Genomic DNA, 144,179 nt, shown 5'->3' with positions numbered 1-144,179 from the left:
GCAAGATCAAGAAATACCTTCTTTATTGTCAGCCAAGTTTTGGGAGGGACTGTTTGGCATTCCTATACTTGATTAACCTTAGGAGTAAATCAAATTTCAGGGTCATGTGGGGAGAAAAAAAAACTTGGTCAAGTTAAGTTTACAGGTATGTTATTCTGATTGGTCATGGGGGCAAATGGTTTGGCTGATTATTTATGAGACATAGAATGGGACTTTGGTGGGTTTGTGTCTGGTTTTTGTAAGGGCCTATTTAACCAGAAGGATTCCATCTTGGGTTAAACAGTGATTTTGTTGTTTATGCAGAAAAACTTAAACTGACCCTGCCCGGGAAACCAGTTCCAGGTAACAAAGCCCAAATACAAGGGTGGGTCAGGAGGTGGAGGTATCCAATCAGTAGGGGTGCATACTGTCTCCTTAGCTACCAAAGAGTATGGGCCCCGCCTTTTGGGCACCAATTCTGACCAAGGTGATAGGCTAGTTCAAATAACTACTAGGGTAGGGGTGCCTGGGTGGTTCCATGGGCTAAGCCTCTGCCTTCAGCTCAGGTTGTGATCCCAGAGTCCTGGGATCGAGCCCCACATAAGGCTCTCTGCTCAGCGGGGGTCCTGCTCCTCTCCTCTCTCTCTGCCTGCCTCTCTGCCTACTTGTGATCTCTGTCAAATAAATAAAATCTTTTAAAAAAAATAACTACTAGGGTAAATCGTAATTCAACTGGCCACCCATGTGTGACCTAGCATGACTGCAACTTTCTCTGTGTGTTACAATCTCTCATTGGCCACCGGTGTGTGGCCAGGCCCAACCATATGGCTCTTGCCCTTTAAAAGTTAGTGGGTAAGGCGTGGCGGGGTTAGAGTGGGGGGTGGGTCACACTCTTTGTAAGAGGTAGGCTGCTCAATGAGTTTGATTCTTGATGCTTGGTGGGAAGTAAAGCTTTGCTTGACCTTCGCTTTGTATCAGTCTCGCTCTTTTAATCATGGACCCATTATTGGGGGACCTTTCAGTTTTGTCATAGGTAAACAAGGGGCGTGTGGTGAGTCTTATCTGAGTAACATGGAAAAAGGTGGTTCTTTGCGATTTAACAAAAGACCACAAAAGAAATTGAAATAGACAAGTTCATTATTCAAGGTCTTGGCGCCATGTGGGTAGGTCTAAGGAAGGCTGTAGGCAGAGAGAGGGAGGCATCACCTGGGACACATGCCTTATTGTATTCTTTGAATAAAATGCTCTGGGGCTCCCAGAGTAAGGCTGGATCCCTCTATTCAAACCAAAAAGAGCTGGGGTGGGGTGGGGGGGGTGGTGGTGGGGTGGGGGTGGGGGTGGGGGTGGTGGTGGTGGAGGGAGGTGGTTTTTAAATACCCCAAAGATACGGGAGCAAAGACTTATGGGAAATGTAGTTTTCACTCTGGTGTTGGGACTTTACCGCTGCTTTTGCTCGCGCTCCCTTTCACTCGGCGTCTGTAAGCTGTCTTTCCCCAGGGTACATCTTTGAGTGGGTGGCGCTTTCAGGGCCACGGAGTCTTTGCACTCCCTGGGGATAAGTGCGACAGGATAGGGGAGTAGCGGGTGAGTCCCGAGTCCCGGAGGGTTGGCGGACCCCCTAGCAGGGGTCCGAACGTCTCAGGGGCGGCGGGGGTGAGGGAGTGGGCCGTAGAAGGGACCGCGCAGCGGGACCTCTGGCACTTGAGCCCGCGCAGGGCGGGTGGGGGCGGCCTGGCCTAGAGGAGGAAGGGACGGGCGCGGGGACGCGGGGGCGCGGGTCCTGGCTGGTGGCACAGTCCCTGCGCAGTTCCGCGGCTGCCGGGATGGGGCCGCACTGGGCGGAGCTCGGTTCAAGTTACTGAGCAACTCTGGAAATGACATTCAGTTTTGAGTTGTGCAGAATGAGAATATTTTAATACCTGACCTGCGGTTTTTAATTTAATACCAACCTCTGGTGGTTCTGCGCTGTTAACGTATATGTTATATATAATTAGGTTTTTGTCGTCACGAGATCTTATTTCCATAGTTGAGGTAAGTTAGCTGTTTCCATGTTAAGAAAATGGGAAAACTGAGGCTCAAAGATGAAGTGATTTATCCAAGATCACACAGCCAGCAGCAGAGGGAATCTAGTTTTCCACCTGTTTTTCGGCCCATCCTGCCTAAAACCCATCATTGTTATTCATAGCATTGAGCACTGATACTGCCTTTACAGGTTCCAGGAAAATAATTGATACAGGAATTATATGGGGACTGGATAATTTCTTGGCCCTTGTGTTTATGGGATTTTTATTTTTCTTCTGAGCTCTTGAGTGTGGGAGCACAGTTTCTGGGCCAGGTCTGCCCTATCTAGCTTTTGTCTTTGGAGGCCTTCACTTAAGTTTGTAGATGGCCGAGCCCCTGATTTTGGGGGAAAGTATGCCCTGCGAGTCAGATTGGGAGCCCTGTTTGAAAGTTCCAATCATATTTAATTTGTCCCCATGGCTCAGATGCCAGCTCTTTTAGAGCAAAACAGCTCTTGAGGTAAAAAAAAAAAAAAGAGTAGTCCCTTGGAACCTCAGCTGGAAGATCACCCCTTGAACTGAGTGAGACCTCTCACCAGAGTGTCACACAGACAGAAGAGGCCCAGGAAAGACTATATCCCAAAACCGCCAGGACAGAAGTAATTCTTGGTCCTCTGACAGAATGAGCAATGCTTGGGTGATGTCGCCTTAACCAGAAATCACTGTAGGCTGTCCACTGATCAGCTTTAAGAACTGAGAAAAGGCTGCCAGCATGAGCAAAGTGTAGGCAGCACAGCTGAGGGTACCTCACAGTAGACTTGGTGAGGACACAGTTCAGGAAAAGGAATCACCAGCCACAGAAGGAGAAACTGCCCTCCTTGTTCGCTCCCATCAGCCACACTCCCTTCACTCTGGGCTCACTCTACAACCTAGAGGTGTGCATCACTGCTCCTTCTAGTCTGGCAGTAAAAAATCAAATAACTAATGTGTAAAGACTTTGAAGATTTTAAAATTTTGCCTTTATTTAAGAGGTGCAAAAGAAAGTGGACCAAAAGGTAAATGACTTGTTTAGAGTCACATGATTTATTAGTGGCATGCCCAAAGAATTCCTTGTTGTGCCCCCTTAACAATGACATCACCTGAAATTTTTTATTAAAAGATCTTTTTGAGAAACCATAACCAAGTTAGAGTAAACAGAGTACCCCATCCCTTTTCAGGGGATGCTGATGAGGATTTTCTAACTCAAAGAGCAAACAGTGTTACTAGGCATGCAGAGAAATAAAAGCAATGTCTTCCCTGTATTCTTTGTTTAATTAGTTCTCAGTGATTTTTACCTTGGTTTTTTGTATTATTTTGTTTTTTCCTTTTTTAGTCATTAGAGGGGAAGATAAATTCTTCTTAATAGGAATTTAGTCAGGAATGTTTACATTCATTTAATGAAAATGAATGCAAAATGAATGAATTTTGCAATTCAAAAACCGCATTCTAAGTTCTCTATGACCAGAGTTAGCATAGACACTAGGTGCTCCTCCACAAGCTCTGTCCTGCCCCTAGGGTTAGAGGGCCTGGCCCACAGGGGCTTTGTATGTAGCTTTGGTGTGAAGCTCACTAGGCAGATAAGTCCAAGAGCTGCACCTCGTTGCACAGGACCTCATTTTCTTTCCTTCTTTTCCAGCTGTACATTTACAGTTCTCTTTAGTTTTCCAAGAGCAACAGGAAATGAACAAATCACAGGTGAGTTTATTCCTGCCCTGTTTTACAGTGGATTTTGTGAGGTTTGTAAGGGAACTGAAATTAAAATAGAAAAACAGAAATGGATAAAAATCAACATCAGAGACACTATAGACTGTCAGGTCAAGAGCTGAGCAAAGGCAGCGTATAGATAAATGCTGGTCAAAGTCCCAGAGTTAACAAAGTTGAACTGCAAGTTTGCCTCGGATCTTTCTGACAGCAAAGGAGAACCAGAGAAAGAGTCTTTTAGGGCACTAAAACACTGGCATTGCTGTAACACATTATCAGAGACTGATGGCTTAAACAACAAACAGTTATTTCTTATAGTTCTGGAGTCTGGGAACTCCAAGATCAAAATGCCAACATATATGGTTCTTTGTGAGGACCCTTGTCCAGTTTGCACCTGGATCTCTTCTCATTGACATGGTGGGGAGAAAGAGTAGGCAGCAAGCTCTCTTGTGTCTTTTCTTCTCAAGGCACTAATCTCAGGGCTCTATACTAATGACCTAATTACCTCCCAAAGTTCCCATCGTCAAATATCATCATACTAGGGATTAGGTCTTCAACATATGAATTTTGGTGTGGGGATCCTAGTGTTGGTTCATAACAGAGTTCGAGGACACAGTTTTCTAATGGTCTTGCATGGTTTAGTGGTATAGAATATCTGGAAGAAGGCCGAATGGCCCACGTGTCCTTTAAATGGCTCTGCATAAATATTTCCCTCACCTAGACTGTGGCATTATACGTGCGACTGTTAATTAACCCTGCTTACTTAACCCCAGCACTTGGTATTGTCAGACTTTAGACTTTAAACTAACTTCTGAGAAAAACTCATCATTTTAATTTGCATTGCTGAGATAACTGAGCTAATATATCATATATTTATTGGGTTTTCATTGCTTTTGTGAATGACTTTATTTTTAATCTTTTTATATTAATTTTTAAGAATACTTCTTATATTTTGGACAGTAATTCTCTTTTATATTTATTGTGAACATTTTCTCCAAGTCTATCCCTTGACCTTTACCTCTACAGTGTCTTTGGCCTTATTAGAGTTTTATATTTTTATGTAGAACAATCTTTGAATCTTTTCTTTCTCTCTCTCTCTTTTTTTTTTTTTTAACATTTATTTATTTACAGACAGAGATCACAAGTAGGCAGAGAGGTATGTGGGGGTGGGGGCAACCAGCCTCCCCACCAAGCAGAGAGCCCAATGTGGAGCTTGATCCCAGGACCCTGGGATCAGGACCCAAGCTGAAGGCAGAGGCTTTATCCCACTGAGCCACCCAGGAGCCCCATGGATCTTTTCCATTTTCTTTTTTCTTTTTCAGTTTTAAAATTCTTCCCTAACTTAAGATAATTTGATATTTAAAATTTTGTTTAATTAATATTAATACTATTAAAAATATTTAAGTCTTGAATCAATATGGAAATCATTATTGTAGATAATATGAGGAGGGAATCTAGTTTTACCTTTTAACACAATAAAAACCAATTCTTTACTAATGTTTTTCTCAATGAATTATAATGCTACAACTATCAGTATATTACCATGTCTGCACACATCTATTCCTGGGCATTCTAATTCATTCCATTAGTTCTTAATTCATTCCTCTTTAGATTCATCTTGTCCTTTCTCACCTTTTTTCCAGCCTTACTGCACAAAACCAGGCATCCTTACCTTGTGCCTGATTTTCAGAGATTACTCAGGAAGTGTTAGCAAACACTGGGGTAGTCTCTATGGGTTTTGGTACACACCAATTACCCCATTAAGTAAATTTCTTTCTACACCTTAAGTTGTAAAGGTTCATTACACCTAATGGTTTTTCTATATCCCTTAAGGATAGATTTGATTACTAATTTGATTTCTTAGATGGTATATAGTTTTTTTCAGGTTTTCTGAACTTCTTGGTTCAATTAGAGACAAATTTATTTTTAAAATTCTACATTTTTTTAAGTTTTCCAATTTCTTTGCATAAGTATGTTTAAAAGACTTGACTTTAGTGGGGGTGCCTGGATGGCTTAGTTGTTGAATGTCTGTCTTCAGCTCAGGTCATGATCCCAGGGTCTTGGGATTGAGCCCACATTGGGCTCCCTGCTCAGCAGGAATCCTGCTTCTCCCTCTCCCACTCCCCCTGCTTGTGTTCCCTCTCCCACTCTCTCTCTCTCTCTCTCTATCAAATAAACAAAGTATTTTTAAAAAATCTTTAGTGAATGCAAATTTTTTATTCCAATTATTATCAGCTATTAAATTGCACTTTAATGTAGAAGCTGCTGATTAGAAATGGAAAAACTATGGTCTGGCTTGTTATATATCTAAAAGCCTAAAATTATAGCACGTGGATATAGGATTGATATTTTCAGATGGTGATCGCATTCTCAAAATGCTTTGCAAGAGGTGATACATAGAGTTCCCATAGTGATGCCAACCATTAATGTATACCAACTATCATGGTTTTGTTATTTTTTTTATCTGTGTGCATGTACTGAGTAATGTATTCACATTGGAAAAATCAGTATAATACGAACATATAAATAGAAGTGAATTCTGACTTCCATGTCTATCTTTCACTGCAACCTCCTCTTGTAATTATAGGGAACAAATTTTGTGTATGTGTATTTTCTCCTTTTTTTAATGCAGAGACAGGTAAATATGATTTTATAGCTATCTATCTGAGTAGATGTAAGCATGTATATAAACTATATACACATAAATATGCATTTCTACCTTTTTCTTACATGTATTTGTATGTATATATGTATAAATATATACACATGTGTAATCATGCTTATATATGTATGTGTGTGTATGTATGTATTTATTTTTAATCCTTTTTTCCCAAAAAATAAAAGCATACTATGTAGTAACCTATTCTTCACCTTGATTTTTGCATTTAAGAATATATACTGGAGATATTTTGAAATTGGTACATAGTAAAATTTATGTAGTTTATTTTTTTTAAAGATTTTTATTTATTCATTTGACAGACAGAGATCACAAGTAGGCAGTGAGGCAGACAGAGAGAGATGGGGAAGCAGGCTCCCCGCTGAGCAGAGAGCCCAAAGTGGGACTCGATCCCAGGACCCCGATCATGACCCAAGCTGAAGGCAGAGGCTCAACCCACTGAGCCACTCAGGCGCCCCTATGTACTTTATTTTAAAACTTTTTTTTAAATAGAGATAGAATTCATATATCGTAAAATTCACCTTTTTAAAGTGTTCTGTTCAGTGATGCCTGGCTGGCTCTGTCTGTAGAAGATGGAGCATGCAGCTCTTGACCTCAGGATTGTGAGTTTGAGCCCCACAGTAGGTGTAGAGATTACTTGAAAATAAAACTGAAAGAAAGAGAGAGAGAGAGAAAGAGAGAGAAAGGAAGAAAAGAAAGAGAAAAAGCAAAGAAAAGGGGAAAGAAAGGGAAGGAAGGAGGAAAGAAAGGAAAGGAAAGGAAGGAAAGAAGGAAGAGAAAGAAAGAAAGGGAGAAAGAGAGGAAGGAAGGGAGGAAGGAAAATCAAGAGTTCAATTCAGTGTTTCTCAATATTTTTGCATGGTGGTGCAACCATCACCAGTATCTATTTTCAGAACATTTTCTTTTTTTTTTAAAAAAAGATTTTATTTATTCATTTGACAGACAGAGATCACAAGTAGGCAGAGAGGCAGGCAGAGAGAGGAAGGGAAGCAGGCTCCCTGCTGAGCCTGACTCGGGGCTCTATCCCAGGACCCTGAGATCATGACCTGAGTCAAAGGCAGAGGCTTTAACCTACTGAGCCATCCAGGTGCCCCAAAACCATTTTCATCAACCCAAAACAAAACACCGCATGTATTAGTAGTTACTCTCCTATTTTGCTTCAACTCCAGGCAACCACTGATTGACTTTTTGTAAAGATTTGCCCATCTTGGATATTTCATATAAGTGGAATCATAAAATCTGAGGTCTTTGTGTCTGGTGTTTTTGACTTAGCATAATGTTTTCAGTGTTTGCCCTTACTGTAGCTTGTATTAGTACTTCTTCTCCTCCTCCTCCTCCCCCTCCTCCTCCTCCTCCCGCTCCTCCTCCTCCTCCTCCTCCCCCCCCCTCCTCCTCCTCCTTCTTCTTCTTTTTTAAATGGCTCTACTATGTTATACAGATATGTCACATTTGGTTTATCCATTATTATGTACAACACCTGGCTCACCCATCCCCCCACCTCCCTCCCCTCTAAAACCCTCAGTTTGTTTCTCGGAGTCCACAGTCTCTCATGGTTTGTCTCCCCCTCTGATTTCCCCCATTTCACTTTTCCTTTCTTTCTATTAATGCCCTCCATGTTATTCCAATGAATCTTGGAATACTGCATCAAAAACTAATGATGTATTTTATGGTGACTAACATAACACAATAAAAAACAAACAAAAAAAAGAAAATCGCCAGACAAAAAAATTGACAAGGCAATAAACAACAACAACCACCACAACAAAATCCATTATTATGGGTATCTGTGTTTTCCCCACCTTTTGTCTATTATGAATAAAGCTGCTTTGAACATTTAGACAAGCTATTGCATGAACATACGATTTTACTGCTGTGGGTTTGTACTTCGGAGTGGGAGTGGAGTTGCTGAGTCATATGGTGACTTCATATTTGACTTTTGCAGTCAAATGCTCTACCACTGAGCTATACCCCCCATATTTAACTTTTGGAGGGACTACCAAACTGTTCATTAGATGGGCTGCATAATTCTGCATTGTACCAGCAATATATAGGCATTCCAATTTCTCTATGTCCTCAACTAACTTGTTATTGTTCATCTTCTTTATTACAGCCATTCTGGGCTTGGAGTGGAATATCATTGTGGTTTTGATTTGATTTTCCTGAATGATTAAAATTGTTGCATATCTTTACATGTACCTGTTGGCCATTAGTGTATCTTCTTGTGAGGAATGTCTATTCAAATTCTTTGCCCATGGTTTATTTTTTATCACTGAGTTATGAGAGTTCTTTATATAAACTGGATACAGACTATCATCAGATACAATATTTTTTCCCATTTTATGGATTGATTGTCTTTTCCCCTTCTTGGTAATGTTTTTGTTTTTGTTTTTTAAGATTTTTACTTGCCCATTTGAGAGCTCAAGAGAGAGAACACAAGCAATGGGGAGGGACAGAGGGAAAAGCAGACTCTCCGCCAAGCAGGCAGTGTGCCATGGGGCTTGATCCCAGGACCCTAAGATCATGACCTAAGCTGAAGACAGGCACTTAACTGATGGAGCCACCCAGGTGCCTCTTGATAATGTTTTTTGAGGCACAAAAATTATAATTTTATTATGATTTTAATTTTTCAATTTAATTTAAAGATAAATTTTCCAATTTATCTTTTCTTTAGTTGCTGATGCTTTAAGTGTTATACCTATGAAACTATTGCCTAGTCCAAAATCTTGAGGAGTCAACCCTGTGTTTTCTTTAAAGTAACAATTTCTGTCTTAAAGTCTCTTTTACTTGATACTAATATAGGCCTTTCTAGCTGTCTTTTGATGACATGTCAAGCAGAACACTAGGCACAAGCTACCAATGCTGGGGAAGACTGACCATGTTGAAAGTAGCAAACACCATCACTAGATCAGCCTGCAGGAATAGAAGTTTAAATACTTTTGCCTACTGCATCTTCATATGAATCACCAAGGAAAACACAACAGAGTCAAGCACTGGATGGAACAGTGCTTTTTATATACTTAGAGAAGAGATAGAGCAAGATTAGTTCTAATAATATGCCATTGGTCCCCCAAAGCTAGTTGGTGCTCCAGCAGCTGACGCAGGGCTGTTGGCCTATGCACACTCCTCTTATGCTACAGCAGGAATCCAACCCCCACTATTGTGGAGTCCAGAATACTGAAAATTGAGGTCATACTGGAGGAGCATTTATTACATGCTTAATCAGAAAGAAGGAACACTTAAATAAAAGATATTACCTTAGGGTGAATGGCTTATACAGGCTGTGTGGTCTCTTTATCTCTTTGAAGTGAAGTGTTCCAGGCCCAAGGCTCATTCTTATGTAGGTGAGTGGGGGTTGAAAGACTGCACACATGAGAATGTCTTTCTCATCAGTTTGTGTGGGTGTATCTTTGTTTATCCTTTTATTTTTTGTTTATGTCCTTGGATCTCAAGTGAATATCTGTCAGACATTGTTTACTAGGATCACATTTTTGTTTTGCTTTTATCCAGTATGATATCCACTATCTATGCCTTTTAATTAGACTGTTTATTCAATTTATATTTACTGTAATGGCTGATAGAGTAGGATTTAGTCCTGCCATTTCCTTATTTGTGTTCTAGATATATTTTTTTTTAAAGATTTTAGTTATTTATTTGACAGAGATCACAAGTAGGCAGAGAGGTAGGTGGGTGTGGGAAGCAGGCTCCCCGCCAAGCAGAGAGCCTGATGTGGGGCTCGATCCCAGAACCCTGGGATCATGACCTGAGCCTAAGGCAGAGGCTTAACCCACTGAGCCACCCAGGTGCCCTGTTCTAGATCTTTTTTGTTTCTCTGTTCCTCCATTACTGCCTTTTCTGTTCAGTAGGTATTTTTTAATGTACCATTTTATTCCCTTGTCATTTCTTTTGTTATATTTAGTTATTTTCTTGATGGTTGCCCTGGGTCTACAATTAACATCTTAATTTTTAACAGTCAAGTTTGGAATCAACTTAATTTCAATAGCATATAAAAACTTTACTCCTATATAGTTCTATTTGTTCCCTTACCCTTCCTTTGTGATTTTATTGTCATACAGATTATATCATCACGTATTGTGTGCCATCAATACTTTTATATTTTTTTCTGTACTGTCTTTCAAATTGGGTAGGAGAAAAAAAGAATTACAGACAAAAAATACATTTATACTATCTTTTACTTAGATAGGATTACCTTTGCCAGTGCTCTTTGTTTCTTTGTGAGGATTTGTGGTACTGTCTAATGTCCTTTTATTTTAGCCTGAACAACTCCCTTTAGTATTTTTTTGTGAGATGAATGTGGTAGCAATGAATTCTCTCCATTTTTGTTCATCTGTAGATGTTTTAATTTCTCCTCCATTTTTGAAGGATAGTTTGGGCTGACAGTTTTTTCAGCACTTTAAATATGTTCTCCCTACTGCCTTCTTGCCTCTGTGGTCTCTAATGCAAAATGACCTGTTAATCTTACTGAAAATCCATTACACACAATGAGTTGCTTTGTTCTTGTTTCTTCCAAGGCCCTGTCTTTGACCATTAGCAGTTTATGATATGTGTAGTTAATTGATTTTGGGGGGGGTTATTTGTAGTTTGTTCAGTTTTGTGGATGTGGATCTTACATCAAGTTTGGGAAGACTTTGGCCGTTGTTTCCTCAGCTGCTCCTTCCTCTTTTCTCTTTCTGGGTCTCCCATTATGCATATGTTCATACACTTGATGTTCCACAGATCTCTAAGGCTCTGTTCAACTCTTCATTTTTTTCTTTCTGTTCTTCAGACTAGATAAATTCACTTGACCTGTCTGTCTCCCATGAGTTTGTTGGTTATTTATTCTGCCACCTCAAATCTGTTCTTGTGCCCCTTTAATGAATTTCTAACTTCCAGTTACTGTATTTTTTAAATTCTTGAGTATCTTTATGGGTTTTTTTAAAATAATTTTTTATCTCTTTGTTAGTATTGTCTACATAGAAGGACATTGTTCTCATACTTTCCTGTAGTTCTTTAGATGTGGTTACCTGTAGTTGTTTGAACGAATTTAAAATAGCTGATTTATGGGCCGCCTGGGTGGCTCAGTGGGTTGAGGCCTCTGCCTTCGGCTCAGGTCGTGGTCCCAGGGTCCTGGGATCGAGCCCCATATCAGGCTCTCTGCTCAGCAGGGAGCCTGCTTCCTCCCCCCTCTCTCTCTCTCTGCCTGCCTCTCCACCTGCTTGTGATCTCTGCCTGTTAAATGAATAAATAAAATCTTTAAAAACAAAGTAAAATAAAATAGCTGATTTAGAAGTCTTTGTCTAGCGAGTCCAGTATCTGAATGTCCTTAGGGACAGTTTGTATCAAATGGGTTTTTTTTTTTTTAAAGATTTTATTTATTTATTTATCTGACAGAGAGAAATCACAAGTAGATGGAGAGGCAGGCAGAGAGAGAGAGAGGGAAGCAGGCTCCCTGCTGAGCAGAGAGCCCGATGCGGGACTCGATCCCAGGAACCTGAGATCATGACCTGAGCCGAAGGCAGCGGCTTAACCCACTGAGCCACCCAGGCGCCCCTCAATTGGGTTTTTATCCCCCTTTTGTATCAGACATTATTTCTTGTTTCTTTGTTTGTCTTGTAATTTTTTAAAAGATTTTATTCATTTTATTTGTCAGAGAGAGAGAGAGAGAGAGAAAGCACAAACAGGGGGAGCAGCAGGCAGAAGGAGAAGCAGGCTCTCCACTGAGCAGGGATCCTGATGTGGGACTCGATCCCAGTACTCTGGGATCTCCGGAAGGCAGATGCTTAACTGACTGAGCCACTCTGGCGTCCCTGTCTTGTAATTTTTGTAGAAAACCAGACATTTTAAGTAATATTCTTTGGCGGCTTTCAGAGTCTTTTCTCCCTAGTGTTCATTGTTATTGCTGTCATTATTATGTTGTTTAGTAAGTTTTCTAAACTGATTATGTAAAGTCTGTATTCTTTATCATGTGTAGCCACTGAAATCTCTACTCAGTAGGTTAGTCAGCTAATGATTTACCAGATTTTCTTAAATGCCTGGGGTTAATAAGTCTCCTTGTCTGTGCCCAGGGGCTCTCTGTGCATTTTGGTACCCACCTTCAATACTCAGACATGGTGTGGACAACTCTGCCATAGTCTTTGCTTCCTATATGCACATAGCTTCAAGGTCAGTTGAGGATAAGAACTTAGAATCTTCTTAGATCTTTCCTGAGCATGTGCACTCTCCTGGACATGCATATGGCTTTCTAGATTCCCAGGAATATGTTGAAGCTTTCAGAGCTCCTGTGGGCATCTAATTACTTGCTTTTCCTTTTTCAGCTTTTAAATTAGCCTCTTACTTTCTCTAACTGTTATTTACCACTGCAGGCAGCTGTAAAGTTAATAATTTTTCTTTAATTCTTTTCCAAGCATGTTGCCTGAGGAAAAGGCTGTTTGTACTGTAGAAGCTCCAAGTTAGCTTCAAGACAGTAGAGTCTTCCAGGAAACCATCAGACATGTAAATAATGACATTTCTTTGGGATTGAGGGTATGAAAGAGCTCCATCCCTTGTTTGCTCTTTCTGGTGGCCGTCTGGTTGCTGCTTTTCACTGAAATTACAAGCTGCTCATTTTCAAGCATCCTGTGGAGCTGGATTGTAAAGGATAGGAATGAAGCATGTAAAAATGCCACAAATCTCCCTTCAGCAGTGTTTCATGAAACTAACCGTGTTTATTGAGTAAATGCTCCCTGGATTTCTGTAAGCATTTGATTAGTTTCAAACTTCTAAAAAAGTTGATTCTTAAAATTTTCGCTGGTTTTCCTAATCATTTTATGGAGGAATTTTTGGAAATCTTTACTTTGCTTCTTATTACTTTTGCTCCTCATTGTGTATAGCTGCCTGGTTTCTGTTGTATGCATTTGTCCTTCATTATTTAACCAATCCTCCCTTGAAGGACACTTGTTTACAGTCTTTTGCTGTTACTAACAATGTTTCATTGAATAACCTTATGTAAACCTAATTTCATTTATATCAATCTAAAGGAAAATTTTTCCAGAATTAGAATAACTGAGTCATAGGTCAAAACTTTCTTATTTTTCATAGGTACTACAAAACTGCCCCAAAAAGTGATATATCATTTTGCACTTTTGCTGGAAATTAGTTTGTATCCCTTAGTTCTTTAACTATTAATTGAGTGTTGCTTTTTGCCAGACAGTATTTTATGTGTTCAGGATACTGTCAGTGGTATGCTGGTAAATGTTTAACAATTAGTTCTCTTAGGAGAATACTACCCTCTGCTTTGTAGTGTTTTCTGATTTCTGGAGTATTAATGTACCACCATAGCCAGTTTTAGGCTACCAACCTGACAATACTGAGCATGGATTTCAGGAGAGATATACACATGAACCCTTTTAAGCTGGTATGAGCTAATTCCAGCAACCACTGGACCTAGCGGTGAATAATGTTGACTCAAAATAACCCTGTATGGGGCACCTGGGTGGATAGTCAGTTAAGTGTATGCCTTTGGCTCAGGTCATGATCCCAGGATGCTGGGATCGAGCCTGGTATCAGGCTTTTTGCTCAGCAGGGAGTCTGCTTCTCCCTCTGCCTCTCCCTGTCATGCTCATGCTCTCTCTCAAATAAATAAATAAGATCTCTAAAAAAAAAGTAAAAATAACCCTGTTTTCCTAGAGGAAAGGGCAAAAGGCAATAAACATCATAAGTAAGTAAATTATATAGTATTAGTAGAAAATAAATAGTGGAAATATCAAGTAGGATAAGGTACATGGGAAATTGCAGTGTTGTTAAATATGATAGTCTGGCTGGAATTAACAAGGAGGTAACATTTAAATAATAACAATAAGTTAGGGGCACCTGGGTGGCTCAGAGGGTTAAGCCTCTGCCTTCAGCTCGGGTCATGATCTCAGGGTCCTGGGATCAAGCCCCATATCGGGCTCTTTGCTCAGCGCAACACCTGCTTCCCCCCCTCTCTCTGCCTGCCTCTCTCCTTACTTGTGATCTCTCTGTGTCAAATAAAAAAAAAATTTTTTAAAATGACAATAAGTTATGGTGTACAGCAGTAGTTCTCAAACTTTAGCAGGCATCGGAACTACCTGGAGGGCTTGTTAAAACACTGATTGTGGGTCCCACACTTAGATTGCCTGACTCAGTATGAATGAAGTCCAGCCCCAGAACTTCCTTGTCTTTGAAGTTCCCATGTGGTGCTGATGCTTCTAGTCCAGGGACCATCCTTGCAGAACCACTAGAGTAATGCATCCTGGAGGGTTGCTTCAGTCCCAACTTACTAATAGTGATGCTATTGGCTAGGAACACCTGAGGCACTCGCCAGGCCTGCGTTCCTTGAAGTGGGACCGCAGAGACATTTCCTTGACCAAAGCCAGTGTTGTGGCTAGACCAGCCCTCTTGGTTATGATTGCAGGATGTATTTTAAAAAACCATCAGGGAACTTTGAGGAACAGATTTATTACTCACAAGTCTCAGAAGGTACACTGCATACCCAGGGGTCACACAGTAGTGAGGTCACTGGTAGAGAAGAGAGTGGACCTGGGGCTCTACCTTTATTACAGTCCAAGGGTGAAGTGTCTAAGGTCTTGTGGGTTTGCTCTTTATTAGCTAATTTAAATCATAAGAGCAGAAACTAGGGCACAGGAGGGAGGAGCTGAGTCCCTAAGACCGCCAGTTGTATACGTTACCTGGGGCTTTCTGAAAGAGGGTACTTCACAGGTGGAGGTAGCCTAATTCCTCATTTGATTGTTTTGTTAATAGCTGTGTCATACAGCTAACAATAGGTTTATTCAAGATGGATATTATTTTGAAATGGGTGCCTCAGCAATCAAAAGCTTCATGTCAGGCACTTATACAACACAGAGGGAACACAAGGAAGTGGGAGTATTTTACAGTAATTTTGGCACAAGTGATTAATTACACATGTATTTTGAATGTAGCACATATATGTGCATATACATACATACATATATTCATATACTCACATATATGCATATGCATATGGATATGGATAGAGAGATACAGAAATAAATACAGATGTCTGTGCATGCACGGGTTAGTATTCATACAGTATTTTGAAGCTCTGTCTAGGGAGGACCTAGAAGTGCTAATATCCCTATAACAGTGAACACATTTCATACTAATATCTTGGTTTGTAAATACTATTCCCTGATAAAAAGAATGAGGATTTCTTGGAGAAATGATTGGCTGCAGAACTGAGACAGAAAGGTACTAGATAAACTTAGTCCATCTTGTGGTATTAGAAGGTAAGGAAGTACTCCAAAAAAGGGTAAGTACATGTTGAAAAGGTACAGGAGCCAACCTGAAAAAACTAAAAAGAAATGGCCAAAGCTTGAATGATTTGAGCAAGAAGATAAATAACAATTGTATTTAATTATAGCCCACAGAAAAAATAAATATCCATAAGTCCATACAGATGTTTATTATTCAATTATTTCCTTTTTTTTAGTTTAAATTCAGTTGGCCAACATATAGTAAGTACATCATTAATTTTTATATATAGTATTCAGTGATTCATTAGTTGCATATAACACCCAGGGCTCATCACATCACGTGCCCTCCTTAATGCCCATCACCTAGTTACTCCATTTCCCCACTCATCTCCCTTTCCACGATCCTCGGTTTGTTTTCCAGAGTCAAGAGTCTCTCATAGTTTGTCTCCCTCTCATTTCTTCCCATTTGGTTTTCCCTCCCTTCCACTATGCTCTTCTGTGCTATTCCTTATGTTCCACATATGAGTGAAACCATATGGTAATTGTCTTTCTCTGTTGGTCTTACTTCACTTAACATAATACCCTCCAGTTCCATCCATGTCAGTGTAAATGGTAGGTAGTCATCCTTTCTGATGGCCAAGTAATATTCCATTGTATATATGAACCACCTCTTCTTTCTCCATTCATTTGTATAAGGATATCTTGGCTCCTTCCAGAGTTTGGCTATTGTGGATATTGCTGCTATGAACATTGGGGTGCAGGTACCCCTTCTTTTCACTACATCTGTATCTTTGGGGTAAATACCTAGTAGTGCAATTCCTGGGTCATAGGGTCAGAGGGTAGCTGTATTTTTAACTTCTTGAGGAACCTCCATACTGTTTTCCAGAGTGGCTATACCAGTTTGCATTCCCACCAAAAGTGTAGAAGGGTTCCCTTTTCTCTGCATCATTGTCAATATTTGTTGTTCCCTATCTTGTTAATTTTAGCCATTCTAACTGGTGTAAGATGGTATCTTATGGTTTTGATTTGTATTTGCCTGATGGAAAGTGATGTAGAACATATTTTCATGTGTCTGTTGGACATTTGTATGACTTCTTTGGAGAAGTGACTGTTCCTTTCTTCTGTCCATTTCTTGGTTGGATTATTTGGCGGGGGGTGTTGAGTATGAGAAGTTCTTTATAGATCTTGGATACCAACCCTTTATCTGTAATGTCATTTGTAAATATCTTCTCCCATTCCATGGGTTGCCTCTCAGTTTTGTTTTTTGTTGACTGTTTTTTGTTTGTTTGTTTGTTTGTTTGTTTTTTGCTGTGCAGAAGATTTTTATCTTGATGAAGTCAGAAAAGTTCATTTTTGCTTTTGTTTCTCTTGCTTTTAGAGACTTGTCTTGAAATAAATTGTTGTGATCAATGTCGAAGAGGTTACTACTTATGCTCTTCTCTAGGATTTTAATGGATTCCTGTCTCACATCAAGGTCTGTCATCCCTTTTGAGTTTATCTTTGTGTGTGGTATAAGATAATGGTCCAATTTTATTCTTCTGCATGTGGCTGTCCAATTTTACCAGCACCGTTTATTGAAGAGACTCTTTTTTCCATTGGATATTCTTTCCTGCTTTGTTAAAGATACGTTGACCATAGAATTGAGGGTCCTTATCTGAGCTCTTTTTTCTGTTCCATTGATCTATGTGTCTGTTTTTGTGCCTGTACTATACTGTCTTGATTATCACAGCTTTGAAATGTAACTTGAAGTCCCCAGTGATACCCCCAGGTTTGGTTTTCTTTTTCAACATTCCCCTGGCTATTCAGGGTCTTTTCTGGGTCCATACAAATTTTAGGATTGTTTGCTCCAGCTCTGTGAATAATGTTGATGGTATTTTGATAGGGATTGCATTGAAAGTGTAGATTGTTCTGGGCAGCACAACTATTTTAACAGTGTTTATTCTTGTAATCCATGAGAATGGAATGTTTCTCCATTTCTTTCCGTCTTCTTCAATTTCTTTCATAAGTGTTCTGTAGTTTCTAGAGTATAGATCTTTTATCTCTTGGTTAGGTTTATTCCTAGTTATCTTAGGTTTTTGGTGTAATTATAAATGAGAGCGATTCTTTAATTTCTCTTTCTTCAGTTACATTGTTAGTGTATAGAAATACAGCTGATTTCTGTGCATTGATTTTGTATCCTGCCACGTTGCTGAGTTGCTGTTTGAGTTTTAGTTATTTGAGGGTGGAGTCTTTTGGGTTTTCCACATAAAGTATGTCATCTGCGAAGAGAGAGAGTTTGACTACTTCTTTGCCAGTTTGAATGCCTTTTATTTCTTTTTATTATCGGATTGCTGAGGCTAGCACTTCTCGTACTCTGTTGAACACTAGTGGTGAGAGTGGGCATCCCTGTCATGTTCCTGACCTTAAGGGAAAGGCTCTCAGTTTTTCCCCATTGAGAATGGTATTTTCTGTGGGCTTTTCATAGATGGCTTCTATGATATTGAGGTATATTCCCTCTATCCCTGTACTTGGAAGAGTTTTAATCAAGAAAGTATTTTATTAAATGCTTTTTCTGCATCAGTTGAGAAGATCACATGGTTCTTGTCTTTTATTAATGTGTTCTATCACATTAATTGATTTACAAATGTTGACCCACCCTTGCCTCCCAGGAATAAATCCCACCTGGTCATGGTGAATAATCCTTTTAATGTACTGTTGGGTCCTATTGGCTAAGATCTTGTTGAGTATTTTGGCATCTGTGTTCATCAGGGATATTGGTCTATAATTCTCCATTTTTGGTGGGGTCTTTGTCTGGTTTTGGGATCAAGGTAATGCTGGCCTCATAGAACAAGTTTGGAAGTTTTCCTTCCATTTCTTTTTTTGAATAGAATTTTTAATTCTAGAACTTTAAATGTTCTTTTTTATTTTATTATTATTTTTGATGTTCTTTTAAAAATGTTTGATAGAATTCCCCTGGGAGGCCACCTGGCCCTGGACTCTTGTTTTTTGGGAGGTTTTTGATTACCACTTTAGATTCCTTACTGGTTATTAGTCTGTTCAGTTTGACTATTTCTTCCTGTTTCAGTCTTGGTAGTTTATGAGTTTGCAGGGATGCATCGATTTCTTCCAGATTGCTTAATTCGTTGGCATATAGTTGCTGGTGATAATTTCTAATAATTGTTTCTATTTCCTTGGTGTTAGTCATGATCTCTCTCCTTTCATTCATAATTTTATTGATTTGGGTCCTTTGCCTTTTCTTTTGGATAAGTCTAGCCAGAGGTTTATCAATCTTATTAATTCGTTCAAAGAACCAGCTTCTAGTTGCATTAATCCGTTCTCTATTCTTCTGGTTTCTAGTTCATTGATTTATGCTCTAATCTTTATTATTTTTCTTCTCCTACTTGGTTTAGGCTTTATTTGATGTTCTTTCTCCAGGTCCTTTAGGGGTAAGATTAGCTTGTGCATTTGGGTTTTTTCTAATTTTTTGAGAGAAGCTTGTATGGCTGTATCTTTCCTTATTAGGACCACCTTTGCCATATCCCACAGGTTTTGAACCCATGTATTTTTCTTCTCATTAGTTTCCATGAATTTTTAAAGTTCTTTAATTTCCTGGTTGACCCCATCATTCTTTAGCAGGATGCTCTTTAACTTCCAAGTGTTTGAGTTCCTTCCCAATTTCTTCTTGTGGTTGAGCTATAATTTCAAAGCACTGTGGTCTGAAAATATGCAGGGAATAATCTCAGTCTTTTGGTATTGATTGAGACCTGATTTGTGACTCAGTATGTGGTCTATTCTAGAGAAAGTTCCATGTACACTCCAGAAGAATGAGTATTCTATTGTTTTAGGATGAAATGTTCTGTATATATCTACAAAGTCCATCTGGTCTAATGTGTCATTCAAAGCTCTTGTTTCTTTGTTGATCTTCTGCTTAGATGATCTGTTCATTGCTGTGAGTGGAGTGCTGTGGTCTCTTACTATTAATGTATTATTATCAATGTTTCTTTATTTTGGTTATTAATTGGTTTATATAATTGGCTGCTCCCATGTTGGGGCATAGATATTTACAATTGTTAAATCTTCTTATTGGATAGACCCTTTGAAATATGATATAGTGTCTCTCTACATCTCTTACAGTCTTTGGTTTAAAGTCTAATTTGTCTGATATGGATTACTACCCCAGCTTTCTTTGGGGGTCCATTAGCATGGTAAATGGTTCTCCATTCCCTCACTTTCAATCTGGAGGTATCTTTAGGTTCAAAACAAGTCTTGTAGACAGCATATGGATGCATCCTGCTTTTTTCTCCAACCTGAAACCCCGTGTCTTTTCATGGGAGCATTCAGCCCATTTACTTTCAGAGTAACTATTGGAAGATAAGAATTTAGTGCCATTGTATTGCCTATTTCTGTTTCTATAGATTTTCTTTGTTTCTTTCTGGTCTATGTGGCTCTTGGGGTCTTTCTTCACTTACAAAATCCACCTTAATATTTCTTGCAGGGCTGGCTTGGCGGTCACATATTCTTTCAGTTTCTGCCTGTCCTGGAAGCTCTTTATCTCTCCATTCATTCTGAATGACACCCTTGCTGGATATTCTTGGCTGCATGTTCTTCTCATTTAGTACCCTGAATATATCTTGCCAGCCCTTTCTGGTCTGCCAGGTTTCTATGGATAGGTCTGATGTTATTCTGATGTTCCTCCCTCTATATGTAAGGAACCTCCTCTCCCTGGCTATTCTCAGGATAGTTTCTTTAGCTGTTAAATTTGCAAATTTTGCTATTATATGTAGGGGTCTTGATCTATTTTTATTGATTTTTGTGAGGGGTCCTTTCTGCCTCCTGGACTCTAATGTTTGTTTCCCTTCTCAGATTAGAGACATTCTCAGCTGTGATTTGCTCAAATATACTTTCTGTCTCTCTCTGTCTCTCTCCACCCCCTTGAGGATCCCAAGAATGTTTACAACATTAGAATGTTTCATGACATCATGAATCTCTCCAATCCTTTTTTCATGTGGTACTAGAAGCCTATCTCTGTTTTCCTCAACTTCCTTCCTTTCCATCAGCTTATCTTCTAGATCAGTAATTTTCTCTTCTGCCTCATTTACCCTGGCTGCTAGAGTATCCAGTTTAGACTACATCTTATTCATAGCATTTTTTAGTTTGACCTGATTAGATCTCATTTCTGCTCTTAGAGATTGTATATTGTCACTAATGCTTTTTTCAAGCCTAGCTATTGACTTTATGATTGCTATCTTGAATTCTAACTCTGACATCTTGCTTATATCCATATCCACTTGTTCTGTGGCAGAAGACATTGTCTCTGATGCTTTTCAGTTCCTCCTCTTAGTCATTCTGTTGGGGGACGGTTGAATGAATGAGCAGCATCCAAAATATCCACCACTACCCAAGCAAGATGCACCCTAGTAAAATTCAGAGTGGTCAAAAGCCACCACTGAAAAAAGAAAGCCAAATATAACACAAGAAGAAAATTTAAAAAATGTTTAAAGGTGGGGTTGGGGAAGGGATGCTATAATCTCTCACTGTTGACAGAGCAAAGTGTTTCCATTGTTGCTGGGTGTATTTTGGTCTATGTGTTACAGAGTACTATGTCCCAAAATTACAAGGAAAATAAAACTTTTATATATATATATATATATATATATATATATGTAATATTGAATAGAGTGAAAAAAGGCCGAAAATAAAGTATATATCTATAAAAAAATATAGGTGTGAAAAATACAAGTTATACAGTGACTATGAAAAATAAGTTGATACAATAAACATGTAGTTGAAATGAGAAGGTAAAAAGGAAAAAGAAAAAAAATAGAAAAAGCCTATGAAAAAGGAAAAAAAAAGTTTTTTTTCTGAGAAATAAACAAGTTGTGATGCCACACCTGGAGTTCAATATACAGTTGTCCCCTGACATTGGAATTTTACAGCCTTAAGAGATCCATAGGATTGTCATTCACCTGTTCTTCCAGCCTGTCTGGGATACTATTGCTTTTGCAGGCCAGGTTCCAGATTTTTTCAGGCTATTCAAGAGAAGAGTGGTTATCAACCAGCCCAGTGCATTGTTTATGGTGATCCGAGCTGAGAGTCCCTTCCTGGGCTTGCTGACTATTACCTGCTTCCTGGATCCACTGCCTGGGCACTTTGCTGGTTCAGCACCCCCACCCCCTTCTGCTCTGCAGCTCATTGTAACCCAAGACCACAGTGCCCTACCTAGAATTCTGCCATTTCATTTCCAGAGCCCCTTTCAGGAGGAACGTCTCTGACTGGATCAGATTTCTAAGGGTTCCAATTTTGTGTTCCAGTGTTATATCACTTGCCAGGAGACAGCTTATGGAGGCTCCCTCCCCCTTCTGTTTATCTTCTGATATCTCCCCCCAGATTCATGACTATACATGTCCTACCTTTGCTTTTCTGCTTGTAGAGATCCAATATATATTCTTATATATCAGGCTGATTTCATGGGTGTTCGAAATGGTTTGATAGATATGCAGCTAAATTCATAAGACCAGTTGAACCAGGCTCCCCTCCCTACCCCTTCACTATCTTGCCTCCTCTCCTGTCTTATTCATAGCATTTTTTTAAGTTGTCCTAATTAGATCTCATTTCCACCCTTAGAGATTCTGTATTGTCATTTATGCTTTTTTTCCAAAAAAAAGCTAGCTATTAACTTGATAATTGCTATCTTAAGTTCTGCCTCTGGCATCTTACTTATATGCATATTGATTAGCTCTGTGGCAGAGAACATTGCCTCTGGTTCTTGCCTTTGTTGTGAATTCCTCCTAGTCATTTTTCCCAGAGTAGGATGGGTGAGCAAATGAGCAGAGTCCAAAATATCAACCACAACCACAACCCAAGCAAAATACACCCTAGAAAAATCTGAAGTGGTCAGAAGCCACCACAGAAAAGCAAACAAAACCAAAATGAAACAAAACAATAAAAAAAGGGTAGGGGGAGAGGGACTATAATCTTGCAGGGTGGACAAAGCAGGGTGGTCCACTTGTTCCTGATTGAATTTTGGTGTGTGTGTTAGAAGATACTACATCACAAAATTGCAAAGAAAGCAAAACTTACGTGTGTGTGTGTGTGTGTGTGTGTGTGTGTGTGTGTGTGTTTAAAATTGAATAGAGTGAAAAAAGGACTAAAATGGAGCATGTATCTATAAAATGTAGATGTAAAAAATAAAAGTTGAAAAGCAATTTAAAAACATAAGTTGGTAAAATAAGAATCTAGTTGAAACAGGAAAACATTTAAAAAAAAAATGAAATGGAAAATTTTAGACTGAAAGGTAAATGAGGTGTGAGAAAAAACCTGGAGCTCAGTATACTCTTTTCCCCTGGCACTGGAGTTTTGGTCTTGTGGGATTCATGACGCTGTGGTCCACCTGTTCTTCCAGTCTCTCTTCTGGGAGAAGGACCTGCTGTGCTGCTTCTCAGGTATCTTTGCCTGGTGGTGTTGCCCTACCCCTTGTCAGGGGGCTTAGCTCAGTGAAAGCAGGTTCTCTGTGTGGCTTTTGTTTCCTGGAGGCTTTCCACACCTCTTCAGAGGATCAAAGCAGAAATGGTTTCCCCGGATCTCTGGCTCAGAAGTAAAAGATCAAGGTCCCCCCCTCCCTTCAATAAGCCCTCTGTAGCTGTCTCTGAAAAGTGGAAAAGGAAAGGTGGAAGTCCTGCACTCATCTCACACTAGACACTAGACAATCGGATGAGAAATTGCCTTGTGGCAGCAGTCTCCTGTAAGGCAGGCATGAAAAACTGTCTCATGGCAGCTCCTGCCAGGCTTATCTCACCTTGCTTTAAAGGGAAATGTAGAATGTTCCACCAAGACTCAAGAGATGCACCAGCTCATTAGTGTGCCATGGTAGAGCCATTTATTTACAACTCTACCCCAACCTTTCATGTCAACAGCTAAGATTTTTTTTGAAGCATGGGATATCCCATCATGTATCTTAATTAATTGTATCTATCCTTTCTATTTGTCTTAGACAACCTTAGATGAACATGATTACCACTTAGCATCAGCAGGATGCTCAGTCCCATTTGAAGGGAAGATTGTAGCCATGTTCCCCATCCAGATCTAAGCCAGGTAAATATGTTGTAGATACCATTGAGATTAACTGTTTGTTTACTTTCCATGTTTGGGAATCCAGGTGAAGCAGTCACACAGACTTTGTCTCGTCTGGCCAGCAGGAAATCCTCGATGAAGTGACTGTTCATCACTACTCACTAGAAAGTTTATTCTTCATTGTAGCGATCTCTTCAGGGTCATAGGTCAGGATCCAAATCCTATGTGTCTAAAGGTTGGGATTATAATGCAAGGAATCTTAAGTACCAGGAAGGATTTGTAGGAGGGATGCTACTTTCTAATGTGTACGAGTCCGGGTGTTCAGCAGATGAGGGCCAAGGAAATTTAATAGTCCTCCCACCAGTCCTGATCTTCTAGGTTCTAAGGTGTTTCTTCCCCAACAGCTGGGGTTTTACCTGCATGACCATGTGATCAGTATAACCAATCCCTGAAGCAACTACTTTCCCTTTTTGTCCCACCCTCAATAATTTTCAACCCTTGCTGTTCAACCAGATATACCATGTAACCATTGAGGAGTTTCTTCCTTGTACACTTTGTACCATCCCAGAACACATCTTTTCCGTTATGTGCATTACACTAGGACCCACCTTGTGTATTGTTATCTCATGTCTGTGAAAGTACCATCAATATTCAGAGCTTCTCAGATGCAGCAAGTATAACTAGGTGGTAAGAGAAGTACCAGGTTGGAATCTCCCACCAACAGCTCTTTACCACCCATAAGTTCCTACAGTCAGTTTCTCAGAGGTAGGTAAGAGGAAACTAAGAGTAAGAAGGGTTATTTTCATAGTTTTCATACAGCTAGTGTGCCTCTTCTTCCCCCATATCCCAACCTCATAATTAAACCTCATAATTTTATCCAATAGGAAAGCACCCATTTGGAAAATTGCCACAGTGAGAGCCCATACTTTCTGTTTAAGTGTGTGCTTCACTGCGAGTATTAGCTGTTTACTTAGCTTTTTAGGTTCTCCTTCAATAGTACATTTTATCTTCTCATGGTAACTGCTTCCTGGGTGTGATACAGAGTGTATATTCAGTGAATGCTGCAGAGAGTTGCCTACTGCTAAGTATCCTTGTCAGCAGAGGTAGCATTACTCTTTGGCTGGATGTGTTTGGGAATTAAGGAGTATAAGATAGTCTACTTAGGAGCTCTTGAATAGTATGGCCTGCATCTGCTGTGTGAATGAGAATTTCTGTGCCATACCTAAATAGTCAATGCCCGGAGATAACCTCAAAAGAAAGGTAGAGGGTCTGGATAGTCTATTTGCCAGGACCTGGCAGATCTGGTGCCCCAGGCTATGTGCCTGGAATTCCTTTGCCATTTGTATTAGATTCCTTGGGCTTCCATAACAAAGTACACAAACTATGTGGCACAAATTTACACAACAAATTTATTTTCTCTTGTGGAGGTTAGAAGCCCAAAGTCAAGGTGTTGGCACAGCTTTGCACTCTGAAGCATCTAGGGAAGATTCCCTTGCTTCTTCCTAGCTTCTGGTAGTTGCTGACTGTCATTAGCATTCCCAGGCTTGTAGATGCATCACTATTCTTATAAGGATACCAGTCATTGAAATACTGAACCCAGTATGACCTTCTCTTGACTTGATTACATCTGCAAAGACCCTATTTCCAAATCAGGTCACATTCACAGGTACCGTGTGTTAGCTCTTAAACATATCTTTTTGAAGGAACACAGTTCAACCTAAAAAAGTCTGCTTTCTAGTGCTCCAAAATTCATGTCCTTCCTATGCAAAATACATTCACCAAGTTCCAACATACCCCTCAGATATTAATTTATTCCAGCTTTAACTGTAAGTCCAAAATTTAATCTAAATATAATAGCTCAAAAAAACCCCAGTCCCAAGTGATGAATCATCTAAATCAGAAATCAGTGAGACTCCAGGTATAGGCTGTTCTGGGGCATAATTATTCTCTGTCTGCAGATCTGTAGAACTTGAAAACAAAGTGTTCACAAATTACAATGATAGGGGACATATGGCTAGAGGTAAGGCCACATTTGGTGGAGAGTGAGGGAGGGTGGACCCCACAAGATCCTTATAGATTGATTACATTGAACATTTGATGGTTGATGGTTTATCAGCGATCTCTCACTGCTGTTGACATTTTCATATTTGGCTGTTCCAAACTTTGAAACTAAACCATCTCATGATTTATGAAATGGACATTCCACACACCCAAGTAGCTGTAACTGATACTGCTAAATGTATTGTAAAAATTGCTATTTTAAGTATGTGTCATGCTTCTCTTAATTGTAAGTAATGTTCAGACAGAGGTACTGGGACAAGTGTCCAGCCAGGCTCTTCCAGCCCAGGCATGTAATATCAGTAAAGCCTTACAAGATGGGGATGGATTAATATCCTGATAAAGAGCTATTTGCTGGGCTCTACAGTATGCTCTCCCACTTGGGTCAATTAGTCCTAATAAGCCTCTTGAGCTACAAATGTCAGTGACCAACCACTGTGCACACCAGAGCACCAGTTAGGCATCAGTCAAACTTTCCACCCACATGAAAGCTCTGCATATGTGCTTTCTCGGAGTTTGGAGTCTGTGCCAGTACCTTATGCTTCTTGAGGGTATTGGAATATTGAAGTCCCTGAGGAGGCCTGGACTTCGATGATGAACAGATCAGCTAAGTTGAAGGCTGATAGTGTACTGAGCCACTATGGCTATGTATCCACAGAGAAAACTGTTACAAACCTTATATGCAAAAGAAAATTCCACCAGTGGCTCGAGGTGTAGGCTGTGGTGCTTGTCCAGTAAAACACTGCCCCAAAATACATCTTGCCACATTTTCACTGACTCATAAGCAATAGCCAACAGGATGGCAGGATGGTACTTCAGTGCCCGGTAGCAGGATCAAGTCCTAAGCCCCTGTGGGGTCATATATTGTGATAACAGATTGTGTAGGATCCCTTACTCCTGTGGACTCCAGAGGCAAAGGACCCTTTGACAATGGACATCGCTGAAATCAACAGGTGTTATTTTAGGCTGATCAGACCTGAGCCATCCAGGTAAGACCATAGACCACTGGATATATACCATGACACAGGATGTGCATCAATATTCCAGCACTGAAACCGAAGTCAAAGCTTAGTGATTCAGCCTATGAGGCCAGGAAAACCTGACAAATCTACCTAAAATGCCAGTTCCACAGTTGAATAGTGTACTAGTTTCCTAGGGCTGCTTAAGAAAGCACCACAGCTTTTTGGCTTAAAATAATGTGTTCTCTCACAGTTCTGCGGGCTAGAGGTCTGAGCCAGTGTTCATCTGCCCCATATACAGCAAGCCAGTAAAGATTGACACAGATTGACACTGAGCTTCTGCAGTGAAGAAAGATAAGCTATTTATTGGTGTGGTGCTTCCCAAGAGAATGGGGAGCTAATGCTCAAAGTCTCTTACAGGTGAGACCTTCTAAGGGCAATATTGGGGGCAGAGGTTTTCTGAGAAGGTGGATGCTATTGATGGGAGGCCTAGGAAGTACTGTTAACAGGTAATAATTACTTCTGGTGCCACTTCATCCGGTTGCACAGAAGTCTGCTCTATCTCAAGAGACTTGGAACGGCAAAACATCGTTATATGGATTAGAGATTTCATTAGGTACATCAGGATTATGAGTTTAGGAGAGTGCTGATCAGCTGCTTGTATCTGCTTGTGTGTGCATAAGCTAGTGGGTTGCTTTCCTTCATGTTCCTTTGAATGATACAGGCATTCCTATCTCTTGGGCCTGGATCCATGTGTTCCGTGGCTGGCGCAGCTATGCCTGGAAACAATATGTTTCCTAGTGTTCATTATTTCATCTGAACTAACAAGATGGATGCCAGCTTCAAAATCAGCATGCCAGCAGGGTTGTGTCCTATTAGAGGTTCTAAGAGGGAATCTGTTCCATGCTTCTCTCCTAACTCCTGATGTTTTTTGGCAAACTTTGACACCCGTTGGCTTGTAGCCATATCGCTCCAATCTGTCTCCATATTCACAAGGCATTCTCCCATGCCTCTGTCTCCTGTTTTCTCTTAAGGACACCAGTCATCAGGGCCCACCCTAATCTAGTATGACCTCATTTTAACTTAACTAATACCTCTTTGAAGACCCTATTCAAAAATAAAATCACAATATGAGCCTCTTGATGGACAGGAGTTTGGAGGCAAGGAGATACTATTGTTTTCAGTACAATGGCCCAAATGAACAATTTTATATTGTAAACGTATAGTTCATGATTTCCTAGCAGTCCCTGACATGTCCTTTGCAGCTCACTTTTTTTTTTAAAAGATTTTATTTATTTATTTGACAGAGAGAGATCACAAATAGGCAGAGAGGCAGACAGAGAGAGAGGAGGAAGCAGGCTCCCTGCTGAGCAGAGAGCCCAATGCGGGGCTCGATTCCAGGACTCTGAGATCATGACCTGAGCCGAAGGCCGCGGAGGCCGCGGCTTAACCCAGAGCCACCCAGGCGCCCCTGCAGCTCAATCTCCTAAACTAATTCGTTCAACAACCTCTCTTCGGATTGCACCGTTTTGCAATGCCCTGCTGGCCAGAAAGAACGAGGTCCACCCAGCAAGCCCCGGGGAGAGGCCCCGAGAGCGACCTCGGCCCTCCAGGGGAAACTTAAGTCGGGGCGTGGTGCCAAGGGCTTATGGGAAACGTAGTTCTACGTTTCCTTGCCTCACACGGCGCAGGTTCGGGGAAAGGGTCTTCCATGGTCTCCGAGGCTCGTTGTGCGCATGTGTGACTTCGGTCTCCAGGTGTTTTCCGTGGGTTTCCCCGCCCGGCGGTGGAAATCCTAGAGGGGGGTTGGAGCTGTGCAAGTGGGAGCGGCGGGTGAGCCCAGACCCGGTGGGCGAGGGCCTGCGGGGGCGGCGGTGGGGAGGGGGGCAGCTGAAGGCGAGTGGGGGGAGGCTTCGGGAGGGACGGCTGGGCTGGGTCCCTCCGTCCGGTGGGGGCCGGCGTCCAGGTGGGGTCGCGGTGTCGCCTGTGGCTGCGGGAAGGGGGCCAGAGCTTTGGATCCTGGTGGAGGCGAGTGTAAGTTGATTACTGCTGGCAAGATGAGGGCGGTACGTAAGACTAGGTTTCTTCATCTGTAAAGCAAGAATATTATGTCCCACATGGGGTTGTTCTCTGGTTTAACATTTTTTACACACGTTTTTAAAATACGTATACAGTTTTAACATTCGGGGCAGAGCTTAGTTAATATTAGCTGTTAAGATTTTTAAGGTATTTTTCCTTTTCGTTGGCTAAATTTTATTTAATCCTAATAACGGCCTTTATGTAACTGTTTTCAGTCTTCGCAGACAAGAAAACTGAAACTCTGGGGGCTCAAGTAAAATACTCAGGGTCTCACAGTTCTGGTGGACAACCCAGTCGAAAACCAGCATTGTATTTCTCACAGCACCTTCTTTAGGACCCAAGAAAGCAACCCCAAAGTGTGTGAGCACTGAATCTCATCTGTGATCATGCATTATGGGATGTCTTGGCATGTCAGAGCCCTTGGATCAGACGGCAGAACTTATTGCAACTTATTTTTTTTTATTTTTTTATTTCTTTTCAGCATAACAGTATTCGTTGTTTTTGCACCACACCCAGTGCTCCGTGCAATTCGTGCCCCTCTAATACCCACCACCTGGTTCCCCCAACCTCCCACACCCCGTCCCTTCAGAACCCTCAGATTGTTTTTCAGAGTCCATAGTCTCTCATGGTTCACCTCCCCTTATTGCAACTTATTGTCCAACTTTCAGCATCCTCAGTGGCATTAAGAGTTTAGGCAGAGAAGTTCTGTGAGTTTGGATCCCTGAATGAAACTTCTAAATAAATGGTCTTGTCTTTTAAGCCTAGGTTCCAGCTCCCTTGGAAGAAAGCAGCTTTTGTGAAGTAGGAAGGAGGAAGCTCCAGGAACAGGAATCTCACTTTGAAGATCACTCCTCTGTCCTCAGACTTCTCAACCACAGCTTTAGAGCAGAGGCAGGAAACTGCTAGAAAGGAGCAGGTTCCAGGTTTGCATAGTCTGCAGTAGCAGTTCTTTATTCTGCTCAGAATGAGCATTACCTCACTATCATCACATCCAGAGGGCCACACTATGCTGGTGAAAGGTCTGGACCAAGCTTCAGAAAAGATAGGTGAGTGGGACACTGAGTGGTGGGTGAGGGGCAGGTTGTATGGAAAATATTAAATCATTAGAGGGTTCGGGTCTGCATGGTCTGCAGGGAGAGATCTGTAGGCACAATGGAAGGAATTCTGTCTCCTGTCTTTAGTAAACATACTCTGCCTTCAGCCTCCACCCACTTTTTCTAGATTTTGAGCGCTCTTTGTCTCTCTAGAGGTACACTACTGCTCCATCTGCCCTGACTTTCTAGGCATAGAATAGGGTCATCTGTGTCTGCTTAATTTCAGAGCTGAGAAGTCTTGACTTTGAGGGTGTAAGTAGCCTGCGCAGAGTCACCCAGTTTTTAACGGCAGTGCCAGCACCAGAAAACTGTCCACGATGTAAGTCATTCACCAGGTTCTATCACAACTTAGTGAGAAAGTTTTTAAAGTAGGCCTGTCAGTAAAGCAACCTCATCTTTTTCTGCAGAGTGATTTTCTAACTCTAAGGGTAAGCAGCTCAGTAGGAATGTAAGTAAACAATATTTTGAGTATTTTTCCAACAACAGTGATAATCAAAAATAACTATTTGTCTTTTGATCTCTTTGTTAAATTAGTACTGGATTGGTTCTAAAAGAAAAATGAAAAATTTAAATCATTAGGAAATTAACCCTGTGAAAAATTGTTCAGCCAAGTTCTACAGTTCCTGTCAGAGTCATACATGTGAATTCACCCTGCATATGATTCTTGCTGACTCTCAGGGGCCAAAGAACGTTTTCCTACAGGGTAATATTTAACTGTCTGGTGGGCATGGGGTTTTAGGAGCTGAATCTCAAAAGTCTGTAGCAGCCAAATTTCACATGACCTACTGTTTACTTCTCCCATAGCTGTACATTCAACCTTCTCTGTACATTCCCCAAAAGAACAGAAAAAGAATAAATCCCAGGTGAGCTCTTTTTCATTTCTCACATTGTTTTCCATTGCATAAAACAATGAAGATAAAACTAATAAACTGTCAAGGAAAAATACAGATTCAACACAGAGTTAAAAGATTGAAAGCAAGGAAAGGTCAACATGTTAATTATGTGGAGATAATTGTAATTGTTTTTCCAGTAACATATATATATATATATATATATTACACTTTATATTATGTAACAGTAACTTTTATAATAAGAATTATGTGCAGATTTATCTTTGATACTCTGTCCAAAAGGATAATGCTTTGACCATAAAAATAAAAAGTTGTGTGTGTGTGTGTGTGTGTGTGTGTGTATGTGTTCTTCATGGAACACAAAAATTTCCTGGCCTGAAGTCTGAAAAAATTCTCTGTCTTCCTGAAAGTAAGGTAGTTGATAATCTCAATTAACAAGTCTGAGATGAATGCTGCCCATCTTCACCTGATTGCTCTTTAGTGGTACAGAGAGCAGAAGGCCAAAGCATAACTTAGTTGTTTCAAGTTGAATTTTTTTTTTAAGGTGTATTTATTTGAGGGGGGAAGGGGAAAAGGAGAGAATCTCAAGCAGACTCCCAATGATAATGAAGCCCCATGTGGGTCTCTGTCTCATGACCCTAAGGTCATGACCTGAGCCAAAATGGAGAGTTGGATACTTAACTGACTGAGCCACCCAGGTGGCCCTCAAGTTAATGGTTTATTTTATCTGCTTTACAGTATTGTCCTTTTCCTGTTGCCTTTTAGGAAAACTTATCCTCATGTGATATCTTTGGTCTATTATAATTCTTACCTTATTATTTTTCTTGACTGATTTAATATTCTGTGGATTTTTAACTATTTCAAAGGATGGACAGCCACTCAATTTGAAATTCAAACTCTGAATGTTGTGCTTGTTTAAGTGAAAGCTATTGCCTATCAGATATAGTCTTTCTGAGCAAAGCAAATTGTTGATTTTCTAGATGGTTTTTGCAAAGGGTTGGTATATTCATTTCCTGTGGATGCTATAACAAGTTACCACAAATTTGGTAGCTTAAAACAACAAAAATTTATTCTTTCACAGTTCTGGAGGCTAGAAGTCTGAAATCAAGGTGTTGTTAGGGATGTGGTCCTGCTTAAGCTTCTAGATGGGTTCCATCCCTCATCTCTTTCATCTTCTGGTGGCTTTTGGGAGAGAGGCAGGAGATAGAATGGAGAAAAAAACTATGATGAAGAAGAATAAATACTTTGTAAGCCCTGTATCAGTGTTCCCCAGAGAAACAACCAATAAGACGTGTGTGTGTACAGATGGCATATAATGTAGACATACATAAATACACATAGGTATACATTCATTTTATGGAATTGGCTCATGTGATTATGGGGGCTGGCAAGTCTGAAATTTGATGAACAAACCAGCAAACTGGAAACTCAGGACTTAATGCTGCAGTCTTGAGGCAGAATTCTTTTTTAGGGGGAAACTTAAGTTATTGCCCATAAAGGCTTTCAACTGTTTGGATGAGGCCGACCCACATTATTGAGGGTATTCTACTTGAAGTCAACCCACTGTAGATATCAACCACATTTATAAAATACCTTCATGGCAACACTTAATAAGTGTTTTATGAAATAACTGGATACTGTAGCCTACCACGTTGACACATAAAACTAACCATAACAGGTCCTATAAGAAGATACAACAGCGATCTATTGTGTTGTATGTATAAATATATACATATGTGTTAATATATATGTGGTGTGTATATAAAGAAATACATATATAAATATATACATATTTTATGATCATGTGACTAGTAAACAGTACTTGGCTGGATTATTTGTATCCATGACATAAGATATTCCTTTTATATTGGGAATTTAACTCATTCACATTTATTGTGGTCACTGTTGTTTAGTTTTAGTTTCTCCATCTTTATTTGTATTTTTATTTATCCCATTTTCTTTCCTTTCCATAGTTTTTCTCTGTTCATTATATTTCTTTCTTCCAGTGGTTTGAATATTCACTATTCTATTTTTTTCTGTTGGTTCTCCTGGAAACAGTTAACATAGGTTTATATTTGTCTTTTTTCCATCAACATCAAGAATTTTTATTTTCTAGACCTGACCTGATCTTTTGCAGGTTTTACTGTCCCTTCTTCCCACATCCCATGTTTTATAGAAGTGATCAGAATCGTTTTTTAATTTTTTAAATTTATTTTTGTAAAGATTTTTATTTATTTACTTGAGAGTGAGAGCAAGAGAGATCACAGAGAGAGAGGGAGAAGCAGACTTGCTGCTGAGCAGGGAGCCTAATGCAGGACTCAGTCCCAGGACCCTGGGATCATAACCTGAGCCAAAGGTGGATGCTTAACCAACTGGGCCACCCAGACACCCGGAATCATTTTTTAATATATATTTTTAAAAAATCTTTTATAAACAGGTTCAATATTTAGACATGACTAAGTTATCTGGTCTCTGTAATTTCCAAGGTAGTTGGATTGAAATTTCTAGAGACAAGAGGAATTCAGTGAGCTGACACCTTGATCTTGGAATTCCAGCTTCCAGAACTGTGAGAAAACAAATTTATTTTGTTTAAGCCATCTAGTGTGTGGTAGTTTGTTATGGGAGCCTTAGCAAACTAATAACATATGGTAATTATATTTTTAATTCTTTGAGGACACACCATACTGTTTTCCATAGTACCTGTACCATTTTACATTCCCACCAATGTACACAAGGGTTCCAGTTTTTCCACAGCCTTACCCGTCCTTTTATTCTGTTTGCCAATGGAGGTGGGGTGAGGTAATGTTCTTTTGAGTAGAATTAATCTCCAGTGTCTTTAAAAACAGTAGTTTCCTATTCTTGGAATCATAATAATTATATAGTTTTGTTTTCTTACTCAGTTTTTCACTTCATCTGGTGAATGTCTTTTATGTTACTGGTTCTTAAATTTCTAGTGAAACTTCATTGTCTGTTTTTATATGTGAAGACTTGGTTTGATTCATGTAGGTAGCTATTGTGAGTTATTCAGAAATATAGAATGCTGTTTCTTTATCTGTTTTCTCTCCTTAGTGAAAGAACTGACTTCAAGGATTTATAAAGGAAATTGTTGAAAAGATACAACCTGGTGAATTTCCTTTTAGATTATCAGCAAGGGAGTATATAGGCAACCTTAAGGGACTATTGATTTTTCAAGTGGAGATTTCCCATACTATGGATTTAGATCATCATGATCTCTCATCAAAGACCTGCCTTAAAACAGATTCAGTATCCATTTTCTTTCTGGCTGACTTGGCATTGCTAGAGCCCCTGAAGCATTTCCCTAAAACACTTTTTAAAATCTAGTTTATCCTTCAGCCATTAGCTGTGCTTATCAAGAGTGGCAAATGCCCAGAGTGGTCTGACATTCCTTCAATTAGTTCCTCAGCCCATCAATCAGAGCACTATCTACTTGGAGCTTAGGTTAATTTGGTGGTTGTATATACCATGTACTGAATGTATGCAGACACATGCATGGAACCCATGGGCAGTTCTCTTTGTACTGTCGTGTGGGGCTATAAAAATGGGCACATATACCAAAATCATGCAAAGCGATCTTAATCATGGGGGAAGGTGGTAGTTGTTCTGTGATCTTTAAAAATATTTGTCAAAACATTAAAAAATGTATAAAAATGAAAAAATACTATAATATTTAGAACTAAGGACCTCTTCATTAAGATCCTTGGGTTGTAGATCTAGAGTGTCTCAAATGGAGGCAGTATCAACTTTCCCAGTCAGGTATTTCTTCTAAAAGTCCATTTATATTTGATTTGCATTTTACTTCTACTGTAATCACATCTCATTTCTTTGAGGCTCTTTCATCTTTGTTGCCCAGTTCCCTTTTGCACACCATTTAACTGTTTTTGCAAGATGACATATTGCCAGGAGACAAGGAAGGAACATGTGTTTTGATTGTGTGTGGACTGAGTAACAGATGTGCAGTGATCAGTCACTGGTGGACTTTGAAAAAATGACACAATTGATAATTGTTCATGATGTTGGTTATTTATGTAGTGATTTGCGGATTGAAGAACAAGCAACAAAATTTGTACTTTATGTGATTACTCATAGTTACCATTGTAACTGAAATCTGTGGTGTTGGGGGACTCTTGATACAACTAAATAAATTGTGGTAACTGAAATTCATGCATGTTAGTACCATGCAAAGTATGAACCTCTTATAGAGAGTCAGACATATTTATGTATAACTAAATAAATTGTGGTAACTGAAATTCATGCATGTTAGTACCATGCAAAGTATGGACCTCCTATAGAGAGTCAGACATATTTATGTATTGCCACAGATTTGTGCCAATTTGATGCTTGAAAGTTTTCCTCTCTTAAAAGGGTGAGTTATCAAATACTTTGAAGAACTCTTGTCTAAATGAGCAATGCCAAAATTACCACAGGTTAGGGCATTTTATATCTTTAAGCTCCAAATTTAGTTTTCTCTTGATCTTCTGCTATTATTTAATTCAGTTTGCATCCATATGAGATTGTAAGCTTCCTGAAAGTAGGAACTGTGTTTTATGTATTTTAATATCCACAGAAACCAGGACACTTTCATGTATATTTTGGGCTTGTATGTGTTTGTGTGGAGGTTTTTTTGACAATTTTATTTATTTGTCAGAGAAAGAGAGAGCGCACAAGCAGGGGGAACAACAGGCAGAGGGGAAAGCAGGCTCCCCACCGAGCAGGGAGCCCGAAGTGGGACGTGATCCCAGAACCCTGGGATCATGACCTGAGCCAAAGGCAGACACTGAACCGACTGAGCCACCCAGGCATCCCTGTATGTATTTATTATTATTATTATTACAATTTTTATTTTATTATTATTTTATATAAATATTATTATTTTATTACATTATTATTATTATTATTTTATTTCTCTTTCTCCCTCCACATATAAAACAAAACAGGGACTATTGTAAGTCTCCTGTATAAACTTTTTCTAATAAACTCAATAGTAAACATGGTGAAGGATTGTTCCTAATATATTTACTCTGTCATATAGTTTTGAGCACTTCTGGTTGATTAGATATGTGTGTTACAGGGATCAATTTCATTTGAGGATGTGACTATAAACTTTACGCAGGAGGAATGGGGTCAACTGGACCCCGATCAGAGGACCTTGTACAGGGATGTGATGCTGGAGAACTATAACATCTTTCTCTCGCTAGGTAAGCAACTTCTCTGAGTAACATCAGCATGTCTTTTTGTTACTACCAAAGCATGTGGATCTTTTTTAGAGTTTAATGATACTTAGGTTTAGACACCAGGGATATTATTTTTTCTCACTTCCCCACTGAAACATTCCATTGGGTCCCTTCACTGTGCAGCTCCTGAAGCTGGACTTTGGTTTTTCTTCTGAGTTCCTAAAATCAGGCAGCTTTTCCTGTGTCCTCTATCATTTTTCGTTATCAGGACATTGCATTACCAAACCAGAGGAGATCTTGGAGTTAGAGCAAGAAGCACCATGGGTGTTAGAGAAAGAATCTGCAAGCCAGTGTTACCTAGATGACTAATCCATTAGATCCCAGGTGGTTGTTTCAAGTATATGCATCTTTGGAGTGTTTTTAAGAATCTCTTTCAAGAAGCTCTGTTTGGAAATAAGGATTCCTAGCCTGCTTGCCTAAATTCCCCACAGATACACTCTCACACATACATGTTCTCTTTTTTGGTTGGGTTTTTAGGAGTTTACTCCCTTTTACTTGTACCTTGAAATTTATTCCCATGTCATATTAATATTTTATGTTGGTTAGTTTCCTTCCTCTAGCAGTCTCAGCTTCATAGTCCTTTCATTTTCAAGGACTTCTTTTGTTTTCAGGAATTAAAAAATTAGTTTAACCAGTATTAATTGAGCACTGCTCCATGCCAGTCATGTTTTAAATGAAAGAGATAGAGCAATGGTAAAATTCCTTGGTGGTGAGATTCCTTGATCTCATGGAATTTGTATTAGCAGGAGGGAGATGCAGGAAGCCGATTGCCATGAGAGTTGAGAGTAGAAACAAGGAGACCAGTTAGGAAAAACAATACCCCAAAGACTAGGTTTGAGGTAGTATAGTGTGCAAAGTCATGGAATTCTGGCTATCTCTCAGAGGCAGGGTTAACAAAATCAGCACTAGATTCTAATTCATTCTCTCCAAACACTTTCATTCCTCTCGCAGTTTTTTTGAAAAACAATCTTGTCTTCATGTTTTCCATATCACATTTATTATATAATCTTATAATTGAGCATATCTTACTGTGAATCCTGCCCATTGTGATTCATCCACTCTTAGTGAATCCTTTATTTTCATTTTTTAATGTTTATTTTACTCCTATCCATTTTGAAGTGAATATTCATGAAGGACCAAATAAATATGTGTGTGTTTGTTGCCAATTTTACTTTCCCCTCTTCCACCACAGTATCTTTGATTGGTTGGTTTGTTGTCATCTCTTTCACCAGCTACTCAGAAAAGTAGAGAGAATGGAAAATACTGATTTAGCTTTACTTTTATCCCAAAAGACCAGCTCTAAAACCAAAGGGCTGGGTGCATAAAGGAATGTATTAGTGTATTAGACCAATTTTATCAGTAGTCATTTCAGATTCATAAGGTATGTTTTTCTTGTTTCTAGAAGAATTGAAAGTTGATGGCATAATAGAGAGCAAAGAAAACCAAGACAAACATTTATGGCAACATGCATTTATCAATAACAAAAAAGTGACTACAGAGAAAGAGAATGTGTTAAGGAAAACACTTAATCTGTGCATAGACTTTATTCCTTCCATAAAATTGCCACGTAAATATAATCTAGATGGAATTGGTTCAGAAAATATGTCAGAGTTAACCATTAATAAAAGCTATTCGGGAAAGAAATCTGATGATGGCAATGGTTACAAGAAATTGCTTCCTGATATTAATCATGAAAAAACTCATACTAGAGAGAAGTTTGATGAATTTGATAAAAATGAGAGCATCTTCTATCATAATGAGAATTTTATTCAGCAACAAAAGATTCACACTGTGGAACAACTGCCTGAATATAATGATTGCATTAAAACCTCCCACAGTAATGCTCTCTTGATTACACATAAGAAAATTCACACAGGAGAGAAATTATGTGATTATAATAAACGTCAGAAAACTTTCAGGAGTGAGTCAAACCACATGCTACGTCAGATAACTTACTCAAGGAAGAGTCACTATAAATTCAGTGAATGTGGGGAAAGCTGTGAAAAGTCAGTCCTTTGGAAGAAACATCCTAGAATTCACATGGGTGAAGAATGTGAGAAATACCACGAGTGTGATGTATGTGGGAAAACCTTCCTCCGGAAGTCAAACCTCACAATACATCACAGAATACACACAGGAGAAAAACCATATAAATGTAATGAATGTGGGAAATCCTTTTACCAGAAGTCAACCCTCACTGTACATCAAAGAACTCATACAGGAGAGAGACCCTATGAATGTGTTAAATGTGGGAAAAAATTCTACCAGAACTCAGCCCTCCATCAGCATCAAAGAACACACACAGGGGAGAAGCCTTACAAATGTAGTGAATGTGGAAAATCTTTCTCCCAAAAGTCAGACCTGACTGTGCATCAAAGCTCTCACACAGGAGAAAAACCTTATAAATGTAATAAATGTGACAAGTCCTTTAGTATAAAGTCAAAACTCACTGTACACCAGAGAATACACTCAGGGGAGAAGCCCTATGAATGTAGCAACTGTGGGAAGATGTATCATATGAAGTCAACCCTCATTAAGCATCAAAGACTACACACAGGGCAGAAGATATACGAATGCAGTGAATGTAGGAAGACCTTCTGTGGGAAGTCGGTCCTCCTTAAACATCAGAGAATTCATACAGGGGAGAAACCTTACGAGTGTGTAGAATGTAGGAAGACCTTTTCTGAGAAGTCAACCCTCAGTAAACATCAGAGGATTCATACTGGAGAGAAACCGTTTGAATGTAACAAATGCGGGAAGTCTTTCTGCCAAAAGTCACAGCTCATTGAACATCAGAGAATTCATACAGGGGAGAAGCCCTTTGAATGTAAAGAATGTAGGAGAACATTTTGCCAGAGGGCATCCCTCAATGTACATCAGAGAACACACACAGGAGAGAGGCCCTATGAATGTAACGAATGTGGAAAATCTTTTTATGATAGTTCGACCCTCACTAAACATAAGAGGATTCATTCAGGGGAGAAACCCTATGAATGTAATGAATGTGGGAAGACCTTCAGCCACAAAGCAACTCTCACCACACATCAGAGAATACACAAAAGAAAAACACTGTAAAGATGGATGGTGAAACCGTCTTGCTTTAACTCAGAACTGTTGGCCTGACAGAAAGTATATCCAGGGAGGTAACCCTATGGTTGTAATGAATGTTGGAAGTCCTACCAGAAGTCAGCCTTCAGTTTACATCATAGACCATACAGGGGAGATACCCGGCAGTGTTTTTACCAAACTCGGCAGAGAGCAAGTAGGATGATGTGCATGAGATCTGGCCAGTGGGCTGTGAGTGTAATGATGTAATTCACTTCTGGTCTGACACTTAATGGTCTCCATGGCAATTCTTTGTATTCTATGCTCTCTATGGAGTAGGATGTAGGGTGCTTTCTGTTGAGAGGTCAGCACTCACTGTGTGTTGGTGAACTCACACAAGAGTAGAAATCTCTGTCAACATCTTGGTGTTTAGAAACCTAATCCACAAGTGAAACTTACTGTAACTGGAGAAATCAGAGTTAAGAAATCTTGAGATTGCAACAAATTTTAAAAAGCCTTTACCAAAAGGTATTTTCTCCTTGAACCTCAGGTAAACTAATAGACTGAAACCATGTAAGCACATGGTTTTCTGAAAGCTTACAGCAAAACATATTGTATTTCAGAGAATTATTATTGAGGGAAACTGGATTTAGAAAATACAGAAATTTTTTTCTTTAGAAAAGATTTTTAAGTTGTAACATGGGAGATACAGAGGCCAGGTATATATTTTTCATGTTTAGCACTACTCTGAGTTTAAGAAAGCTGCTGTGAACAGTAAGCTCATTGTACTTACCACCATAAAATGTGTTCATTAACAAAGCAACCCCATCCCTGAAATGTTTACTTGGTGAACTGAAGTAGGTTTGAGTGTGCCAAACCCAAGTTAGATGTAACCTGGGAACTATGTGTATAGCAACATGCCATATGTTGTTCTTTGCCTTTACTTCTAGTAAAGTATGTGTTGGCAACCATGATATGGTGCAAGGATTGGCAAACTTTTTCTGTAGAAGGCCATATAGTAAATACCTTAACCTTAAGGCTACATGTGCTTTTTGTCACTTTTTTTTTTTTTTACAACCTATTAAAAATGTAAAAAATTATTCTTAGCTCATGGGCCATTGAAAAACAGACTTGGCCAGATTTAGCTTATGGACCAGAGTTTGTGGACTGTTTTAACAGTGGTTAAAAGCATGGACTCTGAAAGTGTACTTGCTAGGCTCAGGTCCCACACAGCACATTAGCTGTGTGGCCTGGGACAAATCCTTTAACATTTGTTTCTCATTTCTTTTTTGCAAAATGATGACACTGCCATTACACTACTAACATGGAGTTCTAGTAAGGACTAGGGAAGTTAATAAATACAAAGTACTAAAACACTGCATACAGTGCTGCAAGTGTTAGCTATTATATGACTTGCAGCAGATTTGTTGGAGCTTTGCAGACTTTTGATTACCTACTCCGCTGTTCTTCACTCTGTGCCAGTAGAAGATTCAGGAAATGAATGATGGTTGGTCTGACCTAATTTTTTCCAGCTTATTGAGGCATAACTGACAAACAAAATTGTAAAATATTTAAAATGTATAATGTGATGATTTAAGACACTGTAAAAGGATTCCCCCATCAAGTTAATTAACGTAATTATCACCTCACAAATTTATGCCACACCCCGCCTTTTTGGTGAGAACGTTTATGTTCCACTCTCAGCAAATTTCAGTTATATACTATGCTGTTATTAACTCTAGTTAACCAGTAATACATTAGATCCTCATGGTCTCACCTAATTTTGAAAAACATATCCTGATTAATGATTAATTTGCAATAAGCGTCTGACCCAGCTCTGGCCAGTGAGAAGAAACTCTGAAGAATATTCAGTGAAGTATGGGAAAATAGGATTCTCCAGAGGCTAACAAATATTTGATTTTTTTTTTAAAGCCCTTTGATTATCCTGGATATTTTTTATGTCTGGATGTGATACCTGATAGTAGTTTTTGATCCTAAGGTAGTATCTGAAGATGGCAGAACACAAAGCTGGAAAGAGGTTGGGTCAGCAGTGTCTTTTGAGTAGGTGAATCAACCAACCCTAGAGCTTCTTTATATGAGAAAAATTTTTTCTAATTAAACTAGTTGAGTTGGGATTTTCTGAAAATGGTTTAACAAACTTACCGGTGTACCTTTTTGAAGAGTTACTAATTCAGAAATACTAACATTCATTAGCTTCCAGAGAGGACATGTTGTGAGAAACTGATTCAGGGGTGGTAAATCTCCATATAGTGAGCCTAACCATTAGAAAAACCCATTTGTTATTACATTATATGAAATGAGTGTCTAATTCATTGAGCTTTCTTTGCATCTATATGAGAAAAGCACTTAGTAGAAAATCATTATCTCATGTATACCTTATATTTAAAATATGTGAAATAAACATTAAGTTAAATTGAATTATCCATTGATCTGTCTCTCTGTTACTGTTTGATTAGATAAGGTATGAGATAAGGATCTAATTTTTTCCCAAAGGAATAATCTGGTCTCAACGCCATGTGATTGAAGTTTGAAGTACCATCTTTATGAAACGTAAGGTGCTAAATTGTCATTTGTAGAGGGTACTTTTGTTCAGGACCCCTTACCTTTATTTCCTTTAGTAACCAGTTTACCCTCATGACATAGGAACTAGTAGATCTCCTGAAGATTCCATATCCCTTGACTTCACATTTATTCCTGGGAAGCACATTTGATCCAAGTGGGCCAATAAGTGCCCGACGTGGGATTTTGTAAAAGGAGAACATCATGTTCAGTGGTTGGTGACCTGGGACTTTTAGCAGCCATGAGAAAGTGTCTGCATGAAGAAAAATAGGCATGTAGAAACATTTAAGAGAGACAGAATCTTGATGCTGCACAGAACCAGTCAATGCTTGACCCCTTGTTCCACATATTCCAAAGATACATACTGTCACGTTCTTTTGGTTTCATTATTAAGCCAGCAGATGTTAACATCCTCTGTACCATGATAAGCTGCTGATTTTTGTTTCACTAAACTCTTTGTTTATGCTTATGCCAAAAGTAATGTTTTAATTAGTATGGCTTTTTAATGCTTTTTATTGTAGAGCAAGTCATTTCACCCATAATTATACAATTAATCTTCAGCAAAGGGGGGAAGAATGTGCAGTGGGAAAAAGACAGTCTTTGTTGAAAAAAAAAGTTGGGTATAATTTTACTAAAATCAGATTCACCATTTTATAAGTGTATTCCTTGAGTTTTGACAAATACATGCAATTGTGTAAATACCATCATGCTTAAGACAGATCTGGCAGCAACTGATCTGTTTCTGCCCCTACAGTTTCACTTTTTCTAAAAAGTCATGTAAATGGAATCATGGGTTATATAATCTTATATGTATAAGTGCTTTTGAGGTCACCCATGGTATTGCATGCATCTGTAGTTTGCTACTTTTTATTGCTGAGTAATAATCCATTGTATGGATGTGCCACAACCTATTTATGCATTCACCTGTTGAAGGTCATTTTTTTTTTAAAGATTTATTTATTTATTTATTTGACAGAGAGAAATCACAAGTAGATGGAGAGGCAGGCAGAGAGAGAGAGAGAGGGAAGCAGGCTCCCTGTTGAGCATAGAGCCCGATGCGGGACTCGATCCCAGGACCCTGAGATCATGACCTGAGCTGAAGGCAGCGGCTTAACCCACTGAGCCACCCAGGCGCCCTGTTGAAGGTCATTTGACTTATTTTCAACTTTTATTATGAATAAGTCTCTTATGAACATTTCCATTGAAGTCTTTTTGTGGACACAGATTTTCACTTAAGTAAATACCTATGAGTAGTGGCATTGGATCAGATGATAAATAATGTATGTTCAGTATTTATTTATTATTTCGTTCCAGTTTCAGGTAAAAAAAAAGTTATGGAAGCACTGTGAACTGGTTAAGATTAATTAAAAAGGGGGTGCCTGTGAATGTGAATTTATGGTTTCTAATATTAATAGATAAAAGTAAATATCTGGAAGTGCACATATGGAAGTAAACAGACACATTTCTTAGCTCTGTCCACTAGAGATTGCATAGCAGCAGCAAAAAACCAGTAGAAATAGATATAGCTAGTTGCTGCATTTTGGTTTCTAAATGCATTTTCTGCATTCTTCACTAAAAGGAACCAGAGTTCTTAGAGAAATAGCTGATTCCAAGAGTGGTTCAGGAACATTATATGAAGAGCCGGGAACATTTTTTGTGTGAGAAAGAAATGCTAAAAAATAGTGGGACCATGTCAAAAGGACATGGCTTAAAAACAAAGGGACTTATACTAGCAGATTCTGTGACAATATAAGAATTGAAATAATTGTACAACGTTGAGCAAAATAGGAATCCAGGAGTCTATACTAATATAAATGGATAAATGGGGGGAAATAATATGTTTTTCCTTAGAGAATAATATCAATAAATGTAGAAGGATCGTTTCTCAGCCTTTTGGTTATTTTGAAGTGTAATAAATGTAGAAGGAAATGATAGAACTAAGGAATTACTGAGGCACCTGGGTGGCTCAGAGAGTTAAAGTGTCTGCCTTTGGCTCGGGTCGTGGTCCTGGGGTCCTGGGATCGAGCCCGGCATCGGGCTGTCTGCTCAGTGGGGAGCCTGCTTCCTCCTCTCTCTTTCTCTGCCGACTTGTGATCTCTGCCAAATAAATAAATAAATATCTTAAAAAAAAAAAAGAACTGAGGAATCACCATGTGGTTAACACAGTAATGGTGACTTTGGCTAAGTATCAGTGGATACTAGAAAAAACTAATGGATGAAGAATCATATGGTCTCAAAGTATCTCCCTACAAAATATTTAATTATAAAAGGTGAAAAAAATAACTCAAGAGAAAAACGTGGTAGACTCCCTCTTAATCAACCAATCAAAGTTGACCCTATCAGTAATGGTTTAATCAACAGCATGGGCCACCTGTAAGCAATGTCATGTTCGCCTGAGTGGATGCAGTGAGAAAACTCAATATAACAGTGACAATCCAGCCAATGGATAATCTGGGTCTAGTCCCAAGAAAATACCAGGAAAAGCAAAATTGAAGTACATTCTGCAAAGTAGATTATAATCCTCAAAATCCCAAGGTAATTAAAGTCCAGGAAATCGAACTGTTTCAAATTGAGGGAGACTAGAAAGATTGGACATGTGAGTAAACTACATGACCCTTGAAGAATCCTTCTTAAAAGGGCATTATTAGAACAATTGGTGAAACTTGAATTTGGTCTTTAAGTAAAATATATACATGGGTTTTTGTACTGTTCTTTCCTAAAGATTAAAAGGTTTTTTTTTTTTTTGTAATTCAGAGAAAAAAATACAGGGGAGTGAACCTTAACATCATGGCAGCATAAGATATCCCTTGTTATCGCCCTTTCAGCACCTAAAATTCAGCATCTAGCCATGACCAAAAGTACCTTTGTGGGAGCTGTGAGATTGAGCACAATTGTCCAAGGGACCAAGGAGGAGTCTTCCCCACCTGTGTATCATATAATAAGCAGATCCCCATGTGGTCTCTGGAACTGACAGGAACCTGTGAAATGATTCTAACACCTCTTGGCTGCAGTCCAGGAACACCTGGAAAACACTGAAGTGGACAGACACCCACTGAGGAGCGAGCTTTGGTAGAAGGCTGGGTTTCCAGAGAAGAAATCCCAGTACTCCCTTGCACCAACAAAACAAATGAATTTGGACACATTTGTAAGAGGAAATTTCTGGCCTCACCCCTTTCCGCAAGGAAGCGCAACTTAGAGAAAGAGGAGGCTAGGGATCCTTCCCACAGGAGCAAAGGGAGAGGAGCAAGTGAGTACCCAGCTTCCCCAGCTGTGTGGGCTGGGGCTAAAGAAACCCATTTCTCCAGTATCACCCAGAGTAGAGCTCCAAGGCAGGGAGGGAGGAATCTGGAAAGATGGAGATAACCATATCAAAGGACATTAAAGGGATGCAGTTCCTGCTGACAGCATTCTAGACTTCAGCAAGAAGCCCACTCATGAATCATTGGGAATGTGTCACCTGAGATTCCCTCAACTGGTGTGTGGGCAGCACTAATGCCCCAAGTGCCAAACCCACACCTTCCCCCACTTTGCAGCCAGCTTCTTGTGTGGACTTCGAGGGCAGTAGCAAGAGCAAGCTGCATGGATGGGGTATGTGCAGAAAACAAGCCAGTGTCCGCAGGTATGGGAGAAACCACAAACTTAAGCTCTTTTGCCACATTTGGAAAACAAAAGATGTTACTGTCAGCTGAACTGGTAAGTTGTGAGGTCAAAAGGAGATATACAGACTTAAGAATTCTGCTACAAGAGGGAGCAAGATGTGTGGAGCAGATGTGTTCATACAAGAGCAGGGAAAGCACCAGAATAAAAACAGGACAAACAAAAAGTATCTTCCATCTAAAGGCAGCTAGTAGACATTAGAGGAGATGACTGCTGCTTCAAATGCAAACACAGCAAAGCAAACCCCCAAGGAATATGAAGAATCAGGGAAACAACATCACCAAAAGATCATAATAATTCTCCAATACTAAATACAAAGACAAGGAGATATGCAATCCACCAGGTAAAGAATTCAAAATAGCTGTTTTGAGGAAACTCCTTGAACTAGAAGAAAACACAGAAAGACAATTCAAAATCAGGAATCAATACATGAGCAAAATGAGAAATTTAACAAAAATAACAAGAAGGACCAAACAAATTCTGAAGCAGCAGAATTCAGTGAATGAAATCAAGTAATAAAGAACATCGACAGCAGAACTGGTCAGGTGGAAGCTGGAGGACAGACACTTTGAAATAACCCAATCAGAGGAGCACAAAGGGTGAAAAAGGGCAAAGAAAACCTATGTGACCTCTTGGAAACCATGAAAAGAACCAATAACAGAATTGGAATTCAGAAGGAGAAGAGAGGGAGAATGGGACAATAAGCTTATTTAAAGAGAATAATGGCCGAGAACTTCCCATACCTGGGGAAAGACTTGGATATCCAGGTTCATAAAGCTAATCCATTAACCTATTATTTCAATTCCAAATGATCTTCTCCAAGACACATTAAACTGTCAAAATTCAAAGAGAGAGACCCGGCAAGCAGCTAGAGAAAAAAAAAAGTTCAGGCTATCAACAGATATATTCAAAGTCTTGAAAGAACAGTTTCCAGTTAAGAATATTCTGTTGGGCAAAGGTATCCTGCAAAAATGAAGGGGAAGCAAAGAATTTCCTAGACAAAAGCTGAGGGAGTTCATCACTACGGGACTTACCTTTTAAGAAATAGTGAAAGGAGATCTTCAAACTAAAATGAAAAGACACTAAGTAACATGAACACGTGAACATATACAACACACTGGTAAGGTGTTGTAAGCGAGATTCAGAAAACTCTTAATTCTGTAATAGGATGTGGTGTTACTGCTTGACTAATATAAAGGTGAAAGGAAACGAGTATGAAAATAACTCTCACTACTATAATTTGTTAATGAATATACAACGTAAAAAGGTAAATTGTGACATCAAAAACAAAAGAGAATAAAAGTAGAAATTTTTTTTAAAGAAAAAAATTTATTTATTCACCCATTTGACACACACGCAGAGGGAGAGAGCACAAGTAGGGGGATAGCAGAGGGATAGGGAGAAGCAGGCTCTCCACTGAGCAGGAAGCCCGATGTGGGGCTCAATCCCAGAACCTCAGGACTATGACCGGAGCTGAAGGCAGACGCTTAACCCACCGAGCCACCCTGGCATCCCAATAGCACGAATAGTTTTTGGGTTTTTTTGTTTAATTTTATTTCTTTATTTGACAGAGAGAGAGATCACAAGTAGGCAGAGAGGCAGGTGGGGGCCGGGATGGGGGGAGAAACAGGCTCCCTGCTGAGTAGAGAGCCCAATGCAGGGCTCCATCCCAGGGCCCCGAGATCACGAGCTGAAGGTAGAAGCCCAACCCACTGAGCCACCCAGGCATCCCCAGCACAAATAGTTTTAAACGAGATAGCTTGGTTTGGAATCATGGTAAACCAAGACACACATCTGGGGGAATCACCTTGGTTTGTAATTTAAACTACAAAACATTCCATTTTGGGGTCTATTTTAGAATGTTCCAAGAGTTCCAGAATAGGTTCCTTTAGCACATTAATGAAAGGATATAAAGATCAACAAAAAGTTAAATAAATAATAGGTTATTAGAAAGATGGATAATCCTTGATAAATAAATTTGTAAGTACAGTAAAGTGTACAAAATATCACTAAGTGATAAGATGCCAAAATTAGGTTTTGTTTCATTTGGAGATTTTTTTGTTTGTTTGTTTGTTTATTTGGAGTACTAAACCCCACTGTTTCATTTCAACACAGTTAATAGTCCTTGGTTTATGGAGACAATTATGTGAAGATGAAGGTGATTTAGCATCTTTATTGGATGAATTAGCTGAGCTATCTATACTAGGAAAAAGAAGGAAAGAGATGGTTACACAGCAGCCAGTCATTGAGATCTCTGTGTAGGGTTGTTTAATGCAGAAAAGCTTCAATCTTGGCCACTATTGTAATAGGCTAAATATGTAAAAAGACATAAAAACTAGAATTTTAAATTCTTTTTTTTAAAAGAATGTATTTATTTATTTATTTATTTGACAGAGATCACAAGCAGGCAGAGAGGCAGGCAGAGAGAGCGGGGGAAGTGGGCTCTCTGTTGAGCAGAGAGCCTGATGCGGGGCTTGATACCAAGACCCTGAGACCATGACCTGAGCTGAAGGCAGCAGCTTAACCCACTGAGCCACCCAGGCGCCCTCAAAAACTAGAATTTTATTCAAACATTTTCTGCAACTAATGCTAAAATATTTTAAGTTAAATTTTTAAGCAAAATAAGTTTATCTATTTCTTTAAAGATTTTACTTATTTGACAGAGAGAGACACAGTGACAGAGGGAACAACAAGCAGGAGGAGTGGGAGAGGGAGAAGCAGACTTCCCGCTGAGCAGGGAGCAGTATGTGGGGCTTGATCCCAGGACCCTGGGATCATGACTGGAGCCAAAGGCAGAAGCTTAAAACTGAGCCACCCAGGCACCCAGCAAAATGAGTTAAAAGGAAATCTGTGGCATTCCTCTGATAAAGAGAAGATCACTAAGAGTTGGAAAAAAGCTGCTCTTAGAGCTCACCTCCTCTCAACAAGAGCACTACATTCCTAACCCTAAGGCAGCGCATAGAGTCCAAATAAAAGTCTTTGTAAGATCAGACTCCATATTGGCTTAAGACACCTAAAAATCAAACATATGCAGTACAGGCTGCAAATACCAGAGTCTTTGTCCCACAAAGTATAGTAATTACATTAAACGAACAAGCCAGACATTAAGATGTGACTTCCACTGATTTATGCCTGCCCCAAACAGTCTTCATCAGGCAGATCTCATGTGGTTTTAACAGTGGTGACCTCTCAATGGTAGTGATGCAGACCCTCTTTCTGTCCAAGCAAATCTGTTGTTATAATGCAAGTTTTTGTTGATTCACACAAATACTTTGGCAAGGGTATCAGCCCCGGTACTGGTAATACATGCTTTTGATGGAGAGCAAACAACATATGTTGATTTTTCTAATTTCTTCCTATGTACTTGTCGGGGGCAGCTATGTACATAGCAGACAACATGGCGCTTGCGCCTGCGGCTAAACAGAGGACCTGCGCACCACCTGAAAGATGATTGGCTATGCCCAGAACAGGTAGCCGAGGACACTGCGTGCTTTTTATCATGCTATCAGGCTTCCTTTCACATGTACAGTCTGCTGATGGGAGGAGAGGGGATACAAATAGGAGTAAACATCCGGTAAGAGGAGAACAATAAAGATTCGCAAGGTTGTCACTCCGTGTCTCCGGGTTGTTCTTGCTGGCGAGAGCGACATGTACTGTCTAAATTCCACAATCTAATGAAACAGCCATGGCTCCAGACAGCAAATAGATTCTGTTAGGGTCTACTACTAGACTTGTAACAGCATCCAAATGAAAAATCATAGAATGGGCCATTTTACCTATTTTATTGTCAAAAATTTGATGTGTCTATCTTCATTAGCAGTTTTTTTGTAACAGGAAGCGTGGGATGACTTACTACTCTGTAAATGTGTTTATTGGATTGTAAACCAGAATCTATTTGTGATGAAATCATTACCAGTGACTGATATTTCTAAATCATAAATTAACTGTACTTTCAGTGTTGAAAGAGGTCATCATATGAACTGGATCCCAGCTACTGGGTGAACTGATGTCGGGATTATACACACCTTGTCTCTAAGTGAAACTACATGGCAGTTTCTCCCAGATTCCATAAGCTAACAGTGCCATCTGCTGAACAAGATAGTAACTGAATTTTTTTTTTTTTTTAAGACTAGAAAAAGTAAGGAATATAACAGCTCAGTGTAAATTAAGAGAGAACAGGAAATTGAGGGATAGTATTGTAAAATGCAAGAGAACAAGGAATTATTCTTCATCAAAATTTGTCAAAGGTTATTCTTATAGCATGAATGAGAGAAATTGATTATAGGGGTATTTAGGAAGTATTTAAAGATAGTCTATTATAACATAAAATGTGATGGTTTTTCTTTTAACTTAGCAGTGCATATCTCAATGACCTGGGGAATATATAATCTAAATAATTAAGCCCAAGGTGTCCCTTAGGTTGTTGTTTTTTTTTAATTTTATTTATTTATTTGACAGACAGAGATCACAAGTAGGCAGAGAGGCAGGCAGAGAGAGAGAGGTGGAAGCAGGCTCCCCACTGAGCAGAAAGTCCCATGCAGGGCTCAATCCTAGGACCCTGGGATCATGACCTGAGCTGAAGGCAGAGGCTTTAACCCACTGAGCCACCCAGGCGCCCCCCCCCTTAGGTTGTTTTAATGAGAATTTCAGATAAAAGAATAAGACAGACACATGGATTGTCAAAAGAAATTAAAACTAAAAAATTAATTAAAATTAAATCAGATAATTTTGATGACTTCCTATTTAAGTACTATTATCCTAAAAATAGTCACTATAATTTAAAAAATAAAGTATCAAGAGTCAAGATCAACCTAGCAACAAGAAAGCATAAAGAAGTAGAACATATAAAGTGGGTCAAATATGTAAAATGTAATATAGTACTAACAGAACATATACATTAATATTTTATTGATTTTTGATAAATTATATATACATATGTAAGATATATTTGAGAATCCAGTCTTCTGTGCTCATGTCTCCAAGGACTGTGATGCCCAAGCTCTCCTCAGCTGGTGAAATCTCTCATTGAAGAGTAAGCTGGTGGGCCTTCTCTGCATACAAGCTGTGTCCTTTCAGGGCGCCTGGGTGGCTCAGTGGGTTAAAGCCTCTGCCTTCAGCTAAGGTCATGATTCCAGGGTTCTGGGATCAAGCCCTGCATGGGGCTCTCTGCTCAGCAGGGAGCCTGCTTCCCCCTCTCTCTTTGCCTGCCTACTTGTGATCTCTGTCAAATAAATAAATAAACATCTTAAAAAAAAAAAAAAAGCTGCGTCCTTTCTCAAACCTACATGTACCTGATCAGATGCCAGGAGACGTAGCCTATTTCTCTGAGGACCAGAGTGCATTTGGACCTGATGGTGCTCCAGTGGGTAATGGTTGACGATTCAACAACTGAAGTGGCTCATTGACCAACCTCAGATCTTTGAGTTTAAAAATGTGCAAGGTGATATCTCAATGTAGTTTTAATTTGAATCTCCCTGATGGCTAGTGATGATGAACATTTTTTCATGTGTCTGATAGCCATTTGTATGTCTTCGTTGGAGAAGTGTCTGTCCATATCTTCTGCCCATTTTTTGATATGATTGTCTGTTTTGTGTGTGTTGAGTTTGAGGAGTTCATTATAGATCCTGGATATCAACCTTTTGTCTGTACTGTCATTTGCAAATATCTTCTCCCATTCCGTGGGTTGCCTCTTTGTTTTCTTGACTGTTTCCTTTGCTGTGCAGAAGCTTTTGATTTTGATGAAGTCCCAAAAGTTCATCTTCGCGTTTGTTTCCTTTGCCTTTGGAGAGATATCTTGAAAGAAGTTGCTGTGGCTGATATCGAAGAGATTACTGCCTATGTTCTCCTCTAGGATTCTGATGGATTCCTGTCTCACATTGAGGTCTTTTATCCATTTTGAGTTTATCTTTGTGTACAGCGTAAGAGAATGGTCGAGTTTCTTCTTCTACATATAGCTGTAGAAGAATATATATTCTTCTACATATAGCTGCCCAGTTTTCCCAGCACCATTTATTGAAGAGACTGACTTTTTTCCACTGTATATTTTTTCCTGTTTTGTCGAAGATTATTTGACCATAGAGTTGAGGGTCCATATCTGGGCTCTCTACTCTGTTCCACTGGTCTATGTGTTTGTTTTTATGCCAGTACCATGCTGTCTTGGTGATCACAGCTTTGTAGTAAAGCTTGAAATCACTAGCCATTAGGGAGATTCAAATTAAAACTACATTGAGATATCACCTTACACCAGTTAGAATGGCCAAAATTAGCAAGACAGGAAACAACATGTGTTGGAGGGGATGTGGAGAAAGGGGAACCCTCTTACACTGTTGGTGGGAATGTAAGTTGGTGCAGCCTCTTTGGAGAACAGTGTGGAGATTCCTCAAGAAATTTAAAATAGAACTTCCCTATGACCCTGCCATTGCACTCCTGGGTATTTACCCCAAAGATACAGATGTAGTGAAAAGAAGGGCCATCTGTACCCCAATGTTTATAGCAGCAATGGCCACGGTCGCCAAACTGTGGAAAGAACCAAGATGCCCTTCAATGGACGAATGGATAAGGAAGATGTGGTCCATATACACTATGGAGTATTATGCCTCCATCAGAAAGGACGAATACCCAACTTTTGTAGCAACATGGACGGGACTGGAAGAGATTATGCTGAGTGAAATAAATCAAGCAGAGAGAGTCAATTATCATATGGTTTCACTTATTTGTGGAGCATAACAAATAGCATGGAGGACATGGGGAGATAGAGAGGAGAAGGGAGTTGGGGGAAACTAGAAGAGGAGGTGAACCATGAGAGACTATGGACTCTGAAAAACAATCTGAGGGTTTTGAAGGGGCGGGGGGTGGGAGGTCGGGGTACCAGGTGGTGGGTATTATAGAGGGCACGGATTGCATGGAGCACTGGCTGTGGTGCAAAAATAATGAATACTGTTATGCTGAAAATAAAAAATAAATTAAAAAAAAAGAATATAAGAAACAAAAAAAAAATGTGCAAGGTTTGGAGTTCCAGAACCATCTTACTACCGCCCCCAACATGTCCCATATGCCAAAGAACAACATATATGTAGGTTTTCCTCCTTCACTGCTGTAGGAGGCAGGGTGCATGATCAGTTCAAAGTGGACTTTGAATCCATCAGAGATTTGTTTGTTGATTTGCTTTGGTATCATGAAGCATAGTGTTTCTCTTGTGCTCACATTTGGAGCTTGCGGGGCTCAGATGAACTGCTGTGTACAGGGCACCCCAAAACCCTCAGAGAACACCTGTGCAGAGCATTGCTGGGCAACAGCTCCCATTCCATAATGTCTACTAATACGAAACAAGGAGACTGATTGCTTTTGTTCTTCTGTTATTTAAGGAGATGAGCACAGTAAATGCGGTCTCAGGCTTTAGGTGCCTGGGTTTGAAGTCAGCTTGATCATCTACATCTGCTGTGATGTGGAGCACATTACCACTTAGCCAAGCCTCAGTCCCTTGGCTGTAAGATGCAGGTAAAATTTCCAAGATGTGGTGGGTGAAAGAATTAAAGAAGATGTTAAATGAAAAACTGTTAGCACATTGCCCATATGCTGTCAAAATAAAATTAAGCAAAAGTATTTTCCTTTACAAACATCCTATGACCCTATGAGAGGTGACCTGGCAAAACCAAAACCAATATAGTCACCTCCATGTAAGCCTGTCTGTACTCCCTAATCCTCCCAAGGGATCAGAGAGGAGTAAGAGCTCCTGTCCAGGATAAAGTTGGGCCGTCTACTTTGCTTTTGAAAGGAATACAGTTGAACAAAGTTAACCACGTAGAAAAAACTATTATTGCTTATTATTGGCAAATCACTTATGGAATGGCCTGGTTTATTTGCCATTCCAACCTTCTTTTGCAAGGAGAGCTCTTCAAGGGGGGGATCTTAGACTTCATCTAGTCCACATTTTCCTTTTATAAAACAGAGAACAAGTCCAGAAAGGTCAAAAAACTATCTCAAGTTCATTCACTCCTATTTCCCTGCTTTCCTTGTAATAGAATATTATGGGACTAGGAAGCTCAAATGCCCATGCTTGCTTTTCACCCAGGATTTCCTACAGGCCAGGACTCCAAGACCCCACGACCCCTTCCTCAGGTAGGACATGCTGGGCTTTCAGAGGGAAGGAGTTGAGCAGTGGGAGGGGTGGGGAAACTCAGCACAGTAAACCCTGACCAGAGAATATGGCTTCCTAGCATATTCTTTTGTCTTCACCCCAGTCTGCTGGTTCAGCACTGGGAAAGGCTGCAGCTAGCGAGTGGGAGTACTCATGGTGTTCTTGGTAGTATTTGAGGGCAGGCCCAGCCTATGGAGCACATTAGTGGACTCCTTCCTGCAGGTGTCCATTCCCTACTGTGGCCCCGCCCAGGCTGCTGGAATGTGCTCTGGGTGGTGTGGGGGTGTCCCTCCTATATGTCTATAATCTTTACCAGAGCTCCATCCCCCAGAACTGAAATGAGAGCCTAATAGCAAAAGCACTTTTAACCTGCCTCTCAAAAATCTGAGTTATCTGTAACAAAATCCTGCTCTACAACCATTAGCTCCCTGATCCCAGGAGGGCAGCTCCTATTGCCTGCAGCTGCCAACTTGGTGGCCGCAGATGCGGAAGGCAGAGCCCAACCTGTGCGGAGCATGTGGTGTTTGCACTTGCAATGTTTTTTTTCTTTAGTTGGCACTTCTGACTATCACTTTCTGCTGTATTTGTCCCAGGTCGAGGATTGGATTCCTTCTCACCCCTTCAGGTTAGACCATGGGGAATAAGATCTGAACTGCAGATCTGCGGGGTCCTTTGGGGGTGTTCTGTGATGGCTCTTCCCACATGGAGAGGGGAACACACAGAGCAAAGTGGAGGCAGAATGAGTCACCAGATTCTGGGATGCAAAGGCAAACTTGACCCAAGCAGCTCTTCTGCCAACAAGGCATTAGATTGAAACTTGACTGCCCTTGCCTCAGCTGCTAATTTGTCCAGTCTTCCCTGCTGTTCTTAGGACCCAAAGCCTTACCCCAGCAAGTCCACTCCTCTGTGGTATTGTCTCCCTGGCACAGAGAGCACCTTTGCCACTCACTCCAGCTCCCTCACTGACTCAGTCCAGCATCTCGGCACTGCCTAAGTCTAAGTGGCTGTCCTGGGTATAAATAGAAACAAAGCACTAAATCAAGGTGACAGATTATTAAGTTTTCCTTGGACTTGGACCTTTTATCACAGAAAGATAGTTTTTTAATTAGATTTTCTGGGGCCCTCATTATAGCCACCAGCACAATGAGATCAACATAAGGTTGGCTCAAATTTCCATCAACTGTGGAAGTGAAAGCACACCCTGAGATTTTTGTGAATTCTCGGGGGACTAATGTGCTCACGATCATGTGTGAGAAATGTTCCTCTGGCAAGCTCCCTGCACATGCGAGGTTGGAAGGCCACTGGCTCCCACTGCCCCTACACTTGGGGGAGTCCAGCCTCTGCATGGTCAGAACCCACTGTGTGGCCCAGAGGGAGTGCTGAGACCTGGGCAGGCCCTGGGCAGAGACACCGGCCTGGGCTTGAGAATATCCAAATCCCCCCGTGTGGGATAACTTCGGAAGGTATAGTCATATTCTGAGGTAGTAGGGATTAGGACTTCCATATATGAATTTTAGAGGGACACAATTCAGCCCATATCAGGGCTATAGGCCCCAGCTTTGGAACAAGCTTATTAATGGTTTCTAAGGATCTAAGTACAAAGTTGGAGATAAATAAAGATTCCCAAATGGAAAGCAGACAGGCTTGAACACTTTAAAATTCTGTAGATGGGGATGCCTGGTGCCTGGGTGGGTTAATCCTCTGCCTTGGGCTCAGGTCATGATCTCAGGGTCCTGGGATGGAGCCCCACATCGGGCTCTCTGCTCAGCGGGAAGCCTGCCTCCCCCTCCGCCTGCCTCTCTGTCTACCTGTGCTCTCTCTGTCAAATAAAGAAATAAAATCTTTAAAATTCTGTACATAACCTTCAGGCTGTTTGCCTGGGTTAGGAAGGGCTGGAACTGGCTGACACAGAGAATACTTAAAAAAAATCAAGGGCGCCTGGGTGGCTCAGTGGGTTAAGCCGCTGCCTTCGGCTCAGGTCATGATCTCAGGGTCCTGGGATTGAGTCCTGCATCAGGCTCTCTGCTCAGCAGGGAGCCTGCTTCCCTCTCTCTCTCTCTGCCTGCCTTTCTGCCTACTTATGATCTCTGTCAAATAAATAAATAAATAAATATTTAAAAAAAAAAAGGTAATATCAAGAACATCATCAAGGCCTGGATACTATTCACACGAGAAAGGCCCTTGAGGTGATGGGTGCATATGTGGCCAGGAGGGGGCACTGTCCCCTGCTCCCCCAGACCAGAAAGTATATAGGTATAGTGGGCCCGAGAACAGCAGAGGCTCTCCCAAAGCGACCTGCTGTTAAGTCAATGGCTGAACTCTAAGGCACATTTCAAGGCCAGAGTGGTGACGGACCCTTCCTGGGGGCTGCTGCTGGGGGCCAGGTGCTCTCCCTTCAGGAGCCAAGCAGGGACCTCTGGGCAGAAGCTCCCACACAGGTCTGTCTGGGCAGTCTCTAGATGCTGTAGGACAAGGAGGGCACTGTGGTCACAGTTCTGCCTGGCCCTCTCTGAAGTCTGCCGTTGCCAATAGTGGTGGCATCACCCGTCCCTGGAGCTCCCACTCAGGGGGAGAAGAGACTCAGGACTCTGAGGGAAATGGCTCTACAACTTAAGGACATCAGAGTTGAATGGTCCTAGGCCATAGCCATTTTATCCTCTTGTGCTCTAAACAAGAAAAGTGAGACCTAGAGAGGGAAAAAGATCTGCCCAGACCCCGTGAATCAGGCTTTCCAGACTGCTCCAGCCCTGGTGCGGAGACCATGCTGGGGGCCGAAGAAATGCCTCCTTGCTGATGAAGTGGGTTTGGATGGACACACAGGATGTGGTAAGGGATGAGATCAGAGAATGAGCCATGGTGGCTTGAGAGGTAAGAGATCTGATCAGTGAGGGGATGCTTCTTCCAGAACTCTCTACGTCAACCACAAATCTTTGCACATGTCAGGGATCACCCTGGGCTCTTCTCTTTTACTGACATTACATCTAATGATTTCAGGAGACACGTCTTGAAAAGAGAAAAGAATTAGATTTCCAAAGTTAGTCATAATTATTATATACGTAATGTGTTCCGTATAATGGAGTGTATCTAAGATCTGATATGCTCAGAAACGGCCCTTGTGCCAGGTGGTACAATTCTGACTTTCCAGCTGGTCCAGGCCACCTCTCCATCTTCCTGTTGCTTTTCAACATTATGGACAAACCTCTAGGGCCAGCAAGACTCGGATTCTGTTTCCACAGAATGCTGGGTCTTCTTCTAACTATGGAAAATAACAACAGGAATGCCATATTCTTATACATTTTTGGTCTATATAATTTTAAAAACCATACTTATAAGGTTGAAGGTAAAAGAAGGTAAAGAAGGGGGGGTGTGCCTGGGTGGCTCAGTAGGTTAAAGCCTCTGCCTTCGGCTCGGGTCATGGTCTCAGGGTCCTGGGATCAAGCCCCGCATCGGGCTCTCTGCTCCGTGGGAAGCCTGCTTCTCCCTATCCCATTCCCCCTGCCTGTGTTCCCTCTCTCGCTGTATCTCTATCAAATAAATGAATAAAATTTAAAAAAAAAAAAGAAAGAAAGAAAGAAAGAAAGAAAGAAGAAGTTAAGACTGTGAATGGGTATGCTGGGAGCAAAGAGAATCTAAAAGAGAATAGAAGAGGAACTGGAGACTATTCCTTTGTGAAATTTTGCTACAAAGAGGCACAGAGAAAAGGTGTAGTATCTGTTACAGGAAATGGGCCAAGGGAGTTTGTTATGAAGATGGGAGAAATAACTACATATTGTACGGTGATGGGAACAGTCCAGTAAAAACTGATGATTGCGGGGGCGGGAGGGAGGGCCTGGTTGACTCCTGGGTGGCTCAGTGGGTTAAAGCTCCTGCCTTTGGCTTGGGTCATGATCCCAGGGTCCTGGGATCGAGCCCCACATCAGGGTCTCTGCTCCGCGGGGAACCTGCTTCCTCCTCTCTCTCTGCCTGCCTCTCTGCCTACTTGTGATCTCTGTCTGAAAAAAAAAAAAACAACCCAAAAAACTGATGATGTTGGGGGAGAGAATAGACTGGGAGGAGTGACACCCTGGAGATGATGGGATCTTGCACTCAAGAACAGGATTCCTTTAGGTGGACATAGCAGTAGTTCACCTGCAGTAACAGGCAGGCAGCAGACGGGGGCATGAGTGGATGTGGTGGTGAAAGTCTGACATGGTAGGAGTCTCCAGTTCCATTTTTTTGGTGAAATCAGAAGCAAGGAAGGGAGAGGTGGTGGGAAGGACTGAAGAGAGAAGAGGAGATGTGAAATACTCACTTGGAAGAATGGCACAATTGAGGCAAAGTTAGCATTACTGAGCTGAGGGTGGTCAGTATGGTTCTGGGTTTTCCCCCAGCCATTCGTTGTAGTGTGCAGTAGATGCAGAATTGGGTTTACCCAGGGCTCTTATTTTACCAAGCAGATATGATGAGGTGACAGAGAGGTGAGGCAATATACAAGAGACTGACAATGATTGCCCATGGAGTTTAAGTTAATTTACTAGGGAAGGAAAAGTCATCAAGGGAGGAAGGTAATAAGATCTGGGTCGGAGATACTGGCTGGATTACAGTTGGCTTCAGGGCTGGATTACAGTTGGCTTCAGGGCATTAGAGGGAGTAACCTGGTAAGATAGGAGGCGGCAGTCAGTGTGGGATGCTTTGGGGACTGCAACGCTTGGACCTGACAAGGTCTAGGGTCTGATCACAGGCAGAGTGAGGGGCTGATTTTAAGACAGGACAAGAGTGCAAGAGAATGTTGGGATTATCTACCAGTATACTGAAAGCTCCAAGAAGTGAGAGGGATACTGTTGGAGGGAGTTAAATAATTACACACTCTTGACAGATGAGAGAAGTGTGTGCCCTGTAGGATAGCCCTCCCTAGCACCGCAGAGTAAATACCTGTGGGATATTGAGGGACAGAATGAGCTCACGGGGAAAAGCATGAAGCATGAAGGAGTAAGCCTAGGTTCGTGGGGGTAGAACTGAGTCTCAGGAGCACTGGTGAGATCATACTGAAAAGAAAACCTCCCAGACAAGAGGGAGACATACACTCTGAAAATGTACCCAGCTTTGTAGCCACGAGGACATCCCAGCTCACCTGAGATGGGGGTTAGATAAACTTCAAGGCAGGCCCTCAGGTGGGAATGGGTAGGGCCCTGGCAAGGTAAACCTGTGTCGGAAGAAACTGCAGGAGGCTGCGTTCTTCCAAGGAAAACCCCCTTCCCAGGACCAGAGAACGTGCTGAGTCAGTTTGTCCCTGCCTTCAGTCTTGGTGCGGGCAAAAGAGGGAATACAGCACTAAAGAGGTCCGAGAATGTCCAGCTCTTTGAGGATGAGCAGGCAGATGAGCCAGACAGACTTCCGACCATCGGATATTCCAAAAGGCCATGGAGGAACCCGATGCCAGCGGCATTCGGAGGGGACGGACGGGAGCCATGACTCCGGTTGACCGAGACTAAATATGTTACTTCGTCTTTCATCCTACACCAAGGAACGGGCTCCAGGCCGCACTGTCGCCACGGCCTCCGGGGGAACTGGGATGTGCTCCGCGAAAGGACTCGGAGTTCCAAGGCAAGGTTGACAGGGCCACCGCCGGCCCATCGGCCTGGAAGGGGCGGGGCGGCGCGCGGCCCTCAGGTTGGATCGCTTTGCGCAGTCGTCGCCTGGGCCCGTCCTCAACCAATCAGGAGCCTCCTTCTGGCTTTCCCGCGAGTCGTCCCGGTCTCTTTCTTCGGCCTCCTTGTTTCCTGCCGGACTTTGGAGTCCGCGCGTAGGGTGCACTTCCGTTTCCGGCGCTGTCCATGCGGGCCTGAGAAGTAGCAGTTGTGAACCCGGTAACGGCCGCGATAGGGGAGGCGGTGGCGGTGGGGTCCCGGGGACTGGGGCTCTGAGAGTTTTGCGAATCGTGCTTGGCAAGGTCGGCCAGGACAGTCTTTGCCCCTGAAGAGCGCGTCAGGCGCTGGCCCAGTCGCACACAGTACCTGCCGGAGTCTTGCTCCGAGGTCATTGGGAGCGGCTGAATGAATTCGTGCCGAGAGCCCAAGCGGGGTGGGGAGGTGGCAGGGAGAAGAGAGAGGTCGTGTCTTGGCGGGATAATCCTAGCAGGTGACTCAAACCTGGGCCAGATCTATTGATTCCAAGTTGTGCTTTTCCCATCCCTCTCCCCGCCCCCAAAGAGGGAGAAAAGTGTCAGTACAAGTTTGGAATCAAAATGTAGAAGGGAAGAAAAATAAGGTCCTGAAATCACATAGCTGTTTAGTTTCAAAGCGGTTCCTAGAACGCGGCTCTCCGAACTCCTGGCTGCTGTTTCATGACATTATGCTGGTATATGTGGGCTTCCTATTTGCGCTGGTGTGCCTCTGACCGATCGAAGTGCAGCCTTCTCCTGTGGTCCCTTTACTGCATGGCATGAAAGATACTCTTTGGATTTCCCTCGCGGCCAGATCACAGCTGTTGTCCTCTCTTGGCAAAATGCCTAGTACCTCATAGGCAGACACAAATATTTATATAACTAAAGTTAATTTAGTACCTTGAGTGAAGTGACCTTTTTCTTTTCTCTTTTCTTAGTTTCTTTCTTTTTTTTTTTTAATTAGCCAAGTACTCAGATGGTATGCAGCCTGGTTTCCCAAGAAAGCTCACTAATTCAGTGGTTCTCATGTATGGGCCATGACCTCCTGGGACACTTATAAATCTTTGTTAGGTTTCTGCAGATCCATGTCATTGATCTCCAGGCATTGTTCACAACCAACCATATCTCACACATTTAGAAGTTACTGTTTTTTTAAAAATGCATATAAGTGGTTATTATAATTTAAAAGTTTTATAGAATCCACAGGTACTAAAAGTAACACATGCTATCATGTGGGAGGATTATTAAAATGCTTTAATCTGTTAAAATGTCTTAAAGATGGTTTAAGTTTGGAAACCACTTCATTAGTCTAATTGATATTTTGGGCTGAGCAGTCCTGTATGGTAACTACTTGTCACATGTGGCTATTTAAATTTAGAATGGAATTAATTAAAATTATATTCAATTTCAGTTTCTCAGTTTCACTGAGTACATTTTAAGTTATCAGAAGCCACATGTGGTAAGTGGCCACTGTGTTGAAAAGTATAGGTATAGAGTATTTTCATTATTACAGAAATAGTGCTGATATAGACACTTAAGATGAATAAAAAGTAACTTAAGCAGAAGTAACTAACAAATCTAATTTATAACATAACAGAAATGAAATTGGGAATAGTATTAAGCAGCTTCTATCCTTGTTGCAGGAATACGTTATCTCTTCGTAAAGAAAGAAATGAAATTTACTCTTTTTCCTTGGGTGTTTTCTGGATTGTAAAATGCTTCCCACATCCCTGCCTCACCAATGTAGGTTAGAGTTACTTGTGAGTTGGTAAAAAGCCACTATGGAGACTAAGGACCAGAAGAAACACAGAAAGAAAAACAGTGGGCCCAAAGCTGAGAAGAAAAAGAAACGACATCTGCAGGATCTCCAGCTTGGAGACGAGGAAGATGCCCGGAAAAGAAATCCCAAAGCTTTTGCAGTCCAGTCTGCTGTGCGGATGGCTCGATCCTTTCACAGGTATGTTTAGCTGGAGTCTAGTTGTTCATTCCATTTATTCTTTTTAAACAGTAGGAACCTCCCCAGATGATGTTTGGATTCATGAGTCTTTAGCAGCTTTGAAGGACATGCTGTATTCCTTTTACTAAAATGTGACCAGGGCGCCTAGGTGTGACTCAGTTGATTAAGGATCCAACACTTGATCTCTGCTCAGGTCTTGATCTCAGGGTCGTGAGTTCAAGCTCTGCATTGGATCCGTGCTAGGCATGGACCCTACATTAAAAAAAATTAAAAAACAGATAAAATGAGAGCAAGTAGTCTTTCTGTGGAAGCTGCCTTGTCTCCATTATCAGCCCACCGATTAGCTTTTTTTGTCCAAGAGAAAAAAGCTTTAGAGTTTTTCTTTATAGAATTTCTCTGTGGGACTGGTAGGTGGCTCTGTCAGTTAAGCATCTGACTCTTGATGTAAATTCAAGCCTGGCATAGGACCCCACACTGTGCATGGAGCCTACTAGAAAGAAAGAAAGAATTTGTAAAATTTCAACAGTTTCTGTGGTAATAGGTGTGCTTGTATTTTTTTTCTGGATATGTTTCATGTAATATGTAATAATAGCTTTATTTAATGAGTTCTTATTATATGTCAGGCAGTGTACTTTAAACATTATTGAATTAAATTCTATTAAGAGAGCCAAATTTAACTCCAGAGCTCCTGCTGTTATTCATTATGATACACTGCCTGCACGTTTATCTTTTTTTTTTAAACTATTACAGTCAGGTAATAAAGCAATCAGATTTAAGCTGTGTAGAGTTTTTAATACTCTGTACTGTTGAAGTCAGTCTGTTACATGTTTACTAAAGGGGTTATTTGGATTGGGTCTAGAAGTTATCAAGTTAATTGTGTCCATACTGTCTCTTCTGCTGTCTTTAAAATCTTTCCTTGTAAGAATGATGCCTTTTATATTTTGAAAATGGATTTAGTTTTTCTTTCTTTTTACAAATAGGACTCAGGATTTGAAGACAAAAAAGCATCACATTCCGGTGGTTGATCGAACTCCATTAGAGCCCCCACCAATAGTGGTAGTAGTGATGGGGCCTCCAAAAGTTGGAAAGAGCACTTTGATCCAGTGCCTCATTCGGAACTTCACCAGGCAGAAGCTGACAGAGATCAGAGGCCCTGTAACGATCGTGTCAGGTAGGAGTGTGCTACCCCAGGCTGATAGGGCATATGTCATCTGAGGGACAGGCATGTCTTTGCTGAACATTTTCTTGTCTGGTAAATATTAAAGTAATGCTCTCGCTTCTTGTTACCTCTCTTATAATACTAAATTGGCTATAGCTTCAAAAAAGGATAGATTCCCCAATGTAATAATGATATAGATGTATACCTTATTCTGACTGCTATCTGGATTTGCCAAGTGTGTTCCTCTGAAGTTTGGCAGGGCTGGGCAGCCTGGGTTGTTCATGGTGACCACCTTCATTTAATAGGTAGTAAGTATCTGCTGTGTGTCAGGCATGCCTTCTTGACCTCATGAAGCCACATTGTTAGGGAAGTAAGGGAGCTTTCTTTTTCTATGAGAATTTGTCTGGTCTAGAAGTTGGTGACCTTTCTGTTTGCGGGAAGGTGAAACAAATCCCCAAAATGGCAATGGAAGAATCTGAAATTTCTTTCCTTTTTTAAAAAGATTTTATTTTTAAGTAATCTCTCCACCCAACATGGGGCTTGAACTCACAACCACAAGATCAAGAGTTTCATGCTCTATTGACCGAGCCCCTAAAATTTTTCTTTTTTTTTTTTTAATTAACATAGAATATATTATTTGCTTCAGGGGTATAGGTCTGTGAATCATCAGTCTTACACAGTTCGCAGCACTCACCATAGCACATACCATCCCCAATGTCCATATCCCAGTGAAATTTCTGATTATAGCAATAATATAGTTGGATGGAGGCTTTTCTTTTCTTTTCTTTTAAGATTTATTTACTTATTTTAGAGAGAGAGTATGCAAGCGCAAGTGGAGGCAGGGGTAGAGAGAGAGAATCAGCTAGATTCCCCACTGAGTGTGGAATCTGGAGCCCAATGCAAGGCTCGATCCCAAGACCCCGAGATCATGACCTGAGCCAAAACCAGGAGCGAGGTGCTTAACCAACTGAGCCACCCAGGTGCTCCAAGCCTTTTTTTTTTTTTTTTTTTTAAATCTAAAAGGCATTCCTGTCATTTTGACAGATTTCTTTTTAATTTTTTTTTTTTTTTTTTTTTTTAATAGACTCTTACCCCATTGTGGGGCTTGAACTCCTGACTTGGAGATCAAAAGTCACATGCTCCACTGACTGAGATAGCCAGGGACCCCTTTGTTTGTTTGTTTGTTTATTTATAGTAAACTCCACCCCTAACGTGGGGCTTGAACTCGCCACTCTAAGATCAAGAGTCTCAGACTGATTCCTTGTACCTTAAGTTAGAAATAATGATTGTTCGATGAAAATTCTCTTACATTAAGTTAGAGGATGATTTTAGCTTAATGGAAACTTGGGAAACTTTGTAAAAGATAGAAGTGTTGGCCTACTGCTGAATGGCAGGATCATGGTCATAATGAATGTGCTTCTGTGCTCTTTCCAGTCAGAATTTTACCTGTTTAAGCACTTAATTCATGTGTATAGACTTTCAATATTATTTTAAAATTAGGGAACATAGCAAGAAAACTTTACTGGATAGAATTTAAAATGGTAATTAGAATAAATGGATACATTATTTCAGGATTTTTTAAAAGTAAAATTGGGGGGGCGGTTCCTGGGTGGTACAGTCAGTTAAGCATCCCAGCTCTTGATTTAGACTCTGGTCATGATCTCAGGGTTGTGAGATCAGGCCCCATGTGGCGCTCCGCTTGAGATTCCCTCTTTCCCTCTCCCTCTGCTCCTCCACCTACTAACATGCTTGCTCTCTAAAATAAAATCTTTAAAGAAAAATAAAATTTTTGTCTTTTCACTGCCAGGTAAAAAGCGCAGACTCACCATTATTGAATGTGGGTGTGACATTAATATGATGATTGATCTGGCTAAAGTGGCGGATTTGGTAAGTCAGTGGGGGCAGTGTGAATTTCCCATGAGGACCTAACAGCAGTGTGGTCAATTATTTATCTCATGCTGAAGGAAAGAAAGGCTTATTATTAAAGGGATGGTGAATATAATCAGGGATACCATCAATGTGTTTGAACTGATGATAATAATATGGTTATAATATATAATTATATAATATTGTGATAATTGTTGAGTAATATATAATAAAAATGGAATATGCACAATGAAATGTAGTCTCAAACCTAAAAGCAAATTACAGAAAAAAACCTTTAGCAAACATAGTTAATTAAGATATACATACAGATATACAAACACGTAAATATATAAGTAGTAAGACGATTTCTTGAACCCTTACTAGGCAATGTGCTAACAACTTTCTAGAAATTTAGTTCATCAAATCCCCCAGTATGCCTTAGAGGTAGTAGGTATTATCTCCAGTTTACAAAGGATGAAACTGAGGCCCTAGAAGTTAAGTAGTTTGTCTGAGGATGAGAACTTGGCTCTTGGTGGTGTCAGAAACTCCAGTTCTTAATGATTATGACAAAATAAGTACATGAATTGCTTTTGAGAAATTGTCAGAGTTTATAATAGAAAATCTAGACAGTGCATAGTGTATGAAAATTGTGCAACTTTGATTACATTTAATGGTAATGTTCATTAATCACATTTTATTTAATTATTTTTTATTTATTACATTTTAAATTAACAAAAATCTAAGAAAAAAATAAAGCCGTATTGTTTAGGAAGAGTGGGGTAACGGAGGCTGTTTTTTGGTTGGTTTTTTGGTTCAACAATTTCTGGAAAGCTCTTTGGTGACATGAGCTACAGATTTTATCCTTTGGCCCAGGAAGTGTCCTAAAATATAAAATAAAAAGTAATTTAATGTAGATATTACGGCTGTGCCATTCTAATGTCAGAAAACTCAATGCCATTCAAATTTTGAACATGTAATGCTACTATTAATAAAAAATGTGTCATTGTCAACATAAACCATATAAACTAATGTTTTTGAAATGATTTAAATAATTTAGCATATGAGTAATTGGTTTCTTTTTTATGTAAAATATACCACATTTTAAATTTTAAAGATTTTATCCAAGTTCATAATTTTAAAAGCATAGATATATTAAGAAAGATTTTTTTTTTTTTTTAAGATTTTATTTATTGTTTGACAGAGAGAGATAACAAGACAGGGAACACAAGCAGGAGGAGTTGGAAAAGGAGAAGCAGGTCTCCCACTGAGCAGGGAGCCTAACTTGGGGCTCGATCCCAGGACCCTGGGCTCATGACCTGAGTCAAAGGCAGACGCTCAACAACCAAGCCACTCAGGCGCCCCAAGAAAGATGTCTTTCATCTACATCTTTTTAAGACTTAAAAAGGAACTCATGTGGGATGCGTGGGTGGCTCGGTCATTGAGCGTCTGCCTTTGGCTCGGTTCTTGAGCCCAGGGTCCTGGGATTGAGCCCCACATGAGCTCCTTGCTCAGCAGGAAACCTGCTGCTTCTTCTCCCACTCCCTCTGCTTGTGTTTCTCTCTTGCTGTCTCTCTGTCACATAAATAAATAAAATCTTAAAAAAAAGGAACCCATGCATTTGGTAAAATAATGAAACTGTATCACAGAATACAATGCATGTTTTCTCTTCTCTGCTCTGACCACATCTCTCAATTTCCCTGAAAGCAATATCCTAGATTTGTATATAAATATACATGCTACCCTTTTAAAGCATATGCTATTTATTATACATGTTCTGTACTTTGCTTTCTTTTTCACTCAGTATGTCTTAAAAATATATAAGTACTATAGCTCAACCTCATTCTTTTAAAGCATTATGTTGCATGTACATTAATTTTTAAACTTTCTTTAAAATGTTGATTGTTCTGCCTTGGGTTGTCGTAAAGCCTAAGTCACAGCAGAGGCATGTACATACATGGATTTGTGTCTGTGTGTACGTGTGTGCTTTGAAGGAATAATGCAGTCTTCATTTATCTTTAGTTGACAAGATTGTCAGCTAAGGGGCTGTTGCTACCTATTCCTCTCTTCCCACAACGAATTGCTTGCCCCTTGGCATTTTGGGTGTCAGATGGGATATTGGGCTATTCCACTGCCAGCCTGCTCACCTTCAGCCTGTTCAGTGGCGTGGAAGAACTCTGTGTACCAGCTTGGCCTGTGGTCTGCAGTGGCAGCTGTGCTTTCTTGGAAGGCTCAGTGGCCCACTTTCATGTATTTTTATGGTTTAGGATTATGAATAATGAATATTCCTTAATTTAACCAAAGATAAGTGTTTCTGGTTCTGTGTGTGTGTGTGTGTGTGTGTGTGTGTGTGTGTGTGTGTGAATTAGCTACAGAAAGATGGGAGCAGAGATGTCTTTAATATCTTAAAACTAGACATATCCAGGAATCAATTCTGAAATTATTTTGCATGTTTAAAGAGTCAGATCTTAAAAATTGGTCTTATATGCTTATATTTTCTTAGATTAGCATTTGTAACTACTATTTTTTGGCTCAATTCTAAAGTGGTAGCTTTTTAATTTTTTTAAGTTTCTGAGCAATTGCATGTTACAAATTAACAAATAAGATAGCACTTACTATATACCTCCCAGCAAAATTTTTTTTCCCTGTGAGATGACTGAAACAAAAATACTTGGTTTTCTTACGTTTTTGGTACTTTTCATTGATTACCACTTCATCCCATTTTTTGGATGTCAGAGATCTATTACTTCGTTTCTTGTTAGAGACCTGTTACTTGGCCTAAAAATACTTATAAATAAATTTTTATTTCTTGAAGTGAGCACCTTCCAGGTGAGGGCCAAATTAGACCCAGCTTTTTCTGAGTTATTTCTAAACATCCAGTTTCTTGAAGTGGAAACTTATATTGTGGTGGATTTTGTCTCATGGCCTTTTAGAGAAAGTGAAAGGGTGGTATTTTCTCTGTCATGATGATCCCTAAATAATCATTTGATTTAGTCCAGAATAGGAGTTGGCAAACTTTTCCGGTAAAGGGCAAGATGGTAAATTATCTTAAGCTTTGTGGGTCATAGTTTCTCTTGCAGCTGCTTAACTTTGTCATTGTAGTGCAAACACAGGTGTATGCCATAAATAAATTAATATGGCTGTGTTCTAGTAAAACTTTAGTTATAAAACAGGTCATGGGTCAGCTTTGGCTCAAGGACCATAGTTCGCTTATGGTCTATTTTGAGTAGTTTCCTTGAATAATTGTGTTTTTTGTTTTAGGTTCTGATGCTTATAGATGCCAGCTTTGGGTTTGAAATGGAAACATTTGAATTTCTAAACATCTGTCAAGTACATGGCTTTCCCAAAATTATGGGTGTTCTCACTCACTTAGATTCCTTCAAGTATAATAAACAACTGAAAAAGACAAAGAAGCGATTAAAACACAGGTTCTGGACAGAAGTCTACCCGGTAGGAAGAGAATTAATTATTGAATACTAACACTATAATTAAAAAAAAAAGGTTGAGTAGGATAGATTAATAAGCATTCCTTCAGGATTCACCTTTGGAGTTTCTTTTATATATCTGTTCATTGTCCCTGGAATATTTCCTTAAAATAGTCTATACTTCAGTGTGTCTCATTGTCTCTGTAGTCCCCCAGCACCAGGCAGTACCTGGCTCTAAGTGTTTTAGATTTGGGATTATTTAATAGGGTTTGTTCGAAGTTTCTGCTAGTTATAGGACCAGGGACTATAGTGCACACATACTGACACTCCACTGTCCCCTGCATACTGCTGTGGCCCACTGGTCATAGAGTTTTTTCCTCTGCCCAGGAGCCTCTCTGTCCTCTCTGTGCAGTACTCTAGACAGATGCCACTACTTGACTGGAGAGCAGTTCTGAAGCTAAATGTATTTGCACTTCTGCCTGTACTAAGCCCTGCTAAGATGAGTACTGAAAGAAGGCAGAGAAGTTGGGGAAGCACTGATAAGTGGTTTGTTAGAAGTCCCCCTTAGGATTGCTTCTTATTTAGAGGTCTTAATTTTGATGTAGTATTGACAAAAATTTAATTGAAATTTATGTTTTTTTTCTTTTTTAATGTTTAGGGTGCCAAGCTGTTCTACCTTTCTGGAATGGTACATGGAGAATATCAAAACCAAGAAATTCACAATCTGGGCCGTTTTATTACAGTTATGAAGTTTAGGCCTCTTACATGGCAAACCTCTCATCCTTATATCCTAGCAGACAGGTAAAAAGTACATGTAAAGTTTTTCTTTCTGGCATGCATATTTCAAGCTACAAAGGTCATAAAAAGAACATTAATAGAGCTTATTTTGGAATAATGAGGGAGAAATATAGTTAGTGGAGAATACCTACTTTTTTGTATTATTACCCAAAGATGCTGTGGCTTCAGAAGTAAAGTATGAAATGTTTAGAAAAATGTGAGGCTTTTGAAGCATTTAAGGCTATATAATATGGTTCTATCCTGCTTTTTCAACCTTCATCTCAGTGATAACTGCTTTGGACCATAGTGCTCTAGTCACCCAGATGTGCCCTTGTGCATTCTTCCCTTTATGTTTTTTCCATATTGTTTTCTCAGCCTGGAATCCCTTTCTCTACTTGCCAGAATCCAGGACATACCAGAAAACCTAGGTCAAAGCTTACTCCTCTTCCACAAAGGATTTTTCTGCATATGTATTCATCTCTTCCTTAACCCTAGGTGTACGTTATTTCCCACTTCTGGTATCTTACTCACAGAAGGTATATTATGTAGAGCCTAAGAGCAGTGCAATCATGTGTTTGCTTCTTTTCCTCTGGTAGATGATGAAATGCACTTCCTTATTTCTATATTTCTTTTAATTTTCTCAACAACGTGTTCAGTCTTTGACACTTGAAGGGAGGTACAAAAACATTGACATTTATTTCTGCCATATGATTGGGTTTTATTTTTCTAGGATGGAAGATTTGACAAACCCAGAAGATATTCGAACAAATATCAAGTGTGACCGAAAGGTGTCTCTTTATGGTTATTTAAGAGGAGCACACTTGAAGAATAAAAGTCAAATTCACATGCCAGGTATCCTTTTCTTATAAAATGTACCAAACTTGTGGAACTCTTGGGATGAGTTACTTCATTTCTGAGGAAAACTGAAAAATGGCCAAACAAGATAGAGCCACATTGCCAGAAATTTTAAGACTAACTCAGCTCTGCCTCAGCTAGCAAAGGTGTTGAGTTGACCAAATCCCCTCTGCCCTGATGATGGTGGTTAGCTAGAGAGGCAGAGTGCCAGTGACAAACGATATCCTTGTGGCTGAAGCCTTCCACCTGTGAGCTGTTTTAGTTGACAGCTGATACACTTAACAGCTCAAGCCAACTCTATCTGTCTTCCAGGTGTAGGAGATTTTGCTGTGAGTGATGTCAGTTTCCTCCCGGACCCCTGTGCACTTCCTGAACAACAAAAGAAGCGCTGCTTAAATGAGAAGGAGAAGTTGGTTTATGCACCGCTCTCTGGAGTTGGTGGTGTCCTATATGACAAAGATGCTGTCTATGTCGATCTTGGTGGCAGCCATGGCTTCCAGGAATCGGTAAGAGGAAAATTACAGGAAGTACTGTAGTCAGCTTTTATATACTGAAACTTTTTAATCTTTATTTGTATTTATGGTAAAAGCTACAATGTATATTTTAAATACACAGAATACTCAATTGCACCAAGAGAAAGTAAAAGTCATGTTCTTCATTTTGTTGCTAAGACATACAGGGGATCTTAGGTCTTTTAGCATGAACGTTGCAAGCGGTTTGGTGCTTGTACTTCCTGTCTGTCTTTATATAAGCATACTTCATTTTATTGTGCTTTGCTTTATTGCATTTCATCAGTATTGCCTTTTTTACAAATTGAAGGTTTGTGGCAACCGTATATTGAACAAGTCTATCAGTGCCTTTTTTCCAACAGCATTTGCTCACTTTGTGTCTCTGCGTCACATTATGTTAATTTTCACAGTATTTCAGATGTTTTCATTATTATTATATTTGTTATAGTACCTGTCATAAGTGATTATCACTAATGATTGGGATTTTTAGCATAAAGTATTTTTTAATTAAGGTGTGTACATTTTTTTAAACATAATGCTATTGCAGTCTTCATAGTTACAGTATAGTATAAACATAACTTTTATAAGTACCAGGAAACCAAAAAATTCATTTGACTTGTTTTATTGTGGTCGTTTAGAACCAAACCCACAGTATCTCTGAGGTATGCCCATATAATATCAGTGTGTTTTCTAGCTCTCTTTGGTCTTTCTTTTTGTTTTCCTCCCTAAATATATACCTATTTCTCTAGATTATATTATGTATATTTAGATTATTATATGTATATTTAGATTATTAGGTGTTATATGTAAATACCACGTATTTGTACACATATAGATGGTCTTCGTGTGTGTGTGAGAGAGAAGTAATTTTTTTTTTTTTTAAAGAATTTATGTATGTATTTGAAAGAGAGGAGAGGGCTAGACAGAGCATGAGAGAGAGCATAAGCAGTGGCGTGGGGGCAGAGGGAGAAGCAGGCTCCCCTCCAAGCCTGCTCAAGCTGAGGGTCCCAGGATTGTGATCTGAGCCGAAGGCAAACAGTGAACCGACCGAGCCACACAGGTGCACCCCATAATTTATTTTTTTATTTTTTTAAGTGGGCTCTATACCCAGTGCGGAGCCCAACATGGAGCTTGAACTCAACTCTGAGGTCAAGACCTGTACTGAGATCAAGAGTTGGACGCTTAATTGGCTGAGCCACCCAGGCTTCCCATAATATTTCTTATATGGGCTCCAACTTTATAAATGCTCGTGCAACTTTTGGTGGGCACCTAAGAATATGTGATTCCATTGTTCCCTGTTAGTATTTGTAGAGCTGCTACAGTTTTCTTTATAGCTGTGTGGTATTTCATTGTCTGAATAAATCTTATTTATTGAACCAACCCTTGGAAATCTGTGGGGAGGTTACCCCCAGCTTCCCCTGGTTTGAACATTGCTGCAGTTAGCACCCTCAAGCATGCAGTTTGGTCACTGGGAAGGATCTTTCAATGCAGTAAATTCCTTGAAGTGAAAAGTTTGAATCAAAAGCAGCAGAATTTTTTTAAATGAACCCTAGATTTTCATTTCTTTATTCTGCAATGGAATTTTATTGGGCAGACTACATGTTTTGTGTAGCATTGGCACTTAAGGTTTTTCTAGCTAAGTAGGTCATCAGGTTATATACTCCATGAACTTTGAAAAAGTTTAATGAAGAAAGAGGTCAATTTTAGACCTTAAGATTTTTTTTTTGAGGCAATAAGAAATATTTTCTGGAACTATGTTTAGGATAAATTTGAGAAACTGATTGAAACCAGTATGTCTCTCTTAAGAATTCTTGTGTGTTCCTCACTTTCATTTTCTTGGTGGCCTTAACAGGACGAGGTGAGGCCAACCCATGAACTGGTACAAAGTCTTATTTCCACCCATTCCACTATTGATGCCAAGATGGCTTCAAGTAGAGTGACACTTTTTTCTCATTCCAAACCACTGGGGTCAGAGGATATAGATAATCAAGGGTAAGTTTACCATTTTTTTTTTGTTTTTCATAAAAAATATGTTACAGATGATTATTTCACCTATCATTCTGCCATCAACACACATTTTGGTGGGATTCATTCCAGGTTTTGGGGGGTTTTTTTGCTTTGCTTGATATATACATATGTTTCTGAGGGCTTTTCAGTAATGTGACCTTACATGGAGGTATTCTTGAAATAATTATACGGGATCCAGTTTTTAGCAAACCCAGAATATTCCTCAGATATCACAAAATTTTTTCTATAGGTTGCTTTTGGTTTCTATAGGTTGCTGAGGCCACTTGGTTTTCTTTTCTTTTCTTTCTTTCTTTATTTATTTTTAAAGATTTTATTTATTTGTTTGACAGACAGAGATCACAAGTAGGCAGAGAGGCAGGCAGAGAGGGAGGAGGAAGCAGGCTCCCTGCCAAGCAGAGAGCCTGATGTGGGGCTTGATCCCAGGATCCTGGGATCATGACCTGAGCTGAAGGCAGAGGCTTTAACCCGCTGAGCCACCCAGGCGCCCCTTGGCTTTCTTTTAGTGGCCAAATTCCTAGTACAAGCAGAGTAAGGAAGCTTGTTCAGGTGGCCATTGAGAAGCTACGTATCCTGTCAAGCTACGTATCCTGTCTCTTAACGTTTTCCTTAGATTATATTGTAGTATGTCCTGCGTCGTTACCCACTAATGTGTAGCTTATTTGAATTATTTTTAGTTTGGGTTGGGAACTGGTATATCTTATAAATAGTGAGTGTTTTGGTTTTATTTAGTGATTTATATGACTCCCAGTAAAAATAAGTCTGAAAATGATTGAAATTATCTGGTTTATAACTTACTATAAATATATACAAAGGAAAATTTTTTGGAAAAGTTTATTTGCTGCCTTCTAATTAGCAGGTGGTATCGGTGATAGTTTAGTACTGTATTCTTATATTAGCGGCATTCTTTAATAGGAAGCTCTCACTTCCACCCCTTTATTTTAATATCACTGTTAACTACTTGACTTCTAAAAGAGTTCCATTTGTTATTATCCCATTACTATCATTCTTTCTGATGCCTTGATTGGCTCTTCAGTCTCTCTCCTGTGTCCTTTTGGCCCTTCCCCTTTAGCCTTTGAGCACTTACTGTCTCCTGACACAACAGGATGTTCCAGGCTTACCTTTGTATTTTCCTTGCTTTGGATCTGGAATCAGTTATTTAAGGATCATCTATTTCAAGCTTGGAAGTGATCACTTTTCTAAAAGATCAATCAAGCACTCACTTTCCTTTAGATAAATTTTTCCCTAATGTTAGACTTTTTGTTTTTTAAAGGTTACCTCATTATTCTCTATAAGTTCTTTTGAAGAAAGGTGTTGGGGAACTGTGCATGAGTTTCCTTAGTATCTATTCCAGTATTTATCAAATTGTTCCTTTCTATGCTATGTTATTTAAAATCATTCCTTGATTATTATCTTCTGTTTGCATAAGTATTGTGCAAACAGAGTAGCCAGTTACTGTATGAACTGAGTTATTTTGCATTTACTTGGTAATACAGACAGTGGATGCCAAAAGAGGAAAAGCAGATGGATTTGAAAACTGGTCGAGTGCGTCGGAAAGCCATTTTTGGAGATGAAGAAGATGAGTCTGGAGACAGTGATGAAGAAGATGATGAAGAAATGTCTGAAGGCGACAGGGTGGCGGAGAGCTCTAGTGATGACGAAACAGAAGAGGAGGCAGATGCCGAAATGACAGATACGATGTACGCAACGGGCAAAGGTGTCAAACGGCAGAGACTTGAGGAGATGGAAGAAGACCTCGAGGTGGATTTGCCAGCATTTGCTGACAGCGATGATGACCTTGAGAGGAGCTCAGGGGAAGAAGGAGAAGCAGAGGAAGCTGATGAAAGCAGCGAAGAAGAGGATTCCCCTGCAGGAGGGAGGAGTCTTTCAGAATCTCAAGTTGGAGACAGAAGTAAAGCAGGACTTTTACAAACTAAGGGTTTGAGTAACAGTTTGAATCTGGAGAAGGCAACCCTCACCACTTCAGATTCAGGCCACTGCACAGCTGAAGAGGCATTTGCATCTGAAGATGAAACTGAAGAAAGCTCCTCTCTCAGTACAGAGGAAGAGGGTTCGGAAAATGAAGAGGTTATTAGAAAAAAGTTTCCAAAGTCTTCTCCAGTGGCTGGTGGTCAGAGACTGGGGTCGGAGAACTTTATTGATGAGACCAGTGATGTGGAAGACTTACTCAAAGAGGAAGAAGATTACAAGGAAGAAAACAGCTATTCCACAGAAACTTCAGGTATGCTTAAATTCAATGTAACTGTTGTTATAACTTGGCACTGGAATGTTTTACAAATAGAATGTCTACATTTGGGAGTCTGGAGATTTTGTTAACTTTTCAAATACTGCACTCAGAAGGATTTAGGGATGAATGAGCAGTGAGCTTGAGGCAGGAAGGACTGACTGATAAACACTTTAACCGATGTCGGCGTTGGTCCTTTCAGGTGCCCTCAAGTGGAAGGAAGACCTTTCCAGGAAGGCAGCTGAGGCCTTTCTGAGGCAGCAACAAGCAACTCCAAACCTTCGAAAGCTTGTTTATGGCACAGGTAAAAGAGCCCTCGTTCAAATCTAGAAATGTTTTGTTTCTTACACTGTTTTCTGGAAAGGAAATGAGGAAATTGGTTGGAGGATTTTGGTGGTGCTTTCGAAATCCCTATGATATTCTTGGCTTTCGTAGTTTATATGTAGCAGATGTTTTTAATCACCAGCTCATGGGTTTGCCATAAAACTTTTGATGAGAATACTCTCCATTTTGTCATTTTATATCTTCCATACAAAGTGCTTCAAGATATTCTTTTGGGTAGAATTTTGTTCCAGAAAAGAACAGAGTGGTGCATTTTATTTTGTACTGTGGTCCTCAGTTACTGTGTGATTAGAACAAGGCCAAATTGAATTGAAGGGTTGGTGTGTACTGATCTCCGTTCAGGTTTGTCTAAGTACTCTTAGTGATTAGAGACTCAGCAGTCTTTGAGAGAAACTCTTTATGCTCATTAAAAGCTCTGTCTTTAAATGCCCCTTTCTTTCCCTAACCCCCAACATTCTGTCTCCTCACTGAATTCTTTGCTCCTTCCTTATAGGAAGGCCTAAGTCCTCCAGACACATTGAGCAGTAGTTCACTGGCCTTTTCTCCGTCTATAGCTGATGTGCTCAGAGATACCGCCATACCTACCACAACCAGGGACCTGTCGTCCCAGGTCCTTTAGGGTGAAGATTTGTTCTCACTTTTTCATCATGGTGGTCTCTTTAGTGACAGAGGATAATGAAGAAGAAGATGGTGATACCAGGGAAGAACTTGGAGGGTTGTTTCGTGTCAGCCAGCCTTCAAGAGAATGTAAGCACAAGCTTGACTCTTTGGACTGCTCCAGATTTCATGTGGAGGCTCCCCATGATTGGGATTTAGAGGAGGTAAGGCTGAATATGAATTGTATGTTTGACTTCTGAGACAATTAGGGAATTGTTCTAAAAGATTGTGATTTCAGTATTTCCTGCCTGTTATTAGCTTTTCATTTTTGTGAGATAATAGGACATCCTCCCAGATTTTGGACTGGATCCTAAGAAATAATTTGTTTCGAGTTTAGGGTGACTATGTGCATGTGTTACGGAAAAATGGAAGCTGTGCCTAGTCATGTTAATCTTTATTTTGAAGGATTGCACATAAGTTTTCATATATTTGAAATATTTTGTGTTTTATAACTAGGATATACCTCATGTCCCTGAGTGAGAATTTATAATTGCTACTATCTGTAACCAAAAAAATCCATGACACTGGTAAATTTTCTTCCCCTGCTCACCAGTCTTTAGTCACACTGGAATTCATTGAGTTCTCAAAGTTGCCAGGCTTAATCCTATCTTAGACCTCTTGCCCCTCAGGTTTCTCTTCTGGAATGTTCTGGCGTTCTTAAGGCTGGCCTCTTCTGATCTCTCAGTTTTGGTTAAATGTCACTCCTCAGGCCTGATCACTATCATATTTCTTAATTTAATTCATTGAGTGCACTTACGCACTTTATGAGATTTTATGTAACTTTTTTGTTTGCAGTACAACTTCATATAGATTATAGAAAACCACATAAGAACAACTGTTTAAGTTAATGGCTTACTAGGTGAGGACCCATGTAACCACTGTGTGTCCGTCACAGTCATAGTCCTGTCCTCCCTGCAAAAGGAACTATGACTCTTATGGTAATCATTTCCTACTTTTCTTTATAATTTCTTTCTCCAAGTTTGTACTATAGGTTAGTTTTATCAGATTTTGGGTGTTTGTTTTTTCACTATACATTTTCAGTCTCTTAATCTGTAGTCTCTTCCACCTGTCTCCCCACCCCGCTTATATTTTATTTGTTTAAGAAACTTAAGTGTTTGATGTGTAGAGTTTCTTATAGTCTGGTTTTTGTGGATTACATTGCATCTTAGATGCAGTTTATCAGGCTTCTTTCTTTGTATTTCCTGTAAAATGGTGCAGAGCAATACCAATAAAACTGTGTGTGATGATGGAAATGATCTGTAGATCATTGAGCTGTCCATTGTGGCTACTTGTGTCTATTGAGTACTTGAAGTGTAGCTAGTAAGACAGAAGAATTTAATTTTTAAATTTATTTTAGTTTTATTTTATATTAATTCTTTAGAATTTAAATAACCATGTAGTTTTAGCCACCCTATGGACAGCATATCTAGAAATTTGATTAGATTTAGTTTTTTTTATTTTTGGAAAGACTGCTTCCTAGATGGTGGTGTTTGTTCATTAGGAGGCACATAAAATCATCTTATGATAAAATCTGTTGATCCTCAATGTTTAGATCCATTAATTTATTAAGGATGTAAAATGGTGAGATTCTGTTCAGTTTGCTTTTTATTTATTACCTGGAATACCTCTATAAAGAGAAACCTCCCCTCATCTATCGTTTGGTTACTCAGTTCCTTATAAGCAGGATAAATACTTGATTCTTTTTATTAGTTTTCAGAATGATTTTTTTTCAAGTATCATTTTGAACTCCATAGAATTTAATATTGAATGTTTCTTTCCACTGAACTTGTTATCTTTGTGGATACTCATGTTGTCCCATTTCTGGCCAGTTAGAATCTCTTTAAGTTGGTTCCTAAATTCTTTTGACTTGATCCTAAAAGTCTTTAATTGCTTCTTTGCCATCTGATATGACGAGGTAGTCCAGGATCATCTTCTGTATTTCTAATGCCAGACTTGGAACCAGCCATAAGAAGTCCTGATTTCTTTTAGTACAAAATGGTATTTCAGCATCACAATCTAGGCATAGGAATACACACTGTTTTGGTCTGGTCATTGTTTCTAGGTCTTTCAGTGACCAGAGCTAGAATTCATAGTTCTTTCCAATTCAGATTCAGAACTGCAGAGTTCTTATTTAACCTCTTTTATTTTACATTTGCATCTCTGTTTTCCACTGGGAAATTAATTTCGTTTGACTCTGAAGATGATGAAATCAGAGAACTGTATAATCACTCATTTGCTTTACCCCATTACATACAAAATAATGTCAGAATAGCATTACACATGTTACTGTTAATATGATTACTGAAAACAGAGGGTTTTTTCTCCCTCATATATTCCCCCATTTCTCTTTTCAAAAGTGCCTACAGGTTTACATTCCTACCAGCAGTGTATGAGGCAGGCTCCTGATTTCTCTATATCCTCACCAATACTTGTTAGTAGCTGTTTTTATTATTATTATTATTATAGCCATTTTGTTGGTGTGATTTAGTATCTCAGTTTTGATTTGCCTTTCTCTGATAGCTAATGATATTGGGCATCTTTTCATGTGCTTACTGGCCATTTGAAGAAATGTCTATTTGTATGTTTTGCCCATTTTAAAAAATTGTGGGTTTTCTTGGTCATTGTTTGTAAGAGTTGATTATATATTCAGTTTGTCACATAAATGATTTACAGATATTTTCTCCCATTCTGTGGGTTGTCTTTTCTTTAACCTTTTTTTTTTTTTTTTAAGATTTTATTTATTTATTTGACAGAGATCACAAGCAGGCAGAGAGGCAGGCAGAGAGAGAGGGGGAAGCAGACTCCCCGCTGAGCAGAGAGCCCAATGGGGACTTGATCCCAGGACCCTGGGATCATGACCTGAGCTGAAGACAGAGGCTTTAACCCATTGAGCCATCCAGGCACCCCTTCTTTAACCTTTAAAGTGCAAAATTAAGCATTTTTAAAAAGATTTTATTTATTTATTTTATTATTTAAAAAGAATTTTTTTTTAAGTTTTTATTTATTTATTTGACAGAGAGAGAGAGAGAGAGAGATCACAAGCAGGCAGAGAGGCAGGCAGAGACAGAGGGGGAAGCAGGCTCCCTGCTTAGCAGAGAGCCTAATGCTGGGCTTGATTCCAGGACCTTGAGATCGTGACCTAAGCCGAAGGCAGAGGCTTAACCCACTGAGCCACTAAGATTTTATTTATTTATCAAAAAGTGCATGAGAGCATGAGTAGGGTTAAGAGGCTGGAGGGCAGAGGAAGAGGGGTAAGCAGGCTTCCCTTTGGGTAAGGAGCCTGATATAGGGCTCGATCCCAGGACCCTGGCATGATGACCTGAGCCAAAGGCAGACGTTTAACTGACTGAGCCACCCACATGCCCCAATAAAGTTCTAAGTTTTAATGAGGTTTAAGTTACTTATATTTCTGTTGTTTCTGTGTTTGGTATCATATCTAAGAAACCATTGCTAAATCTGAGATCGTGAAGCTTCATTCCTATGTTTTCATCTAATAGTTTTATAGTTTAGTTTTTATATTTTGGTCATTAATCCATTTTAAGTTAATTTTAGTATTTGTAATGAGGTAAGTTCAACTTCCTTCTTTTTGCCTATAGATAGCCAATTGTCCTAGCACCATTTGTTGAAAAGACTATTCTTTTCCCATTGCCTTGTCTTGGCACCATGAATGAAAATCACTTGACCATAGATACATGGATTTATTTATGGACTTTTAGTAATATTTCACTGACTTATATCTTCTTTATGCTAATACCTTACTCTTTGATTACTGTTGCTTTGTAGTAAGTTTTGAAATTGGAAAATGTGAGTCTTCTAGGTTTGTTCTTTTTTAAGATTGGTTTACCTGTATGGATCCTTGGGTTTTCTATGTTATAGGATCAGCATTTTCATTTCTACAAAGAAGCCAGTTGGGATTTTAATAGGGATTGTGTTGAATCCATAGATCACTTAGGATGGTATTGATATCTTTACAATATTAAGTTTTTTTTGTTCCATTGAAATAGGATGCCTTTCCTTATATTTAGCTCTTTAATTTCTTTCAAGAACATTTTATAGTTATCAGAGTATAAGCTTTGCACTTCTTTATTGAATTTATTCCTAGTATTTTAGTGTTTTCAGTGCCATTGTAAAAGGAACTTTTTTTTCAATTTCATATTTGGATTTTCATTGTTAGCGTATAGAAATAAAATATATTGTTGTATATTGATCTAGTATTTTGCAGCCTCGGTAAACTTATTTATTCTGAAAGTATTTCAGTTGACCCCTAGGATTTTCTATAAACAAGACCATATCATTTATGAGTTGGGTAGAGGTAGTTTTCCTTCCTTCCTTTTTTTTTTTTTTTTCTTTTTTTAAGATTTTATTTATTTATTTGACAGACAGAGATCACAAGTAGGCAGAGAGGCAGGCAGAGAGAGAGGAAGGGAAACAGACTCCTTTGCCAAGCAGAGAGCCCGATGCGGGGCTCTGTCCCAGGACTCTGAGATCATGACCTGAGCGGAAGGAAGAGGCTTAACCCACTGAGCCACCCAGGCACCCCTGTAGTTTTCCTTTCTAAACTAGCTGCCTTTATTTCAATTTCTTGCGTAATTGTCCTGGCTAGAATGTCTAGTACAGTGTTGAATAGAAGTGGTGAGAGGAGACAGTCTTGGCCTTACTCCTGATCTTAGGGGGAAAGTTCTCAATTTTAACCATTTAGTATGATGCTAGCTGTGGGTTTTTTATGGATGCTGCTTATCAGATTGAGAAAGTTCCCTTCTCCTCTTGGTTTGTTTAGTGTTTTTATCGTGGAGGATAATTTTTTTGGTCTTTGGTTCCCCTAAGTCAATTGTTAATCCTCAGAAATTAAGGATTTTCTTCTAACAGTTTGCTATCCTTCAGTGCCTATGAAGCTTGGCATAGAGCAGATGTTCGGTAAATATTTAGTGAGTGATTATAGCATGAAGAAATGAGTAAATGAACAGATTTGCTTTTGCATCCATTGCAATCATGCTAGCCTCGAAACTGCTCTTTGAGAGTGAGGTTGTATATGAAAAACATGATTCGTGACCAAAATATGATTGAGGTGAAAGCCAGGACCTATCTGAAGATCTCTATAAGTGTGCTTTTAAAAGCCTTGGCAGTGAATGACATTTGCTGTCTTAGGTCGGTTTCCCCAGGAAAGAGATTCTGAAACAGTTGTGTATAGGGTTTTACTATATATTTAAGAGGGGCTCCCAGCATCTGCTACATGTATATACTAGATGATTTATCAGGTCTGAGACTGGGAACCTCATCAGTACTTTCTGCCCTGTTGTGCTTATCGAGGACATTTAGCCTTTGTCAGAATATTATCATTGGTCAACTAATTAAATTTTCAAATAGCCACAATAAGTCAGGATTTACAAAGAGTAAAACCAACTTTCTAAATGTTGGCTACTGCATTGCCTTAGGAATACTAATAACACTTGAAAATCAGTTGCTCTAGTAAATATCTGTTTACTCATAAGGTCAGTGAGCTAATAGTACCTCCCCATCCACTGCTTAAGTAATGATATTTTAAGCTTTTCTCTATGGTTATACTGTCTATATCAAAGATTAACATATCTCATATGTCTACTTGGAATGAGAATTTCCCCCCAAAAAATGTGTCTTAAGAAAGTATTTAAAGGTTAGTTGTCACCTACCACTGTTTCTTAATTTCACTTGTTTTGTTTGAATGATTGGAGCATGTCAACTAAATGCTGACTTTTCTGTGTAAGGTTATGAACAGTATCAGAGATTGCTTTGTGACTGGGAAGTGGGAAGAGGATAAAGATGCAGCCAAGATTTTAGCAGAAGATGGTAAGTAAAGGGCCATATTTTTCAGAGAAGACTGTCTTCTCTATATTTTATTCCATATCTTTAAAAGTTGGAAATAATAGACAAATGTGAAATGCTTTGAGAACACTGATAGGAGTTTATGGGTAATATTCTGGTTCCTCTTTTTATGATGATCTTATTTTCTTCCCCTGGTTAACTGACTTATTAGATGTGGTCATTGTGCCTGGGTGGCTCAGTGGGTTAAGCCTCTGCCTTCGGCTCAGGTCATGGTCTCAAGGTCCTAGGATTGAGCCCTGCATCTGGCTCTCTGCTGAGCGGGGAGCCTGGCTTCCCCCTCTCTCTCTGCCTGCCTCTCTGATTACTTGTGATTTCTCTCTCTTTCTCTGTCAAATAAATAATTTTTTAAAAATCTTAAAAAAAAAAAAAAAGATACGGCCCTCAAAGAAAAGTGGGAGGCTTTCCATAAATTTTATCATGTGCTTGTTCAAAATGTATTTTTGTGTGTGTGAAAAATAAGTAACATATTTTTCTTTTTAGTAATGAAGGTAGTATACATTATAGAACATCTAAAATAAAATGTCATACCAAGGGTGCCTGGGTGGCTTAGTGGTTTAAGCATCTGCCTTTGGCTCAGGTCATGATCCTAGGGTCCTGGGATCGAGCCCCACATTGGGCTCCTGCTCAGCGGGGAGTCTGATTCTCCCTCTCTCTCTGCCCCTCCACCCTACTTGAGCACTCTCTCTCTGTCAGATGAATAAATAAAACCTTAAAAAAAAAATCATGCTGTAACCTCTGCCATGTGTTAAAAAACTTTTGTTAATTTTTTGAGGTTATTTACTTCCAATCATTTTACAAATTTTTAAAATTTCTAATTGAATTTTGAAATTGAAATTTAAAATTTCCAATTATATAAATTGCATCATTAAATTTTTTCAGAGGTTTCGTGTTTACAATTTAATTCTATCATATCCTATATCAATTCACAGTTTCTCATTTAAGCAATTTACCTTGTTCATATTATAAATAACTCTGCACTGGAGCACCTTGAAATAACTCTTGGATCACATTTTTTATTTTCATAAGTTAGGTTCATAAAATTTAGAATTGTTGTCATTTTTTTGAACTGCCAAAAGTTTTTCAGAAATGTTGTTTTTGGCAATTTGATAAATGAAAATTGTTTCTTATAACTGGCATTCTTTCGATTGCTAGTAAGTGAGAATATTTAAGGTATGTTGGCTGTTGCATTTCTTTGCTGAATTCTTTGTTCTTTACTCATTTTTCTAATGGTATATTAATGTGTTTTTCTATTGAATTGTAAAATTATTCTTTAAAAGATATTTACTCTCCTTCATTGGTTGCAAATATTTTTCTGCTTTAAGCCACTTACCTACTTTATATATAAAATATAGTAGTTTGTACCCTCTAGAATTTTACATAAGTGGAATCATAGAGTATGTACTCTTTTAGGACTTCTGCTCAGTATAATTATTTTGAGATATTCCATCCTGTGGCATCTCTGTCCCTTTTTATTACTGAATAGTTGATTTCTTTTATTAGTGAGTAGTCTTCCATTGTGTGATGCACTGCAGTTTATCTCTTCATCTGTTGGTGACATTTAGGTTATTTCTGGGTTATGGCTGTTGCAAATAAAGCTACTGTGAACATTCTTGTACAAGTTTTTGTATGAACAACTGCTTTCATTTCTGTTAGGCCCATTACCTCAGAGTGGGCTAAACAGATCATGTGGTAGATGTATGTTTAATTTTTTAAGAAATAGCCAAATTGTTTTTCTGATTAGTTGTACCATTTTGTATTGCCATTAGCCTTCATGAGATTTTCAATTATTTCTACATCTTTGCCAATACTTGATATGGTCAGTCTTTTTAGTTTTAGACAATCTTTAGGTATAGAATGATATAGCATGGTTTTCATATGTATTTTCCTAATGACTAATGATGTTGAGCATTTTTATGTGCTTATTTTCCATCTGTTTCTTCTTTGGTGAAGTATCTGTCAGATCTCTTGCCCAGTATTTTAATCTATTTAATTTACTTAAGTCCTTTATCACTTGTGATTTTAATTATTTTTGCCCAGTATGTGGTTTGTCTTTTCATATTTTTAACAGAAACACAGTTGATTTTTTTGCTAATTGATCTTCTGTTGTACAGCCTTGCCAAATCACTCATTAGTTATTTTTTAGTTATTAGTTTTTATATATTTCATAGAATTATCTTCAAAGACATCATTTGTGATCTGTGATTCTGTGATTAAAGACAGTTTTACTTAAAAAAAAAAAAAAAAAAGGCAGTCTTACTTCTTTCTTTCCTATCTGGATGACTTACTGTTTTTCTTGCCTTGATACAGGCTTTAACTTCCAGTGTAGCATTGGTCAGAAGTCAAGTAGACATCCTTGCTTTGTCCTGATCTTGCTTATTTTTCCCTGTGAACTTCAGAATCATCTTTTCTATTTCTAAAAGAAAAAATAGGTAGTTTTTTTTCTCTAATAAATTTCCTGTTTTGAGATAATTGCAGACTGAATTAAATTGACATGCGTGTGTAAGAACTAATACAGAGAGATCTCTTGTATATTGTACGTGTCCTATATAGTATAAGACCACAACCTTTATATTAATGTTGATACCATCTTATATAGATCTTATATAGATTTCCTCAATTTTACTTGTGCTCATGTTTAGTCTGTGTGTGTGTGTTTAGTTCTATTTTTTCACATGCGCTGGTTTATATATTTACAAACAGTTAAGATATAGAACATTTCCATCACCATAGGATACTTTGTATTGCTCTTTTTAAAACCCATTTAGCTCCTTGCTATCACCCATCTCCAAGTTCCTACCTGGAAACCATTTCCTTTTTTCATTTCTATAATGTTATAATTTTGAAGAATGTTAAACAAACAGGATCATACAGTATATAATCTTTTATGATTGATATATTTTTTTCTATTCATCATAATTCCCTAGAGAGGTCCATCCAAGTTGTTGCATGTGACTGTGGTTTGTTCCTTTTTATGGCAAAGTAGTATTCCCTGATACGGATGTAGCAGTTTGTTTAACCATTCAGCCACCGAAGTGAATCTGGGTTGTTTCCAGGTTTGTGATCTCTCTCTCTTTTGCGCCTTTGTCAAAAATTAGTTGAACCTCTGTGTGGGTTTATTTCTGGGTTCTTTCTTGCATTCCATTGATTCATGTTTCCTTCCACCCGTACTATACTATCTTGGTTACTGTGGTTACATAGTAAACATTAATACTAAGTAGAGTGATCACTCTCACTTTATTCTTCTTTTTCAAGATTGGTTTATCCTAGGGCCTGTGGCTGCATGTAAATGTTAGAATAAGCTTGTCTGGATCTACAAAAAAACTCCTGGGATTTTGATAGGAGTTGCATTAAACCTATAGGTCTTTATTATTTTGAGTATTCTAATCCAGGAGCATTTTTTGTCTTAATTTCCTTCGTCAGTATTTTGTAATTTTTGGCATCTTAATGGTAAGTATATTTTAATAAGTTTATACTAAAGTATTTCATTTTGATTGATTTTTATGTCTTTATCTTTTATCTTGCTAAACTCAGTTGTTAGTTGGGAGGGGTGTTTGTTGTAGATTACTTGGGATTTTTATACATAGTTGTGTTATCTGCAAATAGGAACAGTATTATGTTTCTTTTCAACCTTTGTGCCTTTTATTTTTGTTTACTTATTTATAATCATTTTATTTATTTTTTCATCGTGTTAAGTGTGCTCTTTAATCCCCATCTTGCCACCTGCCTCCTCTCTGGTAATCATCAGTTTGTTCTCTGTAGCTGAGAGTCTGTTTCTTGCTTGTGTCTGTCTTTTTTCCTTTGCTCATATTTTTGTTCCTTAAATTCCACATATGAGTGATTTCACTTAGCGTTATACTATTATACTTAGCGTTATACTAGATCCATCCATGTCATTGTAAATGGCAAAAATTTCATTCTTTTTGATGGCCGAATAATATTCCTGTGTGTGTGTGTGTGTGTGTGTGTGTACACATACATGCACACCTCACATCATCTTTATCTATTTTTCTATCAGTGGGCACTTGGGCTGCTTCTGTAGTTTGGCTATTGAAAATAATGCTGCCATAAACAAGGGTGCATGCATCCTTTTGAGTTAATGTTTTTATATTTCTGGGGTAAATACCCAGCTATGCAATTATGATTATATTTATATGTACATTGAATATATTTATATTTAAATTTTTTTCTTATATAATGACTAGGATTAGAAAGAGGAATCTTGCCTTGTTCTCAGTATTTTTCACTGTTAACATATGATGTTAGTTTGGTTTCTCTGTGGATGCTCTTTATGTGCTCCATTCCTCTGTATTCCTGGTATACTGAGAGGTGTTCTTTCTTTCTTTCTTTCTCTTTTTAATGACGAATGGGTGGTGAATTTTGTCAAATGCCTTTCAGTGTCAGTTGATATGATCCTACGAATTTTTTATTCTTTACCCTTTTGATATAGTGGATTATATTGTTTAATTTTTGAATTTTGAATCAACTTTGCATACCTGGAATAAATTCCACGTGGTCATGATATATAATTCTTTTTATATGTTGTTGAACTTTATTTGATGGTTTTTTTTTAATAATGTTTTAGATTTTTTGTTTTTGTTTTTTGTTTTTTAAAGATTTTATTTATTTATTTATCAGAGAGAGAGGGAGAGAGAGCGAGCACAGGTAGGCAGAATGGCAGGCAGAGGCAGAGGGAGAAGCAGGCTCTCTGCTGAGCAAGGAGCCCGATGTGGGACTCGATCCCAGGATGCTGGGATCATGACCTGAGCCGAAGGCAGCCGCTTAACCAACTGAGCCACCCAGGAGTCCCTAGTTGATGGTATTTTGTTAAGGAATTTTGCATCTAAGTATATGAGTGAAACTGGTCTATAGCATTGTTGATTTTTTTGTTTTGGGGGATTTTTTTGGGTACTGTCTTCATTTAGTTTTGGTTTCAGTAATACTGGTTTCATAAAATGATTCCAAAGTATTCCCAATTTTTCTGTTTTCTGGAAGAGATTGTGTAGAATTGGAATATTAATTTCTTTTTTTTTTAAAGTTCCTATTTATTTATTTGACAGAGAGAGCGAGCAAGAGAGGGAATACAAGCAGGGGTAGTGGGAGAGGGAGAAGTAGACTCCCTGCCGAGCAAGGAGCCCGATGTAGGGCTCGATCCCAGGACCCTGGGATCATGACCTGAGCCAAGGCAGCTGCTTAACAACTGAGCCACCCAGGCACCTCTGGAATGTTAATTTTTAAAATGTTTGGTATAATTTCCAGTGAAATGGTGAGGGCCTGGAGATTTCTTTTTTTGAGCTTATAATAATGACAAGTTTTTTTTCTTTAATGGTTATAGGATAATTTAAATAATTTAGGTTCTTTATTCTGTCTTGGCTGAATTTTACTTTCTTATGGTTTTCAAGGAATTTCAAAGGCTTTTGGCAAAGTGAAAGTTTCATTAAGTACCTTCTCCAAGAAGCTAGCTTAGGTATTCTGAGTATAATACTCATAGTATTTGTTTAATAACTTTCCAATGGCTGGGGGATCTGTTGTGCTAATCCCATTTTATTCTTGATAATTGGTGATTTGTGTCCTCCTCCTTTTTCTCTTCGTTAGTAAGGTTTATTCATTTTGTTGATGTTTTTTCCCAAATAATCAGCTTTAGGTCTCATAGATTTCTGTGTTCTAGTTTTCAGTTTTTTTTTCCTCTTTATTATTTCTGTTCTTTGCTTGTTTTAGGTTATTTTGTACTTTTCAGTTTTATTAGATTATTGGTTTGAGACCTTTTCTCATTTCTAACATGAGCCTTTAGTGCTCACTAAATGCTTTCTCTGCCCTGCCTCCCCCTGTATTTTCATATGTTCTATGCATTTTCATTCAGTTCTATGCATTTTTATATTTCCTGTGAGACTTCTCATTGATCCATGCATTATTTAATGTTTTTTTACTTACAAACAAACTACAGAATGTTTAGGAATTTTCTTCTTTCTGTTACTCATTTTCAGTTTAATTGCACTGTATTCTATACTCATTATGCATGTTTTATATTTGTTTAGATTTTCTTTATTACCCAGACTGTGCCCTGTCTTGACAGATGTTCTGTGGATGCTTTAAAATTTGTTTATTCTGATGTTTTTGGGTATTATGTTCTATATATGTCAGTTAGATTCTGTTGGGTTGGCTGTATTGTTCAAATCTTCTGTATCTTTGCTAATTTTCTGACTAATTTTATCAGTTCCCAAGAGGAGGATATTGAAGTCACTATGTATTATCTTGGACTTATCTGTCCCTTTCAGATCTGTCAGTTTTTGCTTCTTATATTTGAGGCTCTGTTTGGTGCACATATGCTTAGGATTGTTATGTCTTTCTGGTGGATTTATCCTTTTGTTGTTGTGCATTATGGTCACCTCTTATTCATGCAATTGGTGAAGGAAAGTTTCCAGCTCTACGGTTATAGGGATGGCCTAACACACAATATCTGACACTGGGCAGATGCTGTTGACAGCAGTTTATTAGTCACATACACTCAGAGCCTGAGGGAAGAGAACAGTGCATGCCATGCAGAGACTGAACAATCAGGGGCTTTGAGAGAAAGAGCTTTGTACCTAAATGAGCATAGGATGACCATTGGTTCCCTTGACAGGTTGTGATTAATGTATTTGAATAAATTCATGGGCTGGCAGAGAGGTAAAGTCAAACCTGTTAGGTTGAGGGATAGGTGGGGTGCGGGTGGTCCAACTGAAAAAAGAGCTATCAAGACGGGTATCCTTTCCCATAGGGTGAGGCCATATCTGGCAGGCCTGCTCACAGCTAGACCTTTGGGACCCTGTGAGGCTCAAGGATGTCAAGGTAGCCCATGAAATTTTAGCTGTTACCGTTCAGTTAAGTCCTTCTCTGGCTCTGATAATTTTCTTTTCTTTAAGATTTATTTTATGAGATAATAATTTAGCCATTCTTGCTTTTTTTAAAGGATGAGTTGCACAGTATATCTTCCCCCTTCTTGTATTTTTGCTTACTTGGGTTGTTAAATCTAAATGGAGTTTCTCATTATGTGCCTCTATCCTCTCTGTCAATCTGTATTTTGATTGGTATATTATGCCATTTACATTTAACGTATTTATTGATATGGAAATGTGTAAGTCTGATATTTTACTGTTTTGTTGTTTGTTTACTCTTATTCTAATTTTTCTGTCTTTCCTCTGTTTTCATTTTCTTTCTTCTATATTGATATGTTTACAGTGTTTCTGAATGTCTCTGTCTAGTTTTTATAGTCGTTGCTTATTGTAATATAATAGCCTACTGGTGCCAGTATTTTATCATTTTGAGTAACATGTGGAAACTTTTCTCCTACTTTGGTCCCTTTGTCTTTCCCCCTTTTAAGTATTAACTGGTTTGTGTATTAGATAGTGCTATAATTTTTTTTCAGTCTCCAAATACGATTTTAAAAACTCCTCAGAAAAAGGTTATTTTATTGTATGCATCTAGATTTCTGATCTTTTGTTTGTTTTTTCTTTTTTTCCCAGTGGTCCCAAATTTCTTCTTTTATAATTTACTCACTACTTAAGAACTTTCTTTTTTTTTTTTTTTTAAGATTTTATTTATTTATTTGACAGATCGAGATCACAAGTAGGCAGAGAGGCAGGCAGAGAAAGAGAGAGGAGGAAGCAGGCTCCCCGCCCAGCAGAGAGCCCGATGCGGGGCTCGATCCCAGGACGCCGGGATCATGACCGGAGCCGAAGGCAGAGGCTTTAACCCACTGAGCCACCCAGGCGCCCCTTAAGAACTTTCTTGAGCTTTTTTTTTTTTTTTTAAGATTTTATTTAGTTGAGAGAGAGAGCCAAGTGAGTGAGCACAGATATGGAGCAGAGGGAGAGAGAGAAGCAGACCTCCCTGCTTGAGAGGGAGACCAATGCGGGACTTGATCCCAGAACCAACCCTAAGATCATGATCTGAGCTGAAGTAAGACACTTAACCAACTGAGCCACCCAGGTGCCTCACTTCAGCCATGTTTTAAGAATGGGTATGCTAGTGACGGATTCCTGTAGTTGTTTTCCATCTGAGATTGTCTTTATTTACAATTCTTCATTTCAGTTTCACTGGGTATAGAATTCATAGCTGACAGTTCTTTCCTGCAGCGCATGAAAAATGTACCACTTCCTTCTGGCCTCTGATTTCAGAGGGGAAATGGACTGTCATTTTGAATTGGTGTGAATTTGTCATTTCTTTCTGTCTGCTCTCAAGATTATTTGTTTTTCAGTTTTCAGAAGTTTGACTGGTGAAGATTTCATTGGGTTTACTCTGTTTGAAATTTGCTCACCTTCTTGAATCTGTTTTTTACCAAATTTAGGAAATTTCTGTCATTACTTCTTTCAAATCAGGTATCCTTGTGAGATCATATAACTGGTAGATCTTTTTCCTGCCCCACAGGTCTATGAGGCTCTGCTCAGTTGCTTTTTGTCTGTTTTCCTCTGTGTTGTTCAGACTGGATGAATTCTGTTGATCTGACCTCAAGTTCTCTGATTCTATCCTCTGTCATCTCTACTCTTACTATTGAGTCCATCTAGCAAGCTTTTAAAATTTCTTCTTGTATTCAGTTCTATAATTTCCTTGTGGTTCTTCAGGGTTTTTTGCTGAGTTTTTCAATTTTTTGGTTATTGCCAAAGGATTTGTAGGTGCTTGATGAAACATTTTTGTACTGCTTTAAGGTACTAGTCAGTTTCAAAATCTGATTCATTTTATTGTTCGTGTCAGTTGTCTTCACTTTTCAGTTAAGATTTTCCTGGATTGGGGTATGACAGGTGATTTTCTCTTGTATCCTACATATTTTGGGTTTTATGTTAGGAGACATTGGTCCTGTGTAATCTTTTTATTTTAGTCATGCAGTCCTCTTGTTTATTGTGCAGGTCCTGATATACTTTATGGGCTGTGGTTCCAATGACAATTTAACTTTAGAACCTTTGTGGTGCTATTTTGATCTGCTTAGTACTGGTCTCTGCAGGTGCTGCCTGAGAAGACAGAGGGGCTTCCTAGTCTGGGCCCCCCATGTTGTGGCTAGGTGGGAGAAGGTTGTCTTGGCCTGTAGGGCTAGTTTTCTTGCTGTAGGGATATCTTCACTGGTCCTGCCAGGGCACACATTGTTTTTAGATGGTGGTGGAGAGCCTCAGGCCTGGCACAGAATCTCCCTTTGCCAATAATCCTTGGCCACCTGGTTTATCTTGGTGGAGGAAAGGAGATTCAGGCTCTTGAGGGAAGGCAAACAGTTCTCTCATCACTTACTGCCAGGGGGGCTTTCAAAGCACCCACTTAACCAGTGCTGCCTGGTTAACCTAGTGTTCCTGCTAAGATCTGAGTTTGATCTGAGGGAACATTGAGTCTATCTGGTCTCCCTTCTGTTGCTAGTTTTGGGGTTGGGAAGCAGTGGTTCTGAATTGCCTTTCTATGGGTTGTGGTCTAGTGAGCCACCGGCCATTACATCATTCCTCTGGTCCTGGGGACCCTCACCAGCCCTTTTTTTCTTTATACCTTTCAGAGTTCTTTTATTTTCCTTGGGGTCTTGTGGGTTTTTTTTGGAGTTGGTTATACTTAGTTGGGAGGAACAGAATAAATAAGTCTATACTGTCTTTTACAGACGAAAAATCTTTGTTGGTATTTTTTTTTTTAAATTTTAGTTCCAATATGGTTAACTTACAGTGTTGCATTAGTTTCAGATGTACAATATAGTGATTTAACAGTTACATATATTATTCAGTGCTCATCATGACAAATGTACTCTTAATCCCCTTGCTTTGCTCATCCCCCCAACCTCCTCCCCTCTGGTAACCATCTGTTTGTTCTTTATAGTTAAGAGAGATTTTTGGTTTGTCTCTTTTTTTTTCCCTAGCTCATTTGTTTTGTTTCTTATATTCCACATATGAGTGAAATCACGAGTTATTTGTCTTTCTCTGACTAACTTATTTTGTTTAGTATTGTACTCTCTAGCTACATTCATGTTGTAGCAAATGGCAAGATTTCATTCTTTTTGATGGCTGAATAATATTCCATTTTATGTATGTATACACACACACACACACAGAGACACACACTTCTTTATCCATTCATCTATCGATGGGTCCTTAGGCTACTTCCATAATTTGACTCTTGTAAATAATGCTAAATAATAAACATAGGGAGGCATATATCCTTTCAAATTAGTATTTTCATATTCTTTGGGTAAATACCTAATAGTGGGATTACTAGATTATATGATAGTTCCATTTTTAATTTTTTGAGAAGCCTCCAAACCATCTTCCTGCATTAGTTTGCATTCCCAGCAACAGTGCACAAAGGTTCCTTTTTCTCCACATCCTCGCCAACATTTGTTTGTGGTTTTTTTTTTTTTTTTAAAGATTTTATTTATTTATTTGACAGAGAGAGATCACGAGTAGGCAGAGAGGCAGGCAGAGAGAGAGAGGAGGAAGCAGGCTCCCTGCTGAGCAGAGAGCCTGATGCGGGACTCGATCCCAGGACCCTGAGATCATGACCTGAGCCGAAGGCAGCGGCTTAACCCACTGAGCCACCCAGGTGCCCCTTGTTGTGTTTTTTAATTTAGCCATTCTGACAGGTGTGATTTGGATCTCATTGTGGTTTTGATTTGCATTTTCCTGACAATGAGTGATGTTGAGCATTTTTTCATGTGTCTTAGTCAGTGGAGAAATGTTTGTTATGTCTTCTGCCCATTTTTAATTGAATTATTTGGTTTTTTTTTTGGTACTGAGTTATATATATATTTTTGATACTAACCCTTTATTGGGTATGTCATTTGCAAATATCTTCTCCCATTCAGTAGGTTTTTTGGGTCTTTTCTTGGGTCATGTTTTATTAGAACTGTGATAAAAGGAGAATTGACATCTTTCTGATACTGAGTCTTCTTTTTCAAATACATGGTTATCTTTATTTGTTCAGTAGATAGCATTAATCACACCTACTTCATTGGGTCATGTTGAAGAATGTGGTTAAGGCACATAAGATACTTAGAGCAGTGCCTTGTCTGTAAAGCCCTTGTAAGTGTTAGCTAATGTCTATTCCATGTGTTCTTTGGTAGTATATTAAAGTTCTTTAAGTTTTTTAAATAAAGTTTTTTGACACATTTCTTGTAAGGTTTATTCCCAAGCATTTTGTCCTTTTTTGTTTTTCTTACAGATGGAATCTTCCCAACTATTGTATCTTCTTTGGCTCTTTGCTTCTTTGGCTCTTTCTTATGTGAAAATATTTTATCTAAATATTACTTCTAAATATTGCTTCCCAAAGGAGTTTTAGCATCTTTTTCTTTTAAGGATAAGAGCCAGAGCTAAACTTAGAGCTCTAAAAACAAGTGGATGAGCAGATTAATGAGCTCTTCATGTGATTCAGCATTATTTTGGGTACCACTATTACTCTTAAGTCCTGTATTTTATGTAATCCAAGATTTTTCTTAGATATTCCATACATTGTGTTGTGTTACTTTTACTACTGAGACTCTGTCCTATGTGCTATTAATCAAATCATAGTTTTTTCATGTCACTGTTGGTCTTGGGGACTCACCTGCAAAGCCATGCATATATCTCTCTGTGCATCCCTGCTGCAAAGTGTTTGCTACCTGCATTGGAAAAATAGCTCTTGGCTAAGTGGGGTATCAAAGTAAAGTAAGGAAATACGGGTTGGGTCCGTGTGCTTCATCTGAACAGGTGATGAAATACTGACATTTCAAAGAGGAAAAGAAGCCTGTGTAAGTACAGGATTCTCCTGGAGTGTGTAGCAATAAGAAGGGTAAAAATGAAATTTGGGTTTCAGAGTACACAGTGCACTGGATGGCCCTATAGTGTCATATGCAAACCCTATTCATGGAGGACATTTGGTTGTTCTTTTCCCAGAAGAGCTCTATGGTGACTTTGAAGACCTGGAAACAGGGGACGTGCACAAGGGAAAACCAGGTGCAGATACTCAGGTATGATTTTTATCATGGCTGGCTGTCAGTCACTAGTCCTTGATCTGTGGTCAATATGTAATGAGAGAGGCCCATATTAAGCAATGTGAATCTTACTTATTATCTCTGTAGATTACAGAATAAATGGATTCCTTCCTAAAAATATGGAGGTTGGGAACAGATCAAAGTTGTTGCTTTGTTACTTTTGATCTTTTGGGTTTACTACCTCTTCTTGTGTTTATGATTCTTCAGTCGTTTAAAGTTTAGCTCCTGAGTCACCATCTTTCTCTCCACTGTTCCTTTTGCCATCATTCTCCTCTATTCCCTATTCTCCCTAATATTTCTTTAGAACAGTGTCTAGGGAGAGTCTGGGTGGGGACACTTGCTTTTACTTTTATTTATATTTGACATTCCCAACCAGATAAAGGAGTGACAGTGTATCACAATGTAGATGTCTAAATGTCTCGTGTCATTTAGAGCCAAAGGCTGTGTTTTGCTTTGGCTTGTTTTTTGTTTTATTTTCATGATGATCATAACCAAGATTTTTGCAGCCCAGACAGAACTTTAAAAATCTCCTTTTATGTTTAAAGAAAAGATCTCCACAAACTTTTACAAAATTTTCTCTTCTGGAAATTTAAGATTGAAGACGCAGAAGAAGTTAAGGAAGAAACTGACCCCAGTGCAGAGGAAAGTGCCAAGAAAAAGCATTTGGATAAGAAGAGAAAATTGAAGGAGATGTTTGATGCAGAATATGATGAAGGAGAAAGCACATATTTTGATGATCTTAAAGGAGAAATGCATAAACAGGCACAGGTGAGAACACTGGGATCCTATCAGCTTTATTTCAAGGCTGTAATACAGTGTTGTGAATACATAATTTTGTTTAGGTCTCTGCTTGCTGACCTGCTTCTGTGCCTCAGGTTTTGACTCCTAGGTCAAGATGCAGATAAGTGTGTTTATTCATGCAGTCATCTGATTGTTTTTTCAGTCTGAAATTGACCAGAAAGATTATCAGTGTCTGTTGTATATGAAGCATTGAGGAAGCAAAAATGGCTGAGATAGGCAGCAACTGCTGAGTATCTCTCAGTGGAGTGATTTTTTTTTTAAAGATTTTATTTATTTGACAGACAAGAGATCACAAGGAGGCAGAGAGGCAGGCAGAGAGAGGAAGGGCCGGCTCCCTGCTGAGCAGAGAGCCCGATGTGGGGCTCGATCCCAGGACCCTGGCATTATGACCTGAGCCAAAGGCAGAGGCCCTAACCCACTGAGCCACCCAGGCACTCCTGATTTTTTTTTTTTTTTTTAAGATTTTATTTACTTATTTGACAGAGAGAGAGCACAAGTAGACAGAGAGGCAGGCAGAGAGAGAGGGAAACAGGCTCCCTGCTGAGCAGAGAGCCAGATGTGGGGCTCGATCCCAAGGACCCTGAGATCATGACCTGAGCTGAAGGCAGTGGCTTAACTGATTGAGCCACCCAGGCGCCCCAGTGGAGTGATATTTAGATGTAGGCATTGCCTTAGCATTCTGGTTACTGCTCCCTGGAAATGTAATTAAATAATTTGAATGGGTAGATGATTCTTACATATACTGGTGCTTATGCACACACCAGTGCTCTCCAGGGAAGCTTTTCTAAAAACTCACCTTGGTCAGAGTTCAGAGGGTATTTCAAGTGTCGGGTCAGATGTGGAGATAAAGGGAACATGTAGAATGCTAAAACAAAGATGGTCTGGCCCCCCTGCCTGAGATGCTGAACAGACTGAGTTGATGAACTCACTCTTAAGGAGACACAAAGATATGTATGCAGTGGATGGTGAGTGTTTGAGTTGTGTTTTGACAAGGGGGACACCAATAATTCCTGTAAGCTAGAATATACTTTAATACATCTTATGCAGGTTAAGCATATGATTTCTAAAAATGAGGTTGGTGGACTTTGCCCAACCTAAGCTTTCATCTGTTTAAAGAAAGTATCTCCCTGTTAGTCATTAACATAGTGGTTCTAAGTCTGTACTGACTTTGATAGAAGTAACTAAGACATGTAAAGCTAGTTCTGAAGTCTTTGCTTCAGTCCATTTATAACTTAAAATCACCTAGCATCTTGTGTCCTGTTTTACACTTGATCTTAGCCAAAAGGCCTAGAAGTGATTTGTGTCCTGTTTTAAAGGACTTTGAATTTTTTACTCTGAGTGAAATGGGGACCCATAGGGGGTTTTGAACAGAGGAGAGACATGTATGACCTGCTTTCCTTTGAAAGGATTGCTGTGGCAAGAGTTCAGTAAAATTAAGTTGACTCACCGTGGGGAGTGGGGAGGTGTTGGAGGTGAAAGAGAAAGAGTCAAATTCTGGATATACTTTTTAAAGGTAGATCAAAAGTAGATTAACTCTGGGGTGTGTGAGAGGAAATAAGGATGACTTCTGGAAGGATTGAGTTGTCAGTAAGATAGGAAAGCCTCTGGTTGGTGCAGGTTTGTCTAAAAAGATAAAGTTTAGAGCTTGGGTTTGAGATCTCTTTCAGACAAGTGGAGCTTCAAGTAGTCAGTGAGGAGCCCTGGAGAGAGGTTGGGGCCAGGGACTTAGATGTATAGTCTTCAGCATCTAGATGCTACCTAAAGCCATGAAGTGGATGGGATGCTCTGGGAAGTGAGCATGGTGTCCGGAGAGGAGAGGACTAACACTGACGGCGAGTACTCCACTGTAGGAGGCTGGGCGGAGAGGATGAAGCAGCAGTGGGGATTGAGCAGTCAGTGCTCAGGAAAAAGAAGAAATTGAAGAGAACATGAGGAAGCCACTATAGAAGGAGGGATAAATTATTTTAAATCCTGCTGATGTATTAACTACAATGAAGACAGAATTGACAACTGGGTTTGAATGTGGAGGCCCTACATGATTTTGGCAAGCATTTTTATGGAATGTGGCTTAAAGTCCAAGCTGAGATTTAAGAGAATGGGAGCAGAGGAACTAGAGACTCTGAGTATAGAAAACTTAGAAGCCATTTTACTTCAGAGAGAAGCAGAGAAATGGGGCAATAGTTGGAAATAGAATCAAAAGAAGATGTTAAGATGTGAGAAAATAACAGACAAGACCTCTTGGAATAAAGTTCAGTAAGAGTGAATGATATCTAGCATGCAAGGCAAGTTTGGCATAAAATAAATCTATAGCAGCTGCCCAGTAGTACTTTCCGCAATAATGGAAATGTCTGTCTGTGCTGTCTTTTTTGTAGCCATTAGCCACGTGTTGATACTGATCACTTGAAATGTGACTACTGTGACCAGGGGACTGAATTTAAAATTTTTGTTTAATTTTAATTAATTTCAATAATAAATGATAAATATAATAATAAGAGTAAAAGGCTGTGTAAACCCTGGAAGGAGAGATGGCTGCAGAAATTCTTGTAGACTGCTTAGTTTTTGAGTGAATTAAGAAACAGTCAACTGCTGAGTGTGAGGATGACGGAGGAGGAGATACTGAGTATCAAATATTGTAGAGTAAGAAAAGAAAGTGGACTGGGAAGCTGAGAGTATTGGCTGACCAGCATTAAGGGTTGCTTTCAAAGTTGTTTGCATTTGCTGTACCTTGGAGCAACAAAGGAGAAAAGAGTTGGGACATATCCTAAACAAACTGTACAGATAAGAAGGTATGTTATTTTTAAATGGGATAAGGCGTGATCACGTCTGTGTTCCTTTATGAGAAAGTGTTCATTTTTTAAAATGTTAATCTTAGATTTATTAAAGACAGTAGCATTGTGAGTTTTTATTGTTTTTTTTTTTCCCCTCTCTCGTATATAGCTTAACCGAGCAGAATTTGAAGATCAAGATGATGAAGCCAGAGTTCAGTATGAGGGTTTTCGACCTGGGATGTATGTTCGAATTGAAATAGAAAATGTCCCCTGTGAATTTGTGCTTAACTTTGACCCCCATTACCCAATCATTTTGGGTGGTTTGGGCAATAGTGAAGGCAATGTTGGATATGTACAGGTAGGTACCCTTTGCTGCATGCTTTGGCAGTTGGGGTTCTGGGGACATACTTACACCACTAATCTTACTGAAATCTCTTCTTCCCTCAGATGCGTCTGAAGAAACATCGTTGGTATAAGAAAATCCTCAAGTCCAGAGATCCAATCATTTTTTCTGTAGGGTGGAGGAGGTTTCAGACTATCCCACTCTATTATATTGAAGACCACAATGGGAGACAGAGACTTCTAAAATATACCCCACAGCACATGCATTGTGGAGCAACCTTTTGGGGTACATGATTGGAACAACTTGCTTATAGGTTAATTTAAGCCATTATAGTTTTGTTTTTCTCCATGAAATTCCAATTCATAAGATTTTTCTCTCTCTCTTTTTTTTTTTGATTGAAGTACATATGTAAAACAGAATTCAAAATTTGTGATTCACTGTATTTACTTTCTTTTTTTTTTTTTTTTCCTATTCTTTTTAAGGTCCGATTACTCCACAGGGAACTGGATTCTTGGCAGTACAGTCTGTCAGTGGCATAATGGTAAATATTTTGAATGTTTTATTTTCCAGATTGTGTTTGAGAAGTATGTCTTGAATATGGGATATGTACATGAAACTTGAAGTTCAAAATGACTCATTTCTAGTATTTGTAGCAAACTTCTCTTTGCTTTTAATTTTCCTACATCTTTTTAAGTAGAATTTGGGAATGAAGAGGTAGACCTATTATGATTCTCATGACATTTTATATTTTTATGCATTTTTTGGACTTTTTCTTTCTTTTTTTTTTTAAGATTTACTTTAGAGAGACTGTGTATATATGCATGAAGTGGGGAGGGCAGAGGGAAAGAGAAAGAGACAGAAAATCTTCAAGCAGACTCCCTCCTGAGCTTGGAGCCTTGATATGGGGCTCAATCCCACAACCCTGAGATCATGACCCAAGCTGAAATCAAGAGTTGGTTGCTTAACCTACTGAGCAACCCAGGCACACCTTGTTTTTCTAAAAATAAGTAGTGCTCACCATGTGCTACGCACTGTACTAGGTTCTAAGGATACTTTGGACACTAGCTAGACATAAGACTACCCCCTAGTAATGCTGGTTGGGCAAAGTATGTTCACATAGTCTTCATTTGGTCAATCAGAGCAGGTTTTATTGGCCCTGTTCGACAGAAAACAGAATAATGAGCAGATGAAATTTGCCCTGGGGGTCCACAATTTACTTCCTTAAACATTGTAACCAAATTTTCATATTCCTTTCCATTCCAAATTGGTCATTGTTTTGAAATTATGTTATTGCAAAATCATCCTCCAGAGAATACGCAAGACAGCATTAGTTTGGCTTACATGTACTATAGCTTTAGATTGCTTTTGTTAAAATACTGCTTTGCAAGTTCAGATATTCTTTCTTAGCTGGTTCTAAGTAGAAATGCACTTTGGTGATTTATTGTATCATAGAGAAAATAATAGTTTTTCTCTTGCTGATATTATTCCTGTATTCAAATTTTGGGTGTTCTTCCCAGCCTGATTTCCGGATAGCTGCTACGGGAGTTGTCCTAGATCTGGATAAATCCATAAAGATTGTGAAGAAATTAAAGCTAACTGGCTTTCCTTATAAAATTTTCAAGAATACGTCATTCATTAAGGTCTGTATATCTTTATACTCACGTATTTTACATGTATATTTTATTGAAGGAGGAATGAAATACTTCTAAAATATAGTCTGATGTTTTCGAAAGAGTGAAATTTTTCATAAACTTGGTCTTTGCTCTTTTTGGTTTCTTTGTATTGGTCTCTATGTCACTTAAATATGCTCAGAAAATTTTAAGGTGACATTAATAGAGATACATACTAATGGAGGCTATTCCTTATGTCATGTGAGACTGTGACAGAGCTAATATTGAAAATAACAATCTCATTCACTCTTTTTTTTTCCCTGCTTTTTTGGATTGTGTTAAGAAAGGGGGAAAATCATAGGTTTGTTAAACAGCTCAGTAGAAAAATGGACAGAATTTTTAAAAAAAGGAAAATAGACAAAGTATTTTTGTAAAATACTTGTTGACGGGGGTATGGAGAAGTGGATGCTCTTTTTGCAGTATAATGTGGGAGGGTAGTTTGAGTCACATTTATTGAAAATCTTATTAGTGGGTATTTCCATAAAAGCACAGAATTAAGATGATCATAAAATATTCTTATAATATCAGGTAATAATGTCACTGGCATTTATCCAGCTCTCTTTATTTTCTGAACATGTACACCTAAGTCATAGGATATGAGCTGCAGCCCAGCCCTGGTTGATGATGGCAAAGGCTCTCTAGGCCAGTTCAGTCCGATAAATATCTTTTTAATATTTTCTTCTACAAAGATACCGGTGATGAACATGCTAATGAGTCTACAATAGAATCTTGATTAATGTTTTTTTGGGGAAGATGAAATCGAATTGTATTCCATTTGACCTAGTAATTCCACTGTTAGTGGGGAAAAAACATTTTGATTATTTTATCACTATTAAAGAAGTTTTTTTCTTTTTTTAACCAAGGACTCATTTATGAACTAAAAAGTAAAATACCTGATTTTGTGTGTTTTTTTTTTTCATTTACCTATAGGGAATGTTTAATTCTGCCTTGGAAGTGGCCAAATTTGAAGGTGCTGTGATTCGAACTGTCAGTGGCATAAGGGGACAGATCAAGAAAGCACTCCGGGCTCCAGAAGGAGCTTTCCGGGCCAGCTTTGAGGATAAGTTGCTGATGAGTGGTAAATATAACTTCATGGTGTAATCGTAACAGCATGTTACCGTTCACTATTGATTTCTAGTCAGTGAGTAGTAGAGGTTGTAGTTCAGGTTTTAAAAACTTGGAATTGAGTTCAGCTTTCCCCTGTTGGAGCATCTTAGCAGTATGCCGAGTTACGCTCTGTGCGGAGCCGTGTGATTCATAGCCAGTAAAAGTTTTGTGATATTCAAGAGTAGTTTACTTGGTGAAGTCTTATTTCAAAAACCATGCCGCCAACTAGAGAAGTTGGGGGTGATTGTTTTGTTCTTTTGTTTGACAAGATGGTTATAAGTCTTCTTTTGAAAATGTTAAACTGTGTCTTTTTCCAGATATTGTCTTCATGAGAACCTGGTATCCTGTCTCCATTCCAGCCTTCTATAACCCAGTAACATCTTTGTTGAAACCAGTTGGTGAGAAAGACACCTGGTCAGGAATGAGGACCACAGGTCAACTCCGGCTTGCCCATGGTGTCAAGCTAAAGCCCAACAAGGATTCTTTGTATAAGGTATAGTCACTTAACACATGAGCTCCATAGATGGGGTCATCCAGATGCTTTGTACATAATGTTTTCTGTGTTAAGAATTTTCAAGTAGGGGGGCGCCTCGGTGGCTCAGTAAGCTAAAGCCTCTGCCTTTAGCTTGGGTCATGATCCCAGGTTCCTGGGATCCTCTCTGCTCAGCAGGGAGCCTGCTTCCTCCTCTCTCTCACTCTCTCTCTCTCTCTGCCTGCCTCTCTGCCTACTTGTGATCTCTGTCTGTCAAATAAATAAATAAAATCTTAAAAAAAAAAAAAAAAGAATTTTCAAGTAGGAAATCTACCATTAAATTGAATGAACATGTATATTCATAGAATATTTTGGAAAGAATTCCAGAAGGTGGTAGTAGGGGTTTTCATGGGTTGGAAAGGAGACAAACTTTTTTTTTTTTTTTTTTTTTTTAAAGATTTTTTCTTTATTTATCTGACAGAGATCACAAGCAGGCAGAGAGGCAGGCAGAGAGAGAGGAGGAAGCGGGCTCCCTGCAGCGCAGAGAGCCCGATGTGGGGCTTGATCCCAGGACCCTGGGATCATGACCTGAGCCAAAGGCAGAGGCTTAACCCACTGAGCCACCCAGGTGCCCCAGGAGACAAACTTTTCATTATATACTTTTTTAAACTATTTTTTCCCCATCAGATACACATATTACTTTAAAAAAATTTATGTGCTAATTTTTATTAAAGCAATGAGTGGGTTTTTTGGGAAAATTTTAAAAAACTTTGTAGTGAAGTGGTAACATAAATACAGAAAAATACACGGATCACAAGCATACAGCTCATGAATTTAACACACCCAAATTGCCATCACCCAGACCAAGCAATAGAGTTAGCAGCACAGCAAAAGCCTGCTTGTGACTTCTAATCACTACCCCACCTCCACCTCAAAGATAGGCATTCTCTGGACTCCTGACATGTACATTAGTTCTGCCTGTCCTTGAGTTTTATAAAATACAGCATATACTATTTGCCTAGTTTCTTCTCCTTCAGTTTTATGAGATTGATTCATGTGTTTGTAGGCATTCAAATGTTGTTCCTGTCAAGTAGAAATTTATTATGTTATACTGTCAGTTTATTCATTGATGTACATTATTTCCAGTTTGGGCCATTATAAATGCTGCCCCGAACACTTACATGTGACTTGTTTGGTGTACATGTGCACACATTTCTTTTGCATTGCTCGCCCCAGGTTGGGATTGCCAGGTACGGGGTATGCGTGTGTTTGGCTTTCACTGTATGATGCCTATAGTATTCTGGTATAGTAGATTAGGTTAGATTCCCACCAACAATAGTTGCTCGTAGTTGGCATTGTCAGTATTTTTAAAATTTTAAGTTCTCATTGTCTTTCAAAATCCCATTTCATTTGGAATTTGGTCTTTGAGAACTTTCATTATTTTCTACACAGGTCAGCAATGCATTTGGAAAGATTTGTTTTAATGCAGGATAAATATAAATTGTTTTATAATAAGAGGGGATTCAGGATATCAGTCTGCCATTCTGCCAGAAACAAATTTTCAGGCATTGCTTTTTAAATAAAGTAATTAATAATGAAATTTTTAATCATGTTACATGAATTTCTAATAAAATATAGGACATGGTACCTACAAGAACTACCTCTAAGCTTGTGGTGGTGCTTCCTCTTTTTTTCAGAATGTGTTTTCTTCGAGTACCTTCATTCTAAGCATTTTAGGTTGCTCCTAAACAGAGTACATTGCATATTATCGTGGATGATGTCTTTGATAATAAATTTAAAGACATACCAGAAATATTCTCTATATAGTTGGTGTTGAGCTTGAGGGTAAAGATCTAGGGCAAGACTTTTCCACTTACTATTTTTGAGGCGGTTAAGAATTTTGGTCATCTCAATTTAAGCACAGAAATTAGATTACCTTAAAAACTGAATGTAGAGAGTGTTTGGCCTTTATATGTCATTTAAATCTCATTTTACTCAGCTGGCCTTCCATCAAAAACAATAAAGTTAAACTTTTTAATGAGAGTCACGGATGGGAACACTTGAGCTGCTGCTGATTAGAGGAAGTGAATCCACAGAGGTTGATAGTGAAGATGAACACCTAGATGATTATTATTAGCCTAAAAGAAACTACCTCAGTGCCCCCAAAATAAGTTGTGGGTTTTTCATTAAAAGAAACTTTGGATATATTCATTTGCTCTCTTGAGATCCCGATAGTTCATATTGTAGACATGGATACAGTTGATTTTTTGGGAGGATTACAAGTATATTCTGTGTTTCTCTGTTTTGCCCAGAGCAATGTACATCCATTGAGGCAATCACGTTTGATGGATGATTGAATCCTCATTGCTTATGGTCAGCAGACTCGTGTTACTGATGATGTGGAAAAGTCAATCCATTGAGAAGATTTTAGGCAAGTTTTAGATGCATATAGAGCATAATTTAAATACGTCACTGTTTTTATTTTTCCTTTCAGCCAATTGTGAGGCAAAAGAAACATTTTAATTCAGTGCACATTCCAAAAGCCTTGCAGAAGGCCCTGCCATTTAAGAATAAGCCCAAGACCCAAGCAAAGGCAGGCAAGACGCCGAAGGACAGGCTGAGACCAGCCGTCATACGGGAACCTCATGAGAGGAAGGTACTGTCAACAGATGGCTTCCTGCGCGTTGCGTTTCGATGTGAAAATAATGCTTTCTGTAGCACAGTTGATATTTCTGTTGCGTTCTCATTTTTCTTCAGGAAAGGATAAGAGCCAGACTTATTTGAGGTGCTAGAACTGGAAGTTCGAGGAAAGGCCAGAGTCCATTTCCCTTCTGTTGTTTAGTCATGCTGTGTCTTATGCATTTTAATGGGGATTAATATGCACCCAGTTGGCAAATCACTCTTGGTTTTATGTAGTATCCACAGTGATGAACAAAGGTAGTTTTGTGATGAAGGCCATTATTTAAGTATTTTACTCAGTAAATATGCTTCTACTTATGCTTTCATGCAATTATGATTTCCTAGTTTAGGATAAATTTTCCCTGAGTTAATACTCATTTGGATCATGGATTGATTCTAGGTTTGATACATGAGCTGAGGTGTTTATGTCCCCTGACTCTTAGAAGGAAAACATGATGTCTGAGTACTCTGATGCTCACTGGGTTTTGTCCTTGTCAGATCCTTGCACTGCTGGATGCTCTGAGTACAGTGCACAGTCAGAAGATGAAGAAGGCCAAGGAGCAACGACACTTGCACAATAAAGAACACTTCAAAGTGAAGCAGAGGGAGGAAGAAGAGAAACTGAAACGACAGAAGGACCTCAGGAAAAAGCTCTTCCGAATTCAGGGTCAGAAAGAAAGGAGAAATCAGAAGGCCAGCCTGAAGGGGCCTGAGGAGCCATCAAAATGAGCTTCAGACAGACACTGTCATTTGGATCTGCAGAGATGGATGGTTTCAAATATTCCAGTACTTGTAAATGACCACAGGGCATTGAAGCCCAAAAAGAACTCTTTGTTGGATTTATTGTCCAGACTGTGCCTTTGAGAAGAGAAATGGAAACTCTGTTGATAGGACACCAGTTCATTCTCAGCATCTAGGTTATGTCAGGATTTAAAGGAGTATTATTTATGGTTTTGTAGATTCCTTCCTATTCCTCTTACCTGTCTTCAGTTTAATTATTTGTGCTACAAAAATATCATTAAAATACTTTCCTGTTAATTTTGGCTTAATAGTTTTCATTAGGGATGAATGCTTGATTATTGTGGATAATTGCTTATTCTGTCACCTTTATAATGAGTCTTCCCGGTTGCAGGGGGTGGATATTGACTTTAAAATTTAGAAAAGAGCGTATGGTCCAGTGCACAGCTGAGTTTCCCAGAGGCTCTGTGATGTGCAGTAGTGCAGTAGCCTCACTACAGATGAGAGAATCCAGCTGCTTCTATTAATTTATGTTAGCCATGTAATGGGCTAGTTTGTGTTCTTTTAAAACAAATTAATGAAAATACTTTAAAACTTTCATTTTTTACATAATAAAAATTGATAGAGGCAACCTACTTGAAAAAAAACTTTAAAGTCCTTGGTCATTTTTAAGAGTCTGGCTCTATAGTGTAGGAGGTCTGAGAAGGCTTCCTTAAAGGAAGAAAGTGACCTTTGGTGCATGATCTGAAGAAACAGGTTAACTTGGCAAAAGGTAGGAGTGAGAAGAAGAGTATAATCAGCCAGCAGGAATTGAATGTATCTGCAAAGGCCCTGTGGCATAAGGCAGCACAATAATGTATAAGCCAGTGTGTTTGGAGCCAGGATGGGCAGAGGGTTGTAGGAAGCTACAGAGGAAGATAGAGAAGGAAATGGGGAGGCAGGTGATGAGGTTGCATTAAGATACTGTCTTTATCTCAAGATACTGGAAAGCCCTTTGGAGGATGTTTAGCTGGGAAAACATGGTCAGATTTGTATTTTTGAAAATTCCCTTTATTGGTGAGTAGAGAATAATGTGGAGGAAATCTAGAGGTAAATACTGGAAGGAAGTTAACACAGGAGTGCTAGAAGATGGTACAGAGAGGGAGCTTCAGCAAGTAACATTGGAGGTATGTTGGATCTGAGAGCTGTGAGAACAAGGAGTTTCAGGAAAGATCCCTGGACTCCTAGGTGTCTGGCTTGCACTGAGGATTTTGGTGGCTGCTCCGCTGGGTAGTGAGGAACTTGCTTTTAGGGCGTGGTACCTGTGGGCAGTCACATGGAGACATCTGAAGAGGTCCTTAGGAGTACTGTCTGAAGCTCAGGTTGACCTAGTATCTGGGCTTACATGCATTCCTAAAAGACATCACCACCTTCCTGGAAGTTGATTGAGTTATCTAGGGAAGGATCAAAATTGAACACAGGTGGGTCTTAGTCTAGCATGCTTCCCATTGGTTCAGTATTTTCAGAGACCTCAAAATCAACAAGTCCAACCCATATAAGCAGAGCAGTGCTGCCCAAGAGGCCCAGTGATTGTGTTGCAGTTCACTTGACTAGAGCTGAGCAGGTGCAGCTCAGCAAGACTGTGGACAGAAGCCAGACATGTAAGTGACATCAACAAACAGGACAGCCTCTCTTTCCCAGCCTCTTACACTACTGCTGGCAAACTTGACCATCCCAGTGTTGAGGTGTAGGAAGGGTCTGGGTGGTGGACTCCACGTTCTGCCGCTCACAGTGATAGGTCACAGGTAAGTTGCTGAGTATCTCTGAGTTTCAAGTTTCTTGTCTGTAAGAGGGGGTTAATAACCAATCTTGCAGTATTAAGGATTTAATGAGATTACATGCAAAGTGACTGGTACAGAACAGAGTTTCAAATTTTTATTTCTCCGCTGGTCCCATTTTTAAGAGGTGTGTAAGTCTCTGTATTTCAGCACAATATACAATATAAATTTTCCTAACCCTGGGTTGAGAAGATTTTCTCCTGTTTTCTTCTAAAAGTTTTAAGGCTTTATGATTTTTATTTTGATTTTTTTGTGTAAGGTGTAAGATTTGGATTAAGGTGGGTTTTTTTTTGGTTTTTTGGTATTTTTTAAAATTTACAACCAATTTTTCTGATGTCATTTGTTGAAAGACTAACCTTTCTTCATGGAAATATCTCTGCGTCCTTATGAATATTTATATTGTGATTTACAATATAGATTCATGTAACCACTACCACAATCAAGATATCAAACAATCCTTTCTCCCAAGCACTAACTCATGCAAGGAAGCCATCCCAACCATCCCTCCCCCCACCCTGCTAACTACTGACGTGCTATTCCACACCACAGCTTTGTTTTGAGAGTGTCAGGTAAGTAGAACCCCATAAGACTTGTAACTCGTGTAATAGCTACTTTCTCTAAGCATTGTGCCTTTGAGATTCATCCCTGTTGTTCTGTGTATCACTGATGCTTTCTGTTTGGTTACTAAATAGTATCCAACTGTATAGGTAGGCCACAGTTGGTTATCCATTCACTAACGGAAGGACTGGTTTTTTCCAGTTTGGGGCAATTATGAATATAACTGCTATAAACATTTGTGTGGAGGTTTTTATGTAACCATAAGTTTTCATTACTCCAGGGTAAATAGCTATTCATAGGAGTTGGTCATATGGGCTAATAGGACTGTCAGACTTCAAGAATGGCTGTACCATTTTTTTAAAATTTGACATTCTTTTTTTTTTAAGCTTTTTTTTTTTTTAAAGATTTTATTTGTTTATTTGACACAGAGACAGAGAGATCACAAGTAGGCAGAGAGGTAGGCAGAGAGAGAGGGGAAAGCAGGCTCCCCGCTGAGCAGAGAGCCCGATGTGGGGCTCGATCCCAGGACCCCGGGACCATGACCTGAGCTGAAGGCAGAGGCTTTAACCCACTGAGCCACCCAGGTGCCCCAACATTATTTTTTTTTAAATGAATAAACTTACATGTCTTTATTTATTTTTATTTATTTCTTTTCAGCGTAACAATTCATTGTGTATGCACCACACCCAGTGCTCCATGGAATACATGCCCTCCATAATACCCACCACCAGGCTCCCCCAACCTCCCACCCCCGCCCCTTCACAACCCTCAGATTGTTTTTCAGAGTCCATAGTCTCTCATGGTTCACCTCCCCTTCCAATTTTCCTCAACTCCCTTCTCCTCTCCATCTCCCTATGTCCTCCATGTTATTTGTTATGCTCCATTTTTGCTTTCCTGCCACCAATGAGAGGGAGAGAGTTCCAGTACTCTTCCTCTTCATCATCACTTGGTACTGCCAGTACTTTTCATTTTAGCCATTCTAGTGGGTATGTACTGGTTTTAATTCACATTTCCTTAATGATCAATAATAATGAGTATCTTTTAATATGCTTATTACCTTTCATATACAGTGACCTCTTTGGTAAAGTTTGGTTTCAAGCCTTTGCCTTCTTTTTATTTGGATTGTTTGTTTTTTTAATGTTGATTTAGAGAGTTCTTTATATATTTTGGGATAAGTCCTTTGTCATATATGTGATTTGCAAACATTTTATCTTGGTCTACAGCTGTCTTTTTGTTAGCAGTGTCTTTTGCAAAGTTTTAAACATTTGTCAAGTCTAATTTATTATTATTTTTTTCTTTTATGGATTGTGTATTTGGTGTCATGACTAAGAACTCTTTTCCTAACACTGGGTTAAGAAGATTTTCTCTTGTTTTCTTCTGAAAGTCTTTTTTTTTTTTTTTTTAAGATTTTATTTATTTATTTGACAGAGAGAGATCACAAGTAGGTAGAGAGGCAGGCAGAGAGATAGGAAGGGAAGCAGACTCCCTGCTGAGCAGAGAGCCTGATGTGGGACTCGATCCCAGGACCTGGAGATCATGACCTGAGCCGAAGGCAGCGGCCTAACCCACTGAGCCACCCAGGCGCCCCTCTTCTGAAAGTCTTAAAGCTTTATGATTTTTTTAATTTTTTTTTTTTTAGAGTTTATTTATTTATTTATTTGCCAGAGATCGCAAGTAGGCAGAGAGGCAGGCAGAGAGAGGAGGAAGCAGGTTCCCCGCTGAGCAGAGAGCCCGATGCTATGTGCTCAATCCTAGGACCCTGAGATCATAACCTGGGCCAAAGGCAGAGGCTTTAACCCACTGAGCCACCCAGGTGCCCCGAAGCTTTATGATTTTTATTTTGAATTTTTTGTGTAAGCTGTAAGGTTTGGATTAAGGGTTTTTTGTTTGTTTGTTTTTTAAGTTATAACCAATTTTTCTGATGTCATTTGTTGAAAGACTAACCTTTCTTCATGGAAATATCTTTGCATCCTTATAAAAAATCAGTTGGGCATATTTGTGAGTGTATATTTCTGGGTTTTCTATTCTGTTCCACTGATCGATGTGTCTAACTCTTGGCCATACAGTTGATTATGGTAGCTTTTTTTTTTTTTTAAAAAGATTTTAAAAATTTATTTATTTGACAGACAGAGATCACAAGTAGGCAGAGAGGCAGGCAGAGAGAGAGGAAGGGAAGCAGGCTCCCTGCTGAGCAGAGATCCCGATGTGGGGCCCAATGCGGGGCTCGATGCGGGGCTCAATCCCAGGACCCTGAGATCATGACCTGACCTGAAGGCAGAGGCTTTAACCCACTAAGCCACCCAGGCACCCCTGATTATGGTAGCTTTATATTGTCTCAAAAGGGGTGGTGGGATTCCTTTAAATTTATTCCTCTTTTTCAAAATTGTTGGAGCTCATCTAGGACCCTTTCCTTTTGGTATAAGCTTTAATAAACTTGCTTACATTTATAAAAAATCCTGTGGTAATTTTGATTGTGTTAAGTCGAAATCAATTTGCAGAGAGTTGACAACTTTGCTCTGCTGTCTTCCTGTCTGTGAACCTGCCATATCTCTCCATTTACTTAGGTCTTCTTTGGTTTCTTTCATCACCATTTTATAGTTTTCAGCCTACAGATCCTATGCATGTTTTATTAGATTTATGTCTAGATTTTTAATAATTTAATAATTTGGAGCCATTGCAAATAATACCAATTATTTAAATTTTGCTTTTAAATTGTTCACTGCTAGTTTTTAGAGAAATGTTTGATTTTTATATGTTGTATTTATATCCTGCAACTTTACTAGACCCATTTATTAGTTTTAGGCTTTTGTTACTATTGTTTTTAGATGATTTCTTAGGATTTTATACATAGACCATAATGTTGTCTGCAAATAGGGACAGTTTTTTTTTTCTTCCCAGCTATATGCCTTTTTTTTTCTTGATATATTGGACTATTAGGACTTATCATATAATGTGAAATTGGAGTGATGAGTGTGGGCATCATTGTTTTATTCCTAATTTTTTTGTAGATGCTCTTCCCAGTTTGAGGAAATTCCTCTCCATTCTAGTTAGCTGGGAATTCTTTTTAAATCATGAATGGGTATTGAATTTTGCCAAGTGCCTTTTCTGCACCAATTTATATAATCATGTGGTTTTCGTCTTTAGATTGTTAATATGGTGGATTACATGGATTTCTTTTTCAAATAGTGAACTAACATTGCATTCTTGGGATAAACCCCATTGGGTTATGGCATAGTATTCTTTTACTGTTTTGTTATATTTGATGCACTGATGTTTTGTTGAGCATTTTTATATATGTGTTTGTAAGAGATACGGATCTACAGAGTGTTTGTGTCTTTATCTGATTATGGTGTCAGAGTAAGGCTGGCCTTATAAAATGAGTTAGGAAGTGTTCTCTCCCTTTGTATTTTCTGGAAGTGATTAAATGGAATTGGGGTTATTTCTTTAAAAGTTGGATAGAATTTGGCTGGACTCTGAGAAGCAAACTGAGGTTTTTTTTGGGGGGGGATGGGGTAAGCCTGGTGGTGAGTATTATGGAGGGCACATATTGCATAGAGCACTGGGTGTGGTGCATAAACAATGAAATTTGGAACACTGAAAAAAATTAAAAAAAAACAAAAGCAAAAAAAAAAAGAATTTGGCAATGAAGCATGTAGGCCTATAGATTAAAAAAAAATGTTTTCTGGGGCGCCTGGATGGCTCAGCCATTAAGCATCTGCCTTTGGTCCAGGTCATGATCCCAGGGTTCTGGGATCGAGCCCCACATCGGGCTCCCTGCTTGGCAGGAAGCCTGCTTCTCCCTCTGCTGCTCCCCTGCTTGTGTTCCCTCTCACTGTGTCTCTTTCTGTCAAATAAATAAATAAAATCCTTAAAAAAATGAAATAAAAAATGTATTCACTATCTTTAATAGTTATAAGGCTAGTCTTATAACTTATCTATATAGATAACTTATAACATAGATAAGTCTATAAGTTATAGATAACTTATAGATATAACTATAACTTATAGATAAGTCTATAACTTATCTATTTCATCTTGAGTGAATTTTTTTATTATGAAATGGAATTAGTTTATTTCATCTAAGTTACCAAATTTATGGGCATAGAATTATTTGTAGGATTCCCTTCCCATCATTTTATCATCTTTTGAGGTATGTAGTGAGAGTATCACCTTTATACCTGATATTAGTAATTTGTATCTTCTCTACTTTTGTTCTTTGTCAGTCTTCTTAGGGATTTATTAATTTTATTGGCTTTTTTTTTTTAAAGAATGAGCTTCTGGTTTTGATTTTCTCTATTACTCTTCATTTTCCTTGGTTTTTGTTCTTTATTATTTCTTTTCTTGAGCTTGCCTTGATTTTATTCTGCTCTTCTTCTCTAATATCTTAAGGTTGAAGCTTAGATTAATAATCTGAGACCTTTCTTCTTTTCTAATACAAGCACTTAATGCTATGCATGTTCCTGTAAGTGCTGTTTAGCTGCAAGTCCTAACAAGCCATCTGTGAGTTCTGACAGTTGTTAGTTCCATTTACAAAGCTCTGGTGGTGTTCTTTTGGTCAGTTTCATGTGTGCATTATGCAGTAACCTATATGGGATCTGGACATTGATCTATCTCTTCAGTGATAGATTCATTCTCTAATGAATGTCTCTAATGGCCTTTCCTCATCTCTCCTAGAAGAGCCCCAACCTGATCCCTGCTCATTCATTTTTTCCTACTCATCTTTAAACTTCTCATCAAGTTTATCGTTTCAGTACTTATATTGTAAATACACAATATCTCCAGCTGGTTCTTCTTCATAACTGTCTCTAGCCTATTTCCAATATCCTCTAATTGTTTAGGGTCAGACCTATAGAGTTCAGGAGGGAACTCAGGAGTTCATAAACACTGTTCTGAACTTCTCCTACTCCATGATTTCCCTGGTACTTTCCTGTTGCCTGGGGCTCTCCAATTCCCTAAGGCTAATGATGTTGACCATCCTTTCATGTCCTTATTTGCTGTCTGTATATTCTCTTTGGTCAAGTATCTGTTCATTTCTTTTTACGGTTTCAATTTTATTTGTTTAATGTTAAGAGTTCTTCATATGTTCTAGACAGAAATTCTTAGGTATATGATCTTCAAATATTTCATCCTCGTCTGTATTTTGTCTTATCATCTTAACAGGATCTTCTGCAGAGCAATAAAAAATTAATTCTAATGCCATCCAATTTTGCAATTTTTCCTCTTATGGATTGTACTTTTGATATCAAGGAATAATTTTGCCTTGTCCTTTCTCTACCTTCTCCTCTCCTCTTCCCTCCCCTTCCTTTACTTCCCGCACCGTCTACCGGCGCCTTCATCGTAAACTTCCCAGCCTCCACAACTGTGAGAAAGAAACTTCTGTTGTTCAAGCCACCTAGTTAGCTTATGGTATTTTGGTTATAGCAACCCAAATGGACTAAATGGGAGATAAAAAGAAACTCAGAAACATACTCCTAAAGCCATTCCTCAAGTCCTGTGCCTCCTGGCCAGTCTGCTGTCCTATTCCACCTCATAGCATCCTTTTATGATTGCCTGTTAGATTACTTCTAGTGTATTTAGTGATATTAGAGGGAAGGAGCAGACAGGCAAGTCTACACCATCTTATTTATAATGGAACATCCAGTCTATTTTTTGTCATTTGAATATGTTGCCATAATATCTGGCCCTTGAAGAGTGTAATGCTTCATACTCCCACCAGCAGTGTCTTCATACATCCATTTTCTTTACCCATGAAAACATCTGATGATACGACTTTTGTTTGTAAATTTGCTTCTGGTTCCTAATAATAATTATTAATAAAAATTAATCAATATGGACTGCTAGCTATCCTATGAACCCAAACCTTAGAGATGTCACAAAAGGGATAATTAATCGATAGAGCCCAGAATCTAAGATAAAAAGCCATGAGAAAAACAATCTGAGGGGTTTGAAGTGGCGGGGGGGTGGGAGGTTGGGGTACAGGGTGGTGGGTATTATGGAGGGCACGAATTGCATGGAGCACTGGGTGTGGTGAAAAAATAATGAATACTGTTTTTTTGAAAAGAAATAAATTAATTTATAAAAAAAAAAAAAAGCCATGAGAAATCCCGAGGGAGATAGAGGATGAGAAGAGTAAATCCGGAGAGGGAAAGACCACAAACTGAACACCAGAGGGAGCAGATAAATAGACAAGACAGGAAAAGCATTTACATGTGCATAATAAATATCCTCAAGAGGATATTGGAAATAGGCTAGAGACAGTTATGAAGAAGAACCAGCTGGAGATATTGTGTATTTACAATATAAGTACTGAAATGATAAACTTGATGAGAAGTTTAAAGATGAGTAGGAAAAAATGAATGAGCAGGGATCAGGTTGGGGCTCTTCTAGGAGAGATGAGGAAAGGCCATTAGAGACATTCATTAGAGACATTCCTCTCATATAACTGCCAGAAGGAGAAGAAAAGATCAATAGATAAGAGGAATTACCTGAAAAATAATTGAGAATTTTCCCAATTCCTGCCAGTGGTAAATGTGCTCAATACTTTTAATTTTTGCCAGTCTGTCAGACACAAGAAGTATTTCATTATTGTTTAAATTTGCATTTTTATTAGATAACCAGAAGGCTCCAGCATGTTTTCCAGTGTTCATTTGCTATTCTCATAATCTTCTGTGATTTGTGCATATCCTTTGCTCATTTTTTTTGTTGGGCTGTTTTGCCATATTAATTTTGAAAAACCTCCTTATATATTTTGGATATAAATCTTGAGGTTGTTTATAAATCTTTTATTTTTTTCCTAATATGACACATACTAGTTTTTCGACAAGTCCATGATTCTTTTCTTTATACAGAAGTTTTAAATGCCCGTACAATCAAATCTAGTATTTTCCTTTATGGCTTTGAGAGTTTGTGTCCTGTTTGAGTGATTCATTCCTACCTCTTTAATATAAAAAATGATCTTCAACTTTAAATATCCTCCTATTATAAAAGATCTTTCCACATGTTTTCTAAATTTTTAATTTTTATTCTTTAGCCTAAAAATAATTAGTAATTGTTAAATTATTAGTTTTCTTGTGACACCTGGCTGGCTTAGACCACGGAGCATGTGACTCTTGATCTTGGAGTTGTGAATTCAAATCCCACATTGGATGTAGAGATTACTTTAAAAAAAATCTTTAAAGACACGATTTCTTCTCTCTTCAAGTTACTATTACAAGTTATTAGTTATTGGTTTTATTTACTTTTATTGATTGATTTACACTTAGTTTAGTTATTTTGAAAAAAGTAATTATTTTGAAGTAATATATGAATATATTCAGTTTGTAAACATTCCAACAATATAGGAAGAGTGTAAACAGAACCAGTTCCCTCTGTTATTCTCTCCGGAACTCTCATCTCATTATCTTCCCCACAGCTGACCTTGCTGATCTGATATGTATCTTCCAGATCTCTTTTAGACACTTAAATTTTCCTCCGTGGAGTATCTAAAAAAACAAACACATAGAACTGTTTTGTTTGGAAACTTTCTATTTTTGCTAGTATACACGTCTTGGGAGACCTTTCTACATCATTGCAACGTGTCCCTCCTTGTGTGTATGTGTACAAGCATATGTGTGCTCGCGTGTATGCTCGTATGCAGACGTGTGTGTGTGGTCCTGTAGAAAGTGTGTTGATCTTGTAGAGGGAACTGGGAGCTTCCTGTTTTCTCCTGTGCTTTTGTAACTCCATGATGACAATCCCCTATCCCTGAAGGCTCAAGGAGCCCCGTGATGCCTTCCTTAACTGTTTTGTTCATTCTATGTTTATTGTTCTTTTCAGATTTTCTGCTTCCTGGTAAGCCAATTTTGGTGATTTATGCATTCCAAGAAAATCTTCTACTTCCTCCAGGGAAAACAAATTCAACCACAATGAAGCTGTATCTACTTTTTGTGGTTTAAAATATCTCCTTCATATCTAGTCATGTCACTTTTTAATCTAATGTTTTCATAGTTATACCTTTTCTTTTTTTCTTTTGCTTGACTTCCCAGAGGTTTGCTTATTTTAATGACCTTTTTAAGGAACCATTTTTGGATTTTATCAAGTCTACTTTTATTAGAGTTGTTTTTAAGTTAAGTGACTTTGTATCTTGTTTCTTCCTTTTTAAGGAAATCTTCTTGTATTATTTGCTTAATTATACCTTTCTTATACTACTTAGGTACATGCATATATACTTAAGACTATTCTGAATACTTCTTTGGACATATCCAACAGGTCATACTTTTATAGCAGTCTTTTTTTTTTTTTAAGATTTTATTTATTTATTTGACAGACAGAGATCACAAGTAGGCAGAGAAAGAGGAGGAAGCAGGCTCCCTGCTGAGCAGAGAGCCCGATGCAGGGCTCGATCCCAGGACCCTGAGATCATGACCTGAGCCGAAAGCAGAGGCTTAACCCACTGAACCACCCAGGCGCCCATATAGCAGTCTGTTTCTAAACTGTTTTTCACTTTAGGTTCTTTTTTCCCCCATCAGCTTTTTGCCTTCAGCTTTCTCTTCTGTCTCTTTCCATCATGCTTATTACAAATTCATTTAATGATATAAATTTCTCTCTAACTACCAATTTTGTGGAAGTCTATAATTTTTATATGAATACCTTATTGTCATGGAGTTCCAGATGTTTTTATAATTTCCATTGTGGAAATTAATTTTGTTTCCAAAATGTATTTTTAACCTTGTCTTCTTAATGTTTCTCATTTTATTGAACCTGGCGAGAGACTGTGGATTGTGAAAGGTGTGGTCTCTTTGCTCCCCCAGCACAGGGCCGGTGTTTCCAAAGGCTCTACATGAGCTTGAGAACACATCTTCTCCGTTGGGTAGGAGTTCACATGTTTCTGTAATTCGAGTTAGAGAGATTCTGATTTTTAACAGCCTCATCTCTTTAGTTGGCCCACATCTTTGGAGCTAGTGAATCTTTTAACATATCCATGATGTTTCTCTGTTTGCTTAGGCTGAAGGGAGTGGAGAGAGGCCAGAGATCTGTTTGTCCAGGCCTGGAACATTTTCATCTGCTGTTATTGTGCCTTGCCAGGTAAGTGCTCCTTTCTTTCAGAGAGCACAGTGAGTGCAGCTGGCAGTCAGCTGCATAGCCAGGTGCATTTGCCCTAGGTGGGAGGGCATCCTGCCTCTGTTTGTCGTTACTGCTGAGACGCTGTCCACTTCTCTGATAGATTTTGCTGGTCAGCTGCCTTCCCCCTGGCCTGGGCTCCTGGCTAGCCCACTGTGTGAAGATGAGCCTAGCGGGAATGAAGAGGAACACAGGCTTCTGCAAGCTTCCAAGACCCACCCCCCATCTTTGGGGCAGCTGCCACTCTGACACGGAGGGTGTCTCTGGGAGGTAGGCCCCACACCGCTTCCTTAGCAGGCGTTCCTCCCCCTGTGGTGTCTCTCAGGGCACCTCCTCGACCTGTAGCTCTTTCTCTCGCACCAGATCTTGTCTGGCTCTCTCACCTCATTTCCTGCCCTTCCATACTGATACCCATTTACCCTGGGGTTTATGTGAGGTGATTCTGCACGGTGCTAAGAGTGTGCATTTTTTTTAAAGCAAGGATATTTGGGGGCGCCTGGGTGGCTGAGTTGGTTAAGCATCCAACTCTTGATTTTGGCTTAGGTCACGATCAAGGCTCATGAGATTGAACCCCACACTGGGCTCTGCGCGCAGCAGGGAGTCTGCTAGGGATTCTCTCCCTCTCCCTCCGCCCTACCCCTGCTCTCACTCTCTCTCTCTAAAATACATAATCTTAAAAAAAAAAAAAGGAAGGATATTTGCACATCCATGTCCATAGATAAAAGGTGGACACAACCTAAGTGTCCATCAGTGGGTGAATGGATAAACAAAATGGGCTATATCTAGACAATGGGATATTACTCAGCCTTAAAAAAGGGAAGGAAAATCTGACACATACTACATCCTGGATGAACCTTGAAGATATGCTTAGTAAAACAAGCTAGACTGAAAAGGACAAATGCTACATGAGTCCACTTGCATGAGGTACCTAGAATAGGAAAATTCATGGAGACAGAAAGTAAAACAGTGGCTGCCAGGGGCCACAGGGAGGGAGAAAGGGAAGCTTTTGTTTAATGGCTTTGGAGTTTCAGTTTGGGAAGATGAAGTTCTGGAGATAGATGGTGATGATGACTGCAGAACAGTAGGGATATACTTAATAATACTGCTGAACTGCACATTTAAAAATACCTAAAATCATAAGTTTTATGTGTATTTTACCATAATTTTCTTTAAAAAGAGGGTAGGTTTTGGAACCGGTCTGCCTGATTCAAATCCTGCCCTCACCATTAAGTTGTATAGCCTTAAACAGGTTTCTAAGCCTCCCTGTGCTCCAGTCCTCATGTGTAAAATGGGAATCCTTGGGGGTTCGCACTGGCAGAGGTGTGGGAATGCTCCTGGCCCTGTGTTAGGTGGTGGCAGCTGCTGCCTTCCCTGGGTGCAGGGACTGAGGGAGAAGGAGCTCAGTTCACCATCCTGTTCATCCCTAGCCTTCTTCCAGGGGACTTTTCCCTGCTGCTCTTCCACCTAAGCCTCAGCACTGTCCTCCCTGCCCATCGTGCCCTGCTTGTTTCTTGATCTCCAGTAACATCTTGTTTTTCATGCTCAGCCCCGGAGTCCCCTCCATCATCCCCTGACAGCTGGGTCCTGCTTCCTGCGGGCTCTGCAAAGGTGTCCATCCTTTCTCTCATGATTCTTTGTTGTGTCTGTTTGTTAAGACACCTCCTTCTCCCAGTGGATGCTAAGGTCCTGGACAATGTGCTTATTGGTCCCTGGGTGCTGTTTTCTGAACTGGAAACTGACCACAAATGGCATATTCCTTGCTACCCTAACACCTGGCCCTGGTGCACAGTCAGCAAATGCCAAGTCCTCTTTTGGGGCCTCAGTTTCCCCATCTATACAGTCAGCAAATGAAGTCATGGGGCGCCTGGGTGGCTCAGTGGGTTAAGCCTCTGCCTTCAGCTCAGGTCATGATCTCAGGGTCCTGGGATCGAGGCCCGCGTCTGGCTCTCTGCCCAGCAGGGAGGCTGCTTCCCTTCCTCTCTCTCTGCCTGCCTCTGTGATCTCTCTCTCTCTGTGTCAAATAAATAAATAAAATCTTTAAAAACAAACAAATGAAGTCATCACAGCTCTGATACCGTGTGTCTTTTTTTTTTTTTAAGATTTTATTTATTTATTTGACAGACAGAGATCACAAGTAGACAGAGAGGCAGGCAGAGAGAGAGAGAGAGAGAGGGAAGCAGGTTCCCCGCTGAGCAGAGAGCCTGACACGGGCCTCAATCCCAGGACCCTGAGATCATGACCCGAGCCGAAGGCAGCGGCTTAACCCACTGAGCCACCCAGGCGCCCCCGTGTGTCTTTCTGATAGTAACTGGTACCAAGCCGGATACAAGTCTAGGGGGCCCGCCCATGTGAGACGAAGAGCACAAGAGTGTGTGCACATACTGTGGCTGGGCGTGAGTGTGTGCCTACGTGTGTTCAGGTGGGAGACAACCTCAGCTCCCAGCAGTGCGGAAGACTTGCTTCCTCTCACGGTCCTGGAGTAAAGGGGGAGGACCATTCCACCTGTCTGAGTCCAGTGTCCTGGGGTAAGCGGGCTGCTGTGCTTGGGCTCCCCTCCTAGCCCTCATCACTGTGAGTTACACGTAGCGGCCAGGAGGGGACACCAAAGACAGTCAAATGCGGAAGGACGGCAGCCCCGCCTGCCTCCTGCCTGACAGGGATGGAGTGGGCGGCCCATCCGTGTCTCTAGTCCCAGCCTGTGGCTGACAATGACCATAGCAATCATTAGTCCCCACAGTTACTGTTTACATAGCACTTACACTCCCAGGCACTGGGATGACTGCTTAATGTGGATTCTCTCATTTTATTTCCCTGTTACGGAACCTTGTATTTTTGTAAATCTGTGATTAAAGAACACCCAGAGTAGAGGTGAAAGCACTAGAAATCTGGGTCCTGCCACTCAGTAGTTGTCTGACTTGGGACACATCTCTGAGCCTGAGGTTCTTCTACATAAAATAGATGTCTTATCACAACTGTATGTGTTCATACATTTGTGTGGGACTATGTGCATGAATGCTTCTACACGTGCATGCCTGTGTGAGTGTGTGTGCTCACACGTGTTCATTAAAGCCCCAGAGGATGGCGCTGAGGAGTGAAGGGAAGAGCCTCACTAGGCAGTCTGGTGCCCAAGAGAAAAGCTGAGATCCAAAGGGGTTGTGTTTTAGGAGAGAGCACCTTTACAGTTCAGAGAGGGGAGCACGGAGGGCAGGCCTAGGGCAGCCTCATGCCTCAGGAAAGGTGGAGCATAGCTGAGAAGATGGAGAGGGAGCTCAGAGAAGGAAGGGAGGACCGGAAGCCTCAGGAAATGCACAGGCTGCCAAGAAGGCATCTTGGTGCCTGGGCGGAGACTGTCCACAGGGTGGAGCTCAAGGGATGGACCAGGGCCTTACCAGGAGTACCATGGGGTATGGACCGGTGGGCAGACCACAGTGGTGGGGCCACTTCAAGGTCCTACGGAGACAGGAGAGAGATGAGTTATTCAACAGGTGTGCTTGGGACAACTAGTGAGTCCACTGGAAAAACACCAAGTCACTCCTCATACTATAAAATCAATTCCAGCTGATTAAAATGTTAATTATAAGAAAAAGAGAGAGGAAAAAAAAGGTGGATCAAGTGTTTGTGAGTGATCCCAGGAAGCAAGGGTGAGGGAGTGGACGCAAGCAGGGGTGGATAAGCCGCTGACCTTGGTGCCTCTGTCTGAGGACCACACAGATCATACTGATGGCTGGGGCGGTGGCTTCTCCTGTCGCTGCCCCAGGAATTCCTCCGAGGCATGGACGCCTTGCACATCCAGGCTCCCTGAGTAAAGAGAGAGAGGAGCACAGGTGACACAGAACATTTGAAATCACAGGGGCCACTGAGACTGTCCTGGACACAAGCAGCACAGACAGGTTTGGGAAAGAGAAAAGTCCCCACTCCCAGCCCCCCAGTCTAAGGACCTCCATAGACTTGCTTAGACCTTCTGTGCTTTTTTTCAGGCCTGCACATTTGTCCTTAGTTGCAGTTATAGAAAGGTGTGCTTCTAAGTGATCTTAACATACCCACTTAATTTTCTTTTTAAAAATTTTTAATTAACATATAATGTATTACTAGCCCCAGGGGTATAGTCTGTGAATCATCAGGCTTATACACTTCTCAGCACTCACCACAGCATATACCCTCCCCAATGTCCATAACCCCACCACCCTCTCCCCACACCCCTCCCCCCAGCAACCCTCTGTTTGTTTTGTGAGATTAAGAGTCTCCTTTGGTTTGTCTCCCTCCCAATCCCATCTTGTTTCATTTTTTCCTTCCCTACCTTCCAAGCCCCCTACATTGCCTCTCAAATTCCTCATATCAGGAAGATCATATGATAATTGTCTTTCTCTGATTGACTTATCTTGCTCAGCATAATACCCTCTAGTTCCATCCATGTCATTTCAAATGGCAAGATTTCGTTTCTTTTGATGGCTGCATAATATTCCTGTGTGTGTGTTGTGTGTGTGTGTGTGTCACAATGTACCACATATATACACCTCTTCTTTATCACATATATACACCTCTTCTTTATCCATTCATCTATTAATGGACATCTAGGTTCTTTCCATAGTTTGGCTATTGTGGACATTGCTGCTATAAACATTCGGGTGCACGTGCCCCTTTGGATCACTACATTTGTATCTTTAGGGTGAGTACCCAGTAGTGCGATTGCTGCATCATAGGGTAGCTCTATTTTCAACTTTTTGAGGAACCTCCATACTGTTTTCCAGAATGGCTGCACCAGCTTGCATTCCCATCAACAGTGTAGGAGGGTTCTTGCACTATTCCTACAATTTCTTTCTGGCTGGCATCTGTCTTTTCCTGACTTGTTAATTTTAGCCGTTCTGACTGGCATGAGGTGGTATCTCATTGTGGTTTTGATTTGTATTTCCCTGATGCCGAGTGATGTGGAGCACGTTTTCATGTGTCTGTTGGCCATCTGGATGTCTTCTTTGCAGAAATGTCTGTTCATGTCCTCTGCCCATTTCTTGATTGGATTATTTGTTCTTTGGGTGTTAAGTTTGATAAGTTCTTTACAGATTTTGGATACTAGCCCTTTATCTGATGTGTCGTTTGCAAATATCTTCTCCCATTCTGTCAGTTGTCTTTTGGTTTTGTTGACTGTTTCCTTTGCTGTGCAAAAGCTTTTGATCTTGATGAAGTCCCAATAGCTCATTTTTGCCCTTGCTTCCCTTCCCTTTGGCGATGTTTCTAGGAAGAAGTTGCTGTGGCTGAGGCTGAAGAGGTTGCTGCCTATATTGTCCTCAAGGATTCTGATGGATTCCTGTCTCACATTGAGGTCTTTCATCCATTTGGAGTCTATTTTCGTATGTAGTGTAAGGAAATGGTCCAGTTTCATTTTTCTGCATGTGGCTGTCCAATTTTCACAACACCATTTGTTGAAGAGACTGTCTTTTTTCCATTGGACATTCTTTCCTGCTTTGTCAAAGATGAGTTGACCATAGAGTTGAGGATCTATTTCTGGGCTCTCTATTCTGTTCTATTGATCTATGTGTCTGTTTTTGGGCCAGTACCATACTGTCTTGATGATGACAGCTTTGTAATGGAGCTTGAAGTCTGGAATTGTGTTGCCACCAACTTTGCCTTTCTTTTTCAACATTCCTTTGGCTATTCAAGGTCTTTTCTTGTTCCATATAAATTTTAGGATTATTTGTTCCATTTCTTTGGAAAAATGGATGGAATTGGGTAGGGATTGCATTAAACATGTAGATTGCTTTAGGTAGCATAGACATTTTCACAATATTTGTTTTTCCAATCCATGAGCTGAGCATGGAACATTTTTCCATTTCTTTGTGTCTTCCTCAATTTCTCTTATGAGTACTTTATAGTTTTCTGAGTACAGATTCTTTTCCTCTTTGGTTAGGTTTATTCCTAGGTATCTTATGGTTTTGGGTGCAATTTGGGTGTAAATGGGATTGACTCCTTAATTTCTCTTTCTTCTGTCTTGTTGTTGATGTATAGAAATGCAACTGATTTCTATGCATTGATTTTATATCCTGACACTTTACTGAATTCCTGTAAAAGTTCTAGCAGATTTGGAGTGGAGTCTTTTGAGTTTTCCACATAAAGCATCATATTATCAGCAAAGAGTGATAGTTTGACTTCTTCTTTGCCTATTTGGATGCCTTTAATTTCTTTCTGTTGTCTTATTGTTGAGGCTAGGACTTCTAGTACTGTGTTGAATAGCAGTGGTGATAATAGACATCCCTGCCGTGTTTCTTACCTTAGTGGAAAAGCTCTCAGTTTTTGTCCATTGAGAATGATATTCGCTGTGGGTTTTTCATAGATGGCTTTGAAGACATTGAGGTATATACTCTCTATCCTTACACTTTGAAGAGTTTTGATCAGGAAGGGATGTCATACTTGGTCAAATGCTTTTTCAGCATCTATTGAGAGTATCATATGCTTCTTGTTCTTTCTTTTATTAATGTATTGTATCACATTGATTGATCTGCGGCTGTTGAACCAATCTTGCAGCCCCGGAATAAATCCCACTTGGTCGTGGTGAATAATCCTTTTAATGTACTGTTGGATCCTACTGGCTAGTATTTTGGTGAGAATTTTCACATCTGTGTTCATCAAGGATATTGGTCTGTAATTCTCTTTTTTGATGGGGTCTTTGTCTGGTTTTGGGATCAAGGTGATGCAGCCTCATAAAATGAGTTTGGAAGTTTTCCTTCCATTTCCATTTTTTGGAACATTTCCAGGAGAATAGGAATTAATTCTTCTTTAAATGCTTGGTAGAATTCCCCTGGGAAGCCGTCTGGTCCTGGGCTCTTGTTTGTTGGGAGATTTTTATTCACTGTTTCAATCTCTTTACTGGCTATGGGTCTGTTTAGGTTTTCTGTTTCTTCCTGGTTCCGTTGTGGCATTAACTTACCCACTTAATTTTCATAGTTGGATCTTTTTTTACTGACATCGCATGGTCTTGATCCTGCCATTGCTGGAGTCCCTGATGGCCGGACATTCCACTGTCATCAGCATTCTGTTCTTCATGTTGTGAGACCCATACTACTCTTTGGGTGGCTGGCACAGCCTTCCCTGGTGACTCTTGCTGTGTGCTTTGCTGCCATGTCCATCCCGACCTTCTTCGCCCCACTCACCATCACTGCTGGTCTGGACGGGGAACTTGCCATACACCGAGCCCAGCTGCAGGTGTTCTATGGGCATGTCCTTTCAGCCCTCTCACCAGAAAGGGAGGTGCGGTGTCACCCCACTTGCCGATGAGGCCCTGCAGCTTACAGAGGCTAAGTAACAAGACCAATGGCTCACCATTTCTCTCCTCTCCTCTCCCATTTGCCCCCAGACCCACCCTTCTCCCTATGCTTCCTCTCAATCTTAACAAAAACACCACTGGGGTGCATCCAGGGGGCTTAGGATGCTCCATTGGACCCTCAGCTGCCGGGCTCCCCTGAGGTAGTGGAGCTGAATGGGCTCTCCCAGTGCTGAGGAGGTGACTGCCACATGTCTTGTCTTTGGGGTTACCACAGGGCCTGGCCCAGAGTCTGATCCCAATAAGGGAACCAAAATGGCTATGGAAGAGACACCTGCCCGTCCCATTGGCTTTAGGCTTGGGATGAAGTCCTGGAGAGCTCTTGTTTTGTGAGCCTCACAGTGTCCTTAGCCCCTGCCCTGGAACACACGGGCATGCACACACACCCCACAGCCTCTTGGCTCTGCACCTTGAACTACAACCCCCTGCCTGCTTGCCCATCCTTCAAAGCCAACTCAAAACCCATCTCAGAATCTCTGGTCCCCTTTCCTCCTCCTCCTCTTAGAAGAAGTGATGCTCTCCTCAGTCAGCAAGGATTCACTGGGCCCATCTGTGTCAGATGGGCACCTTCTGAGTGCCACGCCCAGACTCCTATGTGAATCCGGGACAGATGGAGAAACTGAGGCACAGAGAGGCCATCCAGCAGAGCTGGGTTCACACTCAAGCTCCAGAGCTGAGCCTTCTCCCAGAAATCAGGTGGGGAAGGTTTGGACACACATCAGGGAGGTGTGAGGCTCAGAGGTGTGGGAGCAGACAGCAGGAGACTGTGGGTATCCACAAAGGATTCCTGGAGGCCCAGATCTATATGTGGTCATACATGCGTGTGGGACTTGTAGGAGGAGGGAAGAGAAGAGATATGAAGGAGGCTGGGGGTGGAGGAGGGCAGGGTGCAACTGGCCCAGGGGACAGAGGCTCTGCTGGACAGGACGGGGAAGCTAGGAGTCCTGCCAGGTATGGAGGCCCACAGTGGGTTGCCTCCGTGTGCATCAACAGGTCAGCTCAGCTGCTCTGCGTCATGGTCCTTAGGTGCATTCTTTCGTCCCTGCATTTGTATGTTTGGTCAACAAACCTGTGTTGAGAAACTCTCATACATACTTTCTCTCCATGGCCCAGGGCATAGGGATAGAGTTAGTTGCTCTGGGAGTTATTATAAAATACTCTTAGAAAAGAAAGCAAGGTGTAGGATGTTGGCACTGGGTGTATCCCTTAGTCTTCTGTGGTTGAGGTAGAAGCAGTTATGCCCTGAAAGTACTGAAACTGCTAAGTGAAGGAACAGACTTTGAGATCACCACACATGCCCCAGCCACTCGCTCTGCTGAGAATGGGCCTGTCTTCTCTTTCTAGTAGCAATAAACTTCACAATAGCCGCTGTCATCTACAGGATACTTTCCCTAGGCCAGTCTCTGCGTTCTGTGCTTTATATATATTCTGTTATTTTGAAACTTAGAACAACCCTATGATTATTCCCGTCTCATGGACAAGGAAACTGAGCCCCAGGGAGGTCAAATAGACTCCCCAAGGTCTCTTAGCCAGAAGGTGGTAGTGTCGAGGTTGGCCCAGCCCAAGGAACTCTTGACACTTACAGCCACAGTCCCAAATCCTACAGTCTCTGAGCCACAGTTTTCTGTGTTCCGCACAGGAATTTTGACAAGCAGATGTGATTGGTCCTGCCCCACTGAGGCACAGATAGGCCAGAGCTGGGAGCGGGGAGTGGAATTAAAGTTGGCTTTCTCCTTCCCCAGAGCCGGAGCTCATTTCCCCGAGCTGTGTGCCCATGTCCTGGTATGAGAGGGCACCTGTCCCCACCTGCAGCACACAGCTTTTCTCGGCACCCTCCTTACCTGCCAAACTAGGAGGGCCTATGACATGGGGCTTCTGCGGGGAGGAGCTGAGCCTTCATATGCCAGGTGCCTGCCCATGTTGGCTGGGAAATTCTGCCTCCTGGTGAGCACTGTTCATGGGCTATGTGCTACCCACAGGGCATGAGGAAGTGGCCCTCTACCCTTCTGTCCTGCATCCCAGCATGGGACTTCTCTCATGTGCTCTGTCTGGCCCCGGTTGCCCTAATTCTGCCATGTGTGAGCTGCAGCCCTTCTGGAAGCCACGTTCTCCAGGGAGATTTGATTATGTCCTGGTGGTGCCACCTCGTTAATGCAATCAGGAAGTTTCCTCAAGACTTCAGCTGCTTTGCTGGCAGCCGGGCCTGGCTCCCGGGACCTCCATGCTGCTCTTCTGCTTGCAGCTTCTCTCAGAAACCCTCTGCTGGCCACACCAGGGCCCCGGGGGAAGGGCCGGCTGCCTCCCTGGAGTGGCCGCTGTTGGCCTCCTCCCTTCTCGGAGAGAGGCCCTTGGCTTGGATTTTATTCAGAACCATTGAGAATCTTCATCTGTTTAAAAAAAGTACTCAGCAATGAGGAATCAGCGCTTTGGAGAACATTCCAGAAAATGGCCATTTTCCATTAAGGTTAGGCTCTTAATTGAAGATTTTAAGAGGAGAGGAAATTTGAGGACAGTCCAGAAATTCTTTCCATTATGGTAATAAGCTGTAATCAGAACCGAAGAGTTGTGTTAATTCTCGTGGGTTCCCTCCCCAGGATTGCCTAGAGTGTGTCATCAAGAGACACTGGGAGTTGGGCTGAGGGAATTAATGAGGTCAAATATTCCAGGAAACAGATATAGGGAGGGTAGGGGGCACATCTTGCTCCTTCATTTTCCTACATCCCCACCTGTTCACCCCAGGCTGTTCCCGGAACTGACCTCAGAGGCAGCTCAGTGTCACACAGTTTGAAAACATGGGGTCAAGTCCTTCCAGGCAGATGGCAAGCATGAGTTGTGGCCAGGTGACCCGGGGCACTGGGGACAGTGCAGGGTGGGCAGCGGTCAGGGTCTGCAACTGAGTTGAAGATCTGGGTTTTCCAAATAAGGCAGGGACTAGATGTTGAAGGTCACCACAGGAAAGGAGTCACTGAGGGGAGGCAGGTGGTGGCCAGAAGAAGCACTTCTCCAAGTGCATCTGAATGGCTGGTGTGGCTCTTAGGGGCGCATGGTGTCTCTCCTAGCCCTGTGTGGGGTCAAGTGGAGTTCCCTCTAAACTAGCCTCGCCTCTTCGCCCTTGCACCTTCTGGCTGTTGTCCTGTGGTTTCTGTGAATGGAGTTGTCAGGATGGCAATGCCCAGCCATGTCAGCTGTCCCCATGGGACTTCATGGAGCCTAGACCCTGGGACTGGATCTGGCCCATGGGCTGAGGGTCCCCAGCCAGGTCTCATTGGCTTCAGCAGAATTCCCCACAAAGTCAGCCCATGGGCCCACTGCCAGACTCCCCAGAGTAGCTATTGGTTGGACGCAGAATTGTCAGGGTCTTAGACGTGGGGGAGATAATGACAAGGAGGGTGATGAAGACACAGCCACATGGTCATGAATTTCCTCCTCTTCAAGGCCCACCTGCGACTTTCCTCCCTTTCCTATTTATTACTCCTTGGAGCTTCCCACCTGCAATGAGTAGTTGCTCTCTCTGTTGGGTCAAGGTAATCCAGCAAATTAGAAAAAAATACCATTAACGCGTGTTGAGGGCCTACTGGGCACCAGGAGCTTTACCTCCCATCAGATCCCTAAAACAGTCTTGCACGTTATCTGCAATTGGCCCCTGGTGACACAGAAGGAAATGGGGCTCCAGGATGCCCAGTGACTGGCCACAGGTGACTTGTCCCAGATGATAACAGCCTACTTGTAAAGAGGCTGGGACTGGAGCCAGGTGTTTCTGGGCCCCTACCCTCCCTCCACGGAGCTGAGCCAGGAACTATGTCTATAGAGGCCAGGGCTGACTCTCTTGGGACAGCCGTGTCCTCGTGTCCTGCCAGCCCCTCTCCTTCCTGCTGCCTACCTGAGTCCTCTGGGCACCTTCGGGCCACATGGTGGCAAGGACTTCTGTGACTCAGGAGGGACCAGGATCCCTGAGAGGTAGACATCCCCCCACCTCCTGGCCCAGGAGCCTGGGGACTCTTTGCTGCTCCAATCATTTCATTCCCCCCTTACCTTCATGCTTATCATGGAACAAAAAAATAAAGCTGTGGTCAGGAAACCAGGGATGGTGGACAAGATTGCCATCCATTCCCGACAATATTCACTTTTGGAATAATTCAGAAAGTGACCTATCTTGATTACCTTATGGAGTTTGCACAGGAATGGTCAGAGAACCAGAACTTGACAGAGCATTTGAATGAGGCTGGGGTGAGATCAGGTCACACAAAAAATGTTCCTGGATTCGTTGGGAAACCATTGGAAACCCTGAAATATTTTCAAGACCTTTAGGTGAGCAAACATACAGTAACAGGTCTCCAGGAATAGGCTAAGAAAACACGGGTCTTTTCCAATGTATGATTATGGCTTTCTGTTCTGGATAACGAGGGTTATATAATACCCTGTTTTCCTTTTTACCTTGGCTTCTAGGAGGCTCAGTTTTGTGTTCACCTCCAGACCTACTTTCCCTGGGCTGGTTCTCTGGTACAGACCCTGGTCCCTCTCCCCTCCTTATCTCATGAGCCTGTTTGACTTTTATACATTTTTCCCATTAGGGCTGATGGTAGGACATCCTTTCTGGAGAGAGGTGCACCATCACGAGTGGGTAAGCTCTATGTGTGCTTGGGTCTTATGCTACCTCTTGTTGGGACCCATTTAGATCATCACTGTTTTTTTCTCCCTGATGAAGATAGTGCTGAAGATGAGCCTGTTCATGCATGCTGATTTTTCCTTCTCTTAAATCTTCCAAATTTAAGGATCCCCAAATGTGGACCCACTGCACCAGAATGTGAGCATTTGAAGGGAGTGTTGGGGGCTGACCCAGAGGATCTGGCCAGCGCCCCGGCCACCAGCCCTACATCGTTTTTTCCTGTGCCCCAAACTTGTCACTGTTGGGTTTTCCCTGAAGACATTAATTTGCTACAAAACTGCGCCTTATCACTCAATCTGAATTTCTTTGACTGCTAGGTGGTTGAACAGTTTGCTGTACTTTTTGTTGTCTTTTTTGTGTTTGCCTTTTGTGTCTCATTCTCATGAACCCTCTGTTCATGCCCATCGTACCTTTATCGGTCAAGGATGTGATGAAGTCATTAACATTTGAGGGAATTTTAAAATGCAATAGTAGCTATAGTTTTGTCATGTATAATACAAGTATCTTTCTGGCCTGTGTTCCTTCTTATTTTTTTTTTTTTCTCTTAGAAGTTCAGACTGTTTCCTAGTCAAATAGTGGCTCTGATTTTGCTGGTGAAAGGAAACTGGCTGGTTGTTGTTCCTCACCCTGAGTTTGCCCTCCACTCCAAGAGGCTGCCAAGCCCGGCTGGGAGTGGGCTTTGGGGGCATAGCTTGTGCACATGAGGTCTGTACCTGGACACCACACTGTGATTTATTACCACTTGGGCCCCAGAGGCCGGGAGCTGGGGCAAGCCCAACACCTGGGCAAGGGTTTCTGGCAAGGCAGCAACCTTGTGTTTGAAGGACCAGGGTAGGTGAGCTCCCAACTCAGCCCTGGAGCGTGTCCAGAACCAATCCTGTCCTGGGCCTCAGGGCTCTCCAAGACCCGCTCATACCTGAGAAAGGAGGTCCCAAGGACATGTCCCTTCATGGCCATATGCCACCCTCCATGCTAGTACGTGCTTGGTGAGCCCCTGGGGGATCTGGTTGTGGCTGCTCTGGGGATGTGATGGGAGTACCCACTTCCCCTCTGCAGAGGGTTTTGTGCAGGTAGAGATAGGGAGGGGCTATGACTTATGTGCTCATCAAGGCCCCTTCTAGATCTTTGCGTTCTGCAGACCCTTACCTCCAGCATCATCTCAGCCTCCTGCCCACCATGCTGTCCCCCTGGGGTGCCTTGGTCACTTGTTAATCCCACAGACCATGCACTGTCCCCTCCTCCAGGAGCCTTCCCTTGCTGCCTACTACAATCAATTCCCAGGCCTCTGCACAGCATTTCCTGGAGGGCATCCTGAGGACTTCCTGGAAGAGGTGTCCCCACAGACACAAGCTGGCTGTTACCTGGCCTACAGAAAGGCGCAGTGGATAATTGTCAGACTGAATGTGTTGTTGGCTGATTGGGCCCCAGGCTCTGGCAGACAAATGAGGTGTCTGGGAACCCCTGGCCTCCTTCAGATGGGAATGTGGAATCTCAGGATGCTTTGGGGGGTGGGGGGAAGGGGGGCTCCCTTCCTGCCTCACGGCAGAGCCTGGGCAAATCTCGGGAAGGCAGCCAGTCGTCCCCTGTCTCTGGCCTCCTTTGTGTGTGAGTCACCATCTGGAAGTCGCCCTCATTTGTTTTAATTTAGCGGGAGTCGGCTCTTCTTGGGAGTACTGCCACCGGCTTGTCCTTCCTTCCACTGTGGTTTCATGCTCCTCGAGGAAAGGGGGTGGGGTGCAGAGTGCTTTGCAATAAAGCACTTTCTCCTCATCATCTTAAAAATTTTTTTTCCTTAGCAGAAGCAATGGGAGAAATTTACTGGCCTGTCAGAAAAGCCATTTCTCATCAGACTGGAGAAAGGAAAAGCAGAGGTCATCAATTCATGGGCAATGTCTCAGGAAGGGATTAAATCATTTAGCAACATGTCCTTAAGAAATCATTGAAGCCTCATACTGTCATTCTCTCTCCCTGGGCCTTCCCATCAAATACATTTTCCAAATGCAAAGTGAGTCAGATGCTGATGGTTATCGTCCCAGTGGTTCCGAAGGCTGTGCCTGCACCATTTCTGCCAGGAGACCTGGCACCTGTGTGCGGTGGCGTGGGGATGACACACACAAACAAGGAGGTGTTTATGTGAGATGGTTACATAAACATACACACACAACCGTTGCTTAGTGTGACAGTGTTTGGTTTTCTTACGTTTGTGTTACGTTGGGAATTGCCACCATTTCATTCAGATAAATCAAGGTAGAAGTATATTCAAGCCCCTGGCTGCAGGATTCCAGAAGACTCATTAGTGTTCCCTGGTATGTGTCATCTGGGCTGTGCACAGGGCTCTGCAGGGCCTGGTGCGATGTCCTCGGTGCCTGGAGGGACCTGTGAGTGGCCCCAGGCTGTTGTGCCTCTTGGGAGTCCGTAGACCAGCGGTTGGGAGCTTTGAAGCTGGCTGGACCTGAATTCACAGGACAATTCCCCACCATCAAGTGGTGTGGCTTCTCCTCTCAGAGTCGTCCTCTAGGGCCATGCGAGCCTAGAATGTGTGGTGCATTGAGATGGATAGATGAAGGGTCCTTTCTGTTGTCTGTATGCCTGAAATTCTGCAGCCTGTCTCACCAGGACACTCGACAGGACGCATGACATGTGGATAACTAAGACGTCATGGTGGTTGATTTTATATGTCCACTTTCCTGGGCCGCAGGGGACCTAGCTTATATATGATTTCTGGGTGAGCCTGTGAGGGTGCTTCGGGGAGAGATTAGCATTTGAGTTGGTAGACTGAGTAAAGCAGATTACCTTTCCCGCTGTGGGTGGGCCTTACACCATCAGTGAAAGGCCTGGATAGAACAAACAGAACAAAAAGTGCAGGAGGGGAGGATTATTTGTTCTGTTTCTGCCTGGCCGAGCTGTGCCTTGTCTTCTCCTGCCCTGGGCTGGGGATTCTCAGGTTTCTGGACTCCAAACGGAACGACCCCACTGACCCCACCGGCTCTCCTGATGGTCGATCATGGAGCTTCACCTCTGTAATTGCCTGAGTTGCTTCCTCATAATAAACCTTTTCTTGTGCTGTAGAGAACCTAATACAGCTATGAAGGTGGTCCATACAGCTGGCCAGTCCTGAAAACAGTCAACACAAACAGGAAACATCCTTGTTGGAACTCAACAGGAAGACTGGCTAGGCACTAATCATCCCCTTTTGCCCATCTCACAAACACCTGACCAACAGGCGCCCTGTGTTGGGCCTGGGCCAGGGATGCAGGGGCGAATCAGCCGCCTCTCTGGCCTCACGGGCCTCGGGTACCTGTGGGAGATGGCTGCCACTGTGAGCAGGAAAGTGCGGGGGGGTGGGGGGTGGGCGCTGTGCTGGCAGCAGCAGGGCTACAGCCATGGAGGCTGAGGGCGGATACTCCCCTGCACAGGGCATGGAGGCCAGAGCACCGTGGGCACCGCCTACTGCTCAGGGAAGGGGTGCCCAGTGGGCAGTTGGGAGAAGCTCAGCAGGTCCGTGGAATTGCGGGGAGTGGAGGGCTGCCAGCCCCCACTGAGATCACCCCCCTCCCCACTGGGCCAGGCTGCCAGAGCTTAGCTGGGCTGGCAGGCTGCAACTTCAGAGTCTTACTTCCATCCCATCTTACAAAAGACACTGAGGTCTGAGACAGCCCAGGGCAGAAGGGCAGGGCAGGTGCACCCTGAGGCCCCACTAGGGCCTGGCACTCTGGCTCCTGGACTCCAACGGCCTGGAGCTCAGGCTTGCTCTCCCTGGATTGCCTTCCATTTTCCTCTCCACGGGACAATATCCCACGCCACCCCCACTGACCTTGGAGGGCCCAGCATATGCTGGGCTGTGCTTCCAGACCTGGTTCCCCCACAGTGTTCCCTGCAGTCTGCCTAGGTGTTGGGGGGCGTGGACCACACCGAGGGCCTGGTGAGAGTCCTATGGCCCAGCCAATGGAAAACTGAGAGACTGCTAGGGCTGCTGTAGTACTTGGAGATGAGCCTGATGGCCACCCTCGGCTGGTATCACCTGGGGACTGGCCTAGCCCCTAGTCCATGAACAGCCTGGGAGGTTCATGGGGCAGCTCCTGTCTGCCCTACCCCTGCCCCCTCCATGCCTCTATCAACTAGTTAAGTGATGAAAGCTGCAAGTGGCCCTCGGGCGGTTGGAAATGGTGGTGGGCGGCCCTATGGCAGGAACTGGAGGTCAGGGTCCTCTGGGATGGCGGGAGCGTTCTCATGTCAGACGACAGTGGGGTTGGTCTGGAGCTGTGGGACTGTGCTTACTCTCCACAGGGACAAGGGGCCCTCTGTGCTGTCCACAGGCTCCATTCAGGCCTGTCCTTGGCTGTGGTCAGGGCAAGAGGGAGAGGATGAGGCCCCTTAGATACACACCCTTTGTCTGGTCCCCCTGTTTCCCCCAGACCTCCTTCTTGGAGCTCTGAGTCACCGAGTGCTACTGCTTGCTGGAGAGGCAGGTGGCTCTGTCCTCTGTGTGTCTGCCTCGCAGACACAGGGACTTAGCCACCGTAAGATACAGGGGCTCCACCGTCAGGCTCCCTCCCCATGCTTTCAGGGGCTGCCATCATCCTTCAGATGACAGGCTAAGAGCCTCCTCCAGGGGCATCGCCATTGTCCCTTTCCCCACTTCGCCCTCCTCCTGTAGGTGGATGTAAGTCCGTGAACCCGGCACTGATCTTTACCACATTCTCTGGGGTTCTGCTTCCTTTAACAGAGGCTGAGGGCAGAGGTCAGAGAAAAACACACCAGATCTTTGTGCTGCCTTTTTTTCTTTTTTTTTAAGATTTTATTTATTTATTTGAGACAGAGAAGGAGAAAGTGAGCATGAGCTGGGGGGAGGGGCGGGGGGAGAGGGAAAAGCAGGCTCCGCACAGAGCAGAGAGCCCAACACTGAGCTGAAATCAAGAAATCCAGAGTCAGACTCAACCGACTGAGCTACCCAGCTGCCCTAACTTTATGCGTCTTAAACAAGCTGTAAGTGAGGATCTCCCTGCACCTGCAGGCCAACTAGATGGGGGTGAAATTAATAGCTGTGGTCCCTTTCCGCCGGAGCTAAAGCCTATGGAGGCACGTGCTAAGTGTTCAGGGATGCGGGAGCACACAGGGGCCTTGCCCCTGGGTGGAGTGGGTACCAGGCTCTAGAGCAGCAAGAGCAGGCCTCGAGGGAAGGGGGGCAAAAGCTAGCACAAGACCAGGGGCAGGGAACATGGTGGGTGTAGTAAAACCAGCTTTCTAGCCAGGGCTTCCCCAGCATCAGCACCAAAGGTCCCACAGGCCAGGAAAGCACTCCATCCTGGCCCAGCTGGGACTGTTGGTCCTACTGCCAGGAAGGGGATATGGGCGTAAGAGGAAAGGCCAGAAAAGCAGGCCAGGCTCAGAGCGTGACAAACATGCCCAGGAGCTTAGACTTGGCCCTTTGGGTGGTGGTGGAGCCACAGAAGGGTTTGGTCCAGCCGCTGCCCACAGGGTCAGATTGTGCTTCTGAAAGTTCTGGAAGCTGCACTCAAAAACATGGGCAGGGGAAGGCAGGGGTGAGTCAGGAGGCTTCTGGTGACAGAGGCCGGGGTTTGAAGACTTTTAAACCGGGCTGCATTGGGGGAGGGGAGGCATGGAGGAGGCATGATCAGGAACTTAGGACCCAGTAGGCATTGGGTGAGGCAAGGGCCCTGCCCAGGACCATGGCCTGGGCCTGAGTGTCCAAGGGTAGGTAGGTGGGATCCATTTCCCCAGAGGAGCTGAGCAGTTCTGTTTTGGACCTGTGGAACAGGAGAGCCGTAGAGGCGACAACAGATGAAAGGTGTCCTTTAGCTTTGCAAGTTTGCTGCCTTACAAGCGGACGAGTATGAACCAGTGGAGACCGTGGGTGTGGACGTTGGTTTCCCCCGTGGATTCCTCGGGTCAGAAGGGCACTATGTGGGACATGGCAGTGAGATCAGTTAAGTCTGGAAATACTGAATTCATCTTGCTAAACAAGCCTGCTCGCTGGCTGACCACCCAGAGCTGGACCTTGGCACCACCATGGGCTCCACAAGAGTTGGAGATTTAGTGTAATCAAGGCACAGGTGGAAAGTGCTGGCACGGACTCTGCCGGAAGTCGGCCGTTATAGGATGAGGAAGTGGGAGTCAGAGAAAAATGGGGGACTGAGCAAGGGCCAAAGAGAGAGGAGCAGGCGATAGGGGCACTGAGGCCCCTGCTCCCTTGAGGCCCAGCACAGTCCAAGAGATGAGGAGACAGGCCAGAGGATGGAAGCCACACCTGCTCCCAGGCCTCACGAGCTTTCCTTTCTCCTGATCTACCCTCTTCAGCTTCCAATTTCATCCCTGGTTTAGTCTGTGCATCTTTTCCTAACATCTGGTATAGAATGCAGAACTCATTAATTTTCATTCTATCTTTTCCTTAACATAGCACCTAAGGTTATACATTTCCCTCCAGTGCCATTTTACCTGTATCCCAGGAGAGTCATATCTGCTGCTTCCATTATTGCTTTATGTCCTTTGTATATTTCATTATCATTTCTCCTTTGGCTGATGAATTATTTTGTTTTCCAGATATATCTGGGTTTGGGGCTTGACCTGTGATTGACTTTTAGTATCATTGTGTCTTAATTAGAAAGCCTATTCCAGGGGTGCCTGGGTGGCTCAGTGGTTTAAGCCTCTGCCTTCAGCTCAGGTCATGGTCTCGGGGTCCTGGGATCGAGCCCCGCATCGGGCTCTCTGCTCAGCGGGGAGCCTGCTTCCCCCCCCCCCTGCCTGCCTCTCTGCCTACTTGTGATCTCTCTCTGTCAAATAAATAAAAATCTTTATTAAAAAAAAAAGCCTATTCTGTGTATCATCTTTGGTATTTGTTGAAGCTTTCTTTGTGGCCAACTACACAGACAATGTTACAAATATTCCATCCCTGCTGAGAAAATGTGAATGTCCAATACAATGTTTGCAGAGTTCTGCATCTGCCCAATAGGTCAAATGTAACAATTGTGCATTTCAGATCTCCTTATTTTCATGATTTTTATTCTGCCTGATGTATCACCTTTTTGATGGTGGTGTGTTAAATCTCCCCACCATGCTGGTGAGCAGGTTAATTTCTCCTAAGTGTGTCATTGTCACTCTGAGGTTCCATTATTATTTGGTGTTATTATGCCTCCTGGTATGTTATCTGTGTCATCGCCACTTTGCCAATTACTGTGTCACTGGAGTGCTCTTACCCCCACTTTTACTTTTTCTGAAATGGCCTTCTTTGGGGTAGCATTGGCTGGGTCCCTTTTCCTATCACCTCACTTTTAACTTTGATTGGTCATTAAATTTCATATATGACATAGATTTGCTTTAAAAAAAAATCTAGCCAGGGGTGCCTGGGTGGCTCAGTGGGTTAAAGCCTCTGGCTTTGGCTTGGGTCATGATCCCAGAGTCCTGGGATAGAGCCCCGCATTGGGCTTTCTGCTCATCGGGCATCCTGCTTCCCTTCCACTCTCTCTGCCTGCCTTTCTGCCTACTTGTGATCTCTGTCTGTCAAATAAATAAATAAAAATCTTTTAAAAAAATCTAGCCAGAGTATCTGCTTTTAAATTTTATATTTAATTATTTATTAAATTATTTAACGAATAATTATATATAATTTTTAAAAATTAAAATAATTAAAAATTAAATAATTTAATTAGTAATTAATCATATAGGTTTAAAGATTTATTTATTTGACAGAGAGAGAACATGTGCAAGCACCCATGAGTGGGGGGAGGGGCAGAGGGAGAGAATCTTCAGCAGGTTCCACGCCCAGCATGGAGCCTGATGTAGGGCTCCCTCATGACCCTGAGATCACGACCTAAGCTGAAACCAAGAATCTGATGCTTAACCAACTGAGCCACCCAGGCATTCGTTTTTTTAATGATATATTTGAATTACTTTTACTCTCTTATTTTCTATCTACCCTACTTTTGAGCACTTTTTTCCCCTCTGTCCCTAGTGGATTCCATTTTCTTATTCTCTTTCCCTCTGCTGCAGGTCTAGAGGTTGTAAAAACTGTTTCTGTTTTATGCACTTCATTTTTTGTGTTTAGTGGCTTTCAGGTGTACAGACTCCATGGAGTGCATCCCTTTCTCTTCTCCTCCCTCTCCCCTCCTCTCCTCGGCTCCTTCTCCCTCCTCACTATCATCAGCCCACACTGGGCCCGCTTCAGTACTGGATATTGTTGGTGTTTGTTCCCCTTTGACTCATCATCTCCAATCCCACTCCTCAGATGTCCCAGACACTCTCATGCATTTTGAGTGCCTTTCCAGTCCCCATGCCACATATTTATTTCTATAGATCGGTAGATAAGAAAAATACAAAGTAAAAAAAAAAAAAAAAAAGAAAGGAAAGAAAAATACAAAGTATCATATCATATGTGTGGGCCTCTGTGGTGCACTTTCATGGGGTCGGACCGTAGGTTTCATCCTTTGTCGGGGCACTCCTGTGTCCCAACCCCTCCTGCTTGCTGCACCGTCTTGGCGTCATGTCACTCACCCCAGGCCTGACGCTGGATGGGCCTCTCGTGGGGCCTTGAGAGGTCTGAGGGCACTCTTGTTTCTCTGTAACAGCATTTTCCTCCTGAATTCTAACTCTGCTGCTGTTGGTTTGTTTGACACTTGACAAACACTTTCATGTAAAGTCTTATGTCTTTCTGTAATGCTTGGAACTTCTCTGTCAGCATTCCTTCAAATATTTTCTTCCTATTTACTCTTCTTTCTCTTTCCAGGATCTAGGGACAGGGACACTTCTTTTTCTATCTTCCACACCTCTCAACTTGCCTCCTGTGCTTTCCCCCTTATCCCTCCTGATCCATTCTGGAAGAGTCCCTCAGTGAAATCTTCCAGTTCATTTCAACATCAGTCCATTTTTCACACCCAACATCTCCAGCTGGTTTACCTTCATAATTACCTTTGAGCTTGTGTTCCCAATATGCTCCCTTATGATTCCAAGCACTTCAGTTGCTTATCTCAAGTTCCTGTTCTGTCTATCCACATCAGTCTGTCTCCTTTGACATAGGTGGCTCCCTTTGCGTTCCTTCTGTCATAGGGCCTCACATGTGTGCATGCATATTTTAGGTCAGCAGTGGGGGGTAAAAGAAAGTGGGACTAGACAGACCGGAGTTCCACCTATCAGCTAGGTAACCTTTGGGCCTTTGCACAGGATACTCTTTCTACCTGAAAGATGCCCCCACTTCTCCTGGCGTGGCTAATTCCTATCCATGAAGTTTTGAAGGCTTCTTTCACACCCACTCCCACCTCTGGTGGGTCAGGTGCCCCTTCTCTGATGCCATGCATCCTGTCCTTTCTTCAGTTGTCACACTGGTCAATGCTGTACTGTGATCACACACACACACACACACACACACACACACACACACACACCCTTTTTTATATGACAATGTGTAAAATATACATATGGAAGAATCCATGCAATGCAAATGTACTGTTCACATTATAATAACACAGTGAATACCTCTGTACTTGTATCCAGTTTAAAAATGGATTATTTTCAGGCTCCTGGGTGGCTCAGTCATTCAGCAGCTGCTTTTGGCTCAGGTCATGATTGCAAGGTCCTGGGATCGAGCCCCGCATTGGGCTCCCTGCTCAGTGGGAAGCCTGCTTCTCCCCCTTCCATTCCCCCAGCTTGTATTCCCAATCTCTCTCTCTCTCTCTCTCTGTGTCAAGTAAATAAATAAAAATCTTAAAAATTAAAAAAGAAAAGAATGGATTATTTCCAATAGCCTGGAATATGCCCTTCTCCTCCCAGAGGGAATCTCTGTCTTGCCTGTGGTGATGAACATCTTTGCTCTTCTGTTAGTGTGTATAATGAACTTTATAATATTGCAATTTAATTACATATATTCTGTGATGCTCACTCTCTATGAAGCTTATGGAATTTATCTCCGTTAATGCATGCAGCTATCTATAATTCATTCCCTTTCACTGTTGTGAAATTATATCCTATCTTATCTATATACTACAATGTATTTATTTATTCTATTGCTGAAGAGCATATAGATTGCTTTCCCTTGTTTTTGTTTTTCCTATTGCTGACAGTGCTCCCACAAACCCTACAGGACACATGGGTAAGAATTTCTCTAGGGTGTATGTTTATATATATTTGCAAGAAGTGTATCTATTTGTACAGTGCCTTTAGAGGAGAGAGTGTGTTAGGTTCATCTCTTCTAGGTCATGCCACCCTGTGTCTCAGAGTGGTGTGTGCCAGCTTCGCTCTACCAGCAGCGAGGGAGAGATTGCCAACACTGTATTTCCAAACTTAAAAACTGTCCATTCAGAGCATGTGAAAGGGTATCTTAGTATGGTTTTCATTTGTGTTGCTCTTCTCGGTAACATGGTTAAGTATCTTCTCATATTTATTATTCATGCAGGTTTTCTCTTTTATGACTTTAAAACAGTCTTCTCAAGCCTTTTATACATTTTCCCATTGTGTGGTTCTTCTTTTCTTACTGGATTTTGTGATGAAGCTGCTCATACCAGACTCATGAGAACCAACTGTGCCCATCTCTTCCTGTCTCTACACTTCATGACCTCACATTGGTGGCTTGAAATTGGTCACACAGGAGTATTTACATCATGAAGATCAGCAAATGCTACAAATCAGGACTTTCATGGGTCTGGAGAAGCTGTTATTCAACTTTTTCCAGTGGACCCCTGCTTAGAAGGGTTCTCTTTGTATCTAGGTACTAGTCATTTGTTAATTATACGTGCTATACATATTTTACCCCACATTGTGGCTTTTAAAAACATATCCTTTGAGTAAATTTTGATTAACAGAAGTTCTTAATTTTAATGTGGTTTATCTTTAAATTTTTTCCTATGTGTGTAGTATGTTTTGTGTCTTATTTAAGAAATATTTCCTATCCTGAGGATATTAAGAGATCCTCTCATGTATTCTTCTGGAAGTTTTGGAATTTTGCCTTTTACATTGGTGTCTTTAATATACCTGAATTTGTGTGGGTTGTGGGATCAGGGGCCCAATTTATTTATTTACTTGTTTTGTAAGCTGAGACCACATCTTTCTTCACAGGCAAGAAGGGTACACTTTATTGAGAGCTGTGCTGGATTGGGGGAGATAAGGCAAATATCCAACAAGGTTAGAATCAACTGTAGTGAGAAGACATCCATACATTTGGTGATTTTATGTGTGTCATTTGGATGCATTGTCCCAAGACACATATCTATACGGTGCTCGGTTGTGGTAGATTAATTGCAGAAACAGGCCCTGTTTCTCATGCTTGCCTATGGCCATTCCCTTAGGAAGGGCCCTCCCAAACTGATGCTAGGCATGGTGCCATGTTTTGCTTTGGCCCACAGGGCAGTAGCAGAGGCTTAAGAAAAGCAAACGTACATTTTCATTCTTTTTTTGTACTTCTGCCACCACCTTGAGAACAAACCTGGCTTAGCCTGCTGGAAGGATGCAAGTGACAAGTGACATGTGGAAGAGAGTGGAGTCATTCCAGTTGAAGCCATCCTAAGCCAGACAGTTCCCAGCCAACCCATCAGCAGGTCAGCCACAGTCATGCAAGTCTAGCCCAGAGTGCAAAACGGCCCCACCGACCTGTGGACTCATGAGAAATACCAGAGGTTACTGTTTTAAGCCACTGGAATTGGAGGTGGTTTGTTACACAGCAGTGTCTCACTGATAATATTGGTTATTTGAGAGTAATCCACATCCTGAAGCTTTTCAACAGCATTACCTTATTTATTCAGGCTGTAATATTTTTTGAGTACCTCCTATGCATGACTCCTTAGGGATGCCCTTTAAGATTTTGGTCAAAAAGGGGGTGCCTGGGTGGCTCAGTGGGTTAAGCCTCTGCCTTCAGCTCAGGTCAAGATCTCAGGGTCCTGGGATTGAGCCCCGCTACGTGAAACTCTGCTCAGCAGGGAGCATGCTTCCCCCTCTCTCTCTGCCTGCCTCTCTGCCTACTTATGATCTCTCTCTATGCATCAAATAAATAAATAAAATCTTCAAAAAAAGATTTTGGTCAAAAAAAGGGTTATTTTGCCCTTTGTTTTAATAGATAAATCAAGGTTGGTCTTATTATAGTTATGTTTTTGTCATCTCCTCCAAGGTGCCAAAGTGCTCTGTCATTTAAGCAAGCTGAGAACTTAGCACTTTGGAAGAAACAAAATGTAATAGTAATGGTTAATGAAAATCTCTTTTAAGATTTAAAGTTATCTAAAACTATTAATATACTACTGAGCAAAGCTTTGGCATTTTTCCTCTGGCTCTGAAATATTTTGTCATTTTGATATTTATCATTCAAATTTTGATATTTATCATTCATTATTTTATTCCAAATTTGCTCTTTGATGCAAAAATTATTAATAAGGGAGTCTCATTCACTCTGGTTATCTAATAGTAATTGAAGAAAAATGGTGCCAGGTTCAGCATGTCACATGGGTCCCTGTGTCCTCTTTTCTTTTTTTTTTTTTTTTTTTAAAGATTTTATTTATTTATTTGACAGAGAGATCACAAGTAGGCAGAGAGGCAGGCAGAGAGAGAGGAGGAAGCAGGCTCCCTGCTGAGCAGAGCGCCCGATGCGGGGCTCGATCCCAGGACTCTGAGATCATGACCTGAGCTGAAGGCAGTGGCTTAACCCACTGAGCCACCCAGGTGCCCCTGTCCTCTTTTCTATTCAGGTATAATCATTTTGCTGCTCTCTTTTTTTTTCCTCTGTACTGCCCACCTCCCTGGCTTAGCTCCTCTCTAGGAAGGACATGTAGATGATCCTGGCGGGACTAGAACCCAGCGTTTTAAAATTTTTCCAAAATTAAGGAGGACTTACTCTCTGGGATGGGGACTTACCCAAAGTCTTTGAAATAATATAGATTGGAAATTTTAAATCACTAAGAGATCGAGAGGATTAAAGTATTCTTTTTGTTCCCTCTCTAATTCATAACAAGTATAATAATGAGCATTTATGTCTGCTTACAGTATCCCAGGAACTCTTGAAAGCACTGTAGATATACTGACTCATGTTAATCTTCAGAACAATCCTAGAGGACAGCTGCTACTATTATACCCATCCCGCAGATGAGGGGACTGGACCAGCCTAAACAGTTAACAAACTTGACTGAGCTGACATAGCTTGTGAGTGTAGTAGGGATCCAATAATCCAGTTCCAGAGTCTGCATCCTTAGCCCAGAGAGTAAGTAGTAAGCTATGCTTAGATATTACCTGCGCTGCTTACAGTCCTCTGAATGAGAGATGGCCTCAAACATCCAAGCAGCCTGGGACCCCTGAGCTAGCATGACTCCCTGGTTTTAAGATTACCACAGAGAAATTGATTCACAACCCACATTCCATCTCTGTATACCCTTCACCTAGAGTCACCAGCTAACATTTTGTCCTACTTGTTTTCCCTCCCTCTCTCTCTTTTTGCTGTACTTTTTGAGAATAACTTGTAGATATCACAACCATTCCCAAGTATTTCAGTGTGTCTCCTAAAACAAGAACATTCTTTTATATAACAGTATATAATTATCTAATTTAACATTGATTTTTTTTGACATTTCTCAAGAGTACAGGCTAGTTGTTTTGTAGACTGTGTTTTATTTGAGTATGATGTTCCTTCATGATTAGATGCAGGTTATGCATTTCCTGCAGGAATATTCCAGGAATGAGGTTATATCTTTCTTAGGGCATTCCTCAGGATGCTGGTTTATCCTATTACTAGTGATATTAATCTTAAATCAATGTCAACCTAGTATCTGCTAGATTTTTCTATAGTAAAGGAGTTTTTCCCCTTTAAAATTAATAAGTCATCTGCAGAAATAATCTATTCATTAATTAGCTTCCATGTGATCAGTTGTTGTAAAAGTTCCATGTATATCCTCCATTATAGGGTGTAATAGTCATTTATCCATAAGATCTGCCTCATCAATTATGTTGGTTATATATTCTATATTCCTCGTCATTTTTTGGTCCACTTGATCTGTTTTGTATGTTAGAGTCTCCTACTGTTTGTATTTTCTTATCTCCCCTTAAAAATTTTATCATTTTGATGAACACAAATACATTAACTTTTGTATATGACTTGTGATTTCAGATATTGTTTAAGAGGTCCTTTCTAATCATTAGGTCATAAGACATATTCCTTTATGTTTTATTTCGTTGTCTTCAGAGTTTAACATTTTACAGTTTTTCTATTATCCATCTGGGCTTCATCTTTATAGACTGTATGAAGTAGTAATTCAATCTTTTCATTTTAATTTTTTCATTTCCATAATAGTTTTCCCAATACTCTCTGCTAAACTCAAATTGTTCATTTAAATTTTCTATATATACATGGGTCTCTCTTTCTCTGAGATTTCTATTCTTTTCCCTTGGTCTGTCTGTCTGCTTCTGTATCAATATCACAGTACATATATATTTTTTAATTTTTTAATTAACATATAACATATTAGCCCCAGGGGTACAGGTATGTGAATCACCAGGTTTACACACTTCACAGCACTCACCATAGCACATACCCTCCCCAATGTCCATAACCCTACCACCTTCTCCCAATCCCCCTCCCCCCAGCAACCCTCAGTTTGTTTTGTGAGATTAAGAGTCTCTTATGGTTTGTCTCCCTCCTGATCCCATTTTATCTACTTAGTAAAACAAATTACACTTTATTGCTCCTTTATAAAGTCATCTTACTCATTCATATCCCTTTATTCTTTCATACAAATTTTATATTGTTTATCCACGTTTCTCAGAAAATGTAACTGCATTTTATTGGGACTGTATTGAATTTGTAGCTTAGCAGAGAAATGACATTTTAAAACTTAATATTGTCTCATCCAAGAGCTTTAATTATCTCTCCGTTTTTCAGATCATCTTGTCTTTTGATAAAGTTTTTAAAAATCTTCTCTGCCTCTGTCTCTTTCCCTATTTATATAAGAAAGAATGTACACATTCCGGCAATGATAGCTTTATATTTTGCCTTCTAAGCATATACTTTTTACTTCTCTTTATTTCCTTATAGTCTAAAACAGGAACTTCATTCTTTTCTTATTATTGGTATTGAAGAGCATGTATAAAGTTTGATGTTTGCTGCAGGATTTTAATATGTAATATTTGCCAAGTTAATGAAATTCCATAACACTCATAGATTAAACAGTGTTTTTTTTAGTTGAACTTAATCAAAAGGTTTTTCTCATCAATTTAAAAAATCACATATTTCTCTTTCAATTTGTTAAATGTTAAATTACACTGAAAGATTTTATATTGTTAAATCATCCTTGCGTTCTTGCAACAGACTTTCTAGGTTATGCTGCTTATTTTTATAATACATTACTAGATTTGATTGTTTCATTTAAGTTTATAATAAATGTCTTTATAATTAACTTTTTTAAGGTCATTCTTTACTAGTTTTGACATCAAAATCATATTTGCCTCACAAAATGAGCCAGGAAGCTTTATCTCTTTGGCATATTTTGGAGCAACTTGTGTAACTTGAGCATTTGTATAAAATTGGAAAAATTTGTAGACTTTACCTTTAAAACCAATTTGGCCTGGACTTATTTGTTTTGGGGGTGGGGGTGGGCTTAGAAGGAATTTTGACTACCGATTCAATTTGTCAATATTTCTGGTTAACTTTTCACATTCTTCTCATGCAACTTTGGTTTTCTGTATTTTTATGGGATTTTATTAATTTCATTTAGGGTTTCAGATTTTTTTCACATTATAATTAAGTACCCCTTTATTATTTTAAAAATATTCATGGTTCACAAGTGGAAGTAAGAGTTAAGTGGAGGAAGTAGGAAGTTTTTATTTCTTTTTGTTCTGTCTTTTCTCTCATGTTTTGCTTTTATACTTGTCTTTTTTCCTTGATGAGTATCATTCATTTTTACAATATTTCCATTCTTGTTTTTGTTAACCTAAAATTGTTGTATTTAATCGACCTCTGTCCTAACAGTTACAGTTTTTTTCTGTCCTTTTTTTTTTTTTAGCTTTACTTTGTTGCTCTTTTTCTAATTTCTTATATTGAATGCTTAGCTTGTTTGTTCTTAATCTTACTTTAAAAAGAAATGTACTTTAAAAAAAAGAAATGTACTTAAAGTCATAATTTTCCCTCTGAAAAATGCTTTTTTGATATATTGTGCTTTTATTATCATTTAGTTTTAAGTATTCCTTAAGTTCTTTTTTAACCCAAGGTCTATTTGGTAATATGTTATTTATTTCCCAAAAATGTGGGATTAAAGAAAAATCTCTCTTATGTTGTTTTTAGTTATATTATATTATGTTTAGAAAACATAATATAATCTGTGTCATACACATCTGTGTCAATACATCTGTGTCAGATTCATCCTTTGGACTTTATGGGGGCTTCCTTTACATCCTAATGCATGGTCAGTCTTTGTACATGTCCCCTCTTGTGCCCTAAGTCAATGTGTACCATCTATTTGTTGGGTTTAGGTAGATTTCTCTGTGTATCTATTGTAGTGCTTAGGTCTTGATATTTTATTTTGTCCGCTTGATTTATCAGTTTCTGAAATGGTATGTTAAAATATCCTGGCATAATTATTGGTTCTTGTATTTATCTGCAATTTTGTCCATTGTTGCATTATATATTTTGATGCTGTAATGGTAGGGACACATTTTCATGATATGCATATATAAAATATGCATATTTTATTTTTCCTTTAAGTAGTTTATAACATCCTTATTTTTTCTTAGTATTTTATCCTAAATTCTATTTTGTGAAATACCATATTTCATTGTTTCTAAGTCAGGCATCTTTCCACATTTTAACATCTCTAAATCGAGTTGCTTCTTACACTTGCTGTCAGAGAGGCAGCAGATGTGACCTAGTTGTCATTGCTGGTGCTTATGTGAACATAATGATAGCTGTTCTTTTTGTCATTACTTCAAATGAATTATGTGCATTGTTGGTACTCTCTGTGTTTAGTTTAATTGCTGTTTAAAGTGTTTTCAGAAGCTTATGTTATGATTCGGCACCAAAATGAAAAGTTATAAACGTTATAATAATATAAATCAGAAAGACATGAGAATAGGGCAAAGGGCATACGTTTGCTGTTAAGAAAACACATTTTTGTCGCTGGAGAAATGCCTGCAATTCTAAACTTTTGTGCAAAGCAATAATCAATGCTTTACGAAACCAAGAATCAAAGATACCCACAAATAGAGGGAGGTATGTCACTTTTGTTACTCAGATTCATGCAGAAGGAATGTCTGTTGCACCAAGTGCTCCAACCAGGGGGAAGACTGTTCTTCATATACCCTGGCAAACAACACGAGGCTGCTGGGCCTGGTGACATGTCATGAAGAACTATAGTCAAGGGGTCAGATGGACTCATACAACTTGTGGTCGTTTGGGACTGGCTTCTTCGGCACAGCATTGTGTTTTCAGGCTTCAGTCATGTCGTAACACACGTCAGGGCTTCATTTGTTATCACCAAGTCCTAGTCCATTGTACATTGTTCAGCCATACCACACTT

At 40.4% G+C, this 144,179-nt stretch overlaps 2 protein-coding genes across 5 annotated transcripts; both read left to right on the top strand.

Annotated features, from left to right (window-relative positions):
* The first annotated feature begins 35,499 nt into the window (after window positions 1-35,499).
* LOC116573746 (zinc finger protein OZF-like) lies at window positions 35,500-41,452 on the top strand. The gene is made up of 3 exons (XM_032314071.1): window positions 35,500-35,541; window positions 35,806-35,932; window positions 37,371-41,452. The coding sequence occupies exons 2-3, from the start codon at window positions 35,899-35,901 to the stop codon at window positions 39,041-39,043; spliced, it is 1,707 nt and encodes a 568-aa protein (XP_032169962.1). The 5' UTR covers window positions 35,500-35,541; window positions 35,806-35,898; the 3' UTR covers window positions 39,044-41,452.
* An 11,162-nt stretch (window positions 41,453-52,614) lies between these two features.
* Window positions 52,615-103,541, top strand: BMS1 (BMS1 ribosome biogenesis factor). 4 transcript variants are annotated; one of them, XM_032314069.1, is made up of 24 exons: window positions 52,615-52,747; window positions 53,272-53,368; window positions 60,776-60,985; window positions 61,966-62,156; window positions 63,952-64,031; window positions 67,269-67,457; window positions 68,091-68,233; window positions 68,940-69,061; window positions 69,377-69,570; window positions 71,426-71,565; window positions 73,095-73,840; window positions 74,046-74,147; window positions 74,849-75,006; window positions 80,584-80,665; window positions 92,566-92,639; window positions 93,258-93,431; window positions 96,402-96,590; window positions 96,680-96,860; window positions 97,058-97,116; window positions 98,093-98,215; window positions 99,176-99,323; window positions 99,670-99,845; window positions 102,319-102,480; window positions 103,002-103,541. In XM_032314069.1, exons 3-24 carry the CDS (start codon window positions 60,810-60,812, stop codon window positions 103,230-103,232), a joined length of 3,840 nt encoding a protein of 1,279 aa, XP_032169960.1. In that variant the 5' UTR covers window positions 52,615-52,747; window positions 53,272-53,368; window positions 60,776-60,809; the 3' UTR covers window positions 103,233-103,541. The 4 variants fall into 4 exon arrangements, with proteins under 4 accessions (XP_032169960.1, XP_032169961.1, XP_032169959.1 ...); XM_032314070.1 differs by lacking the exons at window positions 52,615-52,747; window positions 53,272-53,368 and adding an exon at window positions 59,123-59,233 and having other exon boundaries at window positions 60,672-60,985; window positions 92,569-92,639; XM_032314068.1 differs by lacking the exons at window positions 52,615-52,747; window positions 53,272-53,368 and adding an exon at window positions 59,124-59,233.
* Window positions 103,542-144,179: the final 40,638 nt, after the last annotated feature.

The sequence above is a fragment of the Mustela erminea genome, chromosome 14, assembly GCF_009829155.1.
Source record: "Mustela erminea isolate mMusErm1 chromosome 14, mMusErm1.Pri, whole genome shotgun sequence".
NCBI lineage: Eukaryota > Metazoa > Chordata > Mammalia > Carnivora > Mustelidae > Mustela > Mustela erminea.
The sequence above is the reverse complement of the archived record's forward strand: the minus strand, read 5'-3'. Positions and strand labels throughout refer to the sequence as shown.

Coding starts and splice junctions, on each gene's coding strand:
- LOC116573746 (XM_032314071.1), top strand. CDS start 35,899: ATGCTGGAGAACTATAACATCTTTCTCTCGCTAG. Junction 35,933..37,370: donor TAACATCTTTCTCTCGCTAG/GTAAGCAACTTC, acceptor TCTTGTTTCTAG/AAGAATTGAAAGTTGATGGC.
- BMS1 (XM_032314069.1), top strand. CDS start 60,810: ATGGAGACTAAGGACCAGAAGAAACACAGAAAGAAAAACAGTGGGCCC. Junction 68,234..68,939: donor CCTTATATCCTAGCAGACAG/GTAAAAAGTACA, acceptor TTATTTTTCTAG/GATGGAAGATTTGACAAACC. Junction 102,481..103,001: donor GGGAACCTCATGAGAGGAAG/GTACTGTCAACA, acceptor TGTCCTTGTCAG/ATCCTTGCACTGCTGGATGC.